Source organism: Camellia sinensis, chromosome 14 (genome assembly GCF_055761805.1).
Source record: "Camellia sinensis isolate YWXY chromosome 14, ASM5576180v1, whole genome shotgun sequence".
NCBI classification, from domain to species: Eukaryota; Viridiplantae; Streptophyta; class Magnoliopsida; order Ericales; family Theaceae; genus Camellia; species Camellia sinensis.
Window position 1 is genome coordinate 8327816 of NC_138974.1, and position 144179 is coordinate 8471994.

General features: G+C 38.5%; 2 protein-coding genes and 1 pseudogene across 4 annotated transcripts in view; 1 reads left to right on the forward strand and 2 right to left on the reverse strand.

The window, feature by feature from the left end:
• Positions 1-755: 755 nt before the first annotated feature.
• LOC114278633 (callose synthase 3) lies at positions 756-120836 on the reverse strand. Of its 2 annotated transcripts, none has more exons than XR_014351147.1 (42): positions 120489-120836; positions 117365-117465; positions 94547-94671; positions 94342-94435; positions 93849-93959; positions 93348-93464; positions 93107-93199; positions 90998-91089; positions 90508-90634; positions 89904-90041; positions 89707-89783; positions 89509-89602; positions 85655-85777; positions 85381-85495; positions 76942-77276; positions 76756-76808; positions 76611-76671; positions 65642-65723; positions 65508-65557; positions 65326-65412; positions 59808-59945; positions 59591-59685; positions 59380-59464; positions 55800-55960; positions 55217-55340; positions 55010-55110; positions 54594-54723; positions 54365-54516; positions 54081-54190; positions 53853-53978; positions 53643-53711; positions 53306-53495; positions 53073-53229; positions 27663-27782; positions 27465-27583; positions 27278-27361; positions 8375-8461; positions 8017-8246; positions 7140-7937; positions 6991-7041; positions 2345-2530; positions 756-1279 (listed from the first exon to the last, which is right to left on the reverse strand). XR_014351147.1 is itself a non-coding variant. In XM_082906605.1 (42 exons), exons 1-42 carry the CDS (start codon positions 120682-120684, stop codon positions 1001-1003), a joined length of 5889 nt encoding a protein of 1962 aa, XP_082762731.1. In that variant the 5' UTR covers positions 120685-120836; the 3' UTR covers positions 756-1000. The 2 variants fall into 2 exon arrangements, 1 of the variants encoding a protein (XP_082762731.1); XM_082906605.1 differs by having other exon boundaries at positions 8375-8487.
• On the reverse strand, positions 39921-41101 carry LOC145807777 (vesicle-associated membrane protein 721 pseudogene; annotated as a pseudogene). Its single transcript, XR_014351148.1, has one exon. The product of XR_014351148.1 is annotated as a vesicle-associated membrane protein 721 pseudogene (transcript).
• Positions 120837-136594: 15758 nt separating the features above from the next.
• Positions 136595-144179, forward strand: part of LOC114267864 (putative E3 ubiquitin-protein ligase LIN-1) — a 15474-nt gene continuing 7889 nt past the window's right edge. The window contains exons 1-6 of the mRNA XM_028208933.2: positions 136595-136981; positions 137833-139613; positions 140811-141083; positions 141167-141194; positions 141292-141931; positions 142127-142271. Coding sequence (XP_028064734.2) covers positions 137874-139613; positions 140811-141083; positions 141167-141194; positions 141292-141931; positions 142127-142271 — 2826 coding nt within the window. The 5' untranslated portion in view covers positions 136595-136981; positions 137833-137873. The remainder of the gene's footprint in view (positions 136982-137832; positions 139614-140810; positions 141084-141166; positions 141195-141291; positions 141932-142126; positions 142272-144179) is intronic.

Consider the following 144179-nt stretch of genomic DNA (forward strand, 5'->3'; position numbering starts at 1 on the left):
CACACATTAACAATAAGTAAAAATAATTTATAAAAATTTATATAATCTTATTCTACCCTTAATTATTTTGAAGAGTGCTACTAATGGTCCATATCTTTTCTCTTTGAGCCCAATCTAAATATTTTACTTTTTATTTATTTTTCTTTAAGGGTCTTTTACACATGCTAAACAAACTTAAAAAGATTGTACTCTTTATTACACTCACTTTCATGCAAGATGTACAATTCTTTTAAACTTCTCAACATGTGCCTTAAGGATACATGTTAACAAAATCATTTCTTTAAGCACCAATCTTAATCCCAATTCTACCTTCATTCCTTACCTTCATTCATAATGCATGTGTCCCATTGGTCCCATTCAGCCTTTCAACATTGGCAAGCCTCTTTAGAAACTCCACCATGACAACTTGAAGGACTACTGTCTCCCAATGATTCCTAGAAAGAGTGGCATGGTGATAGCAATAGTCGGAGGTGGTGGCTTGGCGGTGGTGTAGGGTTAAGATTTAGAAGGATAAGGATAGGGTAAGGGATAAGAATTAGTAAAAAGTGGGGGTGCAAAAAAAAAAAGGTAGAGGCAAAGTTAACTATGTTGTTGCTTGCTTACCGGACTTGGGTATGGGCTGTCCTACCTTACCTTTCTTTTATTATGACTGATACTGATAGGTCCTGCTTAATGAAGTTATGTTCTTTCCTAAGTGAGAGAGAGAGAGAGAGAGAGAGAGAGAGAGAGAGTAAATAACTAAATATATAAATAGGTGGACTGAAAGAAACTCTCATACTTGAGTTCCTAGTGATATTTTACTTCAAATGAACTGTATAATATGCATTGTTGCATACATGACAAGATTAGCTCTATTCTAACAAGCAAAAAAGGCTGTACATAACACACTAATTACAAAAGCAGCTTACAAAACAGGACTAAATAGGAGGATGGATTGGATATCCATGAAGAAATCTGATGGTCGTTTAACATTAAGATTGCTGCGCAGCCAGCACTAAAATTAATCCTTGTTACTAGTAGCAGACGACATGCGATCTTTCCTATGCTTATTACGCCTATGGCCACCAACACCAAGAATACGAGAAATTTGTAGACCTCTGCTGAATGCTTGGTTGAACAGCATACGGGTTTGGAATTCTGAAACAAAAGGAAACCAGGCGAGAAATGCAACTGGAGTGAAAAGAAACAAACCCATCACAATTTCATAGCCACGGGCAAGCGTTTGAATTGATCCCCACAACCCAGCTCGTTGTACAAGAGGCTTGCAAGCTTGAGCAATCTGGACCAAAGGGAACGAACAAAGGCACATCAACTAAGCTTATATACAAAAACAAAGTTCACACAACCAACAAAGCATATTATGTATATCGACAAAATTATGAGCGGCAAGTAAGATTACAATGCTAAAATCAGTTTACAGAATTAGGTTCCACCACTTAAAAATTATTACTTCATAAAAAAGATCTAAATCAACAGGTTTATAGGTGCTCCGTTCTGTCACTTTGATCCTAAAGTTTTAATTTTGTTAATTTCATCCATAAAATTATAAGTTTAAGTCAAATTTCAAATTGTCCATTAAATTGTTAACAAAATGATAATGAAATACACTGTAGTCCCTTAAAGTATGAGTTTCGTGTAAATATGGCTCCCAAAGTTTTAATTTTGATACTTTGGTCCCTAAACACTATGAAGAAGACGAATCATTGATTTACAATATTGAGGGACAAAATAGACAAAACGAAAACTTTGGCAACTAAAGTGACACAATAAGCATTCTTTAGGCAGAATAGGTGGATTTTGTAATTATTTTGTTAATGATTTTGATAATTGTTTGTAATTGGACCAATTTGACTTAAATTGAAAACTTTAGGGATGAAATGAACAAGATTGATAAAATTGGAGAACTAAAATAGACACAACACACAAACTTTAGGAACCATAGGTCCATAGGTGTATTTTATTTTTTTTTATTTTGTCCCATAGAAGATCGACTCCTGCACCATGCAGGACCGGGAGCAAATAGTATGCTGCTTCTTTGCATTGTGAAAAGAAGAGAAAAAAAAAAAAAAGGAACTCCTGCCCTAGAGCCACTTGGCAAGGTGCCTTGCCTTAAATATTGGTTTCTTATGATCTGTCATCATATGAAGTATGGTTTTACGCAATCAAAATCTTCTAATTGTGGTTGGCCTAAGGATGTGTCCAGCACCCTAAAGATGAAGCATGATAGTTCTGGAACTTGCTAAACTAAGCCAAAGTTTGAAACAAATAAAATTTAATGATAGTTACAAAGTATATAAAACTACAAATAAATAATTGCAAAATGAAACCAACATATTTCACTGACCAGAAGCAAACCCCAACCAGTTGGCATGAAGGCAAGAATGCACACTACAATATCTTGCATCGTCATATGGGGGAGTGCAATCAGAGTAATGAGAATGGAGACAAACGTAAGAAAGATCAATCCCTTGATTAGCCGAAACATGAGCTGGAAATCTGCACTGAACTTTCGCCGTGCAACAGAAACAGTCTGAGGGAATATTAAACAGAAGAAGCTAATCAAATGAGGAAAAGTGGCCAGAAATGCTATATTGACATGATTAGTCCACTGAAAATTGCAATAATCCCAGGCTTCAAAAAGAATTGCTTTATATTCTATAATTGGATTTATATTGCAATACTCAAATTCTAAGCCAATAAGTCATATATAATATCACAAATAACATTCAAATTCTAACAGGAAAGTAGCAGTTACTTTGTCTGGAGGTACATGTTTAACAGATGAGCTATCGCATAGAAAACAAACTCAATTCATTTTCTTTTCTTTCCTTTCCTTCAAGGACTTTTATATAGAAATGTCAAATAAACATACCCAAAAAAAGAAAAAAGAAAAAAGAAAAGAAGATTATTAAGGGAAGCACGCTCTCGCGCGCGCACACACACACACAAAATTATTGCCTTGTTTGACTTCATATTACTATGAAATATGTTTATGTTCTTGTTATTTAGTTTAGTCATTAATGGTTATTATTAGTACTTAGGCTTTTAGGGTTTCATTACGGATAGTTTAGTCCTATTATCTATAATTAGGCTTTTAGGGCATTTTTGATTAGTAGAATTATAGCATAAGATTGGAATTGTTAGTCCATGAACTCACAATCCTATGTTTGATTGCAAATTTTATTAACCGGATTACATGTATGACAAACATTTAATCTGACAAAATTGGCAAATTTTTAATATTGAGAGGGGTTGGGGATCATAATTTCAAGTATGAAAGAAAAAAAATAAAATGAATACATAATAAATGTTTATCTCACTAATTTAATTGGATAATTGATCCTACACTAATTCATGGGATTATTAATCATTTCATTATTAATCTTGTTAATCAAACAAGGCCATAGGGTTTCATTAAGGGCAGTTTAGTCCTATTATTGGCAATCAGGCTTGATTCAGTTTGTGGCCTGTTTGACTCATCCTGTGCCATGCTCGTGCCCTCCATTTGTCTTGGTTTTGAGCTGCCTTGTTTTGACTCAAGCTGTGGTTAGTTTGTGACTTTCATTTGCTTCGGTTCTTTGTGTTGTTCTACTTCGACTGCTTTGCAAGGCCAATGGAAGCCCCCCTAGCAACTAAGCATTCTGATGCTGGAAACCAGTGGTCAAGCACAGTTCACAATTTGCAGCATCATCACAGTAGCATCATTGCAGCAGTTGTTCGCAGCTTTAGTTCTTTGCAACTTCAGTCCTACTTCAGTTCGGCAATCGCAGTTCGCAGCCCTTGTTCGGAGTCTTGATGAATTGTTCTTGATTGCAATTTTGTCATTTATCTCGGTTCTTCGATTGAGACTGGAGCTACGAATGGGAGTTAATGTTTGAGTTTTTGGTACTGGTTTGCCCCGACTTTTTTGCTATTCATGGCTTCCCATCTGAACATTTCTTCTCAGGCTTCTGCTATGACCACCACTTTGTCAGGTTTGCATAGTTCTTTTACCTCAGGTATCCTCTCTACCACATGGATTTTTTACTCTGGTTGTTCTCATCATATGACTCCTGTTTTGTTTCTTCTTAGCAATTGTGTTTCTCCCTCCTTCCCCATTACTATTGCTACTGCTAATGGATCCCCTATCTCTGTTAGTTCGATTGGTTCCATCTCCTCTTCTCTCTTGTCCCTTCCTCATGCTTTATGTTCCTCAACTATCTCTAAGTCTCTTCTCTATTAGTCAAGTATCTGATTCAGGTTATGATGTTCTCTTTTCTTCTTCTGATTGTGTAGTGCAAGATCAGGCATCTAATGAGGCAAATTGTGTTTGGACGTAGAGTTGGTGAATTTTATGTCTTTGGAGCACTTTCATCTGCCTCTAACATCTCCTTCAACTGCTATGTCATCTTTTTATTTAAATCACCAGTCCTTTCCTTTTTACCTTTTGCATTCTCGACTAGGGCATTTATCTAGTGATCGTTTGAAACTTTTAGTAAAATCTGGTCATATAAGTAAGTCTCTATTAGTGACATTTCATAATGCAGTGGGTGTAAGTTTGCAAAGATGTCTGCTCTCCCCTTTCCAAAAAGTAGTTTTATTTCTTCAGCCCTTTTTCAATTGGTACATACCAATTTGTGGGGACCTTTGCCAATTGCTACAAGGGGTGGTTCCCAGTATTATGTATAGTTTGTGGATGACTTTAGCCGGTTTACATAGGGTTTACTAGCTGATCTAAAAATCTTATTTCTATAAGACTCACTATAATTTTCACTCCATGCTCAACACCCACTTCTCTACCACCATTAAAATTCTCCGTTCTAATTTGGGTGTGAGTTCTTCCTTTTTGAGTTTGCTAAGTTCTTAGCTACACATTGTACAATTAATCAACCCTCTTGTTCTGATACTCTTGCATAGAATGGTTGAGCTGAAAGAAAACCTCGACATCTCCTTCACACCGCTCGATCCATTATTCTCTCCTCGTCCGTCCCTTCCATCTTTTGGGGAGAATCTGTACTTACCGTTGCCTATCTTCTTAATCGCATGCCTGACCTTCTTCTCTCTGGTGCTTCTCTATACGAGCGCCTCTTTGGTGAGATTTCTAATTATTCTCTTCTTCGTGTATTTGATTCTACTTGCTTTGTTTTTCTTCCCCAATGGGACTGTTCTAAACTTAGCTCTCATCATGTCTTATGTGTTTTCTTGGAATATAGTATTCATCAGAAGGGTCACTATTGTTATGATCTTGTGACCAAAAAGCTTTGTGTGTTTCGGCATGTCATCTTTCTAGAGAAATTACCTTCACCATTCATTCCACTCCTGCTCTCATTGCCAAGGATGAATTAGTTCACATATTGATCCATGGCCTCTCGATGTACCCCCAGATGAGTTTGTCTCTGACCTTGAGGTGTCCACTTTGCCTTCTACTAGTGCTCCAGATCCTTCTTCTACTCCTCTCCTTGTTTACAAACGTCACAAAGCATCGTCAAGCTCCCATTCCTCTAACTCTACTGCACCTTCCGTTGCCTGCTGGTAAGAATCTTGTGGGTTGCAAATGGGTCTACAAGGTCAAGATTCTTTCTAATGGCTCTTTGGAATGTTACCAAGCCCGTTTGGTTGCAAAGGAGGGGTTTCTCAAGAGTATAAGATAGATTACGAAGAGACTTTTGCTCCCGTTGCCAAGATTTCATACTTTTATCTCTGTTGCTACTACCTATCAATGGCCTTTGTTTCATTTAGATGTCAAGAATGTTTTTCTTAATGGATATCTTGTAGAGGAAGTGTATATGTGACCTCCAACTGGTCTTTCTCATCCTCTAAGTCTTGTTTGCCATAATCACCATGCCCTCTATAGTCTCAAGCAGTCTACATGGGCATGGCATGAGTGGTTTCAGTCTGTTGTTCTCAAGACTGGTTTTTGTCCAAGCCTACATGATTCGGCACTTTTTGTTCATCATATTTCTGCTAGTCTTGTTCTTCTTCTCCTATATATGGATGATATGATCATCATTGGGTCCAACTCTAGTACTATTTAGGAGGTTAAGCAATGAGGTTTTTAGAAATTTGAGATAAAGGATTTGGGGTCCTTTTGGTATTTACTTGGTATTGAGGTTGCCGATATCTTTTGTTTTAGACTAAATATGCTAGTGATAACCTTTCTCGTACCAATCTCCTAATGCCAAGACTGTGGATACTCCTATTGAATTGCATGCTAAGTTTTTTGCTTTCGATGGAGTTCTTCTTTAGGATCCTACTATGTATTGTGAGTTGGTCGGTTGTCTTGTTTACCTCACTGTAACAACTCGCCTGGATGTCTCTCTTATACTGTCCACATTCTCAGCCAATTTGTCTCTGCTCTTCGTTCCACCCATTGGGTTGCCTTGTTACGTGCTCTTTGCTACATTTGGTAATTGTTGCGATGCTTATTATTGTCTTCCTTTGTCATTTTGTTCGGTAGTATCTTCAGGTTGGCACTTTAACTCTTCCTTTTGTTCCCTTCTCTCTCCAGTTGGCCGATTGCTTTACGAAGACTCACTACTACCCACTTTTGTTTTCTTCTTAACAAACTTTCGATGCTCTCTGCACTCCCATCCTCAGTTTGGGGTGTGTGTGTGAAATATGTTATGTTTATGTTCTTGTTATTTAGTTTAGTCATTAAGGATAGTTTAGTTTTATTATTTGTAATTAGGCTTTAGGGTTTTATTAAGGGTAGTTTAGTCCTATTATCTGTAATTAGGCTTTTAAGGTTTTGGTTGTTTTCCTATTTATGTTGTACTTCATTTTTGGCTATTTTTTTTTCAATACAAACATATGTTTTGCTTTCAACTTTGTATGAAACTTACAAGTGAATCACAACCACCTAAAAAGGAATTCACAAGAGTTTGATATTGACAGCTTGCTTCTACCAATATAACAATAAATGTGGTACCTTCATTCCATAGAGAATGTAATTTCTTAAGTCCTGTTTTCCCAAAACATTTATAGCAGAATTGTGAGGAATTTGCCTCTTACCTTCATCACAAACAAGATTAGAAGGATAGCCAGCCATGATATGCCATATACCTGTGACCCATAGACACACAGCTACAATAAAAAATCTATCTGATGTTATCACTTTGAAAGAGAACATAGGCATCACAAATCAGCAGCAATTTACATACCAGAAAACTTTTCGTACTCTTTGTGATGGTCAAGTGATAAACAAGCCCATATTGGTAGATAAAAAATCGTAAAGCTAACAATATCTCGGCAGCTATACCCGACTTTCCAGAATGACGAAGATGTTCTTGTTCCAGCCCCCACCAAGATTCCCAACTTTTTTCTGGGGGTACACCAATACCACCTTGGTTGCTTATCCACTTATTCCAATCAGTCCAATCATCCACAATCTTTTGCCACTCAAAACCAGAAGGATTGAAGAGGAAGGGCGCAAAAAGCCAGGTGCCCACCATGATCCACATTGATATTGTGATCAAAACATAAGCAACTGCACTTCTATAGGTTTGACCAAAAATTTGGTAGACAATTAGCAGTATCATTAGCTCAAGTCCCTTGACAAAGTGACTACGGGAGTAGAGACGATAGTTCTCAGCAAATTTGGCATGAAACACCACAAACCCTCGACCTGTACGCCTGTATTTTGCTCCTCCATGGAGTAAAGTCCTTCCAAAATAGTGGGTCTTTGTTCCAAGAGTAAATGTGAAAAATACTGGTGCCAGTTGTAGCTGCATTAGTATGAATTCACTTAGTGCAGTTCGGAAGCCCCTTTCTAATCCAATCTCCATCAACATAGGCAAGGCCATCAAAAATCCAATTTGCACAAATGATTGAGAAGCAAGAGCCACTTGGAGAGGCTTATTGTCTCGAATTGCTGGTTGTTTGTTCAGCGCCTCCTCAAGCCCACTAAGAAGAAGATAAAGGCGGCCGTAAAGGAATACATATACAGTGAGAACAGTAATCTGCAAGAAGAAATATGAAGAAGCTCAGAAAACAAAGATAATTTAAACCTGTGAAGAAAAGAGTATAATTGCAACATACCAAGGTATTGAAATAGGAACCAACTGTGGTGAAGTAACATGACAACATTCGAAAAAAGTCAAAACGGTGTCCAAGCCTGTATAGATCACGACTCAATGCCTGCTCTCCATTGCCATTAGCAATTTTTGCCTCAAATTGAGAAATCTGGTTAAGGCCCACATCTCTTCCTTTCCCAACTTGTATGTATTCATGATGAGTAACATTTCCTTCACGAAGTGTAGAATTGAAGCCTGCATTCAGGTGCCATCACAAGAGCTATTTGGTAAGACAAGATTAGTACCTCCTTCCCTCCACCTCCAAAAGAGAAGAAGAAAAAACTGGAAATACAAAATTAGAGAACTTGAGAGGATGGGCATACCAGCGAATATATCCTCACTTAAGTTAATAGTGTTGGATGCTTTGCTAACACCTCCCCTTGTAAGGTGAAATAACCTATCAAAAACATCTGGATGACCATAATGAAACCGAACCCTGAATGAGCAGAAACCAAGATAAGTAATGTGGAGCATCAAATGAGAGAAATACAGGTTTCCTAAAGAAAAATAGCCTTAGTTCAGCACATTGAATACCAACAAACCTTTATGCATACAAAAGAAACAATGATGAGGGGGTTTCCCTAAAGGAAAATACTGAAGTTTTAGGCATAGGAGGGAACATCATAGAGTTTTTATACAAACATAGAAAGTCAATGAAGGATCAAAATAGGTAGGATCCTAGCAAACTTTACAATTTACACTGTGAAACATACATTATTTTTTGGTATTATATATTTTTGGTATCTTTCTTAACACCTAAGTCCTCACCTGGTTTCACGATTCTGTGGAGCCTAGTATCGCTATGAACTTTTCCAAATTTCTTATTGCACAAAAAGTTTGGAATTATCTGCAGACTCTATATCTTGAATCTAATTACGCTAAGCAATACGAGTTGGAGATGTCCATTCAGAGTACTTTGCAAAGAGATAAATCTGTTAAGGAATTCCACAATGAGATGACAGGGTATTGGGATCAACTGGTTCTTATGGAACGTCCTGAATTACAGCTGTTAGACAACTATATACAGTACAGGAAAAAGCTGAGGCATTTTTTGCCCAAATTCCCAGCTATTCTGTCATTCATGTGTTTGGGTTTTGTCCTACTTCCTCAGCCGGAGTGTACAAAACATAGTGCGCGATCGGTATTATGTGCATTCTTAGGTTATGGGGTTCATCAGAAAGGGTATCGGTGTTATGATCTTGTGACTCACAGGCTATATGTTTCTTGCCATGTTTTCTTTCTTGAACATCTTCCCTACTATACTCTTCCTTCCTTTCCTACTTCCGCCTCCAAAGATGAATTAGTGTGTCCTGACCAATTTCTTAGCGACGTCCAATATAATGAAAAGAATGTGTTTTGGCTTACCTATGAATGAGGTAGAGGCCACGTAAATGTAAGATTTCTGAAAGTTTTCTGTATATTCAATTGTGTAATAATACAAAGAATATATCTGATTATATAGTAAACCTAACCCCAAGACTAAAGGAAACACTGCTATATATACACCTAAAACACTGCCACATATATAAACGTAACCTAAAGGAAACACTGCAATATATATACACCTAAAACACTGCCATATATATATATACCTATACAATCACTCAGAAAAGGAAACACTGGCTAACCTAATATTCTCACATCCCTACTCAAACTCAAGGTGTTGTAGTAGAAAACACTTGGAGTTTGCCAAGAAGGAACTGAAACTAAGCAGTGGTGTGAGTCTTGGTAAAAAAGTCAGCAAGTTGTAGAGTCAAAGAGACGAAAAGAAGCGAGATAGAGCCGGACTGCAGATGCTGACGAACAAAGTGACAATCAATCTCAATGTGCTTGGTCTGCTCATGGAAGACAGGGTAATTTGAATGGCACTACGGTTGTCACAATAGAGGGAGGTCGGAAAAGACTGAGGGACACCCAAATCAGATAGGAGACAACGAAGCCAAACAATCTTAGCAGTAGCATAAGCTACAGCACAGTACTCAGCTTCAGCAATAGAGTGAGCAATAACAGTTTGTTTCTTGCTTTTTCAAGAGATCAAGGAATCGCTAAGAAACATACAGAAACCAGACGTGGACTTGCGATCAGTAACATCACCAGCCCAATCAGAATCAACATAGGCATCAAGTTGACTGATAGATAATAAACTGACAAATAACTGAGGAATATAAAGCACAGATGGAATAGAGACAACAAACATAGCAGACGGTAAGACAGACCCAACAGATATAACAGACATACCAGACCCATTAGCGGCATTAACAGTAATCGGAAAGGGAGGAGGAGTAAATTTTGAAGTAAGAAGAGATGAGGAGTCATATGATGAGAGGCATCAGAGTCAAAAACCCAGATAGACAAAGAGATACCTACGATTTTGAAGTAAGAAGAGATGGGGAGTCATATGATGAGAGGCAACAAAGTCAAAAATCTAGACAGACGAAGAGCTATCTAAAGAAGACCCAAGCAAACCTGAATGAAGAGAGGAAACAACCGAAACAGACGGGGAGGGCTGAGAAGTAGACAGAATATGCTGAAACTGACTAATTTGAGCACTCAAGGAAGCCAAGTCAGGATCAAGAGTTGGAGCAGATGCAGTAGAACTAGTGTGAGGCTGAATGGTACTCAGAGGAAAGGAGCAGAACTGGATTGGAAATTGCTGAAAAATTTAGGCAGACACACATAAAGTAGACATACATCCCTTTTTGGGACAATGATACTTTCAATGGCCCCTCTAATGGCAGAAGGCACACTCATCAGAAGCCAGAAGCTTCATAGTAACCAGAAAACTGAGGGGTTCAAATGTAATCAAACAAAATAGCCAAACCAGGGGTTCAAGTGTAATAAACCCAAAATAGACCAAAGTAACCAAATCAAGATCAGATGACCCGACAACCTAGATGACCTGACGAACTAGTCGAACAAGAGAGAGAGAGAGAGCAGCCTAGTGTTGCAATTCTGAAACCAGATTAAACTAGAGAGCTCGCGATGGGTCGCGATACCAGAGTAGAAGAAAGAAAGAACTTTAGTGCTCAGAGGATCAGCGAACAAGGATCACTCGTGAGAACCACTTGACGAACCCGAAGTCGACGAAATCAAAGGAGAGAGAAGACCAGTAGTGAAAGGAGTTCCAACTGAAGGTCATGAACCAAAGAGGGGTCAAGACGGATGTCCTTTCAACTAGCGAAGACGAACCACGATGGCGATGAACTAGAGCCAAAAATCGCGAGATCCAGAGATGTCGGATGAACCAGAGATGCCGACCGTAAAGGAGTTACGAACCAGGCTGGATAACCTATGTGAATCAGACAATGACACAAATAGAGGACCAGACGAACCAAACCCAATCTCGAACCAAATAGGTCGCACGTATTCAGAAAGTTGAACCAAAGAACTCAACGAAGCAGAGAAGCTTGGACAATGGTTGCTAGGGTTTCGAACCTAGCTCTGATACTATGTAAGATTTCTAAAAGTTTTCGGTATATTCAATTGTGTAATAATACAAACAATAAATCTGATTATATAGTAAACCTAACCCCAAAATTGAAGGAAACACTGCCATATATATGCATACAATCTCTCAAAAAAGGAAACACTGCCTAACCTAATATTCTCACAGTATATATATAATATATTCATGATACAATTTAGGAAACAATATAAACAATACAATCTACTAAAAATAAAAATATTTTGATTCCTATATCCAATACTCACCCTTAAGCTGGTGTAAAGACATTCAACAAACGCAGCTTGTCAATAGATGACTGGAGCAACATTGGTTCCATAGACTTTGTGAGCATATTTGCTAACTGTTGAGAAGAAGAGACAAAGGATTGACTTACAATGCTTGTCCAAACCTTCTCTCTAATGAAATGTATGTCAACCTCGATATGCTTAATGCGCTCATGAAGCACAAAATTAGAGGATAACATAATGGCAAATTTGTTATTACAAAATAAAGAGGAAGGAACCGTCTCCTTAAAACCTAATTCTGCCATAATAGAGCGAAGCCAAAGAATCTCACGTCCCATGTGCCATAGCCCTATACTCGGCCTCTACAGAAGATCTAGAAACAACTGTCTGCTTCTTACTTTTCCATGATATAAGATGACCACCATAGAAAGTACAAAAGCCAGAAGTGGAATGCTGATCAGTTCTAGACCCTACATAGTTAGCATTGGTGAAACAGGAGAGCCCAGATTGAAGACTAGTTGTGAAGCACAATCCTAAGCCAAGAGAAGTCTTCAAATAACTCAAAATGTGATGAACCGTGTCAAGGTGCTATTTACGAGGTGCATGCATGAACTGACTCACAACACTAACTGCAAATGTCAAGTTAGGTCAAGTGTTGGTCAAATAAATGAGGCATCCAACAAGGCACTGATACATGCCTAGGTCATCTAGCAATGCACCAGACTCTGACATGAGCTTGACATTAGGATCCATAGGAGGAGAAGTAGGTTTACACCCTAACATACCTGTAACCTTAAGCAAGTCAAGAATGTACTTCCTTTGAGATAAGGAGATCCCCTACCTTGAGCGAGCCACCTCAATTCCCAAAAAATACTTGAGACATCCTAGATCCTTAATATCAAAAGTTTAGCCCAAGTCTTTCTTTACTTGACGAATGCCGACAGAGTCATCGCCCGTGAGAATAATATGATCCACATAAACTAACAAGGCAATACACTAACACGCAAAATTACGGCGAATGAAACAAGTATGATTTGAGTGGCATTGAACAAAGCCTATAGATATGATAACAGAACTGAAGCAACCAAACCATGCTCGTGGAGACTGTTTCAGACCATATAAAGACTTGCATAACCGACACTTTCCCCGAATACTCTCCCTTAGCCTGAAAACCGGGTGGAGGAGCCATGAAAATCATCTCAAGGAGATCCCCATGAAGAAACACATTCTTGACATCAAGTTGATAAAGAGGCCAAGAATGTGATGCTGCAAGAGATATAAAGAGACGCACAAAAGTAAGCTTGGCGACAAGAGCAAAAGTGATGCCAAAATCCTTACCAGGAATCTGTGTGAAACCTTTGGCCACTAGGCGGGCTTTGTAACAGTCAATTGAGCCATCAACAAGGTATTTTATAGTGAACGCCCATTTGCAATCAACAGTACTTTCCCCAGTAGGTAAAGGTACAAGATCCCAAGTGATTCTGTTCTAAGGCCGCCATCTCAGTTTGCATAGCCTCAACCCATTTGGGATTATAGAGTGTCTTGGACACAGAACGAGGAATGGACTCCGATTCAAGCTTGCCAAAGAAAGAATGACAAGAATTGAAAACCTTGTCATAGGAGAGATACTGTGAAATTAGATGATTAATACTACTCAAATAACCCCAACAATTTAGAGAATGTTGATCCAAAGGTGGGTTATGAGGAGGTGGAGGAGACAGAGCTAAAGGCGAAGAGTTACCTGACCCACAAATCGGAGAGGTGGTAGGGTGCATCTGAGTGTGTAGTATACCTATAATTTGGGGGGAAGGGGAGGGAAGGAGAGAAGGCGAAGGTTGAGAAGGAGGGAGGAGAGCAACCTCATCCTGAACCTCGTCCAAAATGGGCATTAGGCGAACACTGGAAGTAGCGCGAGTAGAAGTCTGCAAAGGAGGGCTATTACCAAAGAAAGAAAGATCCTCATAAAAAGTAACATCCAAATTGTGGTGAAAGTGACGAGACACATGATCATAACACCTATACCCTTTGGATATAGAAGAGTACCCAAAGAAGACGCAACGAATAGATGTGTCATCTAACTTAGTGCGAGTGGGACTCCGATTTTGAACAAAACAAGTACACCTAAAGACATGAGGTAAGAGAGGAAATAAAGTGGTAGTGGGCATAAGGATATGAAACGGAGTGAGACCATGCAACACATAACTAGGGGTCCTATTAATGAGGAAAACGGAAGTAAGGACAGCTATATGCCAATAAGACTTGGGAACACCTATACCCCGAAAAGGACATTAGATATCAGACATAATATGACGGCTTTTGCGTTCAGGGGTCTGAGGATAAGTAAGTTGTTGAAGAATACCAGTTTGATTGAGATGGGAACGAAATTCATTAGAAATATATTCCCCATCATTATTAGAACATATATTCCTAACTGTATGAAACTGAGTTTTAACCATTTGAAAAAACTGAACAAAAATGGGAAACACGTTAGACTTACAACGAAATAGATAAACCCAAGTGCACCTAGTGTGATCATCAATAAAAGTCAAGTAATACCTATGATTAGAAAAAGCAGTGACAGGGGAAGGACCCCAGACATCTGCATGTATAAGATCAAAAGTACTAGGAGCACGAGTCATATGAGGGATATAGCTAGTACGGGTATGCTGAGACACTCACAAAACACACAATGAAATTTAAAATCTTTGCAAGCTTTATTAAATGAAGGAAAAAGTTGACATAAATATTGAAAATTAACATGACTCATACAAACATGCCATAATTCTAAAGTTTGAATATAAAAACACAAAACATTGAAATAGGCAAAACAAAGGCCTGAAAACTAGCTAATGATGAAGAGGAAGGCTCGTCCGGTAGATCCCTAAAGTAGTAAAGCCCATCACGCTTATAGGCAAAATTTGGAACATGCAAAATAGACAATAAAGTAATGGTAAGGGATAAAGACACTACATCCTTATGATGAATAGAGGATGAAGAACCATCAGCAAGACACATAGATTGGGCAATAGTAGTAGGGATTGAAGAAGAAAGAAAGAAAAAAAAATTCACCCCTCACATGATCATTAGCCCCAGAATCCAAAACCCATGATAGACTAGCAGAATGAACATGGAAAGCAGTAGAAATACTTGTAGCAAGGATGGCAGTAGTGGAAGACAATGGGCTATGAGAACTACTAGTGAACGACCAATCTCAGTCTGTAACTCCTATAAATTAGGGAGATTACGAGACCTAGGAGCAGGAGTAGCCTCCACTAAAGCAACAGTGAAAGGGTTATCAGTACCACGAGGGTGAGAATAACGTTGATTCAACTCAGGATGAAGTAGGAAGCAACGGGTCTTATCATATCCAGAAGCACCACAATAATGACACGTAATTGGACCAGGAGAACCCTGAGAACCAAACTTTGCAGCAAGAGCCATCTGATCAGATGAAACCAAAGATAGGGAAAGAGGGCTCAGCTGAACCAGACGCCTATGACACTGATCACTATCAATGGTGGCAAAATCCTTATAGAGAGAGGGCATAGGTGATGTGTTCAAAATCCGAGTGCGAAGAGATTCAAAATCAGAGTTTAGACCCATGAGAAATTGGTAAGTGTGTTGGCGAGCAAGGCGTTTGGACTCAAGACATGCAGTATTTGTTGGTAACTAAGTCAAGGGCTCATATTGAGCCAATTCTTCCCAACGAGCTTGAAGATATCCAAAGAACTTTGACACAGAAAGGCCCAAAGTAGACTGGGAGGCACGAGTAATGTCCTGATAGAGCTCAAAGATGCGAGCATCATTATGAGTATGGGCATACATCTAAGTCAAGACACTCTAAAGACTCAAAACTATGTTGCAATAGAGAAACATGTGGTAAATATGATCCTCCATGGAGTTTAACATCTATCCCAGAATAGTACAATTATCAATATCCCACTATGCACGGGTAGGGTCTATTGCAGCAAGTTAGGAAGTAGAAGATAAGAGCCAATGAGCTTTCCATTTCCCTCTATATAAAGTTTAAGGGAGTAGCTCCAGGCGACAAAAATTTTCCTATTCAACACCACACTCATAATGCAATGAACAGGTGTGATGAGAGAGAAAAATCAGAACTCACTCGGACAGGTTTTGTGGGTACATTAGATGCAACATCAAAGGATGGCTTAGTCATGGTGAGATAATAGGGGCTAGAGACACAACAACACAGTCTAGGGAAAAAAAAATCCAAGCAGCGGGAAAAAAACTCAACGGCTTATCCAAATAAATGCAAGCGAATAAACCCGGTAACCCAAAGGAGCAAAAGAGTAGAAAAGGTGCTTAATATATCAGCACAACACCCTAAGAGGGGAAAAAGCAGCCGCGGATTGCCTTAAAGGGACAGCGGAAGCACATAGGGCTAGAAAAGGCTGGTCGGCAGCAACCAGAGCCTTAGCAGGGGTAAAGAAGGCCTGCCGAGGTGAAAACAAGGAAGAAGAGGGGCTGTCAGGGGTTGGGTGAGGGCTGGGTAAGGCTGTCGGGTGGACGAAAAGGTCTGGGAAAGGTTGTCGAAGGCTGGGTGAGGGTTAGGTAAGCCTGTTGAGTGGAGAAAAAGGTCTGTGAAGGGCTGTCGGGTAATGGGCTGAGGCTAGGAAGAGTTGTCAGTGGCTAAGGAGAAGAAAGGATGCAGTCAGTGGTGATGGGTGATTAAGAGAAAGATGGCTAGGGTTGGCTTTAATACCAAATAGAATGAAAGGAATGTGTTTTGGCTTACCTATGAATGAGGGAGGCCATGTATATATAATATATTCAAGATACAATTTAGGAAACAATATAAACATTACAAACAATACAATCTACTAAAAATAAAAATATTATAATTCTTATATTCAACATGTCCCTTGTGATGAATATATCTCTACTTTTGATCCTATTATGCCTACTTCATCACCCTTTATTCAATCTACAAGTGGTAGGTCTCCTCCCTTGTTGGTTTATACTCACAAGAAGGCTCTGCCACCACTGGTCACCTCCAGGCTTGTTGCTACTCCTGCTTCTATGGATCCTACTCCTGCTCTTGATCTTCCTCATCACTACCCCCTTTGCCATAGGACTTCGTCAGTAAGACCTAATTTTGCTAATACTTGTTTTTCTTCATCATATTGTGTTTTTTGGTCTACCTTTCAATCTTAAGTTGAGGCTCAGTCACATAAGGAGACTTGTCTAAATCTGAACTGGGTGTCTACTATGAAAGATGAGTTGTTTGATCTTGTTAAGAATTCTACTTGGGAGTTGTTCTCATTGGTTGTAAGTGAGTTTACAAGTTTAAAACACATTTTGATGGTTCTCTAGAGACTATTAGGCTTGCTTAGTTGCCAAAGGTTTTCTTTAGAAATATAGTATCTGCTGGAAATTTGTGTTAATAATAAGATAGTGGCATGTATATAATATGATAGTGGTGTTGGTGGTAGATAGTGGCATGTATAGAATATGTGATAGTGGTGTTGGTGGTAGATAGTGGCATGTATATAATATGTTAGTGGTAGATAGTGGTAATATATAATATGTAAGTGGCATATAATGGGTTATAATGATGTTTGTAATATCTCCTATATAAGGAGTGTCATTTGGTCTTGTAAGATAAGAAGTTTTGAATATAACAGAAATATATTCCTTCTTCCTCATATTTTTCGGAGTTCTTCTTCCTCATATTTTCTAAGTTGGTATCAAAGCAACAAAAAACACAGTAGCCCTAAAACCGTCATAGCCATGTCAGAAGTCACGTCCGAAACCACTTCAACCCCTGCCGCTGCCATTCCGGTGAAAACGTCCAACTCTCACTCTGTCCAAATCACCACCATCCGCCTAAATGGTGATAATTTTTTCCGCTGGTCACAATCTGTCCGGATGTATATCCGTGGGCAAGGAAAAATCGGTTACATCACTGGTGACAAGAAGGCTCCTGCTGTTAATGATCCGCTGTTCGACAGTTGGGACGCTGAAAACTCCATGGTTATGACATGGTTGGTCAATTCCATGGAGGAGGATATAAGCTCTAATTACATGTGCTATACTACTGCACAAGAATTGTGGGATAATGTTAGTCAGATGTATTCTGACCTAGGAAATCAATCTCAAGTTTTCGAATTAACTTTGAAGTTGGGAGAGATTCGTCAATGAGATGATTCCGTCACCAAATATTTCAATTCGTTGAAAAGGTTGTGGCAGGATCTTGACATCTTCAACACATACGAATGGAAATCGGTTGACGACTGCAACCACCACAAGAAAACTGTGGAAGACAGCCGTATTTACAAGTTTCTTGCCGGCCTCAACATTGAGTTCGATGAAGTGCGAGGAAGAATTATTGGCAGACCTCCTCTCCCATCCATTGGCGAAGTATTTGCCGAAGTCAGAAGGGAAGAGAGCCGAACGAGCGTCATGCTTAAGAAAAAAGGTACTGGTGAATCAATTGAAATTTCTGCTTTAATTAGTGTTAGCATTTACTCCTCACCTACCACCACCTAACCTACATCTATATAATCAATCAATTGTAACAGAATCATATATCAATCAATATCAATCAACAATACATATTTCATTCTCTCTATTTTTCCATACATCAAATTTTACATGGTATCAGAGCAGGTTTAGAATCTCATATTTTCGCTTCTCCGGCGGGCGGCAACCTCACCTTAGCTGCCCGCCGGACCTCAACCTAGTCTGCTAAAATTTTTCTACACATACCTTGAAATTTCCTTTCTTCCACCTGCTGAGTGCACAAACCACAGACAGCACACATACAATTCTCTCTCTCTGTGGTTTCATCAGAGCCCTTCATCAAACTCATCTTCAACTTGTTCACGTCCTCCAACGCTGCTTCTGATAATTGTTTGTTCTCTATCACCGCAGTCCCGGTCTCAGGTAAGGAGCTGTCTTTCGAGAAAGCAATCGTCAATGATCCAAGGGGTGATTGGGTAAAAAGAATAGAACCACCATCAGTATAGGTTCCAACTGCTTTCCACTAGGCAACACAATTTTCTGTAACCTTCTCTGAGTATTGTTGCCCTGTTAATGGCAAGATCATAGTCACCTGTGTGAACTTCTCAAAGGGACCGGAAACGATATCCCTGAAAAACTCGACGGAGTCCGTCAGCTCCTCTGTACTCTTGCCCTTCCATTTAACGGCGAGCGAGGGAATGGCGCTATCTTCGAGGTACACTCCGATGGCCGTGAACTTTATAAACTTCCCTTGGATTTCCAAACCCCTCTCTCCTGCGCCGCCGAGGAAGAAGGACTTGACCGTGCCCGGAGGTTTGACAGTGGAAGGGAGCTGCTTGTGGACCGACTCCCGCTGCTCTCCTCATGGCTTTCGATTGGGCAAGCATCTCATCATGATTCCGTTTCTCCAATACATCTCATCATAGTTCCACTTTACTACTTTGTTTCTTTCTTTTTAATTTATTTATTATTATTTTTTTATATCTCTTCTTTTCAAAAAAAAAAAAAAAAAAAAAAACTCTCAATGGGAGGGTAATATCTTTGCCACAGCTGGAGCTCAGGTAGATACATGGGATCATAATAGGTCCCAGCCTGTGAATAGCTTTGAACAGGGAGAAAGACAGACACATCCACATGGGTTGGTTCCCATTCCCACTTTTCATCATCAATATGTTCACTTTTTTTTATTATTACTTTTTTTTTTATTATTTTTTCAAAATCTCCTCCGTTTGATTTCAAAATCTATTATTTTTTTTCTTTATTTTCTCCAAACCACTTTCCTTATTTCCCCCATCTTTCATTTTTGATTTCAAATATATTTTTATTATTTCTTTCTTTATTTTTCTTTCACATTATTTTTAATCTTTTTCCAATTCCATTCATACCATATAGCTTTGCACACCAAACCATATTTTATTCATCTCAGGGATCAACCCCGATTACAATTTTACACCAAAAAAAAAAAAAAAAAAAAAACCACAACAATCACATCCACAGGCGGGATTTTTTCTTCTCTACTCTGCCGCCGGTCTCTTCTTCTTGCCTCCGTCCTGGACGGCCCTTGCCGGTGTTGCCTCCGTGTTTCCCACTCCACTGGGCACGATCACTCCACCCTGCTCCTCCACTGCAGCATATGGAGGACCTCCAAATCGGAACATCACGGTGGCCTTCCGCTTCAGCTCCTTGTTTTCTGCCCTTAGCACGCTTATCTCTGCTCGCGCATCCTTATACATGCGTTGGAGCAGAGCCAGCTGGGAGTTTAAATGCTGCACCTCATTTGTCCTACTCTGCAGCCGGTTCGACAAATTTGTGACCGCCGTCATGCTTTCCACACATGCCTTCAAAGTATACTGATTGGCCTCCACATCCGACTGCACTGCCATTCTTTGCTCCACAGACCGCATCGGAAAGTTCAACGGAGCAAACTCCGGGGCGCTTGGTTGAGATTCCAGTGCCACCGCACCAGTTCTCTCTCTTGTTGACTCGTTGAGGTCGGGAAAGAGGGTGAGCAGTCCACGGGAAGACGAGGACGAGGCTATTTTCTGGGCAACAAAGTGGAAGACGAGGACGAGGCCATTCTCTCTTGTTGACTCGTTGAGGTCGGGAAAGAGGGTGAGCAGTCCACGGGAAGACGAGGACGAGGCCATTTTCTGGGCAACAAAGTGTTACAGACTATTTCTGGGCAACAGAGTATTACAGACTCTCTCTCAGCAAACGGAACTATCTTTCTCAGCAACACGAAGGATTTTTCAGAGGTTTCTCTCAGTTTTTTCTCTGCCTCAGCCTCTGCCTTCGTCTTGGTTATATAGCCAAGGCAGACACGCGCATCGCGCGACGCCAGCCGACAAACGGGCACGCAAGCCAAGGCGCCCACGTGCCTCGCCATCATGTCCGGCACACCTTTTGATGAATTGGGCACGCCTTTTGCTGGCACGCCTTTTGACAAAATTGGGCACACCTTTTGAGGGTGCCACTTTTCCAGGGGTCCGACAAGACTCTATAAACTGTCCCGACATTTGATACCGGTTAGCTTTTTCAAGGGTCCGACAAGACTCTGTAAACTGTCCCGACATTGATTCCGGTTAGTTTCTACAAGGGTCCGACAAGACTCTGTAAACTGTCCCGACATAGATTCCGGTTAGTTTCTACAAGGGTCCGACAAGACTCTGTAAACTGTCCCGACATTGATTCCGGTTAGTTTCTACAAGGGTCCGACAAGACTCTGTAAACTGTCCCGACATTGATTCCGGTTAGCTCCTTTATGGGTCCGACAAGACTCTGTAAACTGTCCCGACATAGATTCCGGTTAGTTTCTACAAGGGTCCGACAAGACTCTGTAAACTGTCCCGACATTGATTCCGGTTAGTTTCTACAAGGGTTCAACAAGACTCCGTAAACTGTCACAACAACTGTCACAGCATTGTCTGCTACAACGGTCCGACATGACCCCATAAACTGTCTTCTACATCGGTCTGACACCGCCATCCAGTGTCCTCTACACCGTTATGACACCACCATACAGTGTCCTCTACAACGTTATGACACCCCCATACAGTGTCCTCTACAACGGTCTGACACCACCATCCAGTGTCTTCACCAACGGTCTGACACGACCATACAGTGTCTCCTATCCTCTTTTATTTTTATGTATTTTCTTGTTTATTTTTATGTATTTTCTTGTTTTGTTCCTCTCTTCAAACTCAAGTTGGTTAGTTTCTATCCTCCTTGAGTTTGCGGGGGGCTGTTAGCATTTACTCCTCACCTACCACCACCTAACCTACATCTATATAATCAATCAATTGTAACAGAATCATATATCAATCAATATCAATCAACAATACATATTTCATTCTCTCTATTTTTCCATACATCAAATTTTACAATTAGCGATGCTGCGGCCAACAAGGCTGCAAATTACCAGCGCAGGTTTGATGATAAGCCACGGGTCTGGTGTGATTTTTGCAACAAGCCTCGCCATACACGTGAAACGTGTTGGAAGATCCATGGCAAACCTGTCAACTGGAAAAGCAGCAAACAAGGAGAGAAGAATCGTGGCTTTCCTACCGCTAATGAAGCCGATTCAGGTCCCTTCAACAAAGAGCAGATTGATCAACTCTTAAAGCTAATAAAATCCAACTCCTCATCCGGTACTCCTAGTGTTTTGTTGGCACAAACAGGTAGAAATCCTAAAGCCTTCTCTTGCCTAAACTTCTCTCCGTGGATCATAGATTCCGGTGCCTCCGATCACATGACTAGTTTTTCCCATTTATTTAGTACCTATTTCCCTTGTTCTGGTCATGACAAAACCAGAATAACCGATGGTAGTTTTTCACCTATTGCAGGAAAAAGATTTATTAAACTAACTGAGAAAATTAATCTCAATGTTGTTCTTCACGTCCCCAACTTAGCCTGTAACCTTTTGTCTGTCAGTAAACTATCTAAGGATTCTAATTGTCGTGTTACATTTTTTGAATCCCATTGTGAATTTCAGGACCAGAACTCGGGGATGATGATTAGGCGTGCTAGGATGCTTGAAGGTCTTTACTACTTTGATGAAGTACCTGTTAGTAATAAAAAAGCTCAGAGCTTTAATAGTACTAGTTCAATCTCTGTTCGAGAAAAAATAATGCTATGGCACTATAGGCTAGGACATCCTAGTTTTCTTTATCTGAAACATTTATTTCCAGAATTATTTAAAGGGATTGATTGTTCTTCTTTTCATTGTGAAAGTTGCATTTTTGCAAAATTTCATCACTCTACTTATTTGCCAAAACCTTACCAGGCTTCCAAACCTTTTTACTTGATTCATAGTGATGTTTGGGGCCCTTCTAAAATCACTACTCTTTCTGGTAAAAGATGGTTTGTTACATTTATTGATGACCATACCCGCTTATGTTGGATTTATTTGATGAATAAAAAATCTGACGTGAAAAATTTATTCACAAATTTTTACAATATGATTGAAAACCAATTTCAAACCAAAATTGGTATTTTACATTCTGATAATGGAACAGAATATTTCAATGAGCAGTTGGGTGAGTTTTTGGAAAAAAATGGGATTTTTCATCAATCTACATGTCGGGATACCCCTCAACAAAATGGCATTGCAGAACGAAAAAATAAACATCTACTTGAAGTAGCACGTGCTATAATGTTTTACATGCATGTTCCTAAATATTTATGGGGTGAAGCAATTTTAACAGCCTCTTATTTGATAAACAGGATGCCTACAAAGGTGTTAACATACAAAACACCTTTTGATTGTCTCAAAACTTTTTTTCCTGACACGAGGTTGTTTTCTGATTTACCCGCCAAAGTTTTTGGATGTACTGCCTATGTTCATGTTCCCAGTCAATTTCGTTCAAAACTTGACCCCCATGCTATAAAATGTGTTTTTTTGGGTTATTCCTCAAACAAAAAGGGGTATAAGTGTTTCGATCCTCAAACCAAGAAATTTCATGTGAGTATGGATGTGTCATTTGTGGAAACAAAATCCTATTTCCCCAACACTTCTCTTCAAGGGGAGACAAGTGGAGTAGAAGACCGTTTTTGGGATATTTCTATCCCGCTCCCCAATGTCATTTATCCTACACAAAAACCACATCTGTCTGATAATGATCACTTAGGAGAACCAAGTTCTATGGTGCCTAGTCAAGAAGATTCTTGTTTAGGGGGAGAAGTACTACAAAATGATCTAAATCCTGAGCTTCAGGTTTATACTAGGAAGCGATTTCATCTGAGGAATAATGACCCGAATGTCCATCCTAATGACCCGAATGTCCACCCGAGTTCTGGCATCGAAATTTTAGGTAATCCTATTCCTTCTATTTCCGACCTTGATGTTCCTATAGCAATTAGGAAAGGTGTCCGAAATTGCATTAAACATCCTATTGCAAATTACCTCTCCTATCAAAGACTGTCTAAAAACCATAGAGCTTTCACATCTAGGATTTCACACTTGTTTGTTCCAAGGAATATACAGGAAGCATTGGATGATCCGAATTGGAAATTAGCAGTCATGGAGGAGATGAATGCTTTAAGGAGAAGTGGTATTTGGGAGATAGTTGATCTACCCAAAGACAAGAAAACAGTTGGGTGTAAATGGGTGTTTACGATAAAATGTAACGCAGATGGAAGCGTTGAGAGATACAAGGCGAGACTGGTGGCTAAAGGCTTCACTCAAACTTATGGGATCGACTATCAGGAGACGTTTGCTCCTGTTGCTAAAATAAATTCCATCAGAGTACTGTTATCTCTTGCAGTAAATTCAAATTGGCCTCTACATCAACTTGACATTAAAAATGCATTTCTCAATGGTGATCTTGAAGAGGAGGTGTTCATGAGCCTAACGCCGGGATTTGAACAGAGACTTGGAAGCGACAGAGTATGCAGATTGAACAAGTCATTATACGGACTCAAACAATCACCAAGAGCGTGGTTTGAACGCTTTGGGAAGGCAGTTATCAGTTGTGGCTTCTCGCAGAGTCAAGCAGATCACACAATATTTTATAAACATTCAAAAGACAGTAAAATTGCAATTTTGATTGTTTATGTTGATGACATCATTTTAACTGGTAATGATGAAGCAGAGTTAGCAGTCCTCAAAGAGAAACTCGCAAAAGAATTTCACATTAAGGATCTGGGAGCCCTCAAGTATTTCCTCGGAATGGAATTTGCAAGATCCAAGGAAGGTATATTCGTTAATCAGAGAAAATATGTTCTTGATCTCCTTGGAGAAACAGGTATGCTTGGTTATAAGATGGTGGAGACTCCGATCGAGCCTAACTTGAAGTTACAAGCTGCTAAGGCTGAAGAAGTCAAAGAGAGGGAACAATATCAACGACTTGTAGGGAAATTGATTTACTTGTCTCATATGCGGCCTGATATTGCCTTTGCAGTCAGCATGGTAAGTCAGTTCATGCACTCACCAGGGGCAGAGCACTTTGAGGCCGTTTATAAGATCTTAAGATATTTGAAAGGAACTCCAGGGAGAGGCTTATGGTTCAAGAAGCATGGACATCTTCAAGTTGAAGTATACACAGATGCAGACTGGGCAGGAAGTGTTACAGACAGGAGATCAACATCCGGATACTGCTCCTTTGTAGGTGGAAACCTAGTTACATGGCGGAATAAAAAACAGAATGTGGTAGCTAGAAGTAGTGCAGAAGCAGAGTTCAGAGCTGTTGCCCATGGAATCTGTGAAGTAATGTGGATTAAAAGAATTCTTGAAGAATTAAAGCTTTCTCACCCGACACTTATGAAGGTCTATTGTGACAACAAAGCAGCTATATCTATAGCTCATAATCCAGTTCTACATGATCGCACAAAACATATAGAAGTGGATAAACATTTCAACAAGGAGAAAATCAATGCTGGCATAATCTGTATGACCTACCTTCCAACAGGTGAACAATTAGCTGATGTGCTAACGAAGGGACTACACAAGAAGCAATTTGATAAGCTGACTAGCAAGCTGGCTATGGAAGATATCTTCAAACCAGCTTGAGGGGGAGTGCTGGAAATTTGTGTTAATAATAAGATAGTGGCATGTATATAATATGATAGTGGTGTTGGTGGTAGATAGTGGCATGTATAGAATATGTGATAGTGGTGTTGGTGGTAGATAGTGGCATGTATATAATATGTTAGTGGTAGATAGTGGTAATATATAATATGTAAGTGGCATATAATGAGTTATAATGATGTTTGTAATATCTCCTATATAAGGAGTGTCATTTGGTCTTGTAAGATAAGAAGTTTTGAATATAACAGAAATATATTCCTTCTTCCTCATATTTTTCGGAGTTCTTCTTCCTCATATTTTCTAAGTGTATCGACTATGATGAGACTTTTGCTCCTGTGGCTAAGATGACCTTTTTTCAAACTCTAAACTCTGTTGATGATGTTTGCCATTGGCCATTGTTTCAGAAGGATGTTAAGAATACCTTTCTCAATGGGCATCTTAATGAAGAGGTCTACAAGCATCCTCCTCCTAGCTTATCTCATCCCTTTTGTCATGTTTGTCGTCTTCGTCGTACTCTCTATGGCCTTAAGTAGTCTCCCCAAGCTTGGTATGATTGCTTTATGTCTGTTGTTACCCAACTTGGTTTTCGACCTAGTGCCCATGATCCTGTTATGTTCCTTCTCCATACCTATGTTGGCTTTGTTGCTTTGCTCCTATATGTTGATGATATGATCATCACTGGGTCTGATTCTTCATCTATTACCATTGTTAAACAACATCTGTTTCATACTTTTGAGATGAAAGATTTGGGTCCCCTGCGATACTTTCTTGGTATTGAAGTGGTGTCTTCTCCAAAAGGCTATTTTTTTTGTCCCCAACTAAGTATGCCACTAAGGTTGTCCATCGTGTTTGTCTCACTGATACTAAGACAATTGATACCCTGATTGAACTTCATGCCAAGTTTTCTGCTACTAATGGTGTTCCACTTTAGGATCTCACTTTGTATCAGGAGTTGGTTGGTTGTTTGATCTACCACATTGTGACTCGTCCTGATATTGCATATGTTGTGCATATGGTTAGCCAATTTGTTTCCGCTTCACGCACTACTCATTAGGCTGCTCTACTTCGAGTTTTGTGGTATGTTACTGGCACTATCTTTTAGGGTTTACTCTTGTCTTCTACCTCTTCTCTGACTCTTTAGACCTATGCCAATGTTGATTGGGTTGGTGATGTTTTTGATTGCAAGTCTAGCACTGGCCTTTGTATTTTTCTTGACAATTCCCTCATCTCCTAGAAGAGAAAGAAGCAATTTATTATTGCTCAGCCTATTGTTGAGGCTGAGTATTGCCCATGCTACATCTGAACTCATTTGGCTTCGTTGGCTTCTCATTGGCTTGGGAATTTATTCGCCTTCTCCAACTCCTCTCTACTATGATAACTAGATTGTGTGAAATGTATATTATTTTTTGGAATTATATATTTTTGGTATCTTTCTTATTGTAATTTAGGTTAGAAGTTTCCTATTCAGTACTTTTCCTACTTCGATTTGGTGTATCTTTATTTAAGAGATTCAGTAGACATGTAATAATACATCTTTTCTTCATGAATTCTTACATACACAAGAAACATCTTAATGCTGTCTCATTTGTGTTTTAGATATCATAACCACCAGTCATTATGAACAATTATTTGTAATGGAATTGCTTCCAGTACTTATTTTCGAGTATTCACTAGCTCAGGTTTTGAACCAAGCTGAGAGACAACTAAAAGACTAGGGCTATCTATTGTATTATTATTTTTTTTTCTGAACTTGTTTGATCTTCTCTTCTTGAGACCAAAATGATCCTTTTCGTTTCACAAAACTCAACCTTGAATTTCTTTTATTTTTCTTTATTTACATTGCAAAAGAGAATTTTATTGATTAAGAAAGGACGCATTTATAAGGGTGCGAGAGTAGAAAATTAAATTTTAATCATTGACCACCCACATGCTAAAACTAAAGGAGAGAACCTACAAAAAATAAAATTAAAAAAAAAAAGAGAAGAAAACAAATTGTCTACTCCAAGATTAAAAAAATAAAAAAGATTACTTTAAAGGGTCTGCCAACAATCTCTGACCAATAGTTACAAAGCTTGTCTCTTGATTTGACATGAACCATGCAAGAGAAGAAACACTGCATCAAATACCAAGAGAACAATAAGCAATTTAATGAAGAAAAGGAAAATGAGGCAATATGAATTGAATCCGAGACCAATTAGCAACAGAAGGGTACATACCTTCCAGTAAATATGTGCTCCCTAAGTCCAAGTATTGTCGGGTGCCTCACACCATCATGTTTTTCAAGAAATTCTTGAAGCAGGTTCCTCATCTTTAAGGCTTCTTCCATGTAGTTGTCCTGGAAATGAATATTTTAACAAAGCTAATACAACTCTGCAATATTATGCTGATGTCAAGTAAGTATGAGAACACAATACCTGATTCATATCTATTGCTTGCAAGCCTTCTCCACGTGTGAAGATTATGGCATGATTCTGATTTTCTGGCTTGCCCTCACCCAAGATAGCAGGTCCTGGAAGTTTTATTCGATAAATAACCTGTGTTATCAAGGAAATCATTTTAGAAGTTTCTCATAGTAGACTGATAAACTGAAACTATTTTTATTGGTGGTGTACTTGCGGCCCAACTAATTGTGTTATAGAAGAACAAGACTGCAGCAAAAAAGGACCTCATGTAGGTTTTTGTCATCTATTAAATCCTTCAGTGTTGGATAGAAAACGTTGGCCAATTGCACAGTTTGATGTACTTTATACTATTATTCTTGCAGATCTTTGCTTCCTAAGAGTATTCGTCGGTGTTAGCTTATTACAAATACCTATGTAACTTGTAAGCCTTAGGGTAATTACAACTCTCTTGTCAATAACATTCTGAAATTTCTCTTCCTTGTGGATTCAATATTCTATATTTCTCGTGAATTCAGGAGTCCCCTTCGACTACTAGAACCATATCTAGTTTCTGCGTGTATTCCACTGAGTCACAAGCCTATCCATCTATTCAATAGGAAGAAAGTAAGAGGACCTCAATGCTCCATTATGTTCCATAGGACATATCCACTTCAGCAGTTATCCTGTTGAAGATCAGCTCAAGTGTGACTATTGTGGCAAGACAAAGCACACTTCGGAGCATTGTTGGAAGATGAATAGACGTCCTACCCGAGGATGCCAAGGCCGAATAGGACCAACTAGATAATTGTTGGTACACAATGCCGCTTCCTGCTATACTCTAAAATAGGCCCTTAGGAAAAGAGTCATCTCAATTATTTTGTGACAATAATCTGCAATCATGCTTGCCTCATTTCAGTTCCTCATGAGAGGTCCAAGCATACAGAGGTGGCTATCAACTATATTCAGGAAAAAAGTTCAGTCAAGCATTCTATTTCCGTCATTTGTTTCTTCATCATAACAGACCACAGACATAATTACCAAGTTAGTGGGACTGTCACTGCTCCAATCATCAATTGTCCAGTTGGGTTTGCTTGACATTTTTGCATTAGCTTGAGGGGGAGTTTTGGGATTAGAATAAAATCAAGAGCCCATGACTTATGGGTGAAGGCTCCATATATTTGTGTGGTTTGAATAACCGATTTGTATAACCGGGCCTAAGCCTTGGGAACTTGTGAACCCATGAGGGTATTTATTTGTTTATGTTATTTGATTTGAAGCGAATGTGTTATCGCATGAAGACTATTTGTATCATGTAATGCAAATGTGGAGATTTATTTTCAGATTTACCTTGAAGAGCCATAATTATTGTATTATCATTTGGGTATGAAAATTGGGGTGTTACAACTTGGTATCAGAGTTACCGGGTTTGAATACTTGAAGCTCGTGGGAAGTGGTTGTTTAACCACAACGGGTTTATTTAGCATGCTTAGAAAGTGTTATGCATTTTGTCACTATGTGATAACATGCTTATGTGACTAAATGGGTATGGAATTGGACTTTTGGAATGTTGTTTGCGCCTGTTAAATTCCTTGAGGTCTCATTAGAAAGGTACTTGATCAATACTCGTTCTACTAAGAATTCTTGATTTTTCGTGGGACGGATTTCATCGTAAAAGAACAGTCCGTATGTGTTTACATGACTAAGTGCTTATGTGGAGTGAAATTGAATTGTGTATATAGTAGAGAAATATATAGAATTGTTCTAGTCGAACGTGTGTGTCAAGTTACGAGCACATATGAATTAATGTGCTAAATTATTTCTCTTGTGTCCTTTATTAGGATGTCAGGAAGGAGTCAAGTCCGTGGTGGTAGAGGCGGGAGGCGTGGTAGGGCTTGCCAAGGTGTGCATGAGGAACCGGCCCATAGGGTTCCAGTGCAAGAAGAAGGGTTCGGCCAAGCTAATGTAGCCGAGCAGGTGGGACAAGCGGGTCAAATCGCAATGGGGGCCCTAGCTCGAGAAATGGCAGGGGCTTTAAGAGAGTCTATGAACTTGTTGAGGGTGGAGAATCAAGCCCGAGAGAACACCGCGGAGTCAAGGGCGAGTTTCCTTACTAAAGAGTTCCTGCGGGCCAAACCGGATGAGTTCCATGGTGGTCCCGAGCCTAAGAAAGCGGATGAGTGGCTCGAACAAATTGTGAAGACATTTGAGATGCTTCGCATCGAAGATAGTGAACTGAGAGTGACTTTAGCGAGTTACTACCTTAAGGGAGACGCGGGTCAATGGTGGAAATATGCCAAGGGTAGAGTGGAGCCGATATGGGAAGCCTTTGCGGTTGCTTTCCAAGATAAGTACATATCTCCCACTGCTAGGGAGAGATTGAGGCAAGAGTTTAAAGACCTCAAACAACTCGACATGCCCGTGGCCGAGTTTGAGGCGATCTTCTCTAGTTTGTCTGGATTTGCACCAGAGTTAGCAGCAATGGAAGAGCGTCGTTGCATTGAATTTGAAAAGAAATTGAAAACAAAAATTATGTTCAAACTTGTCGAAAATATGATTCGGGAATATGACCGTCTGTTAAAATTGATATATTATTGATTGATATGTTGTTGATTAATGTCTATTACAAATGGTTCCTTATATAGATGTAGGTGTAGTGGATGGTGTGTAGTGGATAGTGATAGTGGTGTAGTGGGTTAGGTTTAGTGGAGTAGGTGAGGTGGTAGTGGTGTAGTAGGTGAGGTGGTAGTGGTGGTAGGTGATGGTAAATTCTAACAGCCCCCCGCAAACTCAAGGGGGATAGGAACTAGCCAACTTGAGTTTGGAGAGAGTAACAAAACAAGAAAATACATAAAAATAAAAGAGGATAGGAGACACTGTATGGTCGTGTCAGACCATTGGTGAAGACACTGGATGGTGGTGTCATAACGTTGTAGAGGACACTGTATGGTGGTGTCATAACGTTGTAGAGGACACTGTATGGGGGTGTCATAACGTTGTAGAGGACACTGTATGGTGGTGTCAGACCGATGTAGAAGACAGTTTATGGGGTCATGTCGGACCGTTGTAGAAGACAGTTTATGGGGTCATGTCGGACCGTTGTAGCAGACAATGTTGTGACAGTTGTTGTGACAGTTTACGGAGTCTTGCTGGACCCTTGTAGAAACTAACCGGAATCAATGTCGGGACAGTTTACAGAGTCTTGTCGGACCCATAAAGGAGCTAACCGGAATCAATGTCGGGACAGTTTACAGAGTCTTGTCGGACCCCTAAAAAGTCGCACCCTCAAAAGGTGTGCCCAATCTTTCAAAAGGCGTGCCATCAAAAAGCGTGCCTATCAAAAGGAGCGCCCATGTTGTCGGCGAGCGCTGAGAGGCGCATGATGCGCGTGTCTGCCTCGGCTATTTAACCAAGGTTGAGGCGGAGGCTGTGCAAACCAGTCTGAAACCGCCGAAAATCCTTTGAAAAAACTCTTCCGTTTCTGAGAAAGAGATTCTGGAACACTCTGTTGCCATTCTGTAACCAACCCTTCTCTGAAACACTCAGCAACCCATAACATGGCCTCGTCTTCCCGTTCAGCTACCCAGAATATGGCCTCTTCGTCCCGTGGTCTGCTTACTCTCTTTCCCGACCTCAACGAGTCAACAAGAGAGATAACTGGTGCGGTGGCCAGTGAACCTCAACCAAGCGCCCCGGAGTTTGCTCCGTTGAACTTTCCGATGCGGTATGTGGAGCAAAGAATGGCAGTGCAGTCGGATGTGGAGGCCAATCAGTATACATTGAAGTCATGTGTGGAAACCATGACTGCGGTTACAAACTTGTCGAACCGGCTGCAGAGTAGGGCAAATGAGGTGCAGCAGTTAAACTCCCAGCTGGCTCTGCTCCAACGCATGTATAAGGATGCGCGAGCAGAGATAAGTGTGCTGAAGGCGAAAAATAAGGAGCTGAAGCGGAAGGCCACCGTGATGTTCCGATTTGGAGGTCCGCCATATGCTGCAGTGGAGGAGCAGGGTGGAGTGATCGTGCCCAGTGGAGTGGGAAACATGGAGACAACACCGTCAAGGGCCGCCCAGGACGGAGGCAAGAAGAAGAGACCGGCGGCAGAGTAGAGAAGAAAAATTCCACTGTTCCGATTTGTGTTTGTTTTGTTTGCGTTTTTTTTTTTTTTTTTTTTTTTGGATGTAAAAATGTGAACGGGGGGAACCCCGACATGAATAAAAGGAGTGTGGTGTGCAAGTTCGTCGTCTGCCTGTTTTTTTTTTTGTTTTTTGTTTTTTTATTAAGAATAATAATAAGAATAATAATAATAATAATAATAATAATAAGAGGGGACAAGCCCACATGGGTGGCTTGCAAACTATATGCTGGGTATAATCAAAACCGTGGGCGTGAAAGTGAGAGAGAGAGAGAAGAGGATGATGGTGTGTGCAATAGAATAAAATAAACATAGATATATATATATATAGATATATTAAAATAAGAGAAGAGGATGATGGTCTGAGTGGGATGTTGGGTGGAGATTGGTTTAAAAAATAAAAAAAGGGTATGGGTATGTGCAAAAGGTGGTGGCTGTTGGTGTCATCAAGAGTGTTGAGCAGAAGCACGAGCCTTTGGCAGCTCACCATGGCACAGTCTCTGCACTTTCTACTGGGTTCTTAGTCGACACAAATCTGGAAACTTCAATTCCCTACACTTATAGACCACCTCCAGCACCTTTGCGGTATGATGCAAATCTGAGACATCCTCGAACTCCACCAAGCAATCAAGAAAGTTGTGGCAACAAGAATGATGCTGCAGTGCACACAACAGAACCATGGAAACATCGGATAATGACCTCAAGGGATCCGACTGCAAAATGCAAACGGATACTGAACTTGACCCATCAAAGGATCTGGAGGTGGAACTTGAGAAGTCCGGTGAACTTAAAAAATCTGGTGAACAAGAAGAAAAGGATGAAGAATGGAAGAGCCACTAAATCTGGGTACACTGGGTACGATTCATAGTGTTTGGAGGATCCAGAGGGTCCATAGGCGGCCTCTCATGCCGAAGAATCTGCGATGGTGCCGGCAGTGTGTGTGTGTCTAGTCGTTGTTCAGAGTGAAGGGACTCCAGCCGGCAGTGTGTGTGGTAGATGAAAACGACCGAGACGGTGGTGTATAGGAGGACAAGTGAGAGGAAGGGCAGTGGTGGTGGACTCGAAGAAATTTCAAGGTATGTGTAAAAAAATTCTAGCGAATTAGGTTGAGGTCCGGCGGGCGGCTAAGGTGAGGTTACCGCCCGCCGGGGAAGCGAAAATACTAGGTTCTAAACCTGCTCTGATACCATGTTAAAATTGATATATTATTGATTGATATGTTGTTGATTAATGTCTATTACAAATGGTTCCTTATATAGATGTAGGTGTAGTGGATGGTGTGTAGTGGATAGTGATAGTGGTGTAGTGGGTTAGGTTTAGTGGAGTAGGTGAGGTGGTAGTGGTGTAGTAGGTGAGGTGGTAGTGGTGTAGTAGGTGAGGTGGTAGTGGTGGTAGGTGATGGTAAATTCTAACACCGTCATGTGGAGACGGCGACACACGTAGAAATTTCCATACAAGCCAAGGAGGAGAGGCTTTGGAGTTCGAGGTCTAGGGGCCAAGAGTCTCAAGGGGACTATAGGCAGAACAAGAAGAGCAGGAACACCTATCCATCCTAGTCCTAACCACAGCAGTCTAGATCCACTTTTCCTTTGCCTAGTGTGGGTTCAAGAAAAAGTGCATCGAGTAACTTCTCGTGTTTCAAGTGTGGCCAACAGGGTCACAAAGCCTTCTTATGCCCACAAAAAGGAGGAGGGCAGTTAATGTTACCACCACCTAACCGATCTCAAAGTCAGTCTCAGTCTCAAAATAAAGGTCAAGGGTTTAATTGTTATCAGTGTGGTCAGCTGGGGCATACGAAGAGAACTTGCCCACAGTTGGAAGGCACATCTGGCTCATCAGGGTCGAGGCAGACTCAAAGCCACCAGCAGGTTCAATCAGTCCAAGCTTTGCGAGTTAATCAGGGAGCCACTTCGGCTCAGTCAGTACAACAAGCCTATGCTCTGAGAGGAGAGCAAGTTAATCAAGGGCCACAGGGGCGTGTGTATGCTGTTACTGCGCCAGAGCAGTTGCCAGAATCCTCATTTGTGAGGGATATTTTTGTTGTGTGTAATTCTTTGGCTAATGTATTGATAGACACGGGTGTGTCTCATTCATTTATATCTACTGCATTTGCTTCTGCATTGGGGTTAGAGGTAGCACGGTTAGTGCCTCTACTCAGAGTAGAGTCACCTGTCGGGGGTACAATTGATTTAGACCGGGGTTGTCGTGGTTGTGAAATAGAAGTTGCCGGGCGTCGACTTCCGTTTGCTTTTGTGTTGCTAGATATGTTGAGTTTTGATGTCATTTTAGGCATGGACTGGTTGTGTTCTTATCAAGCTGTGATTGATTGTTACCGTTAGAGAGTTGCAATGTGCACTTCGGGTAATGATCGTTTCTATTTTCTGGGGAACCGAGTTGATAGAGCCTTGTTGCCAGTTGTTGACCCTCGTAGTAGGAGCAAGCTTAGTGGTCTTCTTGCAACTCTCTTGGATAGTGAGAGTGACGGGATCGAGTTCTCCATTGAATTAGTGCCTGGCACGGCACCGATTTCCATGCCACCGTATAGATTTGCACCTGCCGAATTGCGTGAGTTGAAGATTCAACTCCAAGAGCTTTTAGACAAGGGCTTCATTCGCCCTAGTACATCGCCTTAGGGAGCGCCGGCTCTCTTTGCGAAGAAGAAGGATGGGTCATTGCGGTTGTGTATTGATTACCGCAAGTTGAATAGAGTTACAGTTAAAAACAAGTATCCTCTACCCAGAATAGATGATTTGTTTGACCAACTTAGAGGGTCTCGTTGCTTCTCAAAAACAGATTTGAGGTCGGGGTACCATCAGTTAAGAGTCCAAGAGGACATTCAGAAGGCGACCTTTCGTACTCGTTATGACCACTATGAATTCCTTATAATGCCTTTTGGGTTCACCAATGCACCGGCTTCCTTTATGGATTTGATGAACATAATTTTTCAAGAATACTTGGACCGTTTTGTGGTTGTTTTTGTGGACGACATCTTGATTTATTCAACCTCTGAAGAGGAACACAAAACTCACTTGCGGGTAGTGCTAGGTTTACTTAGTGAGAACCAATTATATGCCAAATTTGAAAAATGCGAGTTTTGGTTAACAGAGGTGAAGTTTTTGGGGCATGTAGTGTCTAGAGAGGGAGTGACTGTGGACTCCTCAAAGATAGATGCCGTACAGAATTGGGAACAACCAAATAATGTTTTTGAAATCCGGAGTTTCTTGGGATTGCCATGGTATTATCGACGTTTTGTTAGGGACTTCTCTAGACTAGCTGCACCTTTGACTAGGTTGACTAGAAAGGATATCAAATTTGTGTGAAGTGAGGCTTGTGAAAATTCATTCCAAGAGCTTAAGACTAGATTGACTACTCCACCGGTTTTGATAATTCCGAAAAGGGGTTTGAATTACACTGTTTATTGTGATACATTCGGGGATGAACTTGGTTGTGTCTTGATGCAAGAGGGAAAAGTTGTGGCTCATGACACTTGAAAACTCACGAGAAGGATTACCCCACCCATGATTTAGAATTAGCGGCGGTCATTTTTGCCTTGAAAATTTGGAGGCATTACTTGTATGGTGAGAAATTTGAGATTTTCTCCGATCATAAGAGTCTGAAGTATTTGTTTTCTCAAAAAGATTTGAATTTACGACAACGGAGGTGGATGTAATTTATGAAGGATTATGACTTTGAGTTACATTATCATCCGGGGAAAGCCAGTGTGGTGGCCGATGCTTTGAGTCGAAAATCTGTGAGTAGTTTGGCAAGTGTAGCCATTCGGGAATGGGATATGATAGATGTTATTGGCAAGTTTAATTTACACTTGGGTGAGTCCAGAGAGAGTGCTACCTTATTTACTTTGAATGCTCAACCTACCATGGTTAGTAAGGTCATAGAGGCACAATGAGGAGACCGTGATGTGGAATCAATCCGTGCTAAGATTTCCAATGGAAAGGCAGAGAAAGATTTAAACGTTCACTCGGATCTGAGTGTACGTTACCTAGACCGTTTGTTTGTACTAGAATCTTGTAGAGAGGAAGTACTTCGGGAGTTCCATCACTCACGCCTTGCGGTACACCCGGAAGGCACTAAAATGTATCATGATCTTAGTCGTCAGTTTTGGTGGAGGGGTATGAAACGGGATGTCGCTTTATTTGTATCGAAGTGCCTTACTTGTCAACAAGTGAAGGCCGAACACCAAAGACCAGCGGGTTTGTTATAACCCTTACCAATAGCCGAGTGGAAATGAGAGCGTGTTACCATGGATTTTGTTGTTGGGCTTCTTAGAACACAACGAGGCAATGACGCCATTTGGCTGATTGTTGATAGGTTGACTAAGTTTACCCATTTTATTCCGATGTGCACCAGCGACTCAGTTGAACGCTTGGCAGAGTTGTACATTAGAGAGATAGTTCGACCTCATGGAGTCCTTGTAACTATTGTGTCAGCTAGGGATCCTCGTTTTACTGTCTAGTTATGGCAAAGCCTTCAAGAGGCGTTAAGAACTAAGTTAACTCTTAGCACCGCTTATCACCCTCAAACCGATGGACAGTCGAAACGTACCATTCAGATTTTGGAGGACATGCTTAGAGCTTGTGTCCTTGATTTTAAGGAGCCTTGAGAAAAGCACTTTCCATTGATTAAGTTTTTTTACAACAATAGTTACCAAGCTAGTATTGGGATGTTACCATTTGAGGCCTTATATGGCCGACCTTGTAGATCACCAGTTTGTTGAGCCGAAGTGGGTGATGCACCGTTACTGGGTCCGGAAATTGTTAGAGAGACAACCTAGAAAGTTGTTCTCATTCGGAAGAGGTTAGCTACAACCCAAAGCCAACAAAAGAGTTATGCCGATAAGAGGAGACGACCTTTATCTTTTGAAGTTGGTGACCATGTGTTTCTAAAAATCTCACCAAGGCGGGGTTCGATGAGATTTAGTAAGAGTGGTAAATTATCTCCAAGGTTCATTGGGCCTTTTGAGATCTTAGAGCGAATTGGCGAAGTGGCAAACCGGTTGGCTTTTCTTTCGGGAGTTCACAACGTATTTCATGTATCTATGCTTAAGAACTATGAACCCGATCCTTCTCATGTTCTTGATTGGGTTGACTTGGAGGTAGATGAGGATGCCTTTTACGAAGAACGACCGGTTCAAATATTAGATAACCGGGAGCAAGTGCTACGGGGCAAAACTATACCGTTGGTAAAGGTGTCTTGGAGACACCATGGGGTTGAAGAAGCGACGTGGGAACGGGAGGCGGAAATCCGCTCCAAATATCCGAATTTATTTGAAAATGCTTAAGCTGTTTTCTTTGTAATATTCCCTAGTGTTGAAGGAAACGTATTTAAAGTTGTTAACCACATGTTGATATGTGCGTTATTGTTTTAAGCATAAGGTTGTTTAGAGTTACCATTACTTTTTGGGAAATTTCATGTTTATGCTTATTTGGGAGGTTGTTGTTAATGAGATAACCATGGTGGAAATTGTGAAGGTTGGTTGAGAGTTAGTATTGTGATTTGAAAATGAAATAGCGTGGTTTTGATCGCTAGAAACCCTTTGTTTGGGTAGTTGATTTGAAATTTCGGGGACGAAATTCTTTAAGGGGGAAAGGTTGTAGCGATCCCAGTTTTGCCACTTCGCTAAGTATGTCGGGGGTCGAGCTGCTCAGTCAGCTCGCGGGGGTCCAAGGGGCAGCGCCCCTTGGCGGGTCCAAGGGCAGCGCCCTGGCGGGGGTCGAGCTGGAGTGTCGGGAGTTGAACCGAGAGAATTCTGAGCTGAGGACCAGGGCCGCACGTGCGGGAGAGTGGCCGCACGTGCGGGAGAGTAGCCGCAGGTGCAGGAGGTGAGGTCGCACGTGCGGGAAACAAGAGAGGGGGTGAAGCACACTGCTAAAAAGTGTTAGAATTAATGTATAGGAAAAGAGAGAGAGAAACAAATATTAGAATTAATGTATAGGAAAAGAGAGAGAGAATAAATTGATTGTATTATTGATTGATGTATATTCATATCTATTACAATGATTCATGATTCCTATATATAGAAGAGAGTGAGTGTGTAGTAGGTAAGGAGTAGGTGAAGTGGAGGTGGTAGTGGTGTAGTGGGTTAGGTTTAGTGGAGTAGGTGAGGTGGTAGTGGTGTAGTGGGTTAGGTTTAGTGGAGTAGGTTTAAGTGGGTGAAGTAGGTGGAGAGTAGGTGGATTTTAACAGCCCCCCGCAAACTCAAGGGGGATAGGAACTAACCAACTTGAGTTTGGAGAGAGTAACAAAACAAGAAAATACATAAAAATAAAAGAGGATAGGAGACACTATATGGTCGTGTCAGACCATTGGTGAAGACACTGGATGGTGGTGTCATAACGTTGTAGAGGACACTGTATGGGGGTGTCATAACGTTGTAGAGGACACTGTATGGTGGTGTCATAACGGTGTAGAGGACACTGGATGGCGGTGTCAGACCGATGTAGAAGACAGTTTATGGGGTCGTGTCGGACCGTTGTAGCAGACAATGTTTTGACAGTTGTTGAGACAGTTTACGGAGTCTTGCTGGACCCTTGTAGAAACTAACGGAAATCAATGTCGGGACAGTTTACAGAGTCTTGTCGGACCCATGAAGGAGCTAACCGGAATCAATGTCGGGACAGTTTACAGAGTCTTGTCGGACCCTTGAAGGAGCTAACCGGAATCAATGTCGGGACAGTTTACAGAGTCTTGTCGGACCCATGAAGGAGCTAACCGGAATCAATGTCGGGACAGTTTACAGAGTCTTGTCGGACCCATAAAGGAGCTAACCGGAATCAATGTCGGGACAGTTTACAGAGTCTTGTTGGACCCTTAAAAAGTCGCATCCTCAAAAGGTGTGCCCAATCTTTCAAAAGGCGTGCCATCAAAAGGCGTGCCCAATCCATAAAAAGGCGTGCCATCAAAAGGCGTGCCCATGTTTTCAAAAGGCGTGCCATCAAAAGGTGCGCCAGACACGCGGCGATGCACGTGATCGACAGAACGCGTGTCGGCCTCTTTGTCATGGTCTTTATAAACCGAAGCGAAGGCTGAGGCTTGGAAGCAGAGACAAAAACCTGCTAGAAAAACTCTGAAAAAACTCTTCGTTTTCTGAGAGAGATTTCTGAGAGAGATACTCGGTAACACTCTGTTTTCTTGAAAATGGCTTCGTCTTCCCGTGGTCTGCTCACTCTCTTTCCAGACCTTAACGAGTCAACAAGAGAGATAACTGGTGCGGTGGCACTGAAACCTCAACCAAGCGCCCCGGAGTTTGCTCCGTTGAACTTTCCTATGCGGTCTGTGGAGCAAAGAATGGCAGTGCAGTCGGATGTGGAGGCCAATCAGTATACATTGAAGTCATGTGTGGAAACCATGACTGCGGTTACAAATTTGTCGAACCGGCTGTAGAGTAGGACAAATGAGGTGCAGCAGTTAAACGCACAACTGGCTCTGCTCCAGCGCATGTATAAGGATGCGCGAGCAGAGATGAGTGTCCTAAAGGCGGAAAATAAGGAGCTGAAGCGGAAAGCCACCGTTATGTTCCGATTTGGAGAGCCGCCATATGCTGCAATGGAGGAGTAGGGAGTAGTGATCGTGCCCAGTGGAGTGGGAAACACGGAGGCAACACCGTCAAGGGCCGCCCAGGACGGAGGCAAGAAGAAGAGACCGGCGGCAGAGTAGAGAAGAAAAATGCCACTGTTCCGATTTGTGTTGGTTTTGTTTTGTTTTGTGTTTTTTTTTTTTTTTTTTTTTTTTTTTTTTTTTGGGTGTAAAATGGTGATCGGGGTGAGCCCCGACATGAATAAAATGAGTTTGGTGTGCAGTTCGTCTTCTTCCCTTTTTTTTTTTTTTTTTTTTTGTACAAAAAAAATAATAAGGGAAAAAAAGATGAAAAAATAAAGTGAAAGAAAAAGAAAAAAAGAAAGAAATAATAAGAAGATATGTGAAATCAAAACGAGAGAGTGAGGGAAAAAAAAAATTGGTTCACGTGAGTTTCTTGGCCCACATTTTTGGTGAAAACCTGCAATAGGTTTGGTATTTTTTTTTATTTTTTTTTATTTTTTGATAAAATAAAATAAATAAAGGTAAAGTGGGGTAAAGTAGGGGTAGCGTGAATCAGCATGCGTTTTAAAAAGTGAGGAGGTATGAATTAGAGTGGGTATGGATTTGTAAAAAATAATAATAAAATAAATGAGTGGAGAAGGTTGGCCCACGCACAATTAAACTATGATCAAAATTAAGGCAATGAGGATACCAAGAACTATAAGCTTTATCTTCATATTCTGTAACCACATTTTCCTCCTCATTTGGGTACCCTGGGTCCTGAAGTCTTGTGCCTGAGAGCGAAGGTTCTCTGTTTTATCCACTAGAAGCTCAATCTTCTCTCCACGATCCAAAACCTTCTCAATATTTTCCATCATCACTCCTTTGACTTCTGAAACCTGAGCCTTTACTTTGGAAAGCTTGCTGATCTCCTCTGGATGATCCACACAGTACTGTATCTGCTCCTTAAGTTTGGGTCCAAACTCCCTATTCAGGCTATTAGCAGCAGCAGTTGCAGCTTTTCCACCACCATATCTCTTGGTGAAATCCTCCTTAACTCGTTCAAGAAATGCCATTGGAATCTGTCTGCCAGCAGATTCCACAGCGACGACACAATAAGTGAAGCCGTCTTCGACGAGATAGTTGAAGGTGTGGCCATCGCAGTTGTAGGTGAACTTGTTGTTGGAGGAAGGGAGTTTCTGGAGGCACTGAGAAGCGATGCTCGTGAAATTTCCAGTGAATTCGGCGAGAACCACTATTCCTCTAGCCACGAAGCTGTAGATCAAAGACTGTTGCCCCATCTCTCTCACACTCAAAACCCTAAAACTTAGAGAGACAAAGGGGTAGAGAGATAAACGGACGGAGAAATTTGTAGAGAGAGAAAGTGATGTGCCGAGAGGGAGGTTTGAATTGGTTGAGCTCCGGCGGGCGGTCAAGGCAAGGTTGCCGCCCGCCGGAAGGCGAAGAACACCAAGATCTTTAACCTTGCTCTGATACCATGTTAGAATTAATGTATAGGAAAAGAGAGAGAGAAACAAATATTAGAATTAATGTATAGGAAAAGAGAGAGAGAATAAATTGATTGTATTATTGATTGATGTATATTCATATCTATTACAATGATTCATGATTCCTATATATAGAAGAGAGTGAGTGTGTAGTAGGTAAGGAGTAGGTGAAGTGGAGGTGGTAGTGGTGTAGTGGGTTAGGTTTAGTGGAGTAGGTGAGGTGGTAGTGGTGTAGTGGGTTAGGTTTAGTGGAGTAGGTTTAAGTGGGTGAAGTAGGTGGAGAGTAGGTGGATTTTAACAAAAAGGCAGGTGCGGGAGTGAGGTGCGGAAGAGGAGGGCCGCACGTGCGGGGATGAAGGCCGCACGTGCTGGAGCACGCGCCGCACGTGCGGGAGTAGGTGAGATCCGAATTTTCTTTCTTTTTCCTCTCTCTTTGGGCTGAAGTTGTATCACTTTTGTATATCTCTCTCTAAAAACATTTCCTCTTCCTTCTCTCTACATTTCTTACCAAAAACCTCACAAGATCTTTGATTCCTCCAAATCCATTGGGATTTAGATCCAAGTTCTTCATCAAAGTTGGTTATCTAGGCGAGAGCTACGTTGTGTGCAGTGGAGACCGAGTTTAGGAATCGTTGATTTTAGGGTTTCAACTCTATTCTTCTTCAAACTTGAGGTAGGGATTTCCTTTGAGTTATATATATGTTTTTGCAAGATTTAGATGATTTTCAAAATCATCCTTTGATTAGTTTTGAAAATTGATTGTTGATTCAAGAAGAAGAGTAATTTTGAAAGTGGGTTTATTTCCTTTTCCTTTTAAAATGGAAATTGAGGGCATTGAATTATATTGATTGTAGAAAGATGATTTTGGTGAGATCCTTCCAAATATTTTGGAGATGAGTAGTTTTGGTGAGAAAACCTAGAAATAGGGGTTTTTGAAAGATGTTAAAAATCCTTGGATAATGTTAACATATTTATTTTGGGGGTCAAAATAAATGGATGTTTTAAAAATTGTTTATTTATATATATAAATGATGAAGTTTGTAAAATATGAGAATTGTTGTTCGTTTTGGAAATTATTATTCAAAATGTTGTTTTAGTCTTGAAATAGCTAATTTGTAGAGAATGCTCGAAATATGGGAAATGTGTTGTTCCTTGGGGGAATTGGAAATCAAAGTTTATATTCATCTTGTGATATTATTGTTTTGAAAAGAGAAATGGGAGATTTGGTCACAATGGAATTATTGTGCGGAAATATTGAGAATGGAAGAAATGTTGTATTGCATTTACTCATTTCATGAGCATACCGATTCATTTGATTATGTTGAGCTTTGAACGTTGATTTGAAAACCTTGCATTGAGAAAATAATGTTGGGAAACGGGTTTTCATGAAATGGTTTTTGGGGTAAATACGGTAGTAAGTCTTGATAGATGGTGTAGATGAAATTAATTAAGTTGGCCTGAGTGTCCTTGGTGAAAGACTAGAAAATCGCGCAGATAGGTGTCGAGCCTTCCGGTTAATACCGATAAAATGACAATTGGTAGTACTTGCATAGTCTACTTGCAGACACCGACCTAGGGATTACCAGAGTTGTATTTACAGCCCCTTGAGTCAAATTGGTTAACTTTGAACAATTGGGGTAGCATGACATCATTGAACATGATGATTTTCAAAATATGCAGATGCGTCTTACTTTCAAAAGAACATAGCATGGCATGTGCATTTATCATCTTGAGACTTGTATAAAATATATATACTTTGTTAAGGATCTCATACTGGGCTTTAAGCTCACCCTATGGGATTTTTGTGCAGGAAAGGACGTGGTGATTCCACCCAACTAAGGACGTGGAAGTGTGTGTGTTGGGAGCACAATGCTCTCATTTTGCATGACTCTGTTTTGTAAGCCAAGGGCTATATTTGTGTGGTTTGAATAACTGATTTATGTAACCGGGCCTAAGCCTTGGGAACTTGTGAACCATGAGGGTATTTATCTATTTATGTTATTTGATTTGAAGTGAATGTGTTATCACATGAAGACTATTTGTATCATGTAATGCAAGCGTGGAGATTTATTTTTAGATTTACCTTGAAGAGCCATGATTATTGTATTATCATTTGGGTATGAAAATTAGGGTGTTACAAGATGTATAAATATGAAATATAAAATATATAAATATTGAAAAAAGAGACAAGACAAAAGGTCAGAGAGAGAAGAGATAAGGTCTCGGAAAGAATAAAAAATAAAAAAGGAGACAATCGAGAGAGGGAGAGAGTGAGGCAAGATGCAAAAGTGAGAGAGATGATCGATCGAGACAGAGAGAGATGATCGGGAAAGGCAAGAGACATAGAGAGACGATCAAGAGGTGAGAGAGAGAGAGAGAGACAAGAGACAAACGATCGATCGAGAGGAGAGAGAAAGACTTACCTAACTGATGTCTCAAAGCTGCTTCAAGTAACCAGCTTCTTCTTCTATTCTGATTTTTAGATTTAGGGCTTTGATTTCTAAAATCTTTCTGCGTGATGGCTTGTCTCGTTGTGTTCCCTTTGTGTCCCTTTCAAAAACAAATAAAATAAAATTAAAGGGACACGCCAAATAGCATGTCCCGTATGTGTCCCCTTGTCCAACACTGCTACGCCACCTATTTTGGCCTGTCCATGCTTCATGGTGTGTCCCGTACGTGTCCACGTGTCCTACACTGCTACGGCACTTATTTTGGCGTGTCCATGCTTCATAGATAAATTATCTATTGCTATTTTACTGAAATAAATATACTTTAATATTACATGGGTTAAGTCAGTTAAACGTAATGATTCTGCAAATTCTTTTTTTTCTTAGAAAAAGACTTTTTTGAACAGTAAGCATAAATATATACCTTTTAAAGTGGTTTAGGTTTTAAAATAAAAGATTATAATTACTTTTTTTTTATTATTTGATCATTGTTACTTGTAAAGGTATGTATGTTTATGAAATATCAACATCGTTTTTAAATTATTGTTACTTGAAAATTAAAAGTTTATCTTTATTTACTTTTTTATCAAGAATGGCTGATAAGCAACATCTAAAAAGGAAAAAGGTAAGTTGGATCTTGCATGGAAATTGTGTAAACTTCTCACCATCATTCAAAATAACATTTTCGTTGATATACGTCTAAATATTTTGTAATTATAAGATATATTTAGCATCTAAGTGTGTAAATATATTTTCTAAGTAATTTAGAAAAAGTGACCAAATCTTTACGATTCACGATTTGATTGGATTCGCGATTCGGTACAAGGTCATTTTGATTCACGATTTGACAACTATGCCCATGCTTGCAATTCTGCTTCATCCCATTTTACACAAACAGGTATCCATGAGTGTGCGTAGAATTCCTCCATTGTTTTTGCTGCCTAGATTATCAATTATGGTGCTATTGGCCACATGACAAGTTCTTGAAGTTCTTTCTGAAGCTTTGAATAATCAGCTTAGGGTATGATGAGATATCACCCCTTATTTATATATGAAGATTAGGGTTTACAAACAAAGTCAATTACAAGATGATCCCTGAGGGTATCATAATGATTACAGACCCAAGCCTTTCGGCTAATAAAATACTAAGACTTTCGGTGATTATAATATGCCAACACTCCCCCTCAAGCTGGTGCGAAGATATCTCTCATGCCCAGCTTGCCTAATATGTCATGAAACGGTTTATTCCCAATTCCCTTGGTGAGAATGTCAGCAAGTTGTTCACCAGACTGAACAAAAGGAGTACAAATGGTACCACTAGTGAGTTTTTCCTTAATGAAGTGGCGATCAATCTCAACATGTTTTGTCCTGTCATGTTGAACGGGATTGTGAGCAATGTTGATGGCGGCCTTATTATCACAATATAACCGCATGGAGTCCGTCTGAGCAATACCTAGATCACTCAACAATAATTTGATCCATAAAAGTTCACACACACCTTGTGCCATAGCTCTAAACTCAGCTTCTGCACTTGACCGGGCAACCACATTTTGTTTCTTACTCCTCCAAGTAACTAGGTTGCCGCCGACAAATGTGCAATACCCTGACGTTGATCTCCGATCAGTTACTGACCCGGCCCAGTCAGCATCTGTATAGGCTTCTACACGAAGATGGTCATACTTTGAAAAATACAGACCCTTACCAGGAGCAGACTTCAGATACCTCAAGATTCTCATGACAGCCTCAAAGTGAATCTGATGAGGAGCATGCATAAACTGACTAACTACACTGACAGCAACAGCAATATCAGGACGGGAGTGAGATAGGTAAATGAGCTTACCCACTAATCGTTGATAGCTCCCCCTATCCACAACTTCTCCTCCTGCATCATCTCCCAATTTTTGATTGGGTTCCAGTGGGGTGGCACATACCTTGCAGCCAAGCATCCCAGTTTCCTTCAACAGGTCAAGCACATATTTTCTCTGTGAGATAAATATCCCATCCTTAGAGCGAGCAACTTCAATTCCCAGAAAATACTTCAAGCTTCCCAAGTCTTTGATTTCAAATTCTTTGGCTAAGTATTTCTTCAACAGAGGTATTTCCTCACTATCATTGCCTGTAAGAACTATGTCATCTACATAAACAATAAGCGCTGTAGTCTGACCGCATGAGGAATGTTTCACAAACAATGTGTGATCTGCCTGACTTTGTTTGAAACCATATTTAAACATAGCCTGAGTGAATCTTTCAAACCAAGCCCTTGGAGATTGTTTGAGACCATATAATGACTTCCGAAGTTTGCATACTTTCCCTTCTGTTTGATGATCCTCAAAACCCGGAGGAATGTCCATATATACTTCTTCTTCGAGGTCACCATGGAGAAAAGCATTCTTGACATCAAACTGATAAAGCGGCCAATCTAGATTAGCTGCGAGAGAGAGAAGTACTCTGACTGAATTCATTTTAGCCACGGGTGCGAAGGTCTCCTGATAATCAATGCCATATGTCTGAGTAAACCCTTTTGCCACAAGTCTTGCCTTGTAACGCTCAATAGACCCATCTGCTTTGTGTTTTACAGTATATACCCATTTACAGCCCACAGGTCGTTTGCCCGTAGGTAACTCAGTCAATTCCCAAGTGCCATTCTTTCTAAGTGCTTTCATTTCCTCAATCATGGCGAGTTTCCACTCAGAGATAGCAAGAGCATCCTGAAAATGGTTAGGAATGCTAACAGAGGAAATATTGGACACAAACGCTCTATATGAGGATGACAAATGAGAGTATGATACAAACTGTGAGATAGGATGTTGAGTACAAGATCTCACACCCTTCCTTTTGGCAATAGGAACATCAAGATCAATGGACTCACGAGATTCAAAGTTACCTAGACTCTCATCAGAAGCAGGAGATGGCAGTGGAGTAGCAGAAACAGTCCCTTGTATCCAGTTAACTTGTTTTCTGTCGATGTCCCGGACATAAACATGCCCATCCTTATTCTTGGTGACAGTGGGTTCTATAGTTCCAGTAGAAGAGGGGGGTGCAAGAATAACTGGTTCTACTATAGGAGGCACAGGACTCACTTCTACCAGAGGAGACACAGGACTCACTTCACACCAAGGCTCCCCCGGAAATGAGGACGGGGACACCGGAGAGGACAAGAAATAGGACTGGGATTCAAAGAAAGTGACATCCATGGACACAAACCACTTACGGGAGGAAGGGTGGTAACATTTATACCCCTTTTGAGTAGGAGAATAACCAAGGAAAACACACTTGAGGGAGCGAGGGTCCAACTTACCACGAGAGGGAGAGTGATTATGGACAAAACAGACACAACCAAATATTTTCGGAGGAATAGAAAACAAGGACTGAGAACCGAGGAGGACGTGAAGCGGAGCCTGTTTGTCCAAGACCTGGGTAGGGAGACGATTAATAAGATGGGCAGCGGTGAGAACAGCGTCGCCCCAATAGGATTGAGGCACGTTCATAAAAAAACACATGCACCGAGCCATGTCAAGAAGATGCCGATTCTTGCGTTCGGCCACCCCATTTTGTTGAGGGGTATTGGTGCAAGAGGTCTGATGGATAATGCCATGAGTAGAGAAATAGTTTCCTAACCCAGAATCTATGTATTCCCCGCCATTATCAGAACGAAAGATTTTGATAGTGGCCCCAAACTGAGTACAAATCATCTTATGAAAAGTGCGAAACACAGAGAAAACTTCACTCTTATCTTTCATGAGATACACCCAAGTAGCACGAGAAAAATCATCAATAAATGTAACAAACCAGCGATGACCTTTCACAGACAGAACACGAGAGGGACCCCAAACATCAGAATGTATTAATGAAAAAGGAACTAAGCTTTTATTCAAACTGGGAGCAAAAGAAGCTCTATGTTGTTTTCCAAGTTGACAAGACTCACAAAGAAAGTCAGACACATGATGATTTGCGAAACTAGAAGGAAATAAATGCTTAAGTAAATGAAATGAGGGATGCCCAAGACGCCGATGCCACAACCATACATCAGTGGGGGTAGTAGAAGACGCGGTGGAAGAATAAGCAAGTTTGTCCGGTTGATCTAGGAAGTAGAGACCATTTTCTGCACTACCACTGCCAATCGTCCTCCCCGTGACAAGGTCCTGAAAAAGACAATGATCAGGAAAAAACGTCACACAACAATTCAAATCCTGGGTAAGACGACTTAAGGATAACAGATTAACAGAAAACTTGGGAACATGGAGAACAGAAGATAGATGCATGGTGGGAGTGACTTGGACTAAACCTTTTCCAGAAATGGAAGAAACAGTTCCATCGGCAATCCTAACTTTGTCCTGACCTGAAGAGGGCTTATAGGCAGAAAAAAGATCAGGGGAGCCAGACATATGATCTGAGGCACCAGAATCAATAATCCAAGGCAAAGATGTATGACACAGGAAAGCACAAGGAACAGATGCTAAGTTACCTGAGCGGGCAAAGGACGAGGAAGCGGTACTGAGAGCAGTAGAAGATCGGCGGTCCAACAATTGGCGCAAAGCATCCTCCAACTCAGTATCAGAAGCTTGGGTAACAGAAGTGGAATTAGAATCAAGGGTATCCACGGCACTAGACTGATGAGCCCGGGAATAGGAACCACGTCCTCGAGAGTGGCCTGACCGACCTCCTCGAGAACCTGACCGATCACCTCGACCCCCAGATGGAGTCCCATGAAGCTTCCAACATGTCTCACGAGTATGCCGCGGCTTCTTGCAATAATCACAGAATACAGACTCCTTAGCAGCAGACGGAGGAGGCAGGCTGAGGCCATCTCGAGGAGTAGACAGTAATGCGGAACGGTCAGTAGAGACAGGGGACATCATAGCTGACCGACGACTTTCCTCATTTTGTACATAGGCAAATGCCTCCTGTAGTGAAGGAAGGGTGTCCATACTCAGAACTCGACCCCTAACTGGATCATACTCCATATTTAGGCCGGCCAAAAATTTAAAGACCCGTTCCCGAGCAATGAACTTCTTGTACCCGACAGAATCAGTAGGGCAAACGGGCTTATAGTCTTCCAGGTGGTCAAGGCGTTTCCAGCCGTTGGTGAGGAAAGTGAAGTACTGAAGAACAGTCTGCTCCCCCTGAAGTGTGCTTTCAATAGAGCGACGCAACTCAAAGGCCTGTGAAAAATTTCCTTTGCGGGAATAGGTAACAGCCACAGCCTCCCAAATGTCCTGGGCAGTCTCCATAGATAAGTAGCCCTCACCAAGTTCTGGAACCATCGAATGGATAAGCCAACTCATAATCAAAGAGTTAGTAATCTCCCATTGGTCATAACCTGAGTCAGTGGTACTAGGTGCCTGTATCCTGCCATCAACATACCCCATCTTTCCTCTGCTTTTCAAAAACAAAGTCAAACTTTGAGACCATGCTAGGTAGTTCTGACCATTAAATAGAGAGGTGGTGATTTTCAGACTAGGGTTGGGATTCTCAGTCATGGTAGTAGGTAGAATGAGACTCTCACTCTTTGGTGTTTGAGACGAAGAGGACACACTAGTGGAATCTGTCATGGATACAATACAATACTACCAAACCCACAACAAACTAGTAGAAAACACAAACCCGGAAGGTGGTAGTGAGATAACAGGCACAATGACCACTATAAAGTCATAACAAAAAAATTAAGAAATGATGATTTTTTTTTTTTTTTTATTTATTTATTTATTTATTTTTTTTTATCTATATATATATATTTTTTATTTCATTTTAATTTATTTTATTTATTTATTTATTTATTTTCCCTTTTTTTTTTTTTTTTTTTTTTTTTTTGTAAATTGATTTATTTATACATGTCTTTATATATATATATATAACTATATATCCTGATATATATAAACAGAGCCGGATATATATATATAGTTATAGATATATATATATATATATTTATAGACCACAGTGATCAGAGGACGAACAGAGAACAGAGAAGACGAGCAGAGAAGACGAACAGAGAAGACGAGCGACGAAATGGCTGGAGGAGGTCGCCAAGCTGCTGTGCTGTCGGTCGAGTGACGATCGACAGAGGAGGTCGACGAGGAAGACGGCTGAGGAAGACGAGCTGAGGACGAACAGAGAGAGAGAGTTGACGGCCGACGATGGTGACGATGAGCTGGCGACGGGGACGATGAGCTAGCGATGGTCGATGATGGGCGACGATGGCGACAGAGAGAGAGAGAGCTGAGGAGATGAGGAGATTGACTGAGGAAGACGGTTGAGGAGATCGACGGAGGAAGAGCGACTGAGGAAGACGGCTAAGGCAGATCACCCAGGTAAGCTTCGAACCCTAGAGTATTGTTGGTGAATAGGTCTGCCAACGAGGGTGAGCCGAAACCCTATAGGTTTAGCTCTGATACCATGAAGCTTTGAATAATCAGCTTAGGGTATGATGAGATATCACCCCTTATTTATATATGAAGATTAGGGTTTACAAACAAAGTCAATTACAAGATGATCCCTGAGGGTATCATAATGATTACAGACCCAAGCCTTTCGGCTAATAAAATACTAAGACTTTCGGTGATTATAATATGCCAACACTTTCTTCACTTATATTCCATGTTCTGGTAAGAATAAGATTAGGGTGGCAGATTGTAACACCTTGGGTCTCCAACTGACACAATTACCAATATCCATTACACATTCAGATGCAAACCATTTATCTCAATGGGTAGTTACACATGTTTACATTGCCACCATGTATGATTGATGTTAGTTTATTTTATTTCACACTTGTGATTGAGAATTTGAGTTTGGTTGTGGTTTCATAGAGTTTGAGAGTGAAAACTCACTTTTCTGGGCAAAGCAATCGATTGCATTTGGGAACGATCAATCATTCCAATAATGCAGTGACTGAAAGGTGTTCAATCCCTTTGAGAGCGATCGATCGCCAATCCGACTGGAGCTCATTTATTCAGCTCTCTCTCTCTCTCTCTCTCTCTCTCTCTCTCTCTCACTTCTTGTTCAGTCCTTTCCTCTCTTTTCCCTCTTCTCTCCCTCTCTCTCTATATTTCTCACCCAACACATTTAATACACAAACTCCTTAGATTAGGTGTTTTAGAGCATGATTCTTTCAAAAGTTCAAGTACTAACATCGTGGAGCACGATGAGGGCTTCACTTTGATCCAAGATGATTATGTTTTCATTAAGATTTTGGTTTTCTTCCTTATTCTTTTCTCCTATTGAGGTAGGGTTCTCTTTCATTTGTTTAATATGGATCTATGGGTGTATGTGTGGGTATTTTGATAGTTAAAGTTTGAGCTATTGGTAGAGATTTGAGAAATTGCATGATAGGGTTTGGTAATAATTGGGCATTTCTCTATAAGTTTCTTATTAAACCTGTTTTCATTGTATAAAATAGCATGAGGGTGATTTAATTTGAGAAAGTCCCAATTTTGTAGAAACCCTGAATTGTAAAATTGCATGGAATGAGGAATTTATAATATTATCTTGAAATTGGAGATAAAGATGTATAATTTATGAAATTATATCATTGTTAGAGATTGTTGTTGGTCATTGGTGGAGAATGGCATTGTTGTAGAGATTGATACAATAGGATGACAAAAACCTATTGTAATGCATAACGAATTGTTGAACTCATGGAATGAAAACCCATTGTCGGATGGAGGTGTGTTGAGAACATTTTATTAGAATTGAATAATTGCATGTGTTGCATTATTGCATTTAAACATCATGGTTTTAATTGACTGAAGGCAATCGGAGGGAGAGACGATGAGAGATGAAGCATCTGTTTCGGTTGAATGGTTCAGAAAATGAACTACGAACAGTAGAATGGTTCAGAGAGCGAACCACGAACAATGGTCTGCGACAAAGAGAGAGAGACCATTGCGAGACGAAAAAGAGGGCACTGGTGAAGGCCTGCGAAGGGGCTGTGAGGGCCTGTGACTGCTGGAGACGACGTGCAACAGAAGCTAGGTCAGCCGTTTGTATGGCTTTGATACCATGAAACAATATTGAGAGCAAAATACGTACATATTAAATTGACAAAATGCAAAAGCTGCAGCAGTACAATATAAACAGGTTGTTAGAATAGTTATATGTTCTTATGTCATTATTTAGTTAAGTTGAGGGTACTATGGTTATTTTGTAATGTCATTTTGTACAATATAAATAGGTTATTTTGTTTTATTTTATGACTTATTCAGCTAAAAAAAAAAAAAGAAGGATCACTTTTTGCCATATTATGTGATTGATGGATAACAAAATTGAAAGAAATTTTTACATAACTATAAGGCTAACAACGCTTCATATGAAAAAATATTGGGCAACTAAAAAGCATGTGGTAAAACTAGGGAAGAAAAATTAAAAATGAATATATGCATGAAATGGTAAGAGTACCACCAATTGAAGATAAGTTGAGTGAAAACAGAGAAATGATTTGGTCATGTAGAACAAAAATTGATTGATGCAACAGTAAGGAAGAATGATGTGATCATTGTAAATGGATATGTTTGGGAAAGAGGAAGACCTAAACTAATATGACATGTGGTAGTACAAAAATATATGATTTTTCTTTAATTTAACGGAGCATAGAACTCTTGATAGAGCGGAATGGAGAAAAGATATTCATGTAGCTTACCCCACCTGATTAGGACACAAGGCTTAGTTTGGTTTACTTGGAGAGTGTAAGGGTTGAAGAACAATTCACAACTATTAATTAGAGGAGAGAGAGGCCTCAAACCAATTCTAGCATATCTCATGAGATATAGATGATATTAAGTAGAGAAGTAAAGAATTTGAGAATTAATGTTATCTCTCTTTAAATTCCAACCATGGTTTCTTTGTATAAATAACACTTGGCCTTTTCATCATGATTTTAACATATTACTCATAATAATATTTTTTAATCAATCTTCAGCTCATAGAAACAGTGACTCCTTGAATAAGCCCGGATTATACACCTCAAGTGCCAAATTAGGATCTCTAAAATGAAAATTTTCTTTTTCTGATTCAAGGCCCTATTGTGGCAAAATTTTCAATGAAATAGAATCAAAATACAGTGTTATGGGTTAGAGTTTGTTAACATGGTTCACTTTCATTCTTAAATTTAGTAATCCAAATTTCATTTCCTACTTATTTATTCAATGCATTGCTTCAGAAAATAATTCAAAATAACAAATTAAAATCTAGGTAGAGTTTTGGCAGGACAGAAGATAAAAAATTGAATCATAATGCTAGGAATGTGTTTTTACGCAATTAATTTGAAGATTGAAAAATAATAGACCATGTTTCATTTGATGTCTAATTGTTACCAAATGATTACTGTTAACATTTTTAAGTAGCCAAATAAATTCTAATATTGTGATCGGTATAAACGTACCCTATCATACCACATGTTAGAGCACGTGGCATACCACATTCCTATTCTTGTTTGTTATACTAGAACAATTTCCATTCTAAAAAAAAAAAAAAAACTGGCTTTGACAAGATGTGACCTTGTACCCTTCTATTTCCTTCCACTGCTAATGAACAACACTGTTCTTATCAAAACAAATATCATGGTTGTGTTGGACAACTGATTGCCATATCCATTCTTTTAAGTTTGTTTTTATTTTTACCATCTAAAAATAATGGCTACAACTATGAAATTTTGGTTTCATTCTTTAAATCTTTTAAAATAGAGACTTGATTTTTACCTCGTCCAAATTTTTTTATTTTTACCATCTAAAAATAATGGCTACAACTATGACATTTTGATTTCATTCTTCAAATATCATGTACTGATATTCGCTTCTATCTTTTAAAAGAGAGGCTTAATTTTTACCTCGTCCAAATTTTGTACTGCCTCTGAAGAATTAATGGACTTTGGCAAAGCAGCCTTCACTAGAGCAGAATAGTAAACCTTCTGGTTAAAATTTTCAGATCTATCTTTGCTGGGTTCTTCTACCTCATCAATGTAAGCTACACGAAGAGATGGATACCTGTGAAAACGAATATATTCACAAAGGTAAGTTATGCGAATCATCACATCCACAAAAGAATACACCGAACACATACATTGTCATGAGCCTTAGAATGTCTTGTGCACGAGGATTTCCAGATCGCTTGTCGATCCCATATTGCTGGCAAGAGACCACGTATGTGAACTTCATATCAGCCACTGCTTGACATTGTGCCCACAATGATTTTTGTCCCTGAATCTGATCCTCCATATTTAATTCAACAGCCTTATAGCCCTCCATTAAATCTGATCATGGGCAGTCATCAAGTAACAAAAGCATTTATCGTTTCTTAATTTACAATCATTTTAGGGTTAACTACTAGCATTATTATGAATACCAAGCGAAGAGATGCACAAAAACAATACAAATTGTCCTGGTGGAAGATTAAGCACCTTCATCCTCGGCCATATCAAGGAAGGCCTGAAGCTCCAAAGCTTTCCGGTAATACATCATGCCTCTTACTGGAATTTGTAACAATGTATCAGCACAATTAAAAGTGAATGGGTGATGTGCTACAAGTTCTTGGTGCTACTGAACATACACTTCATCTTGCTCCCTGCCTGAAAAAGGACTTGCTCAAACACAAGAAACAAAAAGCTTACCAGTTCTAGTCAATGTTTGGCCTCTATATGATGCCCAAAGACGTAGTTTTTCTTCAAGTTCATCCGATTCTTTCAGTTCTTCTTCATTGCTACACTTTACTCGCTCAAGAAAGTTGCTCCATTCATCTGTAGACCAATTTGACACCACAAAAAATTAAAAGAAATACTTGAAATGGATACGGGAAAAATTGACATTTTCTGCACTGTTTCCCATAATGAAAAAGAAACCTGGAAAAATTTTCTGCAGGTAGAAAAGGATGGAAACTCCATCTTCATTTGGCACTTCCAATTCATGCAGTGAGAAGAGCACATCTTCCGTATAATATGGAGTCAAAACACTACGACAAACATTGCCATAACACACAGTGGAAATTGATTATCAATGCCATATAATGAAAAGACAGTAATGTGATATTAAACAAGACCAAGAAATCAAAGGCTCACTCCTCTCACACAATAAATTGCCACAAGCAAAACTCAAGTTCACAAGCAAAAGAATCTGGGAAAATTACGAGAAGGAAAGCATATTGCTGACTTTGGGTGCCGAAGGCATATCCATAAACAATGAATTCGAGAAGAAGGAAATGCGCCTTCTAGCTTCTAGGTTAGATGGTATGCCCATTGCAGACTCCTTCACTGTAAGCAATAGATCAAGCCGTTTGATCTGCAGAAATGCTCCAAAATTAACAGGTATTACCAGTTGAAGACAAATATTCATTGTGATATATCTCCACCAATCACCTTCTCTTTCCAAGCTTCTGTTTCTTCCAATGGAAACCTTATTGCCCCATCAGATGCAAATAACTGATATTGTTGATCAAGTGGGGTCATCCCCTCATGTCCTGATCCACCATGTATAGAATCAACCAGGCTATTGACATAAAAATAAAAAAGGGAGCAAAAACAAGATCAGAGTGGTCTCTAGTAGTAAGTAATACAAAGTGGAAATTGCATTTAAGTGTGAACAATTCAAAGTAATTGTACTTTTATGCAGGTCAAATCAAAGCAAGTGAAAGTTGTCCCATGCAACAGCATTCACTTGCACTGAACAGTCTCAATTGCACCTCTGTGAAAATGCAATTATTTTGAGTTGTTCTCATTTAAATGCATTTTTCCCTAATATAAATCAGGGTGTAATCACAACCAAATTGCAACACCTGGATATCTGATCTTCCTTCATTATGTCTCTTGTCACAACCTCTAGCATGTCCTGGAAAATAATCACAACTTGATCTCTGTCTTCCTGCTTATTCTCTAACTGCAGAAATGAAAATAATTCAGTGTGAATACTTCATAAATCTCATTCAACAGTAACTTAAAAGCAACTGCCATGAGATATTAAGATACATTGCAAATATTTTTACCAAGTACTTGATGAGCTTGACGAAGTGATTATAGAGGCTAGGCAGAGCACTCATTTTGTACACACTCAATAGATCACCTGCTTCTATATGCTTGCCAACCTCAGAAAATATATATTCTATAACCCTGGAAAGGCCATTGGACAAATATATGAAATTACATAAGAAATGCTAGGCAGCTAAGAAGCATGGACATGGACACGGACACGGGACATGACAAAAGACACAGATACACCAATTTTCAAAAAATGAAGGACACAACACATGGGGGACATGTGCAAAACATATAATTTTATACATTTATCATATTTAAGTATCATATATTATTCTACTCCAGTGAAAAAATAAAAAATAAAAAACTAGGACACTTGTCCCTAGCGTGTCAGACTAAAAAATAAGGAACTTTTGTACAACATGTATGACACATCTCTGGCTTGTGTCCAACAAGTATCGGACACTAGTACGTGACCTCTAGGCAAGTGTTCGTGCTTCATAGCTAGGCAGACCTAAAATGAAGCCTTATAATAAAACATGGATATGTATATTAATTTCTCCTACAAAATTCTTATATTGTAGCAAAACTTACTCTTTTTCATGATCACCATGAACTAAGAACTTGATAATTTTTTGAAATGAAGCGTAGCATTCACGAACAGCACAAGACATATAGTTGTCACCCTCAATTCTCTTTTTCAGATCTCGATCCTTGCCATTGCTATCCTTAGCCATGTCCAATGCTATTGGGATCTAGCCAGTTGACATAGAGTAGATAAATATAGTCTTCAGGAAGTCAGTAAATTCCAATGGAATTATACAAAATTATGCACCGTTAAAAAAATTAGATTAATGTTCTGAAACATTCAATCACAACTACTAATAGACATGCCAAAATTTCATAAATGGTGCCGGGGTTACAATGAATGTACAGTGCAGTTCACAAAAGCAACAAATAAGCTTGTATCACAAAGTTCAAGTTACTTACAAAAATTTCTATAAATGAATGTAGTCAGGAAAGCATCTTCAGAGCTAAAGCTCCAAAATATTTGCAACATGAAAAGTAGATGTCATTTCAAATTAATATAAACTTCAAACGCATGGATGATCCTTAAGATCACCTTGTTCATAGTATACTTTTAGTACTTATAAATCTTTCCCTTTCTATATGAAAAGGTGGCTCACTTTCGAGTTGAAGAAGATGAATAGAGATTTGCACAAGTTGATCTTCAAATAACAAGTTCACTAAAAGAGTTGTAAAAACAGCTAGCACTCAATATCGTCTTCAAGGGAATTTCCTTTCTTTGCAAGCCAATCTAAAATTATCTCATAAAGGTTGGATTCACTTTCCCAACTAATGTCTAAACAATATGATGTAGTAGAATAAATAGACTGCATGTTTGTTAAATAGCTTATTAGTTGTAGTCTACAAATAGGTGATGTAATACTTATTGTACTTAGTTTTGGAATAAAAGAATATACATTGAGATTGGAGTAAAGCTTGGTTTCTCTCTCTAGCCCTTAGGGGTTTTACCCCTAATTGGGGCATTTGTCTTCTCACTCGATTTGATCTTGATTTTGCATTTGGAGTTCATCATTTGGTATCAAAGCCCTATCTTCGAGCTTAAGCTTCCAATTGAATTTCTCGATTATCAATCCGCACAACAATAGTCATGAACAATGTGTATCTCAGATCCTATTGTATGACAGTGTAGATCTAATGGCAACGTCAATTCTGGGAGGACGATCTCTCAAACAAAGTTTTGAAGCCCTAGATTGAGACGAACCAGAATCCAAAAGCCAATCTGAAGTCTGAACTCAAACCTGACATCTAGAAAGTGATTCGAAGATTGCCGTTAATCTGCGAACTGATTGATTGTTTCAAAGACTTGATACTTTGAATCGACTTGAAGCTTTTAAAAATAAAAATAAAAATAAAAAAATTCAATCTACTCCTGTTTTGGTTCTGGAGGTTCGACATGTGAGTCTAATTTGGCTATTCAGTTTCTTCGCTCAATGTGGTTGAGAACCCTAGTTAGCAAGTCAAGTCGACTTTGAAAAAAACACAATCGACTGTTGATTTCGCGAACTGGTTATTGTTCGGGAGTTGATTCTTGATTGCGTTTCAACTTCCTCAACTTCGAATCTAGTTTTGTCATCACAGTTCGAACTTGTAATGCAACCAATTGTGATAGAATCAACTCATGATTGGACTTGCGATTGAGCTTTGTAGGTTTAGTCGACTCCATTTCACACTCGTAACCTGATTGCAGTCCATTCGAATAGATTCGTAAGTCTCGGCGCACACTTGCAACTACTGTTCTTCAGATTTCATCAAAGTTTGACTTGTGATTTGGAGTTCTTCGCAAGATTCGAAGTTGCAATCTCATGCAACTCCTAGTTTGAAGTCACAAACTGACCTGGGAATTTGATTTCGATTTGGAGTTGCAAATTTGATTTTGATTTGGAGTTGCTGTTGTTCATCGTGATTGCGACCTAGCTCCTTGATTCGAGTTCGCATTCGTTGGAGTTCTTGAATCCTCTTCTTTAGTCGAATTCACAGACTTCGATTGTTCGAGTCTCACTCCGGATTTCACACAGTTTTTCAATTTCGTCACTTGGATTGCAAACAAAGCTTGACTTCGAAGCTTGGTTGGCAGTTCAATTTCGTCACTTTTTTGGATTCAATTTTGACAGATTTTTGGATCTGGTTAGTTCTGGTTCAATAATTCAAATATGGTTCAATTTGGTTGCTGCTGTAACTGACTTGAAAATCCTAGATCAAATTTTTCATTGGTGTGTTCCAGAGTAAGTTTTCATGGGGCTTTGTTTTGGGATCATTTTGGCTGTGATATATATTAAGTGCTGGATATCCTCTGTAATGGTTTATGCTTCAAAGTTTGGTGAAGAACAGAGATGAATCTCTCAATTGGAAGGGCAATGATGCTAATCCAAGCAAACTCATGATTAAAGAGATGAGTCAAAACAAATGAGTCGATCAATTGTCTGGCATTGCAAACCGACATTAATATTTCTGGCAGCTTCAAAGAATTTGTTTGAAGCTATATTGTTGAGACTCCTCTCATACCTCTTTAGAAAGTTGTTTCAAGTTGAGTAGGTAGCTTCTTGTGTGCTCCATCCACATTTGTGTCCGAAGGAAGGAAGGAAAGAAGGTGTGCAATGTCGAATTCCAATTCGTGATCAGTTGTTCTCATGTGTTTTGCCTATTGGATGCATTGTCCATCCTCTTATTGTGTCACTGTTTCTCAAGCTTGCTTTGGAAGAAGTCATTTACCAGCCCATTGGTCTCGTTGTGACAGAATGAGTACTCTTCGGCACTAGTATGCAGGTTAGAGGTGAACGGGTTTGGAAGTGGGGTTATGTCCAAGTTTTAGCGAGGAAGTATGGACACACCTTTGGTTGTTGAACCAAGGATGCAAGGATGAAGTTCGATGTATTTGCAAGTGGCTAAGTTGTGAGAATCATTTGTTCTTGGACGAGGAAACGCAACACGTATCTCTCACCTACGGTTACATGAGTAGTGTTACGTTGAGTTCACTTAGTTGCTACTTAAACTTGAGGACAAGTTTCTTAAAGACGGAGAGTATGATGTAGTAGAATAAATAGACTAAGTGTTTGTTAAATAGCTTATTAGTTGTAGTCTATAAATAGGTGATGTAATACTCACTGTACTTAGTTTTGGAATAAAAGAATATACATTGAGATTGGAGTAGAGCTTAGTTTCTCTCCCTAGACCTTAGGGGTTTTACCCCTAATTGAGGCATTTGTCTTCTCTCTCTTGATTTGATCTTTATTTTGCATTTGGATTTCATCACAATAATTGCAACTCAACAAGCCTAAGTCCAAATTACATACACAAACAAAATTCTTCCTTTCTCACCATGTCAACATAACTCTTTTTGCCATCCTCTTGCCCTTTTGGCACAATACTTGCTCTATGTTGCCATAACCGTACTATATCAATAGACTATTTCTCTTTGATCTCCAATTGGTGAAAACTCAAGCTTCCTATAAATAAATTCATTTGAGTGCCACTTCTAACTTCATATATTATTTAATTGATTCAAAAATTACATTTTTTTTTTTTTTTTTGCAATTGAGTGTTCTGCAACAGTTCTGTTTTAAACAAAATTTTGAGCCATGAAACGAACCTTGCTTGCAAGCAAAAATGGGGGCCATTGTATGAGGTTCAATTCACTGTCAGCCCAATATGGAACAAGCAACAGATCCATTTCCCTGAAAATCATACCAAGTTTTACATTCTACAGCAGAATATAAAAAGATTCAGATAAAAAACAATTCTCAGAACATTTTAAGACAAAAAAAAGAATCTATCTTCCTATGCAGCACACTCAGGGTTACCTATTACTTATAAAATCCTCCTCTCTGAAACTGCTGATTATTGTGTTCCACAGTTGAGCAAATCTAGCTGCTTCTTTTTCTTTGTTAGATGGGATCTAAAAAAACAATTAGATAAATAAAATTCAAGTGAAGAAGTTTCCATACTTTCTTGGAATTATCAGAACAAAGATCCAACAAAAGCAGTAGAAAAAAGATCTAGAGTAGTAAAAGAAATAACCTCAACAAAGCTCCGAAAAAAAGTGGCCTTCAGTCCTTTCTTTTTTGTTGGCTCACTCTTTTCCTCTGGAATTAAACAGGCATTAAAGGCACCTGGCAGTGAATGAAATCTGGACCGTAGCATTCCTAAAGTTCGAATCTGGAATAAGAGAAAATGACAGACAATGAACCATTGAAGTTATGGTAAATAAACATGACAAAACCAAAAAATCCAAAAGCTTCAAAGGAGCAAAGAACAACAAAGAGACACGAATATTATCCAACTTCTACAAAACTTTAAACTTTTTTGCTGGTTTGGGGAACTTGCTACAGACTATAATTATTTGCATATATTTGGTTGCCCTACTTATCTTCATGTCAAAGAAAGTAAATTGGATCCTAAAGCCAAGAAAGCTATAAATAGTTTCTGGTATAGGCTTTGATACCCTGAATTGAACAATTTTGTACTAAGTGGAGAAGTTACTTTTGATGAATTTGTTATGTTCAAATGAAGCAAGTAGAAGGTCTCTCAAGATGAGAGCATGTGTGGACCCCGTGCCTTTTTGAGTATAAGGTGCGTTTCCACACAGTGTTGTACCAACTCGCTTTCCCACATCAATAGAATCGCCACTTAATTTTATGGGTGTTAGAATAGTTATTTCTGATTTATTGTTAATATTTACTTAAGTTGAGGGTACGATGGTTATATTGCAATATTAGGGTTTGTATATATATTTTGCTAATGTACTGGTATAGGGTTAAGCACAACATTACAAGATATATAAAAATTCCTTTCTCTTCTTCTTCCTAACCCTAAATTTTCTCATTTTACATTCTAACTTGGTATTAAAGCGATCTATTCTTCATCAGAAAGTGTTCCACAGATTCTGGAGATCGATCTGAGGTGACTGAGATGTGCTGATGTCATCAGCCTTACGATGACATTAGCATGACGTAAGCACTGTACGGATGAAACCTACAGCACTTGACTTGAAATTGCCTCCTGAGATTTATGGTGATTTTTGTGAATTTTTTTGATCATCCCTAATGTAAGTTTTCAATTTTTGAAAGTGTTTCATGTTTTTAGGGACTGTTTTTCGAATATGCTTTTGGGGCTGTTTTTTGCTGTTTCTTCTTGTTGGAATCACTACCCTAGGAGCCAAAAATACCAACCCTATTGGTCCTTGATCTTAATTTGTGGTTCTCCTACTGTTGGGTTGATGTTTTGTTCGATTATTGCCTCATTCTGGTCTAACAGCACTGTTTTCTTCATTTCTACCTATTGAAAGTTCCTATATAAGGGCTGAAATCCTTCTAGCAGGGGATATTTGTTCTCTATTTGTTGATTTCTACTGTTGGGTTGGTGTGTGTTGGTCTAACTTTGGTCCAAATTTGGTTGGCAGACCTGTGTTCTCCTCACTCTTGCCTATTTTTGTCATGGATTTTTGCTTTTTTGAGCTAGTTTCGTGTCTATATTGGCGATTGTTGGTGCTGGTTGTTGTGGGTATTGACTATTTGCAAGTATTTTTCCCTTTTCATGCTCGTGTTGAGAATTTTGTGTGATTGATCATTATGGTTGAGATTGAGGCTGAGGCTATAAGTATGGGTAAAGATGACGACATGCCTAAATCTATCACTGCCAAGAAATTGAATGGTGCTAATTATTTGGTTTGGGCCCACGCCGTCAAAATTTTCTTACGTGGTAAGAAGAAGTCTCTCTTCCTTAGCGAACTCCCTCCTTCTACTAATGATAAAGCTTATGATGATTGTAGTGAGGATTCCTGTGTTATGGGTTGGATTTGGTATAGTCTGGAATCACATGTTGCTACTACCGTGGAATTTTGTGATACCTCTAAGGAAATTTAGGACTCCCTTGCTGACTCTTTTTCGAATTAAAGTAATGTCTCTCAGGGTCTATTAGTTATATGAGCAGATTTTTGTTATGCGCTAACATGGCCGGTCTCTCCCTAATTATTATAGTAGTCTCAAGACCTTGTGGAATTAGTTATTGCAGCATCGACCCTTCACTACTGATGTGAACAAATAGAAATAACATTGGGAGGAGTTTATGATGACTTATTTACTCTCTAGCTTAGATCCTAAGTTGCAAGGGTTCAAGGATCAAATTCTTGCTAGTGAGACTCTACCTTCTGCTGCTAATGCCTATTCTAGGTTGTTACGCTCTTCATTGGGACAAGCACAATCCACCTCTGGGTCCTCTACTTTGTCATCTTCTGCATTGGTCTCTAGTAGTGGTGATCATGGGTCCACTCGTGAGGGTTTTCATGGTTTATCTAGTTCATGGGGCTCTTATTCCTGTTCACGGGGTTCTCGTGGAGGTGGTTCTCGTGGTGGTGGCTTACGTGGTGGTTTCCGTGGTGGAGGTAGTAGTGGACCTGGTTTTCATACACATGGTGATTGCAAGTGTACTCATTGTGGTTCCCAAGGTCATACTAAACCTTGGTGTTGGCAGAAGTATGGCAAACTTGACCATGTCCATCAGGTTATGGATGTTCTATCCTCACAGTTTTTCTTGAAAGAGCCATGATTGTTGTATTATCATTTGGGTTAGAAATTTGGGGCGTTACATCCTTCGTTCCGACTCCATTTTGGGGTGAGACAGTTCTTACTGCTGCTTTTCTTCTCAACCGTATGCCTACTCCCTTTCTTTCTGGTCAGTCTCCTTATGAGGCTCTGTTTTCTCAACTTTCTAATTACTCCCTCCTTCATGTGTTTGGGTCTGCTTGTTTTGTCCTTTTACCCCGTAAGGATAGAACCAAACTTAGTGTCCAGTCTGTCCTATGTGTCTTTTGGGTTATAGTCTCACTCAGAAAGGTTATCGCTATTATGACCCTGTTTCTCGTTGCCTTTATGTCTCCCGCCATGTTGCCTTTCTCGAACGTATACCTTACTTTTAGCTTTCTTCTCTCACCGTCCCAGTTTCCAAAGAGGATTTGGTTCATATTGATCCGTTTCCTTCTGAGGTCCCGTCGTTTTTCTACTTCTTATCGTACTTTTTTGTCTACTATTCACTCTTTTTCAAAACCTTAGTCTCACAAGGAGGCCTGTCAGGATCTTTATTGGGTTTAAGCTATGGAGGATGAGTAGTTTGCTTTACAGAAAACTAGTACTTGGGAGTTAGTTCATTTGCCTGGTGTTAAGAATCTGATTGGTTGCAAATAGGTTTACAAAGTCCAGACTCATTCCGATGGTTCTCTTGAGCGCTACAAAGCTTGTCTGGTTGCCAAAGGTTTCTCACAGGAGTATGGTATTGATTATAAGGAGACTTTTGCTCCTGTTGCTAAGATGACTATTGTCCGTACTTTGATCACTGTTGCTATTGTTCGTTCTTGGCCTTTTTATCAGATGAATGTTAAGAACGCTTTTCTTAATGGCCATCTCACAGAAGAGGTTTACATGCGTCTTCCCCTTGGCATTCACCATTCCTCTGGACAGCTTTGTCGCCTTCGGCATGCTCTGTATGGTCTGAAGCAGTCTCTTCGTGCTTGGTATGATCGCTTTCAGATTGCTGTTACTGCGCCTGGGTTTCATCCTTGTGCTCATGACTCTGGTTTATTTCTTCTTCACACCTCTGCTAGATTTGTTGCCTTATTACTGTATGTGGATGATATGATCATCACTGGCTCTAACTCTTCTGCTATCTCCAAGGTCAAGCAACATCTTTTCTGCACCTTTGAAATGAAAGATCTGGGTCCCTTGCGGTATTTTCTTGGAATTGACGTAGCTTCTTCTCCCAATAGCTACTTTTTATATCAGGCCAAGTATGCCAATGAGGTTATTCATCGTGCCGGTTTTACTGACATTAAGATTTCTAATACCCCCATTGAGCTTAATGTGAAGCTCACCACTGCTGATGGTTTCTTCTAGATAATCCTACTTTATATCGAGAGCTCGTGGGTTGCTTAGTCTATATAACAGTTACTCGCCCTGATTTTGCGTATGTTGTTCATGTGATTAGTCAGTTAGTTTCTACTCCTTGTTCTACCCATTGGGCTGCTTTGGTTCGGATTCTTTGTTATTTCTGGGGTACTATCTTTTAGAGTTTACTGTTGTCTTCTACTTCCTCTTTGGACTTGGTGGCTTATGGTGATTCTGATTGGGGCTGGTGATGTCACTGATCGCAAGTCCACTTCTGGCTTTTGCATGTTTCTTGGTGATTCCTTGATTTCTTGAAAGAGCAAGAAACAGACTGTTGTTGTGCATTCCACTGCCGAGGTTGAGTACCGTGCTATGACTCATGCCACTGCTGAGATTGTTTGGCTTCGTTGTCTCTTGACTGATTTGGGTCTCTCAAGTCTTCTCCGACCTCCCTTTACTATGACAACAGCAATGCTATTCAGATTGTACATAACACAGTCTTTCATGAGCAGATGAAGCATATTGAAATTGATTGTCATTTTGTCCGTCAACATCTGCAGTCTAGCTCCATCTCGCTTCTTTTCGTCTCTTCGGCCTTGCAACTTGCCGATTTCTTTATGAAGACTCACACCATTACTCGCTTTCAGTTTCTTCTTGGCAAACTCTCCGTGTTTTCTGTTAAAACACCTTAAGTTTGAGCGGAGGTGTGAGAATATTACGTTACTTATGGAATTATTAGATTGATTGTATTTCCTAGTTTAGATTAGGGTTAGGATTGCTATATATATTGGTTGTAATCTTTGTATTAGCAACAATTGAAGATACATAAAGACATTCAGAAATCTTACACCTCTAAGAGTTCAAAGAGGGGGAAGGCAGACAAATTACAGTGAGTCTACAACCTTTAAAGCTTATCAGGTTATTAGCATCACAAGTGTAAAGGGTAAAAATTTGGCCACATGCACCTATACAGTTGAAGAATATTACCTACCAAAATGGGGTGACAAAAGCTTCCAACATTAGATACATGAAGCAATGAGAGGGTAATTGTTTTTTCCTATTAGCTTCTTTTTTTCATGAAGGGAAAAAATGTAGGACAACAGAATAGAGACACAACAGAGAGTGAGTTGAGGTCAGATTTTGAGCAAGAAAGCAACGCTATTCTCATCTATTACTATCCTATTTTTTCCTCATTCAAGTTCTTGAGCCAAAAGAAAAGCAATTTTAAAATAAAAACAAAAATAAAGAGTTGTCTCAAAGAAGATTAATCTGTAACACTTGAAAAGAATAGAAGGAGAATAACAAGAAAGAAAGGATAATGGAGAGCAGCAAATAAACACACTAATCTATTGAAACATTCAGCTTGTATGTACTGAGGAAGTCTGTGCAAGAAGGCGGATTTCCTCCGATCAACGGAAATAACCGATCAATGAGCCTGGGTTACTATTAATTGGGTTAGAAGGCAGAAACTTCCTTATAATTGAGCACAAAGTTGTAAGTACTAATTATATTATTACTGTGGTTGGCAACTGCTTCATGACAATGAAGCCCAAAGACGAGGTTTTTTGTTCTAATTATTGGCAAAATAAAGTGTTAGAAGCAGTGGCACAAAATATGCATGCAAGTCATAGAACGAAAAAAGAAAAAAGAAGTCCATTAACCTCTCCAAGACGACGGAATGCACCATAGATACCTCCAAACAATGTGGAGAATATAGAATACCAGATCTGGACGTCCATAAAATAGACCTAAACAAATAGAGGCATTAATAACATAGATGTAAAGCAGGCCAAATAGGAGCTCAAAAAAAAGAAGAAAGTATTGAAAGGGGTTCAATCCATACAAGAATAATTGGAGCCCAGAGTGCAATCACAGCACCAATGTTATTCCTTGCTGCAAAGCAGAAGACAGTGTAAGAGACCAATTCATGCAATAAGAAAATATTAGAGGTTTACACCATCTATTCATGTTTGTTACCACGAGGAAAGAATTCATGCCACTGATAATTTGTTATGTGAATGCTCATGATAGCTTTTGTTGGATTCACAAGAGGCCTTATCTGCAATGGAGAAATATTTAAAACAAGTTACAAAGAATTGGACTACATCCTAATAAAGATTGGCAAACCTCCTTTTTGAAAATCACAACATAGATTTTACTGAAATTCAAGAATCAAATTAACACAACATATCCCTTTTTGCTAACTTCAACTGAACAGTAAGCATACATGTGGATAATTATTTACATATAGAGCAGACAAACAAAAGAGAAACATTAACAATAGACAAAACCTTACAAAAAAGGTGAAATTGGTTTATGGTTACCAAAGTATTGCTAATCTACGTTCAAAAATGAAATAGATGAAACAGAAACGCATTTAAGGAAACTAAACAAATAAATAAGTGTTTTCCAAAATCATCTTAAAACATAGTCCTGTTGCAAAAGTAGCTTTGCAGTTCTGAATTGATGCCAATTAGAAACACATGAAATGGACCATCAAATATTAGAGAATGCTGGATGGAGCCATACACCAAATGTGGTTGTTTATTTATTCCTATAAAGGACTCATTGGTTGTCAAAGATAATATGCAAATTAGGCATGACAGAGCCCAAAAACATCTTGCACAACATCTATATTGAACTTCTGAAAATCCATTTGCCAATCTCCAAAACCCACACTCCTTATTCATCCCATGATATTGTGTTGTTTTGGGAGAGTTGAAAGGAAGTTGTGGTTCTCTCACTACGAAAGTCACAATAATTATCCATGAAGTATTAAATCATCTGACTAATGAAAGAATAACTTTTCTTAAGTTCTATAGTATTATCTTCAAAATCATCTCACCACTAAAACAGAAGAGCATCACTTCGACCAACCTCAACAATTATGAACGTTGTAAAAAAATTCTCACTCTCCTAAATTTTATTTATTTATTTATTTATTGATAAATAACATTCCCTTCTATGACACCGGCATTGCATAAGCCCAACTGACTTTATTTATTGCATTTTTTTTATTTGGGGATCAAAGTTGCTTTTGATGTTAGTTTCCCAACGAGTCCCATTATTTCTTCTTGTTAAGTTATGTGTTTGAGGGTATTAGTAGTTGAAAAGCCCAGCCCACACATCTCCTTAAAACTCAGGTATTAAGGAGAGAGAAATTGGAGCCTTATAACTAGCACAAATGGGGAAACTCCAAGTGATGTGGGACACATTCCAACATTAGTGTCATTGTACTTATTCTCTTATTATTATAAATACTTAGAAAATATGAGGAAGAAGAAATATATTTCTGTTATATTCAAAACTTCTTATCTTACAAGACCAAATGACACTCCTTATATAGGAGATATTACAAACATCATCATAACCCATTATATGCCACTTACATATTATATATTACCACTATCTACCACTATCATATTATATCCATGCCACTATCTACCACCAACACCACTATCATATTCTATACATGCCACTATTTACCACCAACACCACTATCATATTATATACATTAACATAATTTCCAGCACTCCCCCTCAAGCTGGTTTGAAGATATCTTCCATGGCCAGCTTGCTAGTCAGCTTATCAAATTGTTTCTTGTGTAGTCCCTTCGTTAGCACATCAGCTAATTGTTCACCTGTTGGAAGGTAGGTCATACAGATTATGCCAGCATTGATTTTCTCCTTGATGAAATGTTTATCCACTTCTATATGTTTTGTGCGATCATGTAGAACTGGATTATGAGCTATAGATATAGCTGCTTTGTTGTCACAATAGACCTTCATAGGTGTCGGGTGAGAAAGCTTTAATTCTTCAAGAATTCTTTTAATCCACATTACTTCACAGATTCCATGGGCAACAGCTCTGAACTCTGCTTCTGCACTACTTCTAGCTACCACATTCTGTTTTTTACTCCGCCATGTAACTAGGTTCCCACCTACAAAGGAGCAGTATCCGGATGTTGATCTCCTGTCTGTAACACTTCCTGCCCAGTCTGCATCTGTGTATACTTCAACTTGAAGATGTCCATGTTTCTTGAACAGTAAGCCTCTCCCTGGAGTTCCTTTCAAATATCTTAAGATCTTATAAACGGCCTCAAAGTGCTCTGCCCCTGGTGAGTGCATGAACTGACTTACCATGCTGACTGCAAAGGCAATATCAGGCCGCGTATGAGACAAGTAAATCAATTTCCCTACAAGTCGCTGATATTGTTCCCTCTCTTTGACTTCTTCAGCCTTAGCAGCTTGTAACTTCAAGTTAGGCTCGATCGGAGTCTCCACCATCTTACAACCAAGCATACCTATTTCTCCAAGGAGATCAAGAACATATTTTCTCTGATTAACGAATATACCTTCCTTGGATCTTGCAAATTCCATTCCGAGGAAATACTTGAGGGCTCCCAGATCCTTAATGTGAAATTCTTTTGCGAGTTTCTCTTTGAGGGCTGCTAACTCTGCTTCATCATTACCAGTTAAAATGATGTCATCAACATAAACAATCAAAATTGCAATTTTACTGTTTTTTGAATGTTTATAAAATATTGTGTGATCTGCTTGACTCTGCGAGAAGCCACAACTGATAACTGCCTTCCCAAAGCGTTCAAACCACGCTCTTGGTGATTGTTTGAGTCCGTATAATGACTTGTTCAATCTGCATACTTTGTCGCTTCCAAGCCTCTGCTCAAATCCCGGCGGTAGGCTCATGAACACCTCCTCTTCAAGATCACCATTGAGAAATGCATTTTTAATGTCAAGTTGATGTAGAGGCCAATCTGAATTTACTGCAAGAGATAACAGTACTCTGATGGAATTTATTTTAGCAACAGGAGCAAACGTCTCCTGATAGTCGATCCCATAAGTTTGAGTGAAGCCTTTAGCCACCAATCTCGCCTTGTATCTCTCAACGCTTCCATCTGCGTTACATTTTATCGTAAACACCCATTTACACCCAACTGTTTTCTTGTCTTTGGGTAGATCAACTATCTCCCAAGTACCACTTCTCCTTAAAGCATTCATCTCCTCCATGACTGCTAATTTCCAATTCGGATCATCCAATGCTTCCTGTATATTCCTTGGAACAAACAAGTGTGAAATCCTAGATGTGAAAGCTCTATGTTTTTTAGACAGTCTTTGATAGGAGAGGTAATTTGCAATAGGATGTTTAATGCAATTTCGGACACCTTTCCTAATTGCTATAGGAACATCAAGGTCGGAAATAGAAGGAATAGGATTACCTAAAATTTCGATGCCAGAACTCGGGTGGACATTCGGGTCATTAGGATGGACATTCGGGTCATTATTCCTCAGATGAAATCGCTTCCTAGTATAAACCTGAAGCTCAGGATTTAGATCATTTTGTAGTACTTCTCCCCCTAAACAAGAATCTTCTTGACTAGGCACCATAGAACTTGGTTCTCCTAAGTGATCATTATCAGACAGATGTGGTTTTTGTATAGGATAAATGACATTGGGGAGCGGGATAGAAATATCCCAAAAACGGTCTTCTACTCCACTTGTCTCCCCCTGAAGAGAAGTGTTGGGGAAATAGGATTTTGTTTCCACAAATGACACATCCATACTCACATGAAATTTCTTGGTTTGAGGATCGAAACACTTATACCCCTTTTTGTTTGAGGAATAACCCAAAAAAACACATTTTATAGCACGGGGGTCAAGTTTTGAACGAAATTGACTGGGAACATGAACATAGGCAGTACATCCAAAAACTTTGGCGGGTAAATCAGAAAACAACCTCGTGTCAGGAAAAAAAGTTTTGAGACAATCAAAAGGTGTTTTGTATGTTAACACCTTTGTAGGCATCCTGTTTATCAAATAAGAGGCTGTTAAAATTGCTTCACCCCATAAATATTTAGGAACATGCATGTAAAACATTATAGCACGTGCTACTTCAAGTAGATGTTTATTTTTTCGTTCTGCAATGCCATTTTGTTGAGGGGTATCCCGACATGTAGATTGATGAAAAATCCCCTTTTTTTCCAAAAACTCACCTAACTGCTCATTGAAATATTCTGTTCCATTATCAGAATGTAAAATACCAATTTTGGTTTGAAATTGGTTTTCAATCATATTGTAAAAATTTGTGAATAAATTTTTCACGTCAGATTTTTTATTCATCAAATAAATCCAACATAAGCGGGTATGGTCATCAATAAATGTAACAAACCATCTTTTACCAGAAAGAGTAGTGATTTTAGAAGGGCCCCAAACATCACTATGAATCAAATAAAAAGGTTTGGAAGCCTGGTAAGGTTTTGGCAAATAAGTAGAGCGATGAAATTTTGCAAAAATGCAACTTTCACAATGAAAAGAAGAACAATCAATCCCTTTAAATAATTCTGGAAATAAATGTTTCAGATAAAGAAAACTAGGATGTCCTAGCCTATAGTGCCATAGCATTATTTTTTCTCGAACAGAGATTGAACTAGTACTATTAAAGCTCTGAGCTTTTTTATTACTAACAGGTATTTCATCAAAGTAGTAAAGACCTTCAAGCATCCTAGCACGCCCAATCATCATCCCCGAGTTCTAGTCCTGAAATTCACAATGGGATTCAAAAAATGTAACACGACAATTAGAATCCTTAGATAGTTTACTGACAGACAAAAGGTTACAGGCTAAGTTGGGGACGTGAAGAACAGCATTGAGATTAATTTTCTCAGTTAGTTTAATAAATCCTTTTCCTGCAATAGGTGAAAAACTACCATCGGCTATTCTGATTTTGTCATGACCAGAACAAGGGAAATAGGTACTAAATAAATGAGAAAAACTAGTCATGTGATCGGAGGCACCGGAATCTATGATCCACGGAGAGAAGTTTAGGCAAGAGAAGGCTTTAGGATTTCTACCTGTTTGTGCCAACAAAACACTAGGAGTACCGGATGAGGAGTTGGATTTTATCAGCTTTAAGAGTTGATCAATCTGCTCTTTGTTGAAGGGACCTGAATCGGCTTCATTAGCGGTAGGAAAGCCACGATTCTTCTCTCCTTGTTTGCTGCTTTTCCAGTTGACAGGTTTGCCATGGATCTTCCAACACGTTTCGCGTGTATGGCGAGGCTTGTTGCAAAAATCACACCAGACCCGTGGCTCGGCAGGGGTTGAAGTGGTTTCGGACGTAACTTCCGACATGACTATGACGGTTTTAGGGCTGCTGTGTTTTTTTTGTTGCTCTGATACCAACTTAGAAAATATGAGGAAGAAGAAATATATTTCTGTTATATTCAAAACTTCTTATCTTACAAGACCAAATGACACTCCTTATATAGGAGATATTACAAACATCATCATAACCCATTATATGCCACTTACATATTATATATTACCACTATCTACCACTATCATATTATATCCATGCCACTATCTACCACCAACACCACTATCATATTCTATACATGCCACTATTTACCACCAACACCACTATCATATTATATACATTAACATAATTTCCAGCATAAATAGATGTGTTTAGTGAGGTAAGAAACCTAATTAGGTTTTGTGCCTCTTCTTCCAGCAAATCTTTTCTCTCTCTCTCTCTCTCTCTCTCTCTCTCTCTCTCAACTCTTATGCTTCAGTTTTAACTTGGTATTAGAGCTAAGATCTTTTTTCTGTTCTTCTATTTATTTATTTCTAAATATCGTTTTTTTTTTTCATTTATTTGTTCTTGTCAATAATGTAAAAAAAAAAAAAAACTGTGCCACTATGATCGACTAGGGAAGGGGATTGCCATAAAAAAGTTCAATTTTTTTTTTTTCTTCTGGTTGCCTATTTTTCCGAATTTTTCTTTATTTTCTGGAAAAATAGGCCTATTTTTTTATTTCTTCATTCTGGTAGTTTATGGTTTGATTCAACCCTTGGGTTCACTTCTCTAGGAGCTGACTGGATGTTTTCTGGCCTTCTTTGGCATTGGTTGATGGTTCAAGATGATTTTTAATTGTTTTTTTTTTGGCTTTCCAGTGCTTTAGTTGATGGTTTTTTCGGTCTTCATCTCTGTGTTTTTGGCTTTCTGCTACAACGTGAGTGTTTTTTGGCCCCTTTTTTGCTGTTGTTAGGCTAGGTTGTTGGGAAATAATCTGCTCTTCACGATTCTCTTCGATTGTTGTGGTTGTATTCTTTTTTGGGTGTGAAAGCACTGGTTTTTGGTTATGGCTGATGATGATAAGACTCCTGTAAGCAGCGAGGTGAAAGAGTCCAGTTCCAACGTCTCTCTCAGTGACAATTCCTCTCTTCAGCTTACTTTAGTCAAGTTGAATGGCACTAATTACTTGGTTTGGTCGCGTTCTTTTCAATTGGCCATTACTGCTCGTGGCATGTCTGGATACATCGAGGGAGTTACCAAGGCTCCCAAGGAGGATGTACCAGCCCGAGTGAAATGGCTTAAGGAGAATGCTCTTGTCATGTCTTGGCTCATTAACTCTATTCATCCCAGGATTAACCGCTCCTTTGTTTTGATGTATAGCGCTCATGAGATATGGATTGTTACTGCTCAGATGTATTCCCAGCGTGGTAATGATGCCCAGGCCTATGAGTTGCAGAAGAAAATACGGGGGTTTTATCATAAGGATAGGTCCCTTGCCGAGTACTATGCCAAGTTAAGTAGCTTGTGGCAAGAGATCAACAATTAACAGAACTTCGAGTCTGTTTGTTCTCAAGATGCAACTACCTTTCAGTAGATGGTATCAACGGAGGGTTTATGATTTTTTTTACTGTCTTAACATTGAGTATGATCAGATTCATGTTCTAATTCGTGGCCGAGATCCTTTTCCCACTGTGCGTGAGGCATATGCTTATGTTTAGCTAGAAAATAGTCGGTGTAGTGCTATGGCTCATCAGCCTCTCCAAGAGTGCTCCGATCTAGCTATTTCTTCTGCTCCGAAAGATGGCCATATCTCCAAATCTGGGGGCAAAGGTGCTAGTCTTGAACATGGTTAGATTACTTGTGATTATTATGGAAAAGATCGACATGATAGGGAACATTGTTGGAAGTTACATGGTCGTCCTTCTCAAGGTCGGGGTGGTGCCCATATTGGTACTAGTGGACGTGGTGGCGCTATTAGTTCTCATGCCAATCTCCCTGAGTCTTCTGCCAACACCCCGGGTGATTCTGCCACACTTTCCCATGATGGGTTGCACACTCTCCGGTGTCTAATGGCTCGGCTTGATTCTCCCTTTGTCCCTACATTTGATCCTCCCTCTACTTCCAACTTTGCTTCCACAGGTATTCCTATGAGTGCCTTGAGTCCTTTTCTTCTTCTTCATATCCTTGAATCATTGACTCCAACAATACTGACCACATGACAGGTTTGTCTCATATTTTCCACTCTTACTCTCCTTGTTTTGGCAAGGATAAAGTAAGAGTTGTTGATGGGTCTTTATCTTCTGTGTCTGGGACAGGCTATGTTCATTGCTCTTCGTCTATTTCTGTTTCTTCTATTCTTCATGTTCCCTAGTTCTCTACTAATTTACTCTCTGTTAGCCGTCTTACCAATTTGTTAAATTGTTCATAACCTTTTATCCTTCTCATTGTGTTTTTCAGGAACAGGGTACGGGGAGAATGATTGGCAGTGGTAAAGCACATGGGGGCCTATACTTTCTGGATGCTGGACTTTCATCCCTTGGATCTTCTCACGGCGCTCTTTAAGCGATTGGCTCTTCCGCCCTTCCTCTGTTACATTAGTGGCATAGGCATTTAGGACATCCCTCTATTTCTATTTTAGACAAACTTTTTCCTACTTTAGTAGAGGATCGTCATAGGAATAATTTTCATTGTGATGCTTGTGAGTTTCCTAAGCATAAACGTTCTTGTTATCCTCTAATTAGTAAAAGAGGTCTTTTTCCTTTTATAGTTATTCATTATGATGTTTGGGGTCCCTTTCGTGTTATGTCCGTCTCTGGTTATCAGTGGTTTGTCACTTTCATTAATTGTTATTCTCTTATGACTTGAGTTTACTTACTCCGAACCAAAAATAAAGTTTTTTTCTTGTGTTTCAGACATTTCATAAGATGGTGCTTACTTAATTTGCTACCCCTATTAAAGTCCTTCAGAGTGATAATGGCACTGAATATATTGATGGTGCGTTTCGGGCATATCTTGAAGCCCATGGTACACTTTATCAAACTAGTTGTGTTGGTACTTCTGAACAGAATGGTGTTTCCGAACGCAAGAACCGTCATCTTCTTGAGGTTGCTCGTGCTCTCATGTTCACAATGCATGTTCCTAAACCATACTGGGGTGATGTGGTCCTTACTGCTACATATCTTATTAACTGCATGCCTTCGAGTGTCCTCCAGTTTCAACGGCCTCTTGACCTTCTTCTCCGTACTTCTATTCACCTTGTTTCTCTTCCACCTAAAGTGTTTAGTTGTGTTTACTTTGTCCATTCCTCTCGTCCCACTCGCAACAAACTTGATCCCAAGGCCTTGAGGTGCATTTTTCTCGGTTATTCATCTACTCAAAAAGGCTATCGGTGTTATGATCCTTATTCTCGCAAGGTTCATGCTTCTATCGATGTTACTTTCTTTGAGTCAAAGTCATTCTTTCCGAGATTCTCTCTTCAGGTGGAGGTTTCTACTCCAGAAGAGATTGGTTTCCCGGACTCGATGTTGTTTCCTTCCACTTCCACTAGTTATAAGGGGGAAAGTGAGCCATGTAGAGAGGGGGTAGCTAATTCCTTGTATTCAAGGGGAGTCCAGTCGGTTGGATAGATCAGATCTCAAGACCTACTCTCAACGACAGAGGGAATCGATGACTGATGTGATGCCATGCCAATCATCTCCATCTCCGATTTTAGGTAATGAGTCATTAATTACTAATTATCCTATCCTTACTAGTGATGTTCATAAAGTTGATAACTCAGATCTTCCTATAGCTCTTATGAAAGGAGTTAGAACTTGCACTCAACATCCTATATCTCATTTTGTGCCATATGATTCATTATCTTCATCGTATCGTGCCTTTGTTTTGTCTTTGTCTTCTATATCTATTCCGCAAGGTTGAAAGGAAGCTCTTAGTGATCCTAAGTGGAAAGAAACTATGGCAGAGGAGATGAGAGCACTGAGTAAGAATGGCCCTTGGGAGTTAGTTTCTCTACCAATCGGGAAAAGGCCTGTCAGGTGCAAATGGGTGTTCACAGTTAAGCAGAAAGCTGATGGGACCATTGGGAGATATAAGGCGAGGCTTGTTGCTAAAGGGTTCACTCAGATCTGTGGTACTGACTATTAGGATAACTTTGCTCCAGTGGCCAATATGAATTCCATTCGTGTCCTTCTTTCTTATGCAACAAATCTGGGGTAGACATTACAACGATTGGATGTGAAGAATGCTTTTCTTCATAGGGATCTAGAGGAAGAAGTATATATGGATGTTCCTTCAAGTTTTTCTTCTCTAGCCACTGAGGGGAAGGTTTGCAGGTTAAAGAAGGCCTTGTATGGGTTGAAACAATCTCCTGGGGCTTGGTTCGATAAGTTCCTTAAGGCAATGCTCAGATTTGGATATAAGCAAAGCCATGCAGATCATACTTCGTTCATCAAACGATGTGGAGATAAGATCATTATTCTTATCGTCTATGTGGATAACATTGTGGTAATAGGCAATGATGAAGAGGAAATGTCCAAAGTCAAAGCTCAACTTTCTAGGGAATTTGAAATCAAAGATCTCGGTCCCTTATGGTACTTTCTTGGAATTGAGATTGCTAGATCAGAGAAGGGCATCTTCATTTCTCAAAGGAAGTATATCTTGAATTTACTCGAGGAAGTAGGCATGTTGGGATGTAGACAAACTGATTCTTTTATAAGGACTAATCATATGCTCAGTGGTGACAGAGATCATGTGGACAAAGGAAGGTATCAAAGGCTTGTGGGAAGACTGATATATTTCTCTCATACCAGGCCAGATATTGCATATGAAGTTTTGTTAGCCAATACATGCATGATCCTCGGATGGGGCATTTGGATGCAGTTCATCGAATCTTAAGGTATCTTAAATTAGCTCCTGGAAAAGGCATCTTGTTCTCCAATCATGGTCATTTAAGGTTAGGGGCCTTCACAGATGCAGATTGGGCTGGTGCTATTGTACATTTGTAGAAGGGAATTTGGTGACTTAGCGAAATAAGAAGCAATCAGTTGTTGCCAAATCGAGTGCAAAAGCGGAGTATCAAGCCATGGCGCATGGTATTTGTGAGTTGATGTGGCTTAAAGTTTTACTGGCTGACCTAGGATTGTTGGTGGTTCCATGTGACTGTATTGTGATAATAAGGCCGCTATTAACATTGCTCATAAGCCGGTTTAGCATGATAGGACTAACCACATCGAGATTTATCAACATTTTATCAAGGAGAAAGTGAATAGTGGCATCATTTGTTTGTCTTTTGTCACATCTAAAGATCAGTTAGGTGATGTGTTTATCAAAGGGTTAGGAAGCACAGATCAGTTAGCTGATATGTTTACCAAAAGGTTAGGGAGTGAAGTGTTTCATCATATTGTATGCAAGTTGGGCATAAGAGATATCTATTCACCAACTTGAGGGAGAGTGTTAAGTTATGTGCTTGAGGGTATTAGTGTCATTGTACTTATTCTCTTATTATTATAAATACACGTGTTTAGTGAGATAAGAAGCCTAATTAGGTTTTGTGCCTCTTCTTCCAGCAAATCTCCTCTCTCTCTCTCTCTCTCTCTCTCTCTCTCTCAACTCTTATGCTCTAGTTTTAACTCTTCTTCCATCTTGCAATGTCCGCAAGTGACGCATCCAAGCCAACCATTTTGCATCATGCACTACAAAATGATTATTTCTAATTTCCATGGGGACACCGCTCTTCACTGCCCTTTTTCAATTAACTAGTGTCACAACAGCAAACTTAAAGTAGTACTGATTCGTATATAATATGTTAGTATATCAAGTTGAAATGAATATGGAGAATGGACAAGAGAAACACCTCTATGTAGTAACTGAATGCTAACTTTGTCATTATAAGAAGAACCCAAAACATTGTGTACCTGGAAGTTTAAATCGAGTATTAAGAGAAATCAACAATATGATTCTAGTACATCAAACATGACATTCACCCATTGGATTCTTACTTGAAAAGAGAAAATGTACTCTCGTGCATCCCCCTTCCAACATAAAGCCAAGGCTGTAAGATATCATACAAACTCTTGGTCAATCATATGAAATTGTATTTCATTTAGGTAACATTACAATTAACAGTAAACTCTCTGTCAATCACATAAACCACCAAAAAGTGAAAGGTAAGGAGATGCGCATACCTGTGACCACCACATCATCAACATCACAACTCTATAGTTTGATCTCTCAAGCAATCGACGGATGAAGGGGAAAAGAAACAATATTGCAGCGAGCATATTTGGTGACAAGTAGATAACAATAGCCACAATAAACAATGAAGGCGACTTGGAATTATTGCCAAACCAACTTTTAACGGTTTGAGCAAATGCAGGAGGATCCTTCCAAGTATAAGCATATGTGATTGGCAGAATTATCACCCATGCAGAAGCAGACACAACCTTTAATATGTATCGTAGCTTGACATGGAATGACATGCACCTCCTTGCTTTCCAACTAAGGCTAACATCAAGGACAGCTGCAGAATTAAGAAGTATAATAATCATATGGAAACAGTCATGAAGTAGACATCTCATAAAATCATCGGTACAACTTTAGAAGAAATAACACTTCAATTCAACCACATTGCAAAAAGAATACGGATTTGTTCTCATAAAACCACCACATGCCTAAAGCTAACTCCGCTTACATATATCTCCAACCATTATTAGATAAGATAAGAGGACGCATTGATACATAAACTGACAACAGCGGAATACACACAAAACTAGATATCGTTCTAGTAGATGAAGACTCTTGAATCCACAAGGAAAATAGAGTAATTTGAAAATTATATTAATAGAGAATGCCTTTGCCCTTAGGCTTACATGACTATTTATACTAGATAAAGTCTTGGAAACCAAGCATACTTGGAGACCAAGGAAAATATAAAATAATAAACTAATATAATACTTGTCTTGGTCACCAAGAATATTTGGAGACCAAGTATTACAAGAAAGTAACTAGTTACGATAATCCTTGGTCACCAAGGAAATTATATTCTTTAATAAAAATTCTTGGTGGCCAAGTAAAAATTGTCAAAATTATCATTTCCCCCTTAGTCAATAATTTGATTTCCTTGACTTGTGTTTGTCCAATTGCCTCAAGAAATCCGCAGCCACTTGTTCTACATCATTCCCCTCTACTTGGAGAGAACTCACCCTTGAGTTCAAATCCGAATAGAAAGACTCCTCTGCATGATACTCAAAAAGATCAGCAGCATTGAAAGTCTTGGAGATCTTCTAATCTTCAGGAAAATCAACCACATAAGCATTGTCATTGATCTTCTTCAAAATCTTGTATAGACCATACTTCCTTAGCTTTAGCTTGTTGTATGTACCTATTGGAAACCTATCTTTGCGCAAGAACTGTAAGTTTTCTAAACAACCTGTATATTAGATTGAATTAATTCGAACAAAGAATACATACATCATTTATATTGAGTACCACTAATTCCTAACCCTACATGAATACATTACTGTGATATATAGAAGTCTAATAGACATAGGACACTTATTCCTAATCCGAGGAGAACACATATTTGTACATTACTGAGATATATAGAAGTCTAATAGACATAGGACAGGTTGACGTCCCTTTTTAGGACAATTGTTCTTCCAATGACCCCTCTGATGGCAGAAAGCACATTCATCTAGCCCTAATGGTCCTCTTTTGGGTTTTGCAGTGGCCTGAAGTTGATGAGAAGGAGGGGTCGATAACAAGGGCGGCTTGGCAGGAGCCAAGAACACAGAAGGAGGCAAAGTCTGACTGGCCGTCTTAAGACGGGTTTCCTCAGAGAGGAGTTCATGAACAATAGCATCCACAGAGGGAAGAGGAGATCGGTGAAGGATGCCACCTCGAATAGCCTCATACTGAGGGGAGAGAGCTGTTAAGAACTGGACTAAACGACCCTGTTCCCGAAACTCAATATAAGCGTCTAATATCTTGAGACTAGGTGGTTCCATAAGAGCCAACTGATCCCAGAGACCTGTCATCTCAATATAAAAGTCCTGAATAGTTTGATCCCGCTGACGAGCACCCTGAATAGTTGTTTCCAACTCATATCGCTTGGCAAAATTGGATTGCTGATAAACACCGAGTAAATAATCCCACACTTCCTTGGCAGTACTGTACTTGGAAAACATCATTCCAATACGGTCATCCACAGAGTTGTGAAACCAGGTAAGAACTTGGGCATTATCACAATCCCAAGTGTCACAGGAAGACAGATACCCTTCTACCTTTGGGTCCGATGGACGAGGAGTAGAACCAGAAACATAGCCCCATTTTTTTTGACCAAGAAGAAAATTCTTCATAACACTGGCCCAATAGGCATAATTGCCACCATTGAGTTTACATTTAATGGCTTGAATTTTGGGGTCCATTATTGTAATAAACAAAAGATTAATGGGTCAAAGTATACTAATAACTTAATAAATGGGCCAAACAGGAATAAGGGTTTTAAATGGAAATACCCAAGTTGAAGCACAGAGATCGCGAAGCAGAGAGAGAGAGAGACTGAAGCTGAGATTGATCTTCAGACGGAGCTCGCGAAGATCTCAGACAGAGATCACGAAGCACAGAAAGGCGACCACAGAGAGACGACCACAAGAGTCGACCAAGACGGAGACACGATGAGCCGCGAGGACGACTGAGACTGAGATGAGCAGTTCGATGGGTCAACTGAGACGACTCACTCTCGAGACGAGGCATCCAAAAGAAGCCCTTGCAGACGAAACAGATGGGTCACCCAAGTCACGAACAGAGATCGAACCAAAGGAGTTTGATCATGTACCAGATAATCGAGAAAGAGAGAACTCGATCAAACAGATGAATCACGAATAAGTTGAACCAGTTCGTGCGTAACCCTAGCCAACACAAAATCAGGAATCACAAAGCTTTGATACCATGTAAGTTTTCTAAACAACCTGTATATTAGATTGAATTAATTCGAACAAAGAATACATACATCATTTATATAGAGTACCACTAATTCCTAACCCTACATGAATACATTACTGAGATATATAGAAGTCTAATAGACATAGGACACTTATTCCTAATCCGAGGAGAACACATATTTGTACATTACTGAGATATATAGAAGTCTAATAGACATAGGACACTTATTCCTAATCCGAGGAGAACACATATTTCTCACAAGAACACCATCACTGAATCTTGTCAGCTGCTTCTTTGCACCTTGCATTGGTTTCTTCTAGTTTATGTTTCACCTCATCTTGTACTGCTTGAGCTTGTTTAGCCATGGCCTCCGCTGCAACACTTACTTCCGGACTTCTTGGTAGACGAACCAAATCAACTGCATGCCTCGAAGGTGTCACATATACCACAAAGAATGGTAACTTTCTAGCGGCATTGTGAACTGTATTGCTGTAAGCAAATTCGACTTTAGGCAAGGCATGATCCCATTGCTTCAGCTTGTCTCCACATATGCTTCGACCCAAATTTTCCAAAATTCTGTTTGTTACCTCGGGCTGAACATGTCTGTGGATGTGTGGTAAAGCTTCGATTTAATGAAGTATCAAACATCTTCCACAGAGTCACCCAAAAATGGCTAAGGAACTTCACATCACGATCAGAAGTAATAGATTGAGGTACTCCATGCAAGCGAACAACCTCCAGAAAGAACAATCAAGCCACGCGAGATGTGTCAAAAGTCTTTCGGCAAGGAATGAAATTAGCCATCTTAGAAAACCTGTCGACAACCATAAATATAGAATCTACTCCTCGTTGGGTACGACAGAGTCCCAACACAAAATCCATAGACAAGTCTTCCCAGTTATTGTTAGGCACAGGTAAAGGCATATAAAGACCAGTATTTTGAGACTGACCTTTGGATACCTAACACGTATAGCACTTCCTTACAAAATTCCCAACATCTCGCTTCAATTGAGGCCACAACTAACGTTCCTCCAAGCTTGCTATGGTCTTGTCTCTACCCAAGTGTCCGCTCCATCCTCCATGTAGGTCTCAGATTAGCTTTCCAAAGAGACGTCTTAGGAATGCAAAGACAATTTCCCTTTAATAAATATCCCTCAGTGACATGAAAATCAGTGACAGGTCTATTATCTTTACATTTACCCCATCTCTCTATAAAATCTTCATCTTCTTGGTAAAGCCCCTTCAAGAACTCAAATGCCACAATCTCATGGGTCAATGTAACTAGCAAATTTGCACAACGGCTCAACGCATTTGCAACCCGATTCAAAGTCCCTAACTTATGTCGAATGGTGTAAGGAAACTTTTGAAGAAATGTAGACCATCTGACATGCATGTTGCTTAGGTGCTTCTGACTGTTGATGAACTGCAATGCTAGATGATCCATGTATAGGAGCAACTCTCGTTGTGCTAGGTAATGTTCCCAATGCTTGAGAGCTTGTACCACCGCACAAAACTCTTGGTCATAGGTACTCCACTTTTGTCGGGCTTCACTTAGCTTTTCACTAAAGAAAGCCACTGGTCTCTTCTCTTGTGAAACAACTGCTCCAATTCCCATACCGCTAGCATCGCACTCCACCTCAAAAATCTTTTCGAAGCTAGGTAGAGCTAATACTAACATGGTGAAAAGCTTCCCTTTAATCAAAGCAAAGCTGTTCTCAGCATCGTCTCCCCAAAAGAACTTACCCTTCTTCATGCACTCTGTGATTGGCGCCATGATTGAACTAAAATTGCAGACGAATCGACGGTAGAATGTAGCTAACCCATGAAAGCTTTGAACATCACTGACAGTTGTTGGCATTGGCCACTCTCAGATAGCTTGAACTTTTTCTCCATCCACATGAATACCTTCTGAATTAATCACATACCCCGAGAACAATAGACTACTTGTCATGAAACTACAGTTCTTGAGGTTAACAAACTACTTATTCTCCTACAAAATTGTTAGCACTTGCTACAAATGCTCTATATGGTCCCTTTTAGATTTGCTATAAATCAAGATATCATCAAAATAAACAACTACAAATTTTCCAGTAAATGGCTTCAATACCTGATTCATAACGTGCATGAAAGTACTATGAGCATTGGAAAGTCCAAATGGCATAACCAACCACTCGTACAGGCCATCCTTGGTTTTGAATGTTGTCTTCCATTCATCTCCCGACCAAATTCGAATTTGGTGATACCTACTTCGTAAGTCAATCTTTGAGAACCACTTTGAACTTTCAAGTATATCAAGCATATCATCCAAACATGGAATAGGAAATTTGTATTTGATGGTGATTTTGTTGATAGCTCGCCTGTCAACACACATACGCCAACTTCCAACTTCCTTTGGCGTTAAAAGAGCTGGAATGGCACATGGACTCAAACTTTCACGAATATGCCCCTTTTGCAGCAACTCTTCAACTTTCTCCTTCAAAATCTCGTTCTCCTTTGGATTCATCCTGTAGTGCGGTAAGTTTGGTAAACTAGCTCCCAGCACAAAATCAATGTGATGCTAGATATCCCTTATTGGTGGTAGCTCATTGGATAGTTCATCAGCAGCAATCTCTTTAAATTCCTCAAGCAATGGTTGTATCTTCTCTGGAATCGGTACCACTGCTTTCTTCTTTCCCTCCTTCACTAGATCTTTGATAACCATCACATAAATCTCTTCTAAAGCTTTAAAATCTATCACAAACTCAGCCTCTGAACTAGCTATGGTGAGAAAAGACTACCCCTTTACTTTAGGTGGTTTGGACACTATTGTTGTGGTGAATGAGCCATAGCAATCTTATGAGTCCCCTACCTAAACAAATAGGTATTGTCCCAACCCTTAAATCTAACATCCACATCAAATTGCCAAAGTCTACCCAAAAGTATATGGGTAGCATCCATATCAATGACATCACAAACATCATTATAATGCTTGCCAATGGAAATTAGAACTCAATAAATTTCAGTTACCTTTGCTGTCGGGCCTTTCTTGATCCAACCAATGTTGTAAGGATTGGGATGTGGCTCAGTCTATAGTTTCAAGTGCTCCACCAATCTCTTCGGAACAAAGTTCTCGCAGCTTTCACTATCAACGATCAAATCACATGCTTTCTAGTTGACTGAACAACATGATCGAAAAATATTACGGCGCTAATTAAAATCCTCAGTCTTTGGTGCGAACAAAACTCGTTGGACCACACAGTTGACTCGTTCTCCATCATCTATGGCAAGCTCAGCCCGTCATACGGATCATGATCATCATCATCTACGCCCTCATCAACTCCAAAGTCATCATCTTCTTCCACTAGGTTGACTGGCCTTCGCTCTGGACAAACATTGGAACATTGGCTAGGCTTACCACACCTATAGCACTTGTCCTTTGTTGGCCTAGCATAAGGGTTAGGATTTTTAGGAGCTTCTTTAGCCATTGAACTTGTCGCCTGGTTGTTGCCTCTGCCATTAGCACCCATGGGTTGGTTTTTAGCAGTCAACGCTTGGACCCCCTTTCCCCTTTCAGGGGTAGGAAAAGAAGAATCCATAGTAGTCTGTCGATACCCCGAATATGTTGGCTTGCGCTCCAACAACTCAGCTTTGAGAACCATGTTGTGTGCTTCCTCTACAGTCCACAAAATTGCCAAACCAATCTTCTCTTGAATGGTTTGCTTCAACCTATTGAGTCTGGCTACTCGTCTTTTCGTCTCATTTAGGTTGTTGCATTTGAAAGTCGAGAAAACTACGCAGTGTAGCCAAACACATATTTGGACCCCTGTGAGCAATTTTAATAAAGCTGGAACAAGTATTGCTCTTAGTTTAGTTTGGTGGTAGAAATCTGTCCATGAGAAGCTAATTCATCCGCCGCCAAGTCTGAATTGGGTCCTTTCCTTGTCGTTGTCTAGTTCTTTATAATTGGTCCCACCAAATTGCAGCGCCTCCCTTCAATTTGGATGCAACTAATTTCACCATCTTTGATTCTGAAACCTCCATCATCTCAAAGAACCGTTCAGCTTCAGAGATCCAATCCAAGAAATCTTCAATATGTAGATTTCCACTGAATTAGGGAATATCAATATTCAACCAGTAGTCATAGATCCACTGCTGCTATCTCCTTGGTTGACGACCTCCGTACTCCTCAACCTCTGGCTTGGACCCTTCATTGTCTGATTGGACGTCTCAAGTTGTTTTGGACAAAATGGCCTCGGGCAATTCCTCTGGCGCCAACTCTGTCCCGGTTAATTGGTTGGCCTTGGGCAACTCCCTCAACATGTGCCCGATCAACTACTGGTGGTCTGTTGTTGGCGTTAAGAGTCAACCCAACAATCATGTCACGAATCTTGTCCAACTGCCATTGTTGGCTCTCAAATGCTTCTCACAAAGCACCGATCCCATGTTCACCATTAGTAGGTTTGTGTGTACATCTCTGTCTTATGCCATTAAGCTAGACAAATCCTTGCTCTAATACCACTTGACACAGCGGAATACGCTCGAAACTAGATATCGTTCTAGTAGACGAAAACTCTTGAATCCACAAGAAAAATAGAGTAACTTGAAAATTATATTAATAGATAATGCCTTTGCCCTTAGGCTTACATGACTATTTATACTAGATAAAGTTTGGAAACCAAGCATACTTGGAGGCCAAGGAAAATATAAAATAATAAAATTATATAATAGTAGTCTTGGTCACCAAGATTACTTGGAGACCAAGTATTACAAGAAAGTAACTAATTAGGATAATCCTTGGTCACCAAGGAAATTATATTCTTTAATAAATATTCTTGGTAGCCAAGTAAAAATTGTCCAAAATTATCATTTCCCCCTTAGTCAATAATTTGATTTCCTTGACTTGTGTTTGTCTAATTGCCTCAAGAAATCTGCAGCCACTTGTTCTACATCATAAACTATGTCTTCATTAGAAGTTGTGCGATAATACTACGCAGTAAGGGGCACATATGGGATTTTTCTTTTTTCATCCCCCGAATATGGATATAATATTGGAAGCTGGACCCATCTAGGGTCTAATGGTCTAGTTGTTTCTCTCCATGTTTGTACCAATACACATAACAAATATTGGTCACTCCATGAATATACCTTACATTAACTCCATATGTGTCCAATTCGAAGTATCTTGATAATGTTACTAATTGTCCTAAAAGTTTAAGCTAGCAAGAAATGGGCCCAATTTTGTATATGAAGCTATCTAACACCCTTCCTCAAATATAATCTCGTCTTCCATGTGGAGATGCAAAGAGACATTCATAAAGAGAATCAGAATGCAAATGGGAAATAAATGCAAACATAGAGACTTGAACCCAAGACCTCCCCCAACCTAATCTCTAATTCCATGTTAGACCACCAATTGTCCCAAAAGCTTAAGTTATTAGGAAATGCGCCCAACAATGTATATCAAGCTATCCAACATATATACCCAATATTACATGTGATGTGACTATAAGCCCAGTGAATCCCGTTGAAACATACTTTGTAATTGCAAGTACAGTGGAGACTACATCACTCTTCAAGCATACAATTTGGAAAATATAAAATGCATGGCTGTAAGAATGGTAACAAATTGTTCCAAGAGCTTGTAAAATCAGATTTACATACATCTCATGACAAGGCAGTCAAATGAAAATATTACAACCTACCTTGCCCAAGCTTTAGTATTGCAGCGGTGATAAACACACTCAGTACTTTGAAAACATCAGAACTGAATATTGATCTTGGTTTCCCCGTATCATTCCAAGCAACAATTATCATAGCCTTAATACAAATCAATTACAACAATATGTCAAATCAAAAGCATATGTATATATTCATACATAGAGACCCTATTGTAAGAGGGAGCTTTGTACACTGTGTATGACATTCATATATATATGCATAGATATGGACAAGGATAAATATTGAAGAAACAATTACCTGCAAGCACAATATAAAAAAACTCCACATTCTATCAAAGCTTCTAAACATATGCCAATATGATCGTATCTCCACAAAATTGACTTTCCCTATCCACTGATCTCTACCAGCTGGCTTGTTATCCTGAATTTGACAATAATCCCACATTCATTAGAGTTTCGTCAAACAATCCCTTCAAGGTGAACTTAACTTCAGAAATCTACAAGTGACATGAAGAATAGTTTTTTTTTTTTTTTTTTTTTTTTTTTGAATTAGTCAAGGCTATAGAAAAAATAACAGAAGAAAGATGAAACTCAGTAAGATTGCGACTCCAAGAATGCACAAAGAAACAACTTTAGACTATAGGTGATAATTTTATCACAAATTTTTATTTTTATTTTTAATAAGAGATCTGCGGTCACAAATATATTTGATTTACTTACAGTCAGTGTGATTGCCGAAATAGAAAGATACTAGCAATATTTAAAACTGAACATGAACAGAAGTTAGACCATTCCTTAGATCCCTACTAGCATGCACGAGCTGTCATTATGAAGTCTCTCACCAATAAAACAAATTACCAATAGAGTTATTTAGTAGTCATAAAAAAATATAGCAAAATGCATGAGAGGCAACACCAAATAAATTCAATGCTTCTCTTAGGAAAACAAACACCAAGCACAATAACACAGAAGAAATTCGAATTATTAGAGAATATCACCTTACCCTCATCTATCCTCATCTGTTAACCCATACATTTGACCCCCTTAAATATAAAAATCATCACCTTCACCCTTTCAGAAGATGGGGTATTTGGGTCAAAACATACAAGGTCATAGATGAGTGTGGTACAATGATATTCACCAATAGTTGACGGGTTTTGATGTAATTAAGCCCATTGTTTTGAAAACCGGACGGCCCACTGTTTTGAAAACTGGACAGTTAGACCGGCTGACCAATCTAGGTTTTGGTCCGGATACAACCTCAAACCCGTTCTATGTTTTTTGAACGAAAACCCATTCTAGTTTGAAAACTAACCTTGTTTCACTGAACCAGTAAATCCTGTGGTTGAACGGGTCAACTGGAAGAACTGGCACTGGTTGGAGCAAACTGGCCGGGCTTGACATGCATGGTTAGGCTTTGAAAAATGTAGTTCACAAGGATTGAACTCAGTACCTCAAGCATGAGACTATTATTGTTTACCACTAAGCAAGCAATACTCCTTATTGATAAATTAGTAGTTATATTTTATTTATTGTATTCTAATCATTTTCTCTCATATACTAATATAATTAACATTTTTATTTAAACATATATAATTCGTAAACATATTTACATAAATATATAATGTATATTTAAAACCTATTTTTTATTTAAGTATAATTTTTAATACATTTATTATATAATTATGACATCATGATTCGATCTAGTTTGACCCAATCGTTGAATTGGTGACCCATCCATCCAACTCCTTTTTTGATTCGTTCATAGATCTGGTTTTTAAAACCTTGATTAAGCCTATAATACTTCTCTGGCAATATAACTTTTCCCAATCCATAAGAAAAATAAACCATCCTGCCTTTCATCAGGTAGCGATGCCGGTTTCGATCCTTCTTTCATGATTTGCCACTTCGACTGGGCCGGTCAGAGGTCGAGCTGCCCGGTCAGCTCGCGGGGGTCCAAGGGGCAACGCCCCTTGGCGGGTCCTAGGGCAGTGCCCTGGCGGGGTTGAGGGGCAACGCCCCCAAAACAAAAAATGCAAAATGCATTCGAAATTGCTTGTCCGCTCGAGCGGCCGTTTATGCACTCGAGCGGAGAATGTTTGGTTTCAGAAGTTTGACCTGTCTGCAAAAGTATTTGGTTAGTGTATTTGATGCTCGAGCGGGGCATTCCACGCTCGAGCGGACCATGATATATCAGTTCATGAATCTGATATTTCATATCACTTTTTTCAATCTCCTCTCTCACTAAAACTCTCCAGAATTCCAGATCGGGAGCTTCTCTCTCTAGAAGTCATCTTCTCTCTTTGATTTCTCCAAATCCATTGGGATTTAGACCTAAGTTCTTCACCAAAGTTGGTTATCATCTCGAGGGCTTCATTGTGTACGGTGAAGATCGAGTTTTGACACCGTTGATTTTGGGGGTTTCATCTCATTTCTTCTTCAAAACTTGAGGTAGGGATTTTCTTAGAGTTATATATATGTTTTTGCAAGATCTAGATGATTTTCGAAATCATCATTTGATTAGCTTTGAGAAATTGATTGTTGATTTCAAGAAGATGAGTGATTTTGAAAGAGGGTTTAATTTTTTTTCCTTTTAAAATAGAAATTGAAGATTTTGAACCATATTGATTAAAGAAAGATGATTTTGGAGATATTATTCTAAATATCTTGGAGATGAATGATTTTGGTGAGAAAACCTAGAAATTGGGTCTTTTCTTTAAAAGATGTTGAAAATCCTTAGAAGATATTATCATATTTATTTTGTGTACCAAAATAAATAGATGTTTTGAAAATTGTTTATTTATATATAAATGAGGAATTTTGTGAAAAAAAATGAAAAATGTTGTTTATTTTGAAAATTGTTGTCAAAATGTTGATTTAGTCTTGAATTGACTAAATTGTTGAGATTGCTCGAAATGTGGGAATTACGTTATTCTCTTGAATGAATTGGATATAAAAGTATATATATATTCATCTTGTGGAATTGTGTTAAAAAGAGGATTGAGAATTTTGATCACAATGGTATATTGTGTGGAACAATTGAATATGGAAGTAATGTTGCATTGCATTATTAAGCATACATTGGCATTTCAATTCATTGGACTACGTTAAGTTTTGGAAATTTGCATTGAGAAAAGAATGTTGGGAAATGGGTTTTCATGAAATGGTTTTGGGGTAAATACAGTGATAAGTCTTGATAGGTGGTGTAGATGAAATGGTTTAAGTTGGCCTGAGTGTCCTTGGTGAAAGACCAGAAAGTCGCGCGGATAGGTGTCGAGCCTTCCGGTTAATACCGGTAAAAATGACAATTGGTAGTACTCGTATAGTCTACTTGCAGACACCGACCTAGGGATTACCAGAGTTGTATTTACCGCCCCCCTTTAATTAAATTGATAAATTTTGAACAGTTGAAGTTGCATAACATCATTGAGCATGATGGTTTTCAAAAGATGAAGATGTGTTTTATTTTCAAAAAGGCATGGCATGACATGAGCATTCATCTCTTGAGACTTGTATCAAATGTATATACTTTGTTAAGGATTTCCTACTGGGCTTTATGCTCACCCTATCGAATTTTTGTGCAGGAAAAGACATGGTGAATCCGCCTAATTGAGAGCGTGGAAATGTGTGTGTTGAGAGCACTAAAATTCTCATTCGTTATGATCATATTTGTAAGCCAAGGGCTATGTACGTGTGGGTTTGAATAACCATTTTGTGTACCGGGCTTAAGCCTTAGAAGATTGTAAACCCTTGGGGGTGCTTATTTGGTTATTTACTTGTTGTTGAATCAATGTAATATCGCATGAGGAACTATTATTATTATGTAATCCAAGTATGGGAAGTTATATTTGGTTTTCTTTTAAGAGAGCCATGATTGTTGCATTGTCATTTGGGCTAGAAATTTGGGGCGTTACACGTCTTTTTGTCAACAACAATGAATCAAGCATAGATAACTACCGCACATAACATAATATGGGAAGGCAGATAGTGCACAAGATGCAATCAATTTCAATCTTGCCAAGAAAATAGAACTATGCTTCTTTAAGTGAATGATGCATTGGTGTAAAAGAAATAAGCAACTCAATGGCTAATATCCAAACAAGGGAAAGAAAGAACAAAGTAATAATTAGAAGTTCTAAAATTAAAGCTTACCCCATTTTTTTCAACACGAAGCTTTTCAATGGGCAGACAAAAAAAGTCTGCATCAACTCTCATTGGCCAGCCTAAGTGGAAACAGTCAACTGACCTAAAAATTTAGTAAGTACAAAGTTATAACTTAAAGGTATATAAAATTAAGGACAAAATGACACCCACCCACCCACCCTCACACCAAAAAAAAAGGCGTAATACCAAAAGTATTCATTTAAATCATCATAGTTCCTCCACTGGGAATGCTTTGATATCCCTTTTCTGCTCCTTGCAGCTTCCTTTAAAATAAATAAATAAATAATAATAATAATAAAAGGAGTTGAAAATGATGTTACAGAAGTTGAAAAGAATATACAACCCAACCTTGTAAGAAATTCAAAAACTAATGCATGGAATACCTTTGCAATCACTTCGTAAATAGGAGTAACAACTTTCCTCAAGAAAGCCTCTTCCTCACCTCCATAGGCTGGCTTCACATTCTCTCCTGTCACAGGACTGACATTCCCAGCTAGCATACCATACAATTCAAACGCCATCTACAGTAAGTAACAACACATGAGAACCAAAAACATCATCAAAATCATTATGGGTATTATTCAATTAGAGATGAAATTGTCTCGCTAAATCACACACAATATGTTTGATCAAAAGAGATTTTGTGGAAATTTATGATGTTCGACTAGAAGCAAGAGGGCCCAAAAAAGTAGAATAAACATTTCATCCATGATATTTTTAAGAGCAAGGTTAAATAATCACCTAGTGATGGCAAGACACAATTGTCAAATAGAACTTAAAAAACACAAAATCACAATTTGTATCAGCTTTCAAATACACTAACATCAAAAGCTGACTTAGATGATATCAATCATAAGTTGACAAAGGGAAATGAAACAAATTTATATATTGAAATATGTTCTATATGTGGAAACTACGTATCACAATCAAGCTATTCATATCTAACCATATGCCATTATATGAAGAAAGAAACATTTCAAAGCATACATGATGATAAATATAGCAAAGGCATTCTGGCATGAATCTTAGGTTTGCAGCTTCACCCCATATAAGAAGATATAGGCTCATGTATAATAATTTACGCTGTTGCTCTTCCTGCTTTATGGTGGGTAACCTGCAATTTGACAACACAAGAATTTAATGATACAATTTACATAAAAGATACTATGCTTGAAACCTATTTTTTAAACACTCCCAGACATGTGACTATTATATAAAGTCACTTAACTAGATTGATGCTAGTCATATCCTTTTTAGCATGTTAGACACATCCATGTGAGATGCCAAAGAAACTTTTTATGTAAAATATGGTAACTTTTCCTGACTTTGTAGGCTTTACATATAGAACATCTGACTTCTATATTACACACCAAAACTAACTATAACTCAAGAATGTGTTTGACAACCAATTTTGACTTTTCTGATAGCAATACTGAAATTATTGATTGAACAAGACTCTTATCATGAGAAGCCTCACCAAAGACTACTTTTGCGATCTAAGTACTTGCACCATTTTTTGTAGTTCTTGAATAGTTTCTTCATCACTTCATCCAATGCACGTTCATCCAACTAAGCAACCAAAGAGAGAGAAAACTTGTATTAAGCATACTGACTAAATAAAATAAAGGCATCATCTAACATACTTCAGCTATTAAAATTTTAATAATCGATTAAATTTTAACCATTTCTGATATAGAACTTCATTAATTAACAATCAAACTGTTTCAGATGGAGAAAAGGAAAAAAAGCCCTTAGCCAGATCTGGTGCTTAAAACAAGGCAAGACTGCAATGGAGGGAAGCAAAAAAGGATGAAGAGAAGAATACTCATCAGAAATGTAAAGGAATTATAGCAGCAAAATGGACAACAGACCATAGTTAATAAAGCTTATTTTCTATAAATATGAAGTTTCTTAACAAAATTGTAGGTTCCTAAGAGGTCCATCAGGCTCCCAAAAGATCCATAATCAGGAAATTAGAATTAGACTATAGCGGGCTATTTAAGAGTTCTTAAAATTGTTAATGATCTTGGCATACTATTACAAGTTCACAATGTAATGTTTGTGCATTTCAAACTGGTCTTCTCTAAAATGATCCCCACTCCTAAGCCTAATTGTTGCTTCCTAAAATCTATAATTTCTATTATCGGGTTTCTCTGTACATTCTGCTTCCATTAATAAGGTGCAATTTGCATGCTCTATACATGTATGCAAACAAACATGCATACAAATACATATGCATGATATGTAGATGATTATGTAAGGCTCCTATTTCATTAATATTTCTTGAATGCTCACCATGGTACAATTCAAAGCTAAACAGTAAGAAACCTTCTTATCATTTTGAAATTTTTTGAGCCAAAAAATTAACCAAATGGAACGGGGGGAAAACAAGTTTTTTTCATTTGTAAAAGTAGTAATCCCCAAGAAGTGTAATAGGACATCACAAAAGTGTACGGAAAAAACTTTTCAAAACCAGATGTTGCCAAAAGTCTTCCATTCAGGCAATGAAGAAGATCAGACAACCAAAATGTTAAGTTAGATGAAGGGTAATTTTGTACTTATTCACTCATTTGATTAGTATAAATACGTATGGTTATAGAGGAAAAACCTAATATTGGGTTTGATGCCTCTTTCCTAAAAATCATTCTTTCTCTCTTGTTTTCTCCTCTCTTTTCACTCTCAAACTTGTTCATATAATATTAACTCAAAATGACAACAATTATTATCTCATTATGAAAAACCAACTTTAATAAGTGCCACCCCAACATTTCTCCACAACATAAACATAAACCTTGCATGCTCTGAAAACTGCAAACCAACTTATTGGAGAGATGATATCAACTAATGCAGACTGTTACTTGGATCACCACTAATCCTAAAAGCTTAAGCTTTTAGGAAATGGACCCAATATTGTATATCAAGCTATCCAATACTCTCCCTCATTTGCCACCTTGTCTTGCATGTGGAGCAACTAAACGGAGCTCAAATAAACAAGCATACCAAACCGGAAATGAAGAGACTTAAACCCAAGCCCTCTAGAACCAAAGCTCTAATATCATGTTAGATCACCACCAGTACCAAAAGTTCAAGTTAGGAAATGGATCCAACATTGCATGTCTAGCTATCCAAGGAAAACAATGAGAAATATAATGTTCTGTAAAAATTACATGCAATGATTTCACTTCAAAATGAGTGATAAAAGTAGTGGTGGTACAGTTTTATGGATAAGATAATGATAACAACAACTGTAAGGTCCATGAAGGTCATAATAATTTTCGATGTATGAAGCAGAGTTGACAATGTGATTGTGGCAGTGGTCCATGAAAATTGTGATCTCATTTTAACATGATCATGGCATTGGTGTCAGGAGCCTTAGCAAAAGCAATTATAGAGGTATCCATGCCATGGGTGTTTTGTAGGAATATAGATGTTGCTGCTAGATGCAGAGGAGCTGATAGTAGTGAAAGCAATTATGGGGGCATTGCATTTGTATCGCCCAAGGAAAGAATTGTTTCAGAAGACAACCTTAGGTAGTTACTCATCACCAAAAAAAGGAAAGAAAGTAAAAGAAAAGAAAGAGGACAACCTTAGGTTGTTGATCAGGTTTCAGAAATTGCCGAATGTGCACATTTGCAAGTAATAGAATGATATGCTCCCTTTGATTTGCCACATTATCCTTCTGCAAATTAATTTTTCAAAAAATCAATATTTATGGACCTGAAGAAAAATTAGACAGTTTGCTCTCCATTATATTGAAGTAGCATTTTCAATCACCAACATACAAGAAATACAAGCATAGACAAAAAAATATATATATAATATGTCACCTGAAAGCCAAATACTACTTGAAGCCAGTCTAGGATATCATCATCTTTTTTCTTCTTGTAGTCCCTTGGCCATGGAAGGCCCCTGGTGTTACGAAATGCTAAAAGAGCAGCTTGAATCTGCAAATTAAAATAACAAACAGCAGTATTTTTAACCATATTTTTTTAATCGGCAAAAGTCAGTTGTTAGTAGTTAGATAGATCAACACCTATGGGAGTCAGCCTCCCCACTCTTGCAAAGCACCAAGTGCTTGCCTCTTACTTCAACTCCCCCTTAGGAAGAGTTGAACCCATGACCTTAGTGAGAATAATATTAGTATAATATATATTATGTGAATATTATTCTCACAGACCTCGCCCTTGGGACTAAGCCCTTAGGAGAGTATGGTGGCCAACTAGGCTAGGTCTAGTTGGTGGCAGTATTTTTAACCAGAAGTAGTAAAAGCTTAAAGCAAAGGTGAGAAATGCTCCGGAGTTGAAAGCTATTGAGAGTTGGAAACAAACCTCTTGATATCTCATAATTGCCTGATTTGCACTATCGGGATCAAGAGGAAGAATATTATAAGGGAGATAGATCTCAGTCTTTTCTGCAACTTTATCATGAGCTTCCAATATCTGTGCAAGGCAAATCATTATGCTAAGTGATATGTGGGAAACACCCCATATGCAATCAATCTTCTAAGTTTGATGGTCATTTAAGCTTTGCATTTGCAAGAAACCCACAGAAGAAATAGTTCCCTCTTAAAAGAAAACTTAAGAGAATTTGACGTTCTGAGGATTAAAGAAAGGAGGAGGCTAATCAGAAAAAAAGAGATGTTAAACAATTAAAGGTCCAACTGATCATCACATCTGTATTGTAAGTATGAAGTTACGAATTATCCAGCCAAAGTAATAGGAATTAGACCTAACACGATTCCAAATAGAAAAACTTCAATCATTTCAATTTGTTTAAAAGAAAAAAATAAAAAATACAAGACAGGATGGCATTTAGTTTCACCTCACGATCAACTTCCACAGCCTGGGTCTGATTGACAGCCTTCAGAACCTCGAAGAGAACATTAGCAGTTTGGTACGCTTTGGTAAGCTGTGCACTAATAAGCAGAAAAAAAAAAAAAATTGACAGTCAAAACAAAACACAGTACTAGAATAGCAAGTGCCAAGCATGTTGCCTGAAACTCTATCATCTCTCCTAGAAAACTCACCGATCAACTTTATCAGTAGCATTATGCAAAGCTTGAATATATTTTTTGTAGTAGTGATGATAAAAAGTCTGCATCTCACGTGGATCACTTTTGTTTACTCTTCCCATCAACGTTGAATCATTCTCCTTAGGAAAATTAAAGAAAGATAAATTAACAAATAGAAAGAGAATTATTAAGAGGTAATAATAACAAATAATAGAATGGCCCTACACACCAATGAACATACAACACATCAAGAAGCACCAGATCCCAAGTAAGGGTGTTAGTAAGTTGGCTGGTAACGATGCTCACATAAAACACCATAAAAAAAATAAAAAAGACAAAAGGAAAACATTTAGAAAATAAGTTGGGTATCCAAGTGTATTATCCGAACCTAGTAACGTCCATTACTCTTTTTTGGCTTGTGAGTAACATCGATTACACACAGCGGGCCTAACATACATCGTATGTTAAGACAAACATTCAAATTTGGTATGTGCTGTTATGTCCATATAAATTTGTAAAAAATAAATCAGTGAAAATTTTACTAATATTATAAATAAAAAATATTATAACAACACTGCCAACTACATAAAGACAAGGGCAAAATTCATTTTACCCCCTCGTGGTTTGTGGCCAGAGCACTTTACCCCCTATGTTCAAATATAGCCAGAAAGCCCCTATGTAATTTTTGACCAAGGTATAACAATTAACTATTGATGTGAAATCACTATAATACCCTCAACCTCTATGCATTTTTTTGTTATTTTCTTTCTCTCTCTTCATGTCAAAGAGTTGAACAATGTTTTTTCATGTTGTCAAAGATCTCATACACATAATTTATAATTCCTAACGTTAATTCAATTAAATGACAATTAATCATAAATTCTTAATCCTAACATCTTAATCTAATTTTAATTTAATTATATTTAGATCACAATTAATCCTAAATCCTTAATTATTTATTGTAATTCCTAATATCTTAATCTAATTTTAATATAATTATATTTTAGATCAATCCTTAATTATATATTTTATTTTATTTTAATTAACATCTTAATCTAATTTTAGGTTTGGAGAAGATGGGGGTAATTGTCTTTTTGTTGTGTCAATTTCACTTTATTTTTCAAAAAAGTAAACCCACTCGGAAAAATTGTGCATGTGATATACCTTCCATTAGTTTAGATGGAAAAACTAATAGTGGCATTTTAATCTAAAACCACATGGGGGCTTTCTGGATATATTTGAACCATAGGAGGGTAAAGGGTGTTAGAATAGGAATTATGTTAGAATAGGAATTAAGTTAGAATAGGAAATACGTGATTGTGTGATTGTGTTTCCTTATGTTATACTCAGTATTATCAATATAAAAGGAAATGGAGTCTAACTCATTCCCTAACATTTTGTCTTCTCTAAACTTTCATGGTATCAGAGCTACAACCCTAGCCCATCGCTTCTTACCCCTATTGACAGTCCTGTCTTGAGTCTAGGAGACCCGACAGCCATTGTAGACCCTCAGGTAGCCACCGTCGATCCTCCGACAGCCCAAAGCACACCTCCATCAGCCTTGTCCAGGCCTACGATAGTTCAATTGGGCTCCCCGATAGCCTATGAGGCTTAGTCGGCAGCTTCTCTGAGTCCCTAAGGGCCTGTCGGCAGTCCCTCTGACTGTCTAGGGGCCTGTCGGGTGGCCCTTGTCGCCACCGTCTCTGGTGTGCGTGACTCTGGTCGGCATCTCTGAGTCTCGGTTTGCCTCCTGCCTTCGTTTGCCTTCATCTTCGTCTGTCTTGGTTGGAAAGTCCACACCCTTTACTTCTCTTATTTCTCTTTTAAAACACAACCAGAGAAAAAATAAAAAAATCTGATGATGTTAAAAAAAAAAAAAAAAAACTAGCTTCTTAAATTCTTTATGCTTTTCTAGTTCTTCTTGTCCTGGTTCCTCCACTCTCATCTTTCGGGTTTGTGATTGGCTTTGTGATTGAGGACTAGTGACTAGAGTCTCCATGGCAAATTTGACTAGTGAGTCTACTACCTCTCAGCCATCTCAGGGCGTGAGTTCGGTTATCCCTTCTCCTATGACTGATAACCTCAACCTTGGCCTTAAAATCACCTCCTCTCTATTTAATGGTCAGAATTTCCTCGTGTGGTCGCTAAGTGTTAAAATATATCATCACCTACCACCTCCACTCACCTCCACTACTACACTCACCTACCACCACCATCTCCACTTCACATCTCCTATATATAGGAATATATATAGGAATCAATGTAAACACTACAATATAACAATCAAATACAATCAATAATAACACATCAGTTTCTTTACATGGTATCAGAGCAAGGTTAAGACCTTAGTATTTCTCGCTTCACCGGCGGGCGGCAACCTCGCCTTGACCGCCCGCCGGACCTCAACCTATTCCGCTGGCATCTCTATCACACCCATAGAAGCCATAGCAGCAAGCAAATTCCTCTTCTCCATCATCATTTTCCACATCAGTCTTCAAAACCCATATCGACCCTGCAATCCAAATATAGCGGAAAAGCTCTGGATTACATATATAGAGAGATACAGAGTAGAGAGAGAATCGATCGGGGGTAAAACCCAGAAGTTCAAGTTGTAGACATGCATCCTCTGACAAACTTGCAACACAACCACAAAGGTGACGACCCGGCAACACAACCACTCGCCGCCGACAAACTTGCCACTCGGTCCACTCGTCTCCACCACTCGGTCCGGGTCAATGTACGCCGACTCGGCGTCCTCCGCCTCTCCTCCGCCGGAGCATCCCCTCTCCTCTCCGCCGCCGCCGCTCATTATGGCTTGCTGAAGCCGCTCTTACAGCGCCGCAGCCGTGGCCTCCTGCGCCTCCGCGCTCAGCTGCGCCGCCCAGTCCACCACCGACGGCAGACTGTAGTTCATATCGCTGGCGGAGTGTTGAGGTTTGTTTCCGCTGGTGTTTCAGCTGGATAATTATCGGAGGGGACTGGAGATAAAGAATATATTTGTATATATGTAAAATGGAGGGTTGACAAGGGGTGACACTCAATCTGTTGCTTGATTCTAGAAAAAAAAAAAAAAGAAAAAAAAAGAAAACCCATATACAGAGATAGGGAGACACACGAAACAAAGGGGAGAGCGCCTTGATCTGTAAAACACACAAACCCATACCACTTTTTATTTTTCTTCTGAAGCCACTAAACCAATCTTCCCTTTTTTTTCTTTTCTCTCACTTTACTTTTTCCACTTTCAAACCGACATTCTTTTTTTTAATATTTCAGCCTTTTCCCTTCCCCATTTCCACCCACGTTTCCCTTACTTTACAACCAAACCTCTTTCTTTTGTCAGACTCCACATCCCCCACAATGTGCTGTTGCCCAAACCCATCATTCCTTCCACTAGAGTCTGTATATATATATATTTTTTTTTTCTGATTCCAAAAAAAAAAAAAAAAAAAAAAAAAAAAAGGAACGAATGCAGAAGCGGAAGAACTGGACACCAAACTTATTTTATTCATGTCGGGGTTCACTCCGATCACCATTTTACACCACCAAAAAAAAAAAAAAAAAAAACGACCCCACAAAAAAAAGAAACAAACCCAACAACCACATCCACATGCGGGCTTTTTCTCTACTCTGCCGCCGGTCTTTTCTTCTTGCCTCCGTCTTGGGCGGTCCTTGCCGGTGTTGCCTCCGTGTTTCCCACTCCACTGGGCACGATCACTACTCCCTGCTCCTCCATTGCAGCATACGGCGGACCTCCAAATCGGAACATCACGGTGGCCTTCCGCTTCAGCTCCTTGTTTTCTGCCCTTAGCACGCTTATCTCTGCTCGCGCATCCTTATACATGCGTTGGAGCAGAGCCAGCTGGGCGTTTAAATGCTGCACCTCATTTGTCCTGCTCTGCAGCCGGTGCGACAAGTTTGTGACCGCAGTCATGGTCTCCACACATGACTTCAGTGTATATTGATTGGCTTCAATATCTGTTTGCCCTGCCATTTTTTGCTCCACAGGCCGCATCGGAAAGTTCAACGGAGCAAACTCCGGGGCACTTGGTTGAGGTTCCAGTGCCACCGCACCAGTTCTCTCTCTTGTTGACTCGTTGAGGTCAGGAAAGAGGGTGAGCAGACCGCGGGAAGACGAAGCCATTTTCTGGGCAACAAAGTGTTACAGACTATCTCTCTCAGCACAAGGAACTCTCTTTCTCAGCAACACGAAGGATTTTTCAGAGGTTTCTCTCAGTTTTTCTCTGCCTCAGCCTCTGCCTTCGTCTTGGTTATATAGCCAAGGCAGCCACGCGCATCGCGCGCCTCTTGACGCCCGACACACTGGCACGCCTTTTCATGGCACGCCAGCCAAGGCACTCACGTGCCTCGCCATCATATTTGGCACGCCTTTTGATGCATCGGGCACGCCTTTTGATGGCACGCCTTTTTGAAAGATTGGGCACACCTTTTGAGGGTGCGTTTTTTAAGGGTCCGACAAGACTCTATAAACTGTCCCGACATTGATTCCGGTTAGCATCTCCAACGGTCCGACATGACCCCATAAACTGTCCCGACATTGATTCCGGTTAGCTTCTCCATCGGTCCGGTGTGACCTCGTCAACTGTCCAGACTTTATCTGCTACAGCGGTCTGCCACAACCATACAGTGTCCTCTACAACGTTATGACACCACCATACAGTGTCCTCTACCACGTTATGACACCACCATACAGTGTCCTCTACACCGTTATGACACCGCCATACAGTGTCCTCTACACCGTTATGACACCACCATCCAGTGTCCTCTACAACGTTATGACACCACCCTACAGTGCCTTCACCGACGGTCTGACACGACCATACAGTGTCTCCTCTCCTTTTTTTTTTATTTTTATGTATTTTCTTGTTTTGTTACTCTCTCCAAACTCAAGTTGGTTAGTTCCTATCCTTCTTGAGTTTGCGGGGGGCTGTTAAAATATATCATCACCTACCACCTCCACTCACCTCCACTACTACACTCACCTACCACCACCATCTCCACTTCACATCTCCTATATATAGGAATATATATAGGAATCAATGTAAACACTACAATATAACAATCAAATACAATCAATAATAACACATCAGTTTCTTTACACTAAGTCTAACTATTTTCTAAAGAGTAGAGGGAAGATAGGATATGTGGATGGGAGGGTTCAGGCACCCAGTTTTACTGATCCTCATTATGACCAGTGGGAGATCACCAATTCTCTAATTATAGGTTGGTTGATCCATTCTATAGTTTCGAAGATTGGAGAGGGCTACTTGTCTATGGACACTACCCAGGATATTTGAGAGGCCATAGCTACTACTTATTCCAGGAAAGGGAACTTCTCACAGGCTTTCGAGTTACGTCGCTCCATTGAGAGGTCGGTGCAAGGTGAGATGACTATCCTTCAGCATTTTACCTTCCTTAGCAATGGATGGAAGCGTCTTGATCACTTTCAGGATTACAAACCTATATGTCCCGCCGATTCTGCTGGTTACCGGACATTTGTAGTACAAGAACGGGTCTTCAAGTTCTTGGAAGGCCTGAATGTAGAGTATGATCTTGTTCGGAGCCGAGTCCTTGCATGGATGTGCTTCCTTCTCTCCAGGAAGCCTTTGCTTTTGTGCAAAATGAGGAAAGTTCCACTCTGCTATGCTTCCTCCTGTCACTAGTGATCGCTCTGCCTTGGTTTCTGCCCCTCCTTGAGATGCTGTGCCTCGTGGTTCTCGTCCCTCCTATGAGAAGGATCAGCTTTATTGTGATTACTGCTGTAGACCTCGCCACACCAGAGAAACTTGTTGGAAGCTGCATGGCACCCCTTCTAGTGGCCGAGGAGACTGTCCTGGTACTCATGGGGGTCCGGTCTGGTCAGTCGAGAGGCCGAGGGGCCAATGCACGGATGCATCTTTCCGACACGGTTGAGCCACCACCTTCATCTCTAGTTGTCTCACCGGCTGCTGATGTTTCGGGGTTATCTGCCTCGGATTTTGAGATTGCTCTTCGCCACTTGCTAGACCGTCGAGCCTCTCCTTCTACTACAGGAGCACCCTCTTCTTCATTTGCCGATTCAAGTAACTTGGCTTCATCTCCATGTGCATTGCTATCTCATACGTCTGTACCATGGATTATTGATTTTGGTGCTTCCGACCATATATCTGGCTCCTCTAATTTATTTTCAAAGTATAACCCCACCTCAGGTCAGGAAAAAGTACGTATTGCTGATGGTTACCATTTCGTATGTGTCAGGGAAATGTTTAATTCATGTCACCTTTTCCCTTCCTTTGTCTTCTGTCCTACATGTTCCCAATTTTAGTGTTAATCTATTATCTTTCAGTCGTATTACCTATGACTTAAATTGTAGCGTGACATTTTTTCCTGATCATTGTCTTTTTCAGGACCTTATCACGGGAAAGAAGATTGGCAGTGGTAGAGAGGAACATGGGCTCTACATTCTGGATTAGACAGATAAGCTAGCTAATTCATCTACTCAGTTACCATCCACCAAGGAAGACATTTGACTGTGGCACCGTCGCTTAGGACACCCCTCCTTTTTATTACTTAAGCATTTATTTCCTTTTGTTTTTGAGAAAAATAATGTGTCAGGTTTTCAGTGTGAACCTTGTCAACTTGAAAAACAACACAAGGCCTCTTTTGCTCCTTCACTTAATAAAAGTTTAATTCCCTTTTCTTTGATTCATTCTGATGTATGGGGTCCCTCTCGTTTTGTGTCTTTAACCGATCACAAATGGTTTGTTACCTTCATAGATGATTGTTCCAAGGCTACTTGAGTCTATTTGATGAAAGATAAAAGTGAGGTGTTTTCTCTGTTTCAAAACTTCCATAAAATGATTTGTACTCGGTTTGGGGCAGTTGTACAAATTCTACGTTCTGATAATGGGGGGGAATATATTGACTCAGGCCTTACCACTTACTTCGCCACTCATGGCATTATTCACCAGATTTCCTGCACTAATACCCCTCAGCAAAATGGTATTGCCGAACGTAAAAATTGTCGTCTCCTTAATGTCGCCCGTTGTCTATCATTTGAGATGCGTGTTCCTCGTTCCTATTGGGGGGAAGTGGTTCTCACTGCCGCTTATTTGATTAATTGTCTTCCTACCGAAGTCCTGCAAAAACAAACACCTCTTCAAATTTTGTTCAGGTCTACCTCTTCTGGGTTCAACATTTCTCCTAAGATTTTTTGTTGTGTTTGCTTTGTCCATAATCATTCACCCACTCATGGTAAATTAGATCCTAGGTCCCTTAAGTGTGTTTTTCTGTGTTATTCTACCACCAAAAAGGATTATAAGTGTTATCATCCTCCCACTCGCAAATGATTTGTTTCCATAGATGTCACTTTCTTTGAGTCTCGGTCTTACTTTCCGACCTCCCTGATATCCCAGCCATCCCTTCAGGGGGAGCCTTGGTGTGAAGAGATTCCTATTCCACTTCCGTCTATGGTTGAACAGATAGAGGATGATAAGCCAGCAGTTGTTGAGGAAAAGGAAGCAGACAAAGTTTATATCCGGGACAAGGACAGACAACGAGTCACCTGGATGCAAGAGACTACTTTCCTTCCTTTACTGCCAACTTCTTCTCTCGATGAGTGTCCAGAGTCAACCCCTTCTCCTGAGAGTCCAAGTAATTCTAATTCTAGTGCTTCTATTCCTGATTTTTCAGATCTTGGTGTTCCCATTGCTAATAGGAAGGGAGTTAGGTCATGTACTCAGCATCCTGTTACTAATCATGTCTCTCATTCTAATCTGTCTTCGTCATACAAAGTTTTTCTGTCTAAAGCGTCTTCTGTGAGTCTACCTACCAATTTTCAGGATGCTCTCTATGCTTGAATGGAAGCATGCCATGATAGAAGAAATGAGAGCTCTCAGCAAGAGTGGCATTTTGGAGTTAGTGGAGTTGCCTAGAGGCAAAAATCCAATTGGGTGTAAATGGGTGTATACGGTAAAACACAAAGCAGATGGGCCCATAGAATGGTATAAAACAAGACTGGTTGCTAAGGGCTTTACTCAGACTTATGGGGTGGATTACCATCAGACATTCGCACCGGTTGCTAAGATGAATTTTGAGAGAATCTTACTCTCTTTTGCTGCAAATTTGGATTAGCCATTTCATCAGCTTGATGTGAAGAATGCCTTCCTTCATGGAGATTTAGCAGAAGAGGTCTATATGGATATTCTTCCTGGTTTTGCGGATGCTAAGTCTAATAATAAAATATGCAGGCTCCAAAAGTCACTTTATGGGCTAAAGCAGTCTCCTAGGGCTTGGTTCGAAAGGTTTGGTCAAGCTATGCTAAGATATGGGTTCAAGCAAAGTCAAGCTGATCACACCTTGTTTGTGAAACACTCCTCACATGGTAAGACCACAGCTCTTATTGTCCATGTTGATAATATTGTTCTGACAAGAGATGATGTTGAGAAGATTCCTCGTTTGAAAGAATACTTAGCCAAGGAGTTTAAAATCAAAGACTTAGGCTATTTGAAGTATTTTTGGGGCATTGAAATAGCTCGGTCCAAGGATGGCATCTTCATATGCCAAAAGAAGTATGTACTTGACTTGCTAAAGGAAACTGAAATGCTTGGAGGTAGACCATGTGATACACCTCTAGAACCGGGCCAGAAACTGAGTGAGGATCAAGAAGAAGATCCTGTGGACAGGGGGAGATATCAGAGACTAGCGGGAAAGCTCATATACTTATCCCACTCATGATCAGACATCACCATTGCCGTAAGTGTGGTGAGTTAGTTTATGCATGCTCCGAGAACTTCCCACTTAGAGGCCGTAATGAGAATCCTAAGATACTTGAAATCTTCTCCTAGAAAGGGTCTCTATTTCTCAAAACATGGCCATCTCAATGTGGAGGCATTTACTGATGCAGATTGGGCTGGATCCGTCACTGACAGACGATCAACTTTCAGATATTGCACATTTGTTGGTGGTAACCTAGTGACATGGCGAAGTAAGAAACAGAATGTGGTTGCTAGATCTAGTGTTGAGGCAGAATTCAGAGCTATGGCTCAGGGTGTATGTGAGTTACCATGGATTAAATTATTATTGGGAGACTTGGGAATCCATTCGAATGACTCCATGCGACTATACTGTGACAACAAGGCTGCGATCAACATAACTCATAATCCAATTCAACATGATAGAACTAAGCATGTGGAGATAGATAGGCACTTTATCAAGGAAAAACTCACTAGTGGTATCTGTAAGCTTTCTGTATTTCTGTATATTCAATTGTATGTATATATGATTACAATTAGACCTTAAATTATATAGCCCCAACTCCTAAACCAAAAACGAAAATATAATCATGCCTCTAATAGGACTCTAATACAATCACGCCTCTAATAGTACTCTAATATGTACAACCACAATCATGCCTAATTTGGAAAATACATAATATATTCTCACACCCCGCTCAAACTCAAGGTGTTTTAGCAGAAAACACTAAGAGTTTGTTAAGAAGAAATTAAAATCAAGCAGTAGTGTGAGTCTTGGTGAAGAAGTCCGCAAGTTGCAAAGCCAAAGGGATGAAAGGAAGCGGGATAAAGGTAGACTACAAATGCTGGCGAACAAAGTGACAATCAATCTCAATGTGTTTCATCCGCTCATGGAAGACAGTATTGTAGGCAATCTGAACAGCACTATGGTTGTCATGATAAAGAGAGCTTGGAAAAGACTGAGAGACACCCAAATCAGATAAGAGACAACGAAGCCAAACAATCTCAGCAGTGGCATGAGCCACAGCACGATACTCAGCTTCGACAGTAGAGCGAGCAACGACTGTTTGTTTCTTACTTTTCTAAGAGATCAAGGAATCACCAAGAAACATACAAAAACTAGACGTAGACTTGCGAACAGTAACATCACCAGTCCAATTAGAATCAGCATAGGTCACCAAGTTCAAAGAAGAAGTAGAGAACAACAATAAGCCCTGCAAGGTGGTACCCCTGAGATAGCGAAGAATGCAAACCAAAGCAGCCTAAAGGGTAGAGCGAGGAGCAGACACGAACTGACTAACCACATGAACAACATAAGCAAGATCAGGGCGAGTAACATTCAAATAAACTAAACAACTCATAAGCTCGCGATATAAAGTGGGATCATCTAGAAGGACACCATCAGTAGAGTTAAGCTTCACATTAAGCTCAATAGGTGTATCAAAAACCATAGTATCAATAATACCAGCATGGTGAATGACCTCATTAGCATACTTAGCCTGAGACAGAAAATAGCCCTTTAGAGAAGCAACCTTAATACCAAGAAAATACCGTAATAGACCCAGATCCTTCATTTCAAAGGTGCGGAAGAGATGCTACTTGACCTCAGAGATAGCAGAAGAGTCAGAACCAATGATGATCATATCATCCACATAGAGTAAGAGAGCAACAAAACCAGCCGAGGTACGTTGAAAAAATAAAGCAGAGTTAAAAGCAGAAGGATGAAACCCAAGCTTGGTAACAGCAGTCTAAAAGCGATCATACCAAGCATGAGGAGATTGCTTCAGACCATACAGAGCACGCCGAAGACGACAAACCTGGCCAGAGGAATAGTGAAGGCTAGGGGGAGGACGCATGTAAACCTCCTCAGTGAGATGGCCATTAAGAAAAGAATTCTTAACATCCACCTGATAAAGAGGCCAAGAACAAATAGCAGCGACAGAGATCAAAATACGGACAATAGTCATCTTGGCAACAGGAGCAAATGTCTCCTCATAATCAATACAATACTCCTGAGAGAAACCTTTAGCAACCAGACAAGCTTTGTAGCGCTCAAGAGAACCATCAGAATGAGTCTTGACTTTGTAGACCCATTTGCAACCAACCAGGTTCTTACCAGCAAGCAAAGGAACCAACTCCCAAGTATTAGTTTTCTGTAGAGCAGACAACTCATCCTCCATAACTTGAACCCAATGAGGATCCTAACAGGCCTCCTTGTAAGACTGAGGTTCTGAAAAAGAGTGAATAGTAGACAAAAAAGTACGATAGAAAGCAGAAAAACATGTATTAGACCAACCTAACCTGTTTGGAGGATTACTCGCTCGAGTAGGATATCGGTGTTCAGCAGGATTGGAGTCGTCATAAGCAGGAGGAACAGCAGCACGAGCAGAGACAACCAGTGGAGGAGGAGAAGAAGCCGAAGGGAGAGAAGTAGCCAGAGGTGAAGCAGGAGGAGAAGATAGAACAAGCTCAGGAGGAACAGTGGAGATGTACTCATCAGACGAGACCTCATGGGTCAATGTGAACCAAATCTTTTTTGGAAACTAGAGCAGTAAGAGGGAAAAGCTGAAAGTAAGACAGACGTTCGAGAAAGGCAACATGACGGCAGACATAATGGTGACGAGAGACAAGATCGTCACATCGGTGGCCTTTCTAAGTAAGACTGTAACCCAAAAAGACAAACAAGACAGACTGGGCACTGAGTTTGGTCTTTCCGGAGAAGAAGGGCAAAACAAGCAGACCCAAAGACACACAGGAGGGAATAATCCTCATAAGGGGATCAACTGGAGAGTAAGGGAGTCGGCATGCGATTAAGAAGGAAAGCAGCAGTAAGAATTGCCTCACCCTATAATGGTGCCGGAACAGAGGCAGAGAGAAGAAGAGATCGAGCTGTCTCAAGGAGATGATGGTGTTTACGCTCAGCACGACAATTTTGGGCAGGGGTATCAGTACAGGAGGCTTGGTGAATGGTGCCCAATTTGGCCAAATACTCACAGAATTCAGTTTTAAAGTATTCCCCACCCAAGTCAGATCGGAGTATTTTAATTGTGGCCCCAAACTGTATAGTGATCATAGACTGAAAGGTACGATATATATGGTAGAAGTCAAATTTATGAGCCATAAGATAAACCCAGGTATAGCGGATACAATCATCAACAAAGTACACATAATACACAGAACCCTCTTTAGTGAGAATAGGAGAAGGTCCCCAAACATCAGTATGTACAAGAGAAAAACGGGAAGCAGAAATAGAAGTACTGTTATTAAAAGGTAAAGCTGTCATTTTAGCAAGTTTACATCCTCAACACTCATTAATTTGACTAGGAGAAACTTTGCCTAACAATCCTGACTGAACTAATGACCGCAAGCGGTCAACAGACAAATGACCTAAGCGAGAATGCTATAAATAAAACTGACTCGACTGAAAATATAACTGAAAAGATAAAAGTGCAACAAGGGAGGTAGACTAAGGAAGATGCAGGTTTTCCATCATATAAAGATCTCTAACTCTACAGTCGATCCTAATCTGCTTCTTGGACACCCAATCCTGCACATAACAGACAAAAGAAGAAAAGATAACATTAAAACCAGAAGCATCAAGCTAACTGATAGAAAGCAAGCTAACAGACAGTTGAGGAACATAAAGAACAGAGGGAATAGTAACAGCAGACATAGCAGAGGGTAAAACAGACTCAATAGATAAGACAGACATACCACACCCATTAACAATATTGATAGTAATAGGAAAGGAGGGGGGATACAGTATTGGAGTAAGGAAAGGTGAGGAGTCATATGATGAGAGGCACCAGAATCAAAAAGCCAGACAGAAGAAGGAATACCTGAAGAGGACCCAAGCAAACTTGAACAAAGAGAGGTGAAAACAAAGGCAGATGAAAATGACTGAGAGGTAGACCAAAATCAGAAGCCGGGGCAGAGGCAATATAAGCAACAGGAGGGCAAAAAGTACTCGAAGCAGGACCTCGGGACTGTAGCTGAGGTGGCTAAGAAGACTGAGCAGACTGACAGCCCTTTTTGGGACAGTTGTACTTCCAATGGCCCTTCTGATAGCAAAAAGCACACTCATCAGAGGCTAGTGGCCCTTTCTTGGGCTTTGCATTGATCTGATGATGTTGGGGGTTTGACAACAGAAGAGACGAAGTAGAAGCCAAGAAGACAGATGGAGACAGAGTCCGACTAGCTATCTTAAGACGGGTTTCCTCGAAGAGAAACTCACGAACAATAGCATCCACAGAGGGGAGAGGAGGCCGATGAAGGATGCCACCACGGATAGCCTCATACTGAGGGAAGAGAGTCGTTAAGAAGTACACTAGACAACCTTGCTCCCGAAACTCAACATAAGCATCTAATGTCTTGAGGCTACATGGTTCCATAAGAGCCAGCTGATCCTAGAGGCCTGTCATCTCAATGTAGAAGTCTTGAATAGACAGATCCCGCTAACAAGCTCCTTGAATGGCTGTTTCCAACTCATACCGTTTGGCAAATTAGACTGCTGATAAACACTTTGTAAGTAATCCCATACCTCTTCGACATTGCTATATTTAGAGAACGTCATCCCGATACGATCATCCATAGAGTTATGAAACCACGTCAAAACTTGAGCATTATCACAATCCCAGTGTCACAGGAACTCAGATATTCTTCTTGTTTGGGATCTAATGAACGAGGAACAGAACCAAAAACATATCCCCATTTTTTTCGACTAAGAAGAAAATTTCTCATAACACTAGACCAATAAGCATAGTTGTCAATTGCAAGCTTGCATTTAATAGCTTGGATTTTATCTTCCGACATTGTAATGAGCCAGAAATTAAAAAAAAAAAAAGGGAATTGCTGGGGCACAGTGATAAAACCCAATAAAGTTGAGGGGTCAACCTGTAATAATCCAAAGTTGAGACAGAGGGGTGGACTGTAATCAGAACACAGAGAGCAAAACCGAAGATAGAAAGAGCAAAATTGAGAGTAGAGACCAGAGAGAGATCCAAAGCAGAGGTCGCGAGAGAGTGAGAGATCCCTCAAGCCCAAACCAGACTACAACTTCAGACCCAGCACCAGAAGGCAATCGCAATTTTGGCGAAGACAGAGAGGGCTATCGCGACGTCAGAGAAGACTGTCACAACCTAGAAAGGCCTTTATGGCTTTGGAGAGGGCTGTCGCGATTGTCACGACCCAGAGAGGGCTGGCTTCGATCGACCCAGAAAGATCCAGTAAGCAGGAATGAAGAACTTCGAATGATCAAGGCCAGACCTAGGTTTTGGACGTGGCTCTGATACTATGTAAGCTTTCTGTATTTCTGTATATTCAATTGTATGTATGATTACAATCAGACCTCAGATTATGTAGCCCTAACTCCTAAACCAAAAAAGAAAATGCAATCATGCCTCTAATAAGACTCTAATACAATCACACCTCTGATAGGACTCTAATATGTACAACCACAATCATGCCTAATTTGGAAAATACACAATACATTCTCACAGTATCATATGTATTCCATTGTGAAGACTGAAGACCAACTAGCCGATGTTCTCACTAAGGGACTAGGGAGCAAACCATTTCATGGCATTCTCAACAAGCTGGGCATAAGAGATATCTTCGCACCAGCTTGAGGGGGAGTGTTAGAATAGGAATTATGTTAGAATAGGAATTAAGTTAGAATAGGAAATACGTGATTGTGTGATTGTGTTTCCTTATATTATACTCAGTATTATCAATATAAAAGTGCTCTGGCCTCAAACCTTAAGGGGGTAAAATGAATTTTTCCCTAAAGACAATAAACAGAACAAGGAAACCTCTAAATATACCCCATGACTTTTAATGCTCCAAAGAAGAGAGAAAATTAAAGAGTGATGAGAAAGAGATGACAAAAATGAGCAAAAGTAGAGTTTCATTATGATTTCTCTTATTAAAGAACTTCAAATGAATATCATATAACTTAATCCTTTTAGCTCTCAAATCTACTTCCCAATGTTCATTCACACGTGGACTCCTCCGCCAAGGGAGAGGAAGTAATTCATTTTTATGGTTGCTCTCTTGGAACTCTTGGCCAACTAAGGGTAGGAGGTATTACCAGAGATGATCAAGATGATAGGTATTACCAGAATGACCAATATGGAAGATATTGTGAAACAAAGTCCCACATCTCCTAAATACTAAAGTAATGTAAAGTATATAAGCGTGAGGGCACCCTCACCTCAACAACTAGCTTTTGGGGTTGAGTTCTTGTAACACCCCAAAATGACACTACGCGATACAAGTATACCACTTTAATTTCCTAATGTCTTGAGTTGAGTTAGCCCTCTCATTTACGAAATGCCTAAGTAAAACTTAGAAATGTTAGATTTATCACCCCAAAAAAAAAAAAAAACTTAGAAATGTAATGGTTGTGTTGCCTTGCACGTATAAGTTTCCTTGTTAGGTATTTAGAGTTAGGAAAGGTGATACTCAAAACAATGAACCTTCCTTGTCCTAGTTTCCTTGTCTTACATTGCATAATCACTTATGACATGAATTACTGAAAGTTGAGTTTGGAAGTCAATGTTAATATAGGGCTTTGAACATAGGAACCCTTATGTCTTGTATTAAGAGTTAGGGAATGACTTCTAGGTTGAATTTAGTGAGTTTTGAGTTGTCCTATTTAAAGAATGAAGAGAATAGAATGGCTTAACCTAGAATGGAGACTAGTCTGTGTATATATACAGATAGAGATTTACAAGATAGGAAATAACATAAAAGGAAACAAAATCAAGGCCTAAACCATGGCCATAAAATAAGACTTAATTGATTCTAATTCCAACACTCCCCCTCAAGCTGGTGTGAAGAGATTCTGCAAATCCGGCTTGATAATAGACGACTGGAATAATGTTGGGCCAAGAGACTTTGTGAACATATCGGCTAATTGCTTAGAAGAAGAGACAAAGGATGGACTTACAATATCAGTCCGAACCTTTTCTCGAATAAAATGTATGTCAACCTCCATGTGTTTCATCTGCTCATGAAGTATTGAATCAGAGGATAAAATAATAGCTTATTTATTATCACCAATGTTATTAAAGGTGCACCTAGGCCCAAGTCACATCCAGGCCCAAGGTTTACGCCTTGCAGTGTTCCAAGCCAGGCAACTTCGATAAGTCGCGCTTAAGGCATGCGACTAAGCCAAGGCAGAGTAAAGCCCAAGGCCTGCACCTTGAGGGCTTTTTTTAATTGTTGCTTTGATTCGTTTTGTTTGAAATCTAACCATTAATTTAATATGGTACAACTACAGAAGATCCCTACTATTAAATACACATGCCAATACATTGGGCATTCAGCCCCAAATCAACGATAGAAGAAAATTTAGCCCTAATTCCTAATCTCCGAAGAACTCTTTGTTGCTACCTGCCTTCGTTATCCAGTCCAGCAGCTCTAAATATTTTCTTCACGTTGTTGTCTTCTTCTCTTCCTACGTTTCTCTCTCATTCTCTCTTCTTCTCTTCTTCTTCTCTACATTGTTGTCTTATCTACTTCTCTTCTCTATGTTGCTTTCTTCTTCTTCTTCTTCTTCTTCTTCTTCTTCTTCTTCCATCTTATTCTCATTCTTATTCTCTGGTCTCCTTCTCGGACTGATCTCTCTCCCCCCCCCCCCTTATTGTTCTTCTTCTCTCCTCTTCTTATTCATTTTTTATGTTAAACTTTAAAATGATGTTCATTTGTCTATATTTAAATAATAGTGTTTGTTGGTATTTATATTTTTAAATGTTTAACATTTCATTTTGCTTATATTGAACCCTAAATTATTTGCTTATATTAAATTATATATATATATTTTTTTTTTTTTTTTACATACAAGGTGTGCCTCACTTCGATAAAACCTGCACCTCACCTTGCACCTAGGACCCAAGAGACCTCGGCGCCTCGGTGCACCTATCACCTTTAATAACACTGATTATCACAAAATAAAGGAAAGGAAGCATCCTTAGCAAATCTTAACTCTGCAAGAATCAAGCAAAGCCACAAAACTTCGCATGCACCCTATGCCATTGCCCGATACTCAGCTTCAGCAGAAAATCTAGAAACAACTGCTTGTTTTTTACTTTTCCACGATATAAGATGATCACCATAAAAAGTATAAAAACCAGACGTGGACCGTTTATTAGTTTGAGATCCTACATAATCTGCATCAATGAAACAATAGATCCCTGATTGATGACCAACTGTGAAAAATAACCCCAAACCAAGAGAAGTCTTCAAATACAGCAAAATATGATGAACAACATCAAGGTGTTCTGTACGAGATGCATGCATAAATTGACTCACAACACTAACTACAAAAGTCAAGTCGAGTCTAGTGTTAGTCAAGTATACGAGACGGCCAACAAGGACTGATACATGCCCGGATCCTTCAGTAACTTGCCAAACTCTAATGTAAGCTTGATGTTAGGATCCATATAGAAGTAGAAGTTGGCTTACACCCTAGCATACTAGTGTCTTGAAGAAGATCAAGAACATACTTCCTTTGGGACAACGAAATCCCCTGACGAGAGCGAGCAACCTCAATACCCAGAAAGTATTTGAGAGGACCCAGATCCTTAATATCAAATGCTTGACTCAAATCCCTCTTTACTTGAGCTATGCCAATTAAATCATCTCCTGTAAGAATGATATCATCAATATACACAAGCAGAATAATACACTAACCAATGAAATTTCTACGAACAAAGCAAATATGATCGAAGTGGCACTAAACAAATCCCATGGATAAAATAACTAAGCTAAAGCGGCTAAACCAAGCCCGAGGAGATTGTTTAAGACCACATAAGGACTTGTACAGTCGACATACTTTCTTGGCATACTCCCCCTCAGCCCGAAAATCGGGTGGAGGATCCATATAAATAATCTCAAGTCCCCATGCAAAAAGTCATTCTTAACATATGCAGAGGCCAAGAATGGGAGGCATCAAGAGAAATAAAAAGCCTGAGAGAGGTAAGCTTGGCGATTGGTGCAAAGGTAGCCCCAAAATCCTTGTCATGAACCTAAGTAAAGCCCTTGGCAACCAATCGTGCTTTGTAGCGGTCCACAATGCCATCTGCAAGATACTTAATCGTGAACAACCATTTGCAACCAACAGTCTTTTCAAAGATGACAGAGAGACAAGTTGGCAGGTCTGCTTCTATTCCACAGCTGCCTTCTTTGTTTGCATAGCAGTCACCCACTTAGGATTCTAAAGAGTTTCTAACATAGAACAAGGAATAGTTTCCAACTCGAGCTTGCCAAACAAGAAACGATAGGCAAGGGAGACACTGTCATAATAAAGATATTAGGAAACAGGATGATTAGTATTGCTAAGATAACCAAAACAATTAGGAGGATGCCTATCACGAGGAGGGTTGTGAGGAGGAGCAGTAATCAAACGGAAGAATTACCTGACCCACATATCAGAGAGGCTGTTGGTAGGGGACGAGGATGACAAGACTATACCTGTAATGGAGGAGGAGAAAGAGGAGGAGCCTCAGGAGAGGAAGCCTCAACCTCATCAAAAATATGAAAAGGCCTAACATCAGAATCTACCAATGGGACAGAAGTGAGAAAGGAATCCTACACAGAAGGGTGAGTACTAAAAAAAGGAACCTCTTCATGAAATGTCACATCACAAGAATGATAGTACTTACGAGTGCTAGGATCATAACACCAATACCCTTTCGACATAGTGGAATACCCTAACAAGATACACCTAATGGCCTTATCATCTAACTTAGTTTGAGTAGGACTTCTTGATGCAACATCTATTACGTGGTTAAACAAGTACGATGGGTTATGGAAACCCAACACAAAATCTAAGGGTCCTATGTTCGTCAAGAAGCCTTTTTGGTCCAAAAAGAAGTGTCCATGGTAGTGTTTAGTAGTTAAGGGTATTATGGTAACTTCAGTTTTGCTAGACATGGGTTGTAGGGTTGCCCATGGGTTCTATTTTGGGTCAAGTTATTAAATGAGTTATTATATATGAGTTTTATTATGTCTAAAATAATCTTAGTGGTCAAAGTCCAAATTTCCTATTTTGATATGAAGTAGAATTAGAAGTCATTAAAGTTTCCTATTATGATTGAAGTAGAATTGGAAGTTATAATTGGTCTAGAATATTAGTAGTTGCTAAATATTTTTAGTTTCTAAATTTGAGAAATAGTCCTTATAGAATTAGGAAAGTCTTTAGCCTATAAATATATGTGTAATCTCAATGATTGAAGAGCAGAGTTAATATTATGAAAATTTGAGATTGTATTTGTGTGATTGGCCTATCCCTTGTAAGGGTGAAGCACTTCTCTTTCTTTCTCTCTTCTTCTTCTTCTATCCAGCAAGGTTACTGTTCACCTCACTGTTCACAGTGCTTAGAACAACCACCCAACTGCCCCTAAACACTTGTGTTTTCATTCCCAAAACCCTACCCTTTTACAAACCCTTAAACTCTTATTCTTTTAAATATTTCTGCAGTCACAAAATCCCATCAAATCCAGCCCTATAAGTCTATTGTTGCTGCTGCCAATGTACTTAATCTGGGCTCACTACTTGTAGGAAAGTAATCCCTACTCGTCCTATATCACTTATGTTCTGGACAAAACATGTACACCCAAAAACTCGAGGTAGGAGAGGAAACAGAGTCTTGGTAGGATGTAAGACCTTGCAAGACATAACTTAGAGTGCGATTAATAAAATAAACTGCAGAAGAACAGCATTATGCCAATTAGACTTAGGAACATTCATATCTCGAAGAAGATAACGAACCACATACATTATGTGATGGTTTTTTCTTTCTGCAATCCCATTTTGTTTAGGAGTATTAGAACAAGTTGTTGAAGTATATCAACCTGATTAAGATGGGAACGAAAAGCATCAGTGATGTATTACCCACCATTATCAGATTGGATATTTCAAACAACAGTGTGAAACTAGATTTTAACCATCTAGGGAAACTGAACAAATATGGAAAAGATATCAGATTTACGTTTAATGAGATATTCCCAAGTACAATGAGTGTAGTCATCTATAAAGGTCACATAATATCATTGGCCAGACAATGCACCCAAACATCATAATAAATAATATCAAACACAGAAGGAGCACGATACATACGAGGAATATAAGTGATACAGGTATATTTAGCTAACTCACATACATCACATTGAAACTTATAAGTCTTACAAGCTTTATTAAAAGTTGGAAACAATAAACATAAATAATGAAAATTTGCATAACCCAGACGAGCATGCCACAATGATAAGTCTTAAAAGAAAAAAACATAGGAGCAGAAATCCTCAGGTAACACAGTAGTAGAAAAACTAGAAAGAGGCGAAGGCAACTGATCTGGTGGATTTCCAAAGTAGTATAAACCATCTTGCTCATATCCCCTACCAAAAATCCTCTTCGAACTCAGACCTTGTAATAAACAAGAATTGGATAAGAAAATGACAGCACAATGAAAAGCTTTGGCAAGTCGACCCACAGACAAAAGATTATATGCAAAATTAGGGACATGTAAGTCAAAGGAAAGAGTAATATGAGGAGATAAAGTAACAACGCCCCGATGGTGAACAGAGGCAGTAGAACCATCAGAGAGACACACAGTTTGGGCTGCAGCAAGAAATAGAGAAGAAAGGTAGGAAAGCTCACCCTTCATGTGGTCATTAGCCCCAAAATCCAGAACCCAAGTAAGAAATGCAGAGTGAACATGGAAAGCAGTAGGAGTACCTATAGACAAGGTGGTAGCCGAGGATGATGGCCCCAGAGAAATCATAGAACCAAACTGAGCCTAAAGATGACCAATTTGAGTCTGAAGGAGATATAAATCTAGAGTAGTAGAACTCGGGACAGTCTCCACAACAACAGCGGTGCAAGAGGAGCCAGATGGGCGAGCACGGGAGAAACGTTGTCGCAACTTAGGATGAAGTTTGAAATGGCCCAGTTCTCCACATTGATGACAAATTACCTTCCCAACAGAAGGACGAGACCCAGACTGTGCAACAAGAGCCATCTGATCAAAGGAACCAAGAGGCTCAGAAACTGGAGTAGAGACAGGCTAAACCAACCGGCAGCAGCACTCATCACTATCAATAATAGCAAAGGCCTCGTAGAGAGAAGACGGAGGAGATATGTTTAAAATCTGAATGCAAAGAGACTAGAACTCAGAGTTTAAACCCATCAAGAACTGGTAGATATGTTGCCGAGCAAGTCGCTTGGTCATAAGAGAAGCCCCCTCGATTGGAAGATCAATCATAGGCTCATATTGAGCTAACTCTTCCCAACGTGCCTAAAAATATCCAAAGAACTCAGCCACAGAGATACCCAAAGAAGACTAAGAAACACAAGCAATATCCTGATAGAGCTCAAAGATGCGAACATCATTATAAGTATGAGCATACATCTGAGATAAGGCGCGCCATAAACTAGAAACGATATCACAAAACAGGAACATATGATAAATCAAATCCGCCATGGAATTGAACATCCATCCCAAGATAGTGCAATTGTCAATATCCCACTAACCGCATGTAAAATCTGTAGCGTTTGGCTAAGTAGTGATAGATGAAAACCAATGAACTTTTCCTTTTCCCCCTAAATAAAGTTTAAGGAAACGACTTCAGGTAGCAAAATTTTTCCCATTCAACACCACACTCGTGATACGATAAACAGGAGTATGGTTTGAATAGAAAAATCTGGATTAACTGAAACGGGTTTAACTAGTACCACAAGGGAAACATCAGATGGAGACTCAGTCATGGTGGCTAGAGATATAGGTGATGTGTATAGTTAACAAAATAGAACAATACACAAATCACAAAACACACCGGACAAACGGCGTAACTAATCCAACAAGTGCTACCAAACAAGCCGGTAGCCCACCAACAAAAATAACACAAGAAAACGACTTACCACATCAACACCAAGTCCCGAAACAAGGGACAAAACCTGCCGAATTGCCCTAGAGGGGCTGTTGGCCTAAACTAGGGTTGCCAAACAACCTAGGAATGGTTGTCGGCCTCAACCCAGGAAGTAGGTGGCCTGGGTGAAGTTTAAGGGGATTGGGCAGGCCTTTTGGGTGGAGGAGAGGAGCTGGGAAAGGTTGTCGATGGCTAGGAAGGAAGAAAAAGGCAGCCGGAGGTGATGGGTAGGGTTGTTGGGTAGAGAGAGAAGAAAAAGGAGGCGGCTAGGATTTTTTCTTAGGCTCTAATACCATAAAGAATGAAAAGAATAGAATGGCTCAGCCTAAATTGAGACTAGCCTGTGTATATATACTGATAGAGATTTACAAGATAGGAAATAACGTAAAAGAAAACAAAATCAAGGCCTAAACAATGGCCATAAAATAAGATTTAATTGATTCTAATTCCAACACTATTCACCAATCAAGGAGCTTAAAGATCTTAGACTAATGTACTTGACAATTTGATGCTAAGTATAAAATGTTAATTAGGATTAGTGAACTGAGTAGGATTAATTAAACCTAATCAAGATTAATTAAGCTAATTGGGTATAAAAAAATCCTGCCCTTGATTAATTAGTACAAACCTTGATTAATTAAGCTAAGGAGGGAGAATTAAAGATTTGGTGAAGCAAACATGTTGAAGCATACACTTAGCTGAAGCACACATACAACACTTTAGGTTCTACAACATCTACGTGGAGGATGGTTATCAACCCAAGACAGACAAGCGTCTGTTCAAACCAAACCAAACCAAGCCAAGCCTTAAGTCCCATCAAATGGGGTCGGCTACATGAATCCTTCTTATCCACTCGACTCTATCTAAGGCCATTTCATTAGTCAAATTAAGGAGACTCAACAATCAGGATTGTTTGGACCTCCTGACTTCAAGTTCTCCCATTCTATGTTTATATTGTCAACAAGAAATTTAAAAGCAAGTCCAAACAATACATAAACCTAATTTATGCTATTTTCCAGGCTAAAAAATGTCAAATAACTACTGGACACATATACTAAGCAAATGCATATTCTCACCTACATCACAATTAACAAGCACATTTGTATAGATTTAGCAAGTCACTCAAGTGAAAAAGGAGGAGAACTATCAGTGCTTACCCTTTCTAGGCGTTGAAGAAGTGCTGTTTTAAATTGACGAACACCACGTCCAGTAGAAGAGGGATCCAGCTTGTGAGCTTTCTCAAAAGCACAGAAACGACCTACACCCAGAACCACTATTTATGAATATTTCAAACCATAATAATGGAGAGCATACACTGAGACCAGATTGCACAAGATAAAGAGCACGAAATAATAAAACAAAAACAAGAACTAGGAAACTAATAGTAGCAAACAAGTGATAAAGTTATAATTGCACATATCCTATACCTTTACCAAAGTGTCAAGTGTCCAAGACTGATATTTCATACATTAAGAAAAGTCCTTGTAATATATCCTGTAATTCTCCCTTTTATAAGTATTATCCTCATAACTTAAAATGGTGGTTTGGCATACGTATTATCCCAATGATAAGACTTGTCGTTGGCATCGTTGGTGGCATAGGTTCAAATCATAAAAACAACCTCTCCAAAAGATGGGTAAGGTTGTGTACATCTTGTCCACCATTTGGCAAGAACTGTTAAGTCGCCAATTTTCACAAATGCTCAAGTAATTGGGAAATGGCCCAACAATGAATATCAAGCTATCTAACACCCTCTCTCATATGCAACGCCATCTTACATATGGAGAGAGACAAAAAAAAGAAGCAGTCAACCAAACAGAAAAGAAGAAACCAAATAGAGGACCAGATATCAAATGTCAACGGAGAGACTAGAATTCAAAACGTCTCTCAACCAAAGCTCTGACACCATGTTTAAGTTACATAAAAGGACAAAACCACTTGATCGAACAATTTATCAATTCCTATGCAACCATTTTCACAATTTGGATATATTTCAAGACCCTTGACTCAAAAGATTTGTTGCAATTCTGCATATTCCAAGACCCTTATACTTCATTATTCAAAATAAACTCCGAGAACAATAAGAAAGATTGCAAAAAGGGGCCATTTTACCTAGTATTTAACTAGTTATGACTTTGAAGAGTTTGAATTTGATAAGAAGTAGCAGCTTAACCATTAGGCAAGTAAGCACACCATCTAAGGTTCCGCAACAAGAGAGGCCCCCATTTTAATGACTTGTGTTTAAATTGGTTGATCAATTGTTATATTAGTTGAAAAAATTATTAGGACACCAACAGTTATACACAAAAAAATAATATATACTCCCTCCATCCCAAAATATTAGTCCATTTTCAAAAATCAAGGACTAAAACAATATGAATTTCCTATTTTGTCTTTTTTTTTAAATTCATAAATAATACAAAGTACAATTATGACAATTGATATTCCCCAAAAAATGTACTATCAAAGGGTAATTTTGGAAAATTAATATTTTTAAAGTGCAATAATTGTACTACCAAAAAAAGTCAGATTCCCAAAAGGGATTATTTTGGGACGGAGGGAGTATATGTCAACACACTCACAAGTTTTGGGTGGCCTCACACTAGATGGTAGTAAAGGCCCACAAAGATTATGAATATTGGTAATTGCCTTAGCCGGTATAATTATCAATATGTTAAAAAAACTTCTATTGATGGACTGAATTATATAAAAAGACTAAAACATTTTCTAAATGTACACTTTGTTTACATTGACAATATAACATTTGAAGAAAGAAAATTTTCAATATTAAAATTGATAAAATCCTACCTAAGTTACTGTAAAAAGATAAAATGAATTAACCATAATATTCAATTTAAAAAACGATTCTTTTTAAAGAGCTCATAAGGGAAAGAAATTATCAAACTCAAGAAAGAGCCCCCATAACGAAGGAAGATATGAAAAATCTTGTACTTGAGAAGGATTGACCCTTGACCACCTAGTTGGAAGTGTACATGGCTAATTGTCCTAGTCAATGCAGTTGAAGAATGATATTTTAGGAAACTTGAACACAAATGATTGACTAGTGATTTGGTATTTCAAAAAGCAAGAAACATAAATTTTTAAATAAAAAAAACGACTACGTAAAATGTAGAAAAAAGGTTTCATTTAAGTTTTTCGCCTTAAGCCCAAAAAATGTTCGACTGGCTCAATAAGAAGTTAGTGAATAGGGCTTTTAGTTGCTAAATTTGACAGGTTACCTCATTAATACTCTCTTTAGGGAAACTATTAATCAAGCACACTGGAGTTTAATTTACATACATCATACATTTATATATATGCGTGTGTGAGTCTGCATGGCCCTGAATTTTTTTGAGCCTTAAGCAAACTCCTAGGATGGTGCCCTTTATACGTATTCACGAAGAAAACATTTGCCGGTAAAATGGCAAGTACCTACAATTTTTTTTGTTTGTTAGTACTCACACAAAGTTTGCTTACATATATTATCGCTAAAACAATATACTAAAGTTTACTTACATAGATTAAGGGTTCATTTCGGAAGTGGTTTTTTGACTAAAATATCAGGTGAAAAAATAGAAGTTCTTGGGAATGGCTTTGACTTTTTATGGAAAAACATGCATAAAGTACATAGAATGAGAAGGAACCTTTTGACTTTTTTGTATAGTTTTTTGGCTATTTGGCTAAAGTGTTAAGTTGCCAAAAGAATCATAAGATATGAAGAAATCATTACAAGAACTCTAAAAAATTAAAATTTTGGTCTTATTGCTTTATAATTTAGCAAAATTCAATATATAACAAGAAAAAACACCAAACAACATCTAAACTATAATACTAAATAAAAATTTAACCAACTGCAACAAAGTATTGCTTAAATGTTACTCTTCTCGCATTTAGCTTCAATACTACTAATGGAGTTTGCATAATCTAGATAATCTACCACATCCATTTCAGATAACATAGCTAGTCTATTCAATTTGTCTCGCAACATGGTTGATCGAATGTAAGATTTAATCAATTTAAACTTTGAAAATTTTTATTTCTTTAGCTACAGATGTAATAGTATATACTTAACAATATTTTGAAAATAATCGATGCATTTGAAAACAAACATTCATTACTTCCAAATAATTCGCAATTTTAATTGACTTTTTAATTTTTTTGGGTAAAGCTTTATTTTTCAACTACTAATAGTATAAAAACTTAAACATTTAGGAGCCTAATTTTTCTAACAAAATTTGGATAAAAGACACAACAAGTAAGAAAGAAAGAAAAAAAACTTACAGAGATAAGCAACCCTTGAGTTGGTATTTTCAACTTCATTGGCAACACGAAGAATCGGAGCAATCTCTTCAAGCGACGAAGGCACAACTTCACTGTCGATTATCGACTCTCCTCCCAGAATCCCAGCCGTCTGAGTCCGCGTGAGACGCCGCTGTGGCGGATGATCAAACCCCCGGCCTCTCGAAGAGGACGACATTTTCACTACACTACACTCTGCTCAATACCTCAAAATCAAAACCCAATTGAAAATTGAAAACCCTAACCACCACCACATTTACCAAAACTATCCCAATCAAAAAGATGAATGATAACACAAAGATGAGCAGAGAAAAAAAATGTGAAACTGGAGAGAGTTAGAAAAGAGAGAGAATCATTGAAGAAGCGATGAAGTTCAGAGACAACCAGTGATGCAATAATGTCAAGTATGAAAATGAAAGATTGATGAATCATATTTGAGGATGCCAACTTAAAAGCTATGTATGTGTGTGTATGAGATAGAGACAGAGAGCGAGAGAGAGAAGAAAAGATGAGTGCTGTTTTCAGTGACTGGATAAACACTAGGAAAGAGAAAAAGGCGGGAAAAAAGCAGGTAGATTTTAGAGAGAGAAAGAGAAAGGGTACTCGAAGGGGAGGGGTTTATGGAGGAGGCGGAGGAGGACGAGGAGAGACTGCTACGACTGCTACTTTTGAGGTGCTTAGCAACGAAGGAAGCAAAAACGTTTGGTTGGCGTTGGAACTTGGGGGAAAAGAGAACATGCATGCCAAACAAACAAACAAACAAACAAACAAAATTTCACCTATTATAGTTTTCACTTGTTATTTCACTATATTCCTCTTACTATTTAATAAATTTTCACTTGTTATTTCACTAAATTTTACCTACTTTTCAATGAGTTTCCACTTCTATTTTATTACACTTCACTCAGTAAATCATATTATAAAAACTTTCTTAATTTTCTACCGAATCAAATGTTATTTTAAACATATATTTTTCAATTAGTTGATCAACACACTCAACATCTCGTTCGGTTGGGAGATCATCAAAATTAAGGATACTCTTTTGATTGTCAATGTTGTACTCACCAGTGTCAAAACCATCATCATCATCATTATCATTATGTAATTCATATACGGTGTTGTTATGCCCAATGTTGCCTTCTATATGTGTGGTAAGTATAATAAAATTAATTAGATTAAATCAAATGATAAGTGATATTACAATTAATCAATTAGATTTCACTTACTACTCAATTAATCGTACTTACTATTTAATAAGTTTTCATTTACTACTTCATTAAACTTTACTAATTACTACTTAATTAAATTCCACTCATTACTCAAAAAATAAATTCCACTCATTACTCAAAATCTCTGCTTACTACTTCATTACACTTCACTTGCTACTTTATGAGCTTCTAGGCACTACTTCATTAGACTTTATCTACTACTCAATCAAATTCAACTTATTACTCAATGATACTCGACTTTCTACTTCATCAAATTTGTCTTACTATTAAAAAAAAATCCCATGTAGAGAGTTTCTACTTCATCAAATTTGTCTTACTATTAAAAAAAATCCCATGTAGAGAGTGTCATATTAAATGATGAGTCAGCGCAAAACAAATGATAAGATAATTCATAATGAGTGATAAACAAATTTAGAAATCTAACCAACTTTAGAGAGTGTGATAGTATGATCTCATTCATTACTGAATGAGATTTTACTTACTATTTCATTAAATTTAACTAACTACTTTATTAAATCGCATTTATTACTTAAGGAGATTTCACTTACGACTTCATTTGACTTAACATACTACTTAATTAAATTTCACTTATTACTCAATGAGACTTCACCTACAATTCTATTAGCCTTGGCTTATTACTTAATCAAATGTCTAACTATTGACAACCATAGATTGATAATTAGAATTAGAACAAATAATAAGTATTATATTTAACAGTGATAAGTATTGTGATAATATAAGTACTATCACAATTGATTATAAGTAAATTAAAATGGTTACTTAATATTTGATTTGACTTGACTTAATATTTAATAAAATATGACTTATTAATCAATGAAATTTTATCAACTACTCTACTTACTATTCAATTTGACTCAACTTACTATTATATCAAACTTAATTTACTAGTCAATTAAACCTTACTTAGGCCAAGTTTGGGAACTTGTAAAAAAGTCAAAAAGTCAAAAAGTTACTCAAAAAGTTAAAAAGTTAACACTATTCACCAAAAGTCAACAATTACGGCTACACAACTCCCAATTCGAATTTTTCCCTACAAATCAATTTTTACAATTTTTTATTACACATTTTTCCATAAAAAGTCAAAAAGTTAACTTAAACATCCATATTTTCAACCTCAATTTTTTAGTCCAAAAAGACAAAAAGTGCACTTATTTAAGACACCCCAAACAACTCCTTAGTCAATGAAACCCCCACTTATTATTGAGTCGTAAGTAGAGTCCAATGACTGGTAAATATTGTGTTTACGAATGGTAATTAAGACATATAAGTATAGTCATAATAATTGGTAATTATTGTCACAATTTATTTATTATAAGTAAATTAAAATATCCACTTACTACTCCATCAAATTTGACTCCCTATTTAGTCGGGCATAACTTACTACTCAATAGTACTCCACTTATTGCTCTATTAGATTTGACTCACAATTGTGAAATTTATAAAACAATTAATTAAAAAATATGGATTCAAAATTTATTTTAAAAAAAATATATAGAATTTATAAATAATAACTTACCATTTATTTATTTTTAATATTATATCAAAAATTAATTTTTCACAATAATGACTATTTTAAAAAATTAGTGAATTTTAACAATTTTTAATAAATTAATATTCACATATCATATTTTACTTTTTACAAATCATAACAAGACAAAATATGGAGAGAAAATAGTTAAGTATCATGTGTCATTAGTTTTATGTATTTAAAATGCAAAAGAGGGCACAATTTTCAATAAATGAAGGTGACATGTTTAGCAGGTAATATTTTAAATAGCACGGTTATTCATAACAAATAGTAAGTGAGTGAATAGCAAATAGTAAGTATCTTTGTAGCAAATGGTAATTTAGTATCATTTTTTTAATTTCAAAATTAACTAAAACTACTCTCCTTTTTGAAAAATCACTTTACTTTTTCTACCTAGTTTTACCATTTACTCATCTAATGGCTATTATTTATCCTATCTAAATTTAATTGTCCATATTTTTTTATGTACCATACATGAAAACCACTTTCTTGTATGGTAAAAATTTCCCTCTTTGTACTAAAGATGATTTCATTAAATAAAGATAAAACCTTGTAATTGTATAGATATATACATATATTTTTTAGATTGTTAAGATCTTGTTATAAATAAATAAAAAATAGAGTATTGGAGAAACACAAGTTTAGGTACCGAAGGCTTTTCAACAATCCGCAATCCTATATCTTTGTTCTAAACATTACACAATTCATTGCATCCAAGACGAATAGATAGTGTGAGAACCCGAATTTTTGAACTTGGGTGAAGTGTTATGCTGGATAATCAAGCTCACTTGCTCTATGAAAGGACTTTTTTAGACACGTGTGTTCTAGATTGTGCTTTTGGGTGCAAAGGTCCATGAGATACTTGGCATAGTGTCACGAGTTGCCTTGAAAAATTAATCTGTTGCGCCTTTAAAGGAGTCGGCCCATGACACATAAGAAGGGATTTGCTTGATGGCATTAAAGAGTGGAAGGTTGATTTTCACTTGTTTAAGGACCTTCAACATGTCTTCTTGTTAGTTCCAACTCACATGCATGCAAAGGAGAGAGTCAAAGGAAGGATGGCGTACAAGAACTTCCACCACAGGTGAAGGAAGCCTGAGCTAAGCATCTCTCCCTTCTCTTCATATTCTTGCCATTGTTGACTCTCACCATTCAGAAGGTAGAAAATTTTGGTGGGTTGTTTCCTCTCTCTCTCTTTCTCTCTTATCTTTTTGTACAAATAGAGACGAGAGGGAGGGGATGAATTGTATCAGAAATTTGAGAGATAAAGAGTTGTGAGTTGAGTGAGAGTATTTCCCCTCCTCTGTTTTTGTATTTGCTCTGTTTTAGTGAAATTCTTGTTTCTGTCCGTGGACGTAGGCATTGGGGCGAACCACGTAAATATTGGTGTCTCAATTGTGTGTGATTGCTTGTTATTTTATTTTTCTAGGTGTCCATGATCCTAACAAAGTGGTATCAAAGCTGGTTGAGTGTTTTTAGACAAAATAGAGTGTGTTCTTCAAAAATTGCCCAGAATTCAAATTGGTCAAAATCTGGTTTTGATCACACCAGCATAAAGGTCTCAACGAGACGAGCACAGATGTGAAAATCGCGTCGAAAAAAGACGCCGGAGTAAGCCAATGCGCCCCACGCGCTTCTGACACCATACTCACGCGTCGGCGACTAGCCGCACGCACTTTACATGCGAACCCAGTGAAGAAGACGATCTGACGTCATCACCGTCATCTTGTTGACGTCATCAATCCAACCCGCTCTGACTCATACTCCGAGCCGCTGACTGGAGCGGTTGACTAAGCCATCGTTGACCAAGCCGAGCCTCTATTAACCAAGTCGCTGACGTCATCCTGACGCCAGGCGAACTAGAGAAATTATCTTGTGTTTCTCAGCCGCACCAGATTTCACCAATATGAACCGTTCAACTTATTTTGGTTTGATCTGAGCCATTCCGAGTCCGGTTTCAACGATCTAATAGTGTTTTCCAACTATTTGGAATATTTCGAACACATTCGTATGGTTAGATTTTTCAAATCAAATTTCAAAAAATTTACAGTTTTTATTTTGGCAATCCAAAGTGTTTTTTCGACTAATTTGGCCAGTTTGGACTCCACAGCGAAGCCTGATTTTCAGAAAGAGATCATTTTCTGTAGAGATAAAAGTTGATGGAGGAGTCAACGTCGACTTCGGGATCCATGATAAAGCTAAATGCTTCCAACTATAGAATTTGAAAGCCAAGAATAGAGGATGTCCTGTACTGCCGAGATTTGTTTGACCTTATTGAGCTTAATGGAGTTAAACCAGCAATGGAAAATGACGAAGACTGGAAGCGAAAGAATCGGAAAACCATTGGCCAGATCAGACAATGGATCAATCACAGTATCTTTTACCATGTCACCTAGAAGACTGATGCCTATTCTCTCTAGACAAAATTAGAAGACATGTCCCAGTCAAAGACTGCTCGGAACAAAGCCCTCTTAATGAAAAGACTTGTAAATTTGAAGGTGAAAGGTGTCTCTGTTAATGAACACACCAGTGAGTTTCAAAATTTGGTGAATCGACTGGCAACTATCAAAATGGAGTTAGATGATGAGATGCAAGCTCTATTGCTGCTCAGTTCTTTGCCAGACAGTTGGGAGACGTTGGTAGTGTCTCTCAGCAACTCTGCACCTGAAGGAAAACTGACCATGAGCATGGTTACAAATGCTCTATTTAGTGAAGAGGCAAGAAAGAAAGACATGAGTGGAGATCAGTCACATGCCCTTGTCACAGAAAACAGAAACAGAGGTAGAGGCAAAGGCAAATGCAGAAGTAGAGAAAGAAGCAAAAGTAGAGGACGCAGCAGAGGAAGATCTCAAGACAGAAGGAAGTCCAGAGATTGTAGAAGCTGGCCGAAGTTCAAGTGTTACCACTGTGGCCAGGAGGGTCACATCAATAAATATTGTCATGCCTTGAAAGGAGAACGAAAACAAGGCAATAGATAGCCAAAGACCGAAAATGGAAACACTGCAATTATACTGTCTCAGAAGATACTGCATTATTCTATGTTGAAGAACAAGAATGTCTCCATATGTCAGACAACGACACCGAGTGGGTGGTAGATACAGCAGCTTCTTACCACACCACAACCCAGAAGGAGTTCTTCAGTACGTACCAAGTTGGAGATTTTGGTATAGTGAAGATGGGTAACTCTAGTTTTTCAAAGTTTATGGGAATCAGTGATGTTCGCATCCAAACCAAAGTTGGGTGCACAGTGGTGTTGAAAGATATCAAGCATGTTCCCGATTTACGCCTGAATCTTATCTCAAGGATAGCCTTAGATCGACAAGGCTCTGAGAACTACTTTGGCAAAGGCATATGGAAGCTGAAAAAAGGATCTCTGGTAGTAGCCAGAGGACAGGCAAGTGGCACACTGTACAAGACTCATGTGGAGGTGAATTTAGATTGCCTCAATGCAACAAAAGAGGAGGTATCACCAAATTTGTAACACAAAAGGCTGGGTCACATGAGTGAAAAAGGGTTGCAGATTCTGGCAAAGAAGTCTTTTATTCCCTTTCCTAAAGATGCGAAATTGAATCCTTGTGACAACTGCTTGTTTGGGAAGCATCATAAAGTTTCCACTCATCATTCAGAAGACAATCAGAGTTGTTGAGCAGAGTATACTCTGATGTGTGCAGTCCCATAGAAGTGGAATCCTTGGGTGGCAGAAAATACTTCCTGACATTCATTGATAATGCATCACGAAAGGTATGGGTTTATGTCCTAAAGACCAAAGCTGAGGTGTTCCAGCATTTTCAGACATTCCATACTATGGTGAAAAGAGAGACCAGAAAGAAGCTGAAGTGTCTCCGAACAGACAATGGAGGCGAGTACACATCAATGGAGTTTAAAGCCTACTGTGCTACTTGCGGCATTCGACATGAGAAGACTGTTCCTGGAACCCTACAACACAATGGTGTAGCTGAAAGAATGAACCGGACCATTGTAGAGAAGGTCAGATGTATGCTCAAAATGGCAAAGTTGCCAAAGCCATTTTGGGAATAAGCTGTTCGTGGTGCTTGCTATTTGGTCAATAGATCGCCATCAGTTCCACTGAATTTTGAGATTCCAGAAAATGTATGGTCTGAAAGGGAGATTTCTTACTCTTGCTTGAGAGTGTTTGGGTGCAAAGCATTTGTACATGTCTCCAAAGAGCACAGACAGAAGCTAGATGATAAAGCCACTCCATGAGTCTTTATTGGCTATGAAGAATTTGGATATAGATTATGGGATTCGAAAAACAATAAGGTCATTCAAAGCCAAGATGTGGTATTTCAAGAAGGCCAAACCTTAGAAGACTTTGGGCAACCAGCCAAACCCAAAGTTGATGATGTTTTAGAAATTATTCCCAATCTTGCACCATCACAACATGCCACTGATGAAGAGTTACAGGATGGATTTGCAGAAGAAGAAGATCTAGAAGAAGAGGGTGTTGAGCAAGGGGAACCACAACCCCCTCCATTAGAGACTGTTGGTCTACAGTTACGAAGATCAACAAGACAGTCTAAGCATTCGTCAAAATACCCTGCTTTTGAGTATATTTTGCTTATTGATGAGGGGGAGCCAGAAAGTTTTCAAGAAGCTCAGAATCATAAGGAGAAGAGTAGCTGGCAGCAAACAATGCAAGAAGAGATGCGGTCCTTACAGAAAAATCAAACTTATGATTTGGTAAAACTTTCCAAGGGTCGAAAAGCACTGAAGAACAAATGGGTGTTCAAGTTAAAGAAAGATGACAGCGGAAAGCTAATCAAGTATAAGGCTCAATTGGTTGTCAAAGGTTTTGGGCAGAAGAAATGTATTGATTTTGATGAAATCTTCTCGCCAGTTGTGAAAATGACATCCATTCGAGTAGTTTTGGGACTAGCGGCCAGTTTAAATTTGGAACTAGTATAAATGGATGTGAAGACGACATTTCTCCATGGTGATCTAAAGGAAGAAATTTATATGGAGCAGCCAAAAGGTTTTGAAGTAAACAGGAAAGAAAATTTAGTCTGCAGATTGAATAAGACTCTCTACGGCCTCAAACAAGCACCGAGACAGTAGTACAAGAAGTTTGACTCATTCATGGTGGCTCATGAGTACAAGAGAACTGCTGCAGACTAGTGTATTTATGTCAAAAAATTTCCTGGTGGAAACTTCATTATACTCATGTTCTATGTTGATGACATGTTGATTGTTGGACAGGATGCCATCGCAATCAAATCACTAAAGAAAGAGTTATCATAGTCCTTTGACATGAAGGACCTAGGCCCTACACAGCGAATTTTGGTGTGACAAGGAAACCAAGAAGTTGTGGTTATTACAAGAAAAGTACGTTGAACGGGTGATTGAGAAGTTTAACATGAAATATACCAAACTAGTCAATACTCAGCTGGCTCATCTTTTTCAGCTAAGCAAGAGTTCTTGTCCCTCCTCTACTAAAGAAAGAGAAAAGATGGAGGCTATTCCCTACTCATCCACTGTAGGGAGTTTAATGTATGCAATGATGTCCACCTGACCAAATATTGCTCATGCTGTTGGAGTAGTAAGCAGATTCCTTTCCAGTCCAGGGAAAAAGCATTGAGAAGCAGTCAAGTGGATTCGGAGGTACCTCAAGGGTACGACTAATATGTGTTTGTGCTTTAGAGATGCTAAACCAGTCTTGGAAGGCTATATGGATTTAGATATGATGGGAGATCTTGATGGTAAGAAATTTACATCAGAATTTGTGTTCACTTTGCAGGGAAAACTGTGTCTTGGCAGTCCAAGCTGCAGAAATGTGTTGCTTTATCCACAACTAAGGCAGAATATATTGCCGCAGCAGAAGTTGGGAAAGAAATGTTGTGGTTAAAGCGATTTCTCCAAGAACTGGGACTAAAGCAAGAAAAGTTCACAGTACATTGTGATAGCCATAGTGCTGTAGACCTGAGCAAGAATTCTATGTACCATTCTCATACGACGCACATTAAAGTTCGATATCATTGGATACGCGAAGTGATGGAAAAACAGTTATTGGAACTGATTAAGATCCATACAGATAAAAATCCAGCTGACATGCTTACAAAGGTGGTCTCGAGAGACAAACTCGAAATTTGCAGAGACATTTCCAGGATGGACTTCAAGGGAGAAGTCAGTCATGCATGTGGGTATGGAGGGGGAGAATTGTTAGTTCCAACTCACATGCATGCAAAGGAGAGAGTCAAGGAAGGATGGCGTACAAGGACTTCCACCAAAGGTGAAGGAAGTCTGAGCTGGGCATTTCTTCATTCTCTTCACGTTCTTGCCATTGTTGACTCTCACCGTTAAGAAGGTAGAAAATTTGGTGGGTTTGTCTTCTCTCTCTCTCTTATCTTTGTATATAAATTGAGACAGGAGGGAGATGATAAATTGTATTGGAAATTTGAGAGATAAAGAGTTGTGACTTGAGTAAGAGTATTTCTCCTCCTCTGTTTTTGTATTTGCTCTATTTTAGTGAAATTCTCATTTATGTCCGTGGACATAGGCATTGGGCCAAACCACGTAAATATTGGTGTCTCAAATGTGTGTGATTGCTTGTTGTTTATTTTTCTGGGTGTCCATGATCCTAAAACTTCTTTTGTTGCTCCCTTGTTGTCAAATGGAGATGGTATCTCTAAGCAGTATGGAATAGGAGCCTTAGGCACATACAGTGCCAGTGGATCACATGAAGAATGAAATGGTGGATCATCCCTCCAGTACTACTATTGTTCCACTCCTTGAACCAATGGTCTAACTTCCACTCTTTTCCTCACTCCCTTTTGTCTTCTTAGGTCGGGTATCTAACTCCCGCCCATTCTTAAGGTTGATGACAGCTTGAACTTGCTAGTAGTATGAACCATTCATATAAGAACTTTACATCCCATATTGTAACGAGTCAACTTAAATTTTATTTATTATTACTTTTGTATTGGTTTAGTAATTTTCATAATATTTTTGCGGGTTCGGATATTTGTTGGAGTTGGATTGGTATGAATTTTAAAATCATTTAATTGTATTGTTATTATTACAGTTTTAGTGTGGTGGATCATTCTAGTTAAATATGTGAGATCAGATTTCATTACTTTTTTTTTATTATGTGCCTTTGTGAGGTCCTCAGCAATTTTTGAGTTTGTATTATTTATTGTTTTCATAATTTAATCGGTGTATAAATTTAACTTTTGGGTCTTATTTAATTAGCCTATATTTAATTATTTTGACTCATATTTAATTATGTAAATGGTAGTAACGTTCATTTAAAATTATTTCATGATCAAATCTCACTTGGTGAATTATTTTAGATTATTAAATTTTATTCTTTTGGACTTAATTGATTGAATTATGACTCGTTTATAATTATCAGTTATTATTATTATTATTTGAGAAAATTAGTGATAAATCCAATCTAAAGAGGATATAAGACGTTAGGTCTCATGATTATTATTATTATTATTATTTGTGAGAAGTATACTCTTTATAAAATATTGAGTTAAGAAATATATATATATATATATATATATATTTTATTTTAAAGGATATTTTGTTTTCAATTTTACCCCTTAGCATATTTGTTCGAATCTTTTTTAATTGTTTATTTTTTTTGAACCTATTTGTTCAAATATTTTTTTATCTGTTGAATTCTTTAACATATTTTTTCTTATCTGTTGAACATATTTGTTCAAATCTCTCTCTCTCTCTCTTTCCATAAACCATTAGATGTTCAAATCTTATCTGTCGAACATATATGTTCAAATCTGAGCCATTTTGAATAGATCTATGCCACGAGAAGTCCTATCTATCAACTATACAGATCTAAGTCTCTCTCTCTCTCTCTCTCTCTCTCTCTCTCTCTCTTTCCACTTTCTTTCCACTCTTCCTTAGATATTTTTAACAATATTTTCAATAATCCAAATAAACAATCCAGATCTGAAGTCACAATGAGACTGAGACGGATGAAGCAAATCTAGGGGTTTGACGTGCTAAAATGTAAGGAAATTGAAACTAAGATATGGGGCTATATTCATTATGGGCCATCAAATCGAGATTGTAGAAACATAACAGAGACAGGGAGATAACTATCATTGATGATAAATATAGGGAAGAGAGATAGAAAGTGAGAAAGAAATCATATATGGGCCAATTACTCAGAAGTCTTGATAGAAAGGCTTGTTTTCCATTTAGTCCCACAACCTTTTGGGTAGACCAAAACATTCTAAGCCTCGTTCCTTCTTCTCTTTCTCTCTCTGATATACACTCATCGGCAACCACAACCTAAAGCTCCTTCATTCTTCTCTTTCTCTTTCTAATACACACTCATTGGCGGCCACCATCGATTGGAGTTCACTGGCAACCACTGACTCTTTACTTCACTCTCACCAACGATGAAGGAAATGAGTTTCTAGCGATATTTTTGACATAGATCTACTCAGATTTGGCCAAGATTACAAGACAAGACTTACCAAAATGTTCAGATTTAGAGCAGATTTGAGTAAATCTACATCAGATTTAGCTAGATCTAAACTAAAAATGGTTGCTGGAGTATGATCCTCTCGCTATGTGTGTTTATCTCATTCAATATCTCTGTTTTTCTTTTTTTTCTCTGTTACACACTTCATTCGATAAAAACTGCAAAATTTTGCAATTTTGAAAATACATTCATGCTTTTCTCTATAACTTTAGCCTTTTTTTTCTCTATGAAAAAAAAAAAAAAAACAGATATTGACAAACTGAAAAAGCTACAAACCCCTAGAAATTACTGATCTGATATCTCTACTATCGTCGCAATGGAAAATTGTGTTTTGATAAAATGCAAATGAGCAAACTGATATTTTTTGTAGTTTTAAAATTGCAAATTTATGTAGTTTGATTGGCAACAAATTCAAACTCTAAATTTTTACAATTTTGTGAACTGAAAATTATGTACTCTGTATGATGAAGAGTTTATTTTATTTTATTTTATTTTTTCTTTCGTGTTTTGTGGTGTTGGAAATGATATGGTTAAATTTTGCTATGCTTTCGCTCTAATTTCTCCATTTTTTTTTCTCAACGATGTTTTGGACATTCTAGCGAGTCTCTTGCTATATTCTTGACCTCCGACATCATTCTAGATATTCCGGCGACTTCCAATAACGTTCAGAACAATCCAGCAAATTTTCAACAATACTTCGGCTATTTCTGTTGATGTTGAACATTCCGATGAGTTTCAATGATTGTCAAACGGAAGTCCAACGATGGTCCAGTGATGTGACAGTGTCTTTAAATGTAAAAAAAAAATAAAAATTAGATTTTTTGGTAACAATTAAAAATGTGTAGGACTAATTCGTGTAAGTGTCTTGTTTTGAGACCAGATGGATTTTGAACTTTGTATATAGAATCTACGATCATCTATAGGCTGGATTTGGAAATAGTGCTTTAAACACGTCTCATCTGGCCCATAAACTACATTATATAATATATTTTTATTATAAATATACATATTTCTATGTATGTTTTATACTAGTAAACACTATAGTATACACCCCCCAAAGGATGTGTACCATATAGAATCGAGATCCGCTCCTTCATCTCTCTTCTTAATTCCCTACTTACTAGGCTATTGGGCCTACTTTTGGGTCCAATTTCAATGATCCGAACCATTCACATTTTAAGATTTGTTGAGTATATCATACTTGTAAAAAATTAAGTTGATCGGATATCAAAAATTACGTGTTCGGAAAACTGTTTATTAATTTTTTTAAAAAAATGGTTTGTAGTTCGATGATCTAAACACGTTGTTTCTGATATCCGATCAACTTAAATTTTTACAAGTATGATATACTCAATAAATCTTAAAATGTGAACGGTTCGGATCATCAAAATTGGACCCAAAAGTGGGCCCAATGACTTAGCAAGTAGGGAGTTAAGGACAGAAATGAAGGAGAGGATCTCGATTCTACTATATACACCTTATAATTAAAGAAGAAAATGACATAATTTCATATTTTTTGAGTCAACTAAAAAAAAAATTGTTATAACTAAACACAATATGAGACATAATTAAAAAATTCATAAGTCATAACTAAAATAATGTCATGACTAAAGAAAAAAAAAATGGTCATAACTAAAAAAGAGTGATATAACTAAGGGTGCATAGGATACACTCTTTTAAAAGATGTGTATGTTAGAATTTTCCTATATACTTATTAAGTTCATTTTCTTAAAGTACAAATATGTACTACTAGTTATATAAAAAATTAGTTATAAAATTTGAACTACTAATCTTAAAGAGACACACAAATAACTAAATTAATTTAGGGTAAATTACACTAACACCTCATGAGATTTATGTTTATTACAGTTTTCCCCTCATTTTTTGGAAATTACATCTCCCCTTTGAGGTTTGAAGTTTCATTACAGATTCCTCCTTTCAGCAATTTAATTTTTTTAAATACCAATTTTACCCTTATTGGGTAAATTACATTGACACCCCTCACATTTTAGAAATTACAACCCGGGTAAATTACACTGACACCCCTAAGGTTTATGTTTATTACAGTTCCCTCCCTCACCTTTTGGAAATTACATCTCCCCCCTAAGGTTTGACATTTCATTACAGATTCCTCCCCTCAGCAATTTAATTTTTTTAAATACCAATTTTGCCCTCATTGGGTAAATTATATTGACACCGCTCACATTTTAGAGATTACAATCCCCTCCCCAAGGTTTAAAGTAGCATTATCAATTGCACCCTCGGTTAGTATTAGTTGGAAAAAAAAATTCATTGAAAAAAAAAATTAATTGGAAAAAAGTTAATTGAAATTTTTTTTTATTAGTAAAATTTTTAAATTTTTGTTTAAAAATCAACGTAAACTCAGTTTTTAAATTTACGTTTTTTCATCAAATTTACAAACTGAAACAAACCATTTATAAACCAAAACAAATTATCAAATAAGTTTTTATGACAGTTTTTTAATTTTTTGTAAATATAAATTGCAAACTGAAAACAAAATGATTACTAAACAGATCTCAGATGGTAAAAATATCGTAAAATTAACAAATAACTAAATAAGTAACCAACGTAGGAAATGACTTATCAAAAGTTTCTTAGGCTATGTATGGTTTGATTTTTAGAATTTTTTTTTTAAAAATTAAAAATTAATTTGGTTAAGAAATAAAAAATAAAAAATAATTATCGTTTAAGGGTAAAAAATAATTATCATTTTAACTTTTGGGCAGGTTATATACATACGTATGGCTGTTTCAATTTAATTTGTAAAAAATTATTTCTAACTACTCAAAAGATAAAAATTATATAAAAATGATAATTATTTTTTTATTTTTTATTTCTTTATCAAATTAATTTTGAATTTTAAAAAAAAATTTCTAAAAATCAAACCATACATAGCCTAAGAATCTTTTGATAAGTCATTTCTTACGTTTGTAACTTATTTAATTATTTGTTAATTTTAAGACATTTTTACCATCTGAAACCTGTTTGGTAACCATTTCGTTTTTAGTTTTCAATTTATATTTACAAAAATTTTAAAAACTGTCATAAAAACTTGTTTGATAATTTTTTTTGGTTTATAAATGGTTGTCTCAATTTGCAAATTTGAGAAAAAAACGTAAATTCAAAAAATGAGCTTGTGTTGGTTTTTAAACAGAAATTTAAAAATTTTACTAACAAAATTTTTTTTCAATTAATTTTTTTTCAATGAATTTTTTTTCCAACTAATACTAACCGAGGGGGCAATTGGTAATGCTACTTTAAACCTTAGGGAGGAGATTGTAATTTCTAAAATGTGAGGGGTGTCAATGTAATTTTCCTAATGAGGGCAAAATTGGTATTTAAAAAAATTAAATTGCTGAAGGGAGAATCTGTAATAAAACTTTAAATCTCAGGGTGGGAGATGTAATTTCCAAAAGATGAACGGAGAAACTATAATAAATATAAACTTCAGGAGTATCAGTGTAATTTACCCATTAATTTATATGCATATTGAATTGATATTTTTTATTTTGTTTTCGTATGTGCTTGAGAATAAAGCATAAGCGGGTATCTTGGATTGGGTTTGGAAATGATTTCTAGTGTTAGAGCGGCCCGACTCATGCCCAGTTGTGAAAATGGAATAAAATACAAGATATGATTAGTCTGAAAATATGAACTTTATATTACAAAAATACAATGGCTCCACCTAAAATTAAAATGAAAATTTATCCATAAATTCCATATGGAAGAATGTTGACCTATTTAGTTTTAAGAGTTTTTTTATGAACTAATTAGTCTTTTTTGTTTTGAAAAATTATATTTATTTGATTTTGTGTCATTTGAGTTTAAGTAAATGTTATTTTGTAATTTATTTTTTCAATTTTTTGATTTATTTTTGGGATGTGAATGAGAATGTGAGGTGTGAAAGATATTTTTTTGAAGGGATTAGTAGTTGAAATGTTGATTGTTGAGTATTGAAATCTACTTTTCTTTAAAGTGTTATATTATTACGTTTAAAAAAATACGTTTCAATTTTTTGATTCGTTACATTAAAGTGTTATATTATTACGTTTAAAAAAATATACTAATTTTTTTTTAATATGTTACATTAAAATGTTACGTTTGAGAAAAATATACAAAAAGTTTTTGTGTATTATATTGATTAGAGTGTTACGTTTGAGAAAAGTACAGTAAAGAGTTTTTTTAAAATGTTACGTTATTACACTTGAGAAAAATACACTAAGAAATTTTTTAATGTATTACATTAGAGTGCTATGTTTTTTGAGTATTACATTAGAGTGTTACTCTTAGGAAAAATATACGAAGGAGTTTTTTTGAAGTATTACGTTTAGTAATTTCAACATTATAAGAAAACTCATATTTATCTCTCAATACATAGCACACACGCATTTATACTTGACCCTTTATATAATTCACACTACGATTGAACTTTTGGGTCCATAAAAAAAATGAGAACCAAATAATTCATAAGAACACTATTTAAAATTTATTAGTATTTCACCCAAATTAAAAATGATAAATTATTTTGGAGTGAAAATTGTAGAGACATGAGTGACGGGGGAGAGAGTTGAAATGGTAAAATGGTGGAATAATTTTTGGTAATAGTTGTTAGAGAGACTGCTGCTGCTGCTGTTGTTGTTGTTGTTTATTCTGGAAGTGGAGGGGAGAGGAAGGCGGCAGTTTTGAAAACAGTTTGAACATTGACTAAGAAATGCATGCCTAACCTATCTATATCATTATCTATATACAGAGAGAGGCCTGCAAACAAAAAAAACACACCAATAAGTTTTGCCAAACAAAACAACAACATAAACAATTTGTGTGTTTATTTTAGCCTTTCTCGTTTGTCATCTTCCATTTGTTTCTCTTTCGCTTGTTCCCCATTTGTTACATTCCTCCATCTTCATCGCTTCTCTTTCCGTCTCTCTTGTTGTCTGTCTGTCTGTTTCTCTCTTTTTATTTTTTGTTTTTTCTTCTGTATTCATTCATTCTTTCATTCCTTAATAGCAACCCACAGCCCAATCAATGGGTTTTCTTCAACCACCATCATTCATTTTTTATCGTGTCCTCCTCCCAAGATTCCATATCTTTCGTCTAAGATCACTCTGTTCTTTCTTTGCCTTGAAATTCTTCTCTTCCCTGTTTACTCAAGGAAAGATACCATTCTAGATTATGCTTGTTTTCTTGACAAACAATCTCACAGGTATAAACTCTATATACCTTTATCAATTATATATATATACAGAGCTTGTCTTTGATTAAGTATATTAGCTAATTTGATTATTAGCTATCTCACAAGTGAATTATAAAATTCTTTATTTCTTTGTATACATGCTTGTAGGTATGTATTTGTTTATTTGGATATGGATAGTTGATTTGAGACTGGCTATTTGATTAAACGTATTTTATTTCTGAGGTGGTGAATTAAATTTTCTGTGAATTTTATGTAAGATTGTAAAGGGGTTCAGTAACATAGCCAAAAAAAGAAAAGAAAAAGAAAAGAAAAGACAGAGAAGGTTTTATTGGCATATATATAAGCATGGTAAGATGTTACACACACATATGTAAGTATATCTGTGCATATGTACATTAAGCTTCTAAATTTGATATTTTTTGGATTGTTTGGTGGTGGAATTTTTTTATTTTTTATTTATTGAAAGTTTTGTACAAAAAAGTAGAAAAAGTGGTATTGATTTTGAGTTTGCTTCGTATTTGTTTCATTTCAGTTATAGTTTTGACCAAAATTCAAAGAACAGAACTTTTGTAATTAACTATTCAGTTAGAATGTTTTGTTCCTGATTTTTTATTTTTTATTTTCCTTTTCAAGATGATCTAAATAACTAGCTGAAAAGTTGTAAATAACTACTAAGATAGACACAGTAGCTGAAAAGTTTGAACCAAAATTACTGATTCAATTTTCCCATCAAGGCTCTTTGATTACTTTTGAGCATAGGATTCTTTGCAAATTTTGTGATTTCCATGATGTGTTGTGGAAATGAACTCCACTGGAAATATTAGCATAGAAAGGTAATAAATCTGGTTTTATTTTGCCAGAACAAGTTGCGGTGCTGAGAAAGATATTAGTCATACTGTAAATGGCAATGTCATTAGAGGAGCTTCTTGCTGAGGAAGGGTTCACAGGGAGGAGGTCGAAAATGTCGGCGAGAACTTCCTTCAGATCAGAAGCGGCAAGTATGCCACATTACTCAAATCGATACCAAGATAAATCAAGCTCTTCATCATGTGTCAAAAAGACCGAGAGGGCAAAGTCTGATTTACCTCGGTATGGGTTGAGAGATGAATTACCAACAAGTGATAGACTAAAGGGACGAAGACCAAGGGATAATCTTATAACAAGAGAGAAATCAGATAAAGGATTGAAAAAAGAAACTAGAGAGAAATTTGAAAGAGTTTCAAATGATTTTAACAGAATTAGTTTTGATTCATCAAAAGACTTTCAAGGTAGTGAGATTGTTGAGGTTGGCGTGGAAGATGGTAAGGGTTATAAAGATACATATTCAAACGAAATGTATAGCCCTGGGAGAAGTAAAAGTAAATATTCTGGTGGCGTTGGGGAAAGGGAGAGGCCCAAAAGCAGGTCAGGGAAGGATATAGAGGTAGATAAGGGGTGCGGGAACAAATCTAAAAACCATGTGCTTGGGCGTATGAGTTATAGTGACAATTATAGGAAAAGCTTGAAAAAACCTGAGAACTCATACAGTCGATCTAATAGTTCACAAAACAGCAAAAGCATTGATGACAGCAGGCGTCGAAGGCAAGCTGAGATTGGGCAGAATGTTGTTGAACCTGCTCTTGATGAAGCTGCGGTCCGAGCCTTGATATCTATCTTGAGTGGGTATATCAAACACTTTCTCAAAGATAAGGATTTCCGTACAGCACTCCATCACAATTGTTTTGCTTCGCTTAATTTTGTTGAATTAGAAGAAGGCCTTATGACTGAGAGCAAAGTCCTATCCAATCTTGAACAAGCCATAGAAACAGTAGAAAGAGCTGCTGAGGAGTGTGCAAGTGCAAAAGAGTTGAAAAAAGCTTCACTGCAGCTTGGTGTGATAACAGGTTTCAACTCAGATGATTTGAAAGACGGTTTCACATCTGGGATTCCCAATTCTAAGTTGTCAGCTTGTGCTCATCTCTACCTCAGTGTGATATATAAATTACAGAAGAAAGACAGGATAGCAGCAAAGCATCTTCTGCAAGTTTTTTGTGATTCGCCGTTTCAGGCTAGAATGATGTTGTTGCCTGAGTTGTGGGACTATCTGTTTCTTCCGCATCTTTCCCATTTGAAGGCGTGGTACATTCAGGAAGCTGATTCTCTAGCAGATACACCAATCAAGTCAAGGAAACTGAAGCTTCTTGAAAAAGTGTATAATGAAATTATGGATTCTGGAACGTACCAGTTTGCATTTTATTACAAGGATTGGCTCACAGAGGGTGTTGAAGCTCCTTCCATTCCCTCCATCCACATCCCTTCCATATCTGTTCGAGGAATTCAGAAGGAATATCTACAGAGCCACTCTGTTCAGGAAGTTCACCAGGAACGTTGGTTTGGCCACTCTCTGGATGTAGGAAGTCCTACTGGTCCCTTTTCACCTCAGCCTATGGTCAGTAAAAGATTATATGAAGCTGTTTTTGGCCATTCAAACAAACCAGGAGCTAATGAAGTTGTGGAACATTATAAAGGGTCAGAAAACTTTGACACTACTAGTATAAGCTCTGATGGTTCTGCTATTGAAGACAAACAAGCATTGACATGCTCTTCTGGAAAGGTTAAGCATATGGATCAAGATATTGAACGAGATAATGCATTCCGTCCTGTGAGTTGTTTTCTCTAAATTTTAATTCTTTGTGCCTTTTGCTGCATTGTTATCACTGTTAATTGCCATTCTAGCAATTATCTGTGTCATTTTATGATAGTAGTCCCTATAGTTTACCCTCTCTGTCATTTTCGTCCTTATAGTTCTAATTGACTCGATTTTGATCATAGATTTTGAAGTTTGGTTGTTTTGGGAGTAGGTTAAAAGCTAGTTTTTTATTTATTTTTTATTTTTTATTTTTGAAAAAGCGTGAAAGAAAATAGAGAAATGAATTGATTTATGTCATTTTAGTCCAATTTAAATCGGAAATTAAGAAATTGAACGGAAAATTTGCATTAAATAACATGTGATTGATTTCCCAGGGCAAAATAGATATTTTAGTCTCTCTCCTTCCTCACTTACAAACAGGGCCACTGAGCCACCACTCCACCTCCTTCCACCACCCAACCAATACCAAACCAATCCCAACATCCACCATTGTAGATCCACAGATCATCATAATGAAAAATAAAAATATTAAACACAAAATCCAATTTCCAACCCCTACATAAAAATCACTACACAAAATTAACATACAAAGTTTAGATCTATACACATTCCCAAATTTTGAAACCTTGGATGTACAAATCTCCATGATAAAACAAAGGAAAAGGAACATGAACAGAGAGGGAGAAGATGAGAGAGAACCCATAAATGAACTATTCCCTCTAATCACAAATAATCTTTTTGATAAAAAAAAATTCTTCATCAAGTCTTGTCTTTAGCAGATGAAATCATCAATATCCCATGATCGTTACAAGAACCTCAAATGAGAGACACAAAGAGAGTGGTTGAGCAGTCATTGGTCCCTCTCTCTCTCTCTCTCTCTCTCTCTGTGCACGTGTGTTTTGATAGTTAAGTGAGTTCATCTCGAGTTATCGAGTTAACTCAAAGGGTTTGATAGAATATGAATGAGTTGACAATTTTACCCTTTAAAACAATGGGTGTGTCTTTCACGTGCAAAATTTCCATTCAATTTTTTAACTTCCGTTTTCAATTGGATCAAAATGATACAAGGTTAAAAATTTTAGATCAAAATCAATTCAATTAAAATTGCATGGACCAAAATGACACATATACTAGTAGTGTCAAAGTTTTCTGACCCTTTATAATGTTCCACAACTTCATGCTCTTAAGGAATTTCTATGATCACTGTAGGAAGATGGAGTAATAGCTGAGGCGTGGAGATTGCATAGTGACAGTGCTCTAGGTGAAGGTGATGCAAATGACAACTTTGGTAACTCTTCACCATATCCAGAAAATCCAGAAATCAGCCAAATATTACATGGACATCCACATACAAAAGAAAATGAGCTCACACTCAAAAGACTAGCCAAGGCTGTTTTTGATCTGCAACACACTGAGGGACCTCTTGACCTCACGGATTCCACTTTTTTGTCACAGACGGAGAATATCGATTCTTTTGCAAATGTACAGAGTTGTTGACTATTCAATTTTTATGTGATTTACTATTATTGGTTTCTTCTAATCTTGTTTTACTTTTTGAAATGCAGTCAATCAAAACAATGTCCTCCGATGAAGGTATATGAGAGGGGCACTACCCTTTACTTTTTCTTTCCAGTTTTTATTTTTATTTATAACAGTGCACCTTAGTGTCTGCATGCTTTCCTCCCTGTAGAGTTAAATGGTAATTTTGAAAACATTGATGAAGAATCCTCTTGCTCAAGCATACCCCGGGATTTTATATGCCCTCTCACTGGACTTTTATTTGAAGACCCTGTGACCTTGGAGACTGGCCAGACCTTCGAGCGAGCAGCTATCACAGAATGGTTTAACCAGGGATATAGAACATGTCCAGTGACAGAGAAAACACTGGAAAGTCAATCTGTGCCACATACCAACTTCATTTTGAAGCGAGTTATTGATAGTTGGAAATCAGTACGTTGCAGGCATCTGTTGGCCTTTGCCTCTCAACAAGAAGGAGAACACAGACCTAAACTTGAGGCTGAAAGAGCTGCCTTCATATTACAGCACCTTCTAACTTCTTTTAGTAAAGAGGAAAGAATAACAAATGCCAAGCTGCTTATGTCTCTAGGAGGCCTGCAGTTTCTAGTTCGAAGGTTTGATTCTGGAAACTTGACGGAGAAGACAACCGTGGCTGCATTATTTTCCTCTTGTATAGAAGCAGACAATGGCTGCAGAAATTACATAGCTAGGAACATTAAGAAACCATGTCTTCTTGAGCTAATCCACAGCAAGCAGGTTAAATCAAGAGAAAATGCAGTGTTGCTGCTGACAGAACTAATATGCCTGGACAGGTATTATTTTGCTTTTTCTTTGTTGTGCATCAATTATCAGGAGCATGCCGTAGAGCCATCCTTTCCCTATGTACTACATCATTCCGCACGAGTGAGATACGCTTATTTCAGTAATTTCCATATTATGCATGTCTTGCAGTGTTATTGCTATTGATTGTTCTAACCATAAATTGGTGCTACTGTTTCTCATTTCAGGAGGAAAGACGTTAATTTTTTTTTAAGTGGCTTTCAGAATGAGGGAATACTGGATACAATGCATGTTTTACTCGTTTATCTCCAGAGCTCTCTGCCTGAGCAAAGACCCTTGGTTGCTGTTCTCCTTTTACACTTAGATCTTCTGGTATGCTCCTCAAGTGAAAATTCTTTTGCTGATAGTGAACAGAAGTGTTAATTAAACTATGATTCTGGTGTCTCTGTTTGCCTCTGTGAGAATATACTCGTCTATATTAGGCATGATTGTGTATATAATATTAGGCATGATTGTGTATATATTAGGTAGTATGGTTGTATTTCCTTGTTTGGTTTAGGCGTTAGGGTTACATAAACTAAGGTCTTGATGTAATTAGTACACAATTTGAATATACAATACTCTTCAGAAACTTATATGGTATCGGAGCCGGATTCGAAACCCTAGTCCTCATCTGAGTTCGAATCAACCATTTCATTTTGGTTCAGTCTTTGGTTCGTGGCCATCAGACGACCTCAATCTGAAATCGCAGCCGTGGTCGCGACCCGACTGTGCTCTCTCTCTGGAGTCGCCTTCTCTGGTTCTGGGGTCGCCTTCTCTGGTTCTGGGGTCGCCTTCTCTTTCCCGACTGTGCTCTCTCTCTGGTTCTGCAGTCGCAACACCTCTGGTCTTCTCCGATTGGGCTCTCTCTGCTCGTAGGATCTCTGGTTGGTTTGGGTTAGTACACTTAAAACTTTAGTTTAGGTTTGTTACTATTTGACCCCAGCACAGCACCTTCTGAGTATTATAATTTTGACTAATTTTGACCCATTAATTCTATAAACCTTGTTTTATTATAATGTCGAACATTGAAAACCAAGCCATCAAGTGCAAACTCACTGGTGACAATTATGCTTATTAGGCCAATGTTATAAAAAACTTTCTTCTTGGCCAGAAAAAATGGGATTCTGTTTTTGGTTTTGTTTCTCGTCCATTGGATCCAAAGGTGGAAGGATATCTGACTTCCTGTGATACTTGGGATTGTGATAATGCCCAAGTTCTAACCTGGTTTCATAATTTTGTGGATGACTGTATTGGAACGATGTTTTCTAAATACAGTACTGCCAAGGAGGTGTGAGATTATTTACTGGGTGTTTATCAGTAGTCTAACTTTGCCAAGCGGTATGAGTTGGAAACAACTATTCAAAGTGCTCGTCAGCGGGGTCATACTATTCAGGATTTCTATATTGAGATGACAGGTCTATAGGATCAATTAGCTCTCATGGAACCACCTAGTCTCAAGGTACTAGACACTTATGTTGAGTTTCAGGAGCAGAGTCGTCTAGTGTAGTTCTTAACGGCTCTTTCCCGTCAGTATGAGGCTATCTGTAGTGACATCCTTCATTGGTCTCCTTTTCCTTCTATGGATGCTATTGTTCGTAACCTCCTCTCCGAGGAAACCCATCTTAAGACGGCCAGTCAGATTCTACCCCCCTTTGTCTTCTTGGCTCCTGCTAAGCCTTCTTTGTTATCAACCCTTTCTCCTCATCAGCTTCATGCCACTGCAAAGCTCAAAAAGGGGCCATCAGGTCCAGATAAGTGTACTTTCTGCCACCAAAGGAGTCATTGGAAGTACAACTGTCCCAAGAAGGGACTTCAGCCTGCTCAATCCCAGCCACCTCAGACATAGCTCCGCAATCCTGCTCCAAGTACCTTTCGGCCTCCTACTGCTTATACTGCATCTGCTCTGACTTCAGATCCTGACTTGGCTTCCTTGAGTGCTCAGCTTGCTCAACTTCAGCATATCTTGTCCACCTCTTAGTCATTCCCATCTACCTTCGCTCTTACTCTTTTCATTCAGGTTTCTTGGGTCTTCTTCAGGTATCCTTGTTTCTGTCTGGCTTTTTGATTCTGGTGCCTCTCATTATATGACTCCTCACCTGTCCTTACTTCAAAACTGTATTCCCCCACCCGCTCCTATTACTATTAATGCTACTCATGGGTCTGGTATGTCGGTTCTATCTATTGGGTCTGTGTTACCCTCTACTATGTTTGCTGTTACTATTCCCTCTGTTCTTTATG

Bases quoted from the DNA above. Each gene is read 5' to 3' on its own strand.
- LOC114278633 (XM_082906605.1), bottom strand. From the start codon at position 120,684: ATGTCGTCCTCTTCGAGAGGCCGGGGGTTTGATCATCCGCCACAGCGG. The intron at 85,496-85,654 runs GTAATTGTTTCT...ATTTGTATTAAG, and splicing joins TTTTTATATTGTGCTTGCAG to GCTATGATAATTGTTGCTTG. The intron at 59,946-65,325 runs GTTAATGGACTT...CTCTTATTCCAG, and splicing joins CATTCCGTCGTCTTGGAGAG to ATTCGAACTTTAGGAATGCT.